Source organism: Pan paniscus, chromosome 19 (genome assembly GCF_029289425.2).
Source record: "Pan paniscus chromosome 19, NHGRI_mPanPan1-v2.0_pri, whole genome shotgun sequence".
NCBI classification, from domain to species: domain Eukaryota; kingdom Metazoa; phylum Chordata; class Mammalia; order Primates; family Hominidae; genus Pan; species Pan paniscus.
In genome coordinates this window covers 66,485,157-66,612,830 of record NC_073268.2, presented here as the reverse complement: position 1 = coordinate 66,612,830, position 127,674 = coordinate 66,485,157, and the positions used below count along the sequence as shown (strand labels likewise).

The window sequence follows — 127,674 nt, the reverse complement described above, 5'->3', positions numbered from 1 at the left end:
GACCCAGTGTTAAACCAAATCTAATTTAACTTTCTTTTTTTATTCATTGGTTCAGCATTCATTCATTGAGTAACTACTTGCTGACAAGCATGATATGAATGAGACACGGTGTCTGCTCTCAATGAGCTCACTGTCTAGGAGAAAACACCAACCCTGAGACTGACAATGGCCTGCAGTGCGGCCAGTGCTGTGTGAGCAAGGCTAAGGGAGAGGCACCTACCCAAGGTGTGTTGCAGAAGGCCTCCTGGAGGTTTGCATCTAGTCCTGAGAAAGAAGCAATGTGTCAGTTTCCTATTGCTGCTGGAACAAATTGCACACATGTAGTGGCTTAAAACCCCAGAAATTTATTGTCTTACAGTTCTGGAGGCCAGAAGTCTGAAGAGAGTCTTACGCAATTAAAATTAAAGTGTTGGGCTGGGTGCGGTGGCTCATGCCTGTAATCCCAGCACTTTGGGAGGCCAAGGTCAGGAGTTTGAGACCAGCTTGGTCAACATGGCGATAAGGGAGGAGACCACCCCTCATATTGTCTTATGCCCAATTTCTGCCTCCAAAGAAAGAAGAAATAAAAACTAAAAGGCAAAGATGAAATCCACAAGCAGACAGCCCAGCGCCACACCTGGGCCTGGTAGTTAAAGATCGACCCCTGACCTAATTGGTTATATTATCTATAGATTACAGACATTGTATAGAAAAGCCTGTGAAAATCCCTGTCCTGTTCTGTTCCGTTCTAATTACTGGTACATGCAGCCCCCGGTCACGTACCCCCTGCTTGCTCAATCGATCATGACCCTCTCACGTGGACCTCCTTAGAGTTGTGAGCCCTTAAAAGGGACAGGAATTGCTCACTTGGAGAGCTCGGTTGTTGGAGACGTGAGTCTTGCCGAAGCTCCCAGCCGAATAAAGCCCTTCCTTCTTTAACTCGGTGTCTGAGGGGTTTTGTCTGCAGCTTGTCACGCTTCATTTCTTGGTTCCCTGACCGGGAAGCATGGTGATGAATGGATGGTTGAGGCAGCCCCTTAGGTGGCTTAGGCCTGCCCTGTGGAGCATCCCTGCGGGGGACTCCGGCCAGCTTGAGCGATGCGGATCCTGAGAGCGATCCCAGGTAAGCAATTGCCCCGGTGGAACGCCTCGCCAGAGCAGCATGTGGCAGGCCCCCATGGAGGATCAACGCAGTGGCTGAACACCGGGAAGGAACTGGCACTTGGAGTCCAGACATCTGAAACTTGGTAAGACTAGTCTTTGGAACTTGCCCACTCCATTTGAGTGGAAGCGTGGCCTGATCACCCACAGTGTGCCTGTACCGGCACTTTGGTTTTTGTTTTTGACTTGACTTGGATTGCTTGATACGTTGGTTTCGTTTTGGTTTTGACCTGGCTTGGATTTCTTGATACTCTGATTTTGTTTTTGATTCTGGTTTGGTGTAAACTGTAAAAGTGTGTGGGTGTCCTTTTTACCTGTTCTTTGTTTTGTGGTGTGCGTTTGGTGTGAGTGTGGTGTTTTGTCTTGAAGAAGCATGGGTCAGGCACAAAGTAAGCCCACCCCACTAGGAACTATGTTGAAAAATTTCAAGAAAGGATTTAAGGGAGACTATGGAGTACTATGACACCATGAAAACTTAAAACTTTGTGGAAGATAGTCTGGCCAGCATTAGAGGTTGGTTGGCCATCAGAAGGAAGCCTGGACAGGTCCCTTGTTTCAAAGGTATGGCACAAGGTAACCTGTCAGCCAGGGCACCCAGACCAGTTCCCATACATAGACACTTGGTTACAGCTGGTTTTAGAACCCCCACCTCCCCACAGTGGTTGAAAGAACAGCAGCATAAGCAGCTGGCAGAGGCAAGGAAAGACCAGCAGAGAGAGAAAGAGGAAGAGACAGAGAGGCAAAGAGGGAGTCAAGGAAGGAGAGAAAGAGAGATAGAGAGAAAGAGAGGCAGAGAGAAAGAGACACAAAAGAAAAGTCAAAGAGAAAAAGAGATAGAAAATCAAAGAGAGAAAGAAAGAAAGAGATATACAAGCAGTTAAGAAAAAAAACAGTGTACCCTAGTCCTTTAAAAGACAAGGTAAATTTAAAACCTATAATTGATAATTTAAGGTATTCTCTGTAACCCTGTAACACTCCAATACCACTTCGCTGTCAGTGTAAACAAGGGTGCATCCTGAAAGCACTGAGGCCTTCCTATCAAAAATCCTTAACCCAGTAACCCGCGGATGGCCCAAATGCATTCAATCTGTAGCGGTAACTGCTTTGCTAACAGAAAAAAGTAAAAAAATAATTTTTAGAGGAAACCTCATTGTGAGCACACCTCACCAGTTCAGAAGTATCCTAAGGACAAAAAAAAAAAAAAAAAAAAAGGATGATTTAACATTAACCACTGAAAATTCCCTTGACCCAGCAGGTTTCCTAACAGGGGATCTAAATCTTAATTACCATACAAAGGTCCAACCAGACCTAGGAGGAACTCCCTTCAGGACAGGATGATGGATGTTTCCTCCCAGGTAATTGAAGGAAAAAAAAAGCCATCTATACCAATTCTAAGTTAATTTGGACAAAACAAGGTCTTATTAATAGCAAAGGATAATTAAAATCCCAAACTTACAAGGTTTTCAACAAAAGTAAAGTTTGCTAAAAGTTAACAGTGTAATATGTATTATAGTAACTTCTAATCTTGTGGCCTTAGTCTAGTCCACAGACATAAAAGAAGTTCGCTTTGGAAAAGAATGATTATCATCTTCGAAAAAAAAGGGAATAAAAGAGGGGGCAGAATTTATGTAAAAAGAGTGTTATATGGTAAACTCTTGTCCTGAAATAAATTAACTGGTTGTTTTAAAAAAAAGTTTGTAATAAGTCAGAAAGTTAAGACATGTCAAATAATTGTCTGCAAAAGTCGTGAAAGAAAAAAATGTTAAAAAAAATTATGCAAGAAATGTTGTATAATTTAAAGGTAACTAGGCCTTCTGAATGTAAAACTATTGAAAAAAAAGTTTATGTGCAAGGTGTATAAGGAAAGTAAAATATACCTTTGGTAAAAGGATTATAAGGAGGCATAAGAATGTAAATTTTTACCTACATTAAAAGGTTAAAAAAATTTTTGTTTTGAAGGTTTAAGCAAGTTTTAAAACGTTAATTGTAAAGAAAATCCTGTGTGTAAGCATATTAGCTAAAGTTAAAGGGGTATCATTCAGTTTTTCTGTGAACTGGACATTAAAGTAAAAACACAACTGGTTTTTCTTAAAGCACTAACCTGCTCTTTAACAAAGATTATAAAAGGTTAAAAAGAGTCTATAAAAATCTTACCTTATGGTCTGACATTAAAAATTGAATAAATATGTATACAAAGTTTTATTAAAACTAAGTTTAACATTAATAGCACACTAATATAAAGGTGAAATTTAGCTTATCTAGTATAAAAATCATACAAGAAGCATTATTAAATATAAAATGGTGTTTGGCTTTCTTTGGTCTAAAAACTAATACAAATAGGTGCTAAAGGAAATTTCTCAGTAAGAAGTCACCAAAGACTATAAAGTCCACTGTTGATGTCCCCACATTTAAAACAAAAAGTCAATTTCTTAGAAATTATATACTTGGTTATCTTCCACTTTCCTTTCCCTCAAAACTAAAAGTCTTTTAGCACAGGTACCACCCCTAGAATTTCCAGTAAACCAGCACCAGCCTGAAGATCACTTTCTTATCAAAGGGTGGAAAGAAGAAAAACTCAGGCTAGCCTAGGAAGGACCCTACCTTGTGCTGTTAACCTCTGAGACTGCTGTTCATACAGCGGAAAAGGGATGGACTCATCACACCCAAGTCAAAGCGCCACCCCCTCCAGAGTCGTGGGCCACTGTCCCAGGGGAAAACCCTACCAAACTAAAGCTAAGAAAAATTTAACTCGTTCATCTATTCTATTACTCTTTCTTCTTTTCTTGCTCTATTGCTGACCATCTGGTTATTAACATAACCAAGTCGATTTAGCCTCAAACTATTGCATTTAATGTTTGCCTTGTTATACCCTGTGGGGACTTGCCAAGTCAAAGACAGCTCTCTACTTCAGAAAAGTACCTCTGTCCCTCCTGACTCCCCTCAGACTGGGCATTAGTAAATTAGGACCATTTAATCTGGGGAAATTTCGATAAAGACTCCAGTGTCAACCAGGAGTCTTGCTCCCCAAGGTAGAGCTTTTATGCCGTAGTTGGTCCAACATTCTGTGGACCACTAAAGAGCAAGGATGGACTGCCCCAACCGGTTTTTGTAATTTCCCAAAATCATACACTCATTTTACTAGAGGATCATAGAAGTTAAAGACTTAAAACAAATGTTGGCAATTAAGACAGCATACCAAGATGCAAATGCCTCATTTGAATGGATCAAATTTTCCATCCACACGTTAAACAAAAGCAATTGTTATGCTTGTACACATGGCAGGCCAGAGGCCCAGATTGTTCCCTTTCCACTAAGGTGATCCTCCAGTCGACCAGGCATGGGCTACCTGGTAGCTCTTTTCCAGGATTCTACAGTCTGGAGTAATAAGTCGTGCCAAGCTCTCTCTGCTATATCTGGCACACTGCGTGTCAGCGGGTCAGCCCCCAAGGGCCATCCAGCCTCCATCTCCCAACACTAAGTTCACTTCGTGTCTCTCATGACAGGGAGGAAACTTAGCATTCCTTAGAGACCTGAAGGGATGTAGTGAGCTTAAAAATTTTCAAGAGCTTATCCATCAGTCAGCCCTTGTTCATCCCCGAGCGGATGTGTGGTGGTATTGTGGTGGACCTTTACTGGGCACTCTGCCGAATAACTGGAGTGGCACTTGTACTTTAGTCCAATTGGCCATCCCTTTCACCCTGGCATTTCATCAACTAGAAGGAAAAAAAGTAAGGCCTCATAAAGCGAGAGAAGCCCCTTATGGGTCTTTTGACTCTCATGTCGATTTAGACACAACTGGAGTCCTATGGAGAATACCAGATCAATTTAAATCTTGAAATCAAATAGCTGCAGGATTTGAGTCAATATTTTGGTAGGTGACAGTTAATAAAAATATAAATTGGATAAATTACATCTATGACAACCAACAGCAACGAGCTTTTCATGAGTTAAAAGAAAAACTCATGTCGGCCCCAGCCTTGGGGCTACCTGACCTGACAAACCCTTTACACCCTATGTGTCAAAAAGAGAAAAAATGGCAGTTGGAGTTTTAACCCAGGCTGTGGGGCCCTGGCCAAGGCCAATGGCCTATTTCTCAAAACAACTAGAAGGGGTTTCCAAAGGCTGGCCCCCATGTCTAAGGGCCCTGGCAGCAACAGCCGTGTTAGCACAAGAAGCAGATAAACTAACCCTTGGGCAAAACCTGAATATACAGGCCCCCCATGCTGTGGTAACTTTAATGACTACCAAAGGACATCATTGGTTAACAAATGCTAGATTAACCAAGTACCAAAGCTTGCTATGTGAAAATCCTTGCATAACCACTGAAGTTTGCAACAACCTAAACCCCGCCACCTTGCTGCTGGTATCAGAGAGCCCAGTTGAACATAACTGTGTAGAGGTGTTGGACTCAGTTTATTCTACCAGGCCCAACCTCCAAAACCATCCTTGAACATCAGTAGACTGTGAGCGGTACGTAGACGGGAGCAGCTTCGCCAACCTCTGCAAAGTGACTCTGAAGAAGACGACAAGCCCTGCTCCAGTCACACCCAGAAGCTGACTGGTCCACACACAGCTGAAGCATGAGAAAACTCATCATGGGACTCATTTGCCTTAAAATTTGGACTTGTACAGTAAGGACTTTAACTGACCTTCCTCAGACTGAGGACTGCTCCCAGTGCATACATCAAGTCACTGAGGTAGGACAAAAAGTTGCTACAGTCTTATTATTTTATGATTATTATAAGTGTACTGGGGCTTTAAAAAAAAAAAACTTGTTTGTATAATGCTATGTTTGTATAATGCTATTCTATGCAAGGTATGTAGCCCAGGAAATGAGCAACCTCGTGTGTGTTATGACCCATCTGAGCCTCCCATGACCACAGTTTTTGAAATAAGATTAAGGACTGAGGACTGGTGAAGGCTCATAAATGATACAAGTAAGGTGTTAGCCAAAACAAAAGAAAAAGGGGTGCCCAAACAAGTCACCTTAAAGTTTGATGCCTGTGCTGTCATTAATAGTAATAAGTTAGAAATAGGATGTGATTCTCTTAATTAAGAAAGAGGCTGTATAGAAGAAAATAAGTACATCTGTCATGAATTAGGACCATGTGGAAATAATGTGGATACTGTTCTTGTGTCATTTAGGCTACTTGGATAAAAAATAAAAAGGATCCTGTCCACCTTCAGAAAGGGAAAACTGGCCCTTCCTGTGCCAGTGGTCAGTGTAACACCTTAGAACTGGTAATAACCAACCCCCTTGATCCTCACTGGAAAAAGGGAAGTGTGTAACCCTAGGAATCGATGGGGCTGGACTGGATCCTCTAGTAAATATCGTGGTTTGAGGAATTTATAAACCCTCTCCTTAGCCAGTATTTCAAACCTTCTGTGATAAACTGACTGTGCCAGTACCAGAAATTCCAGGAAAAACAAGAAATTTGTTTTTGCAATTAGCTGAGCATGTAGCCCAGTCTCTCAATGTCACTTCATGTTATGTATGTAGATATGTAGAGGAACTGTAATGGGAGATCAATGGCCATAGGAAGCCTGAGAATTAGTACCTACAGACCCAGTTCCTGATGAATTCCTGGCTCAAAATAATCACCCTGATAACTTCTAGGTCCTAAAAGCCTCAATCATTAGACAATGCTGTATAGCAAGAGCAAGGAAGGACTTCACCCTTCCTGTGGGAAGACTCTGCTGCCTTGGGCAAAAACTGTATAATAATACTACAAAAACAGCCACCTAGTGGAGTTCAAACCACACTAAGAAAAATCCATTTAGTAAATTCCCGAAGTTGCAAACTGTGTGAACCCACCCGGAGTCCCACCGGGACTGGACAGCCCCCACTGGACTATACTGGATATGTGGGCATAGAGCTTATACCAAATTACCCGACCAGTGGGCAGGTAGTTGTGTTCCTGGCACTATTAAACCATCTTTCTTCCTACTGCCCATAAAGACAGGCGAACTCCTGGGCTTCCCTGTCTGTGCTTTCCGCAAAAATAGAAGCATAACTAGAAAATTAAAAAGATGATAAATGGCCCCCTGAGAGAATCATACAATATTATAGGCCTGGTACTTAGGCACAAGACAGCTCGTGGGGATACCCGACTCCCATTTACGTGCTCAACGGAATCACACAGTTACAAGTTGTCTTAGAAATAATCACTAATAAGACTGGCAGGGCCTTGACTATTCTGGCCTGGCAAGAAACTCAGATGAGAAATGCTATCTATCAAAATAGATTAGCTCTTGACTACTTGCTAGCAGCTGAAGGAGGGGTCTGTAGGAAATTTAACCCTACTAATTGCTGTCTACACATAGATGATCAAGGGCAAGTAGTTGAAGACATAGTTAGAAATATGACAAAACTGGCACATGTGCCTGTGCAAGTGTGGCATGGATTTGATCCTGACGCCATGTTTGGAAAATGGTTCCCAGCATTAAGAAGATTTAAAACTCTTGTAATAAGAGTTATAATAGTAATAGAAACCTACTTGCTGCTCCCTTGTTTGCTACCTGTACTTCTTCAAATGATAAAAAGCTTCATCACTACCTTAGTTCACCAAAATGCTTCAGCACAAGTGTACTATATGAATCACTATCGATCTGTCTTGCAAGAAGACATAAGTAATAAAAATGAAAGTGAGAACTCCCACTATTGAGTGAGATTCTCAAAGGGGGGGAATAAGGGAGGAGACCACCCCTCATATTGTCTTATGCCCAATTTCTGCCTCCAAAGAAAGAAGAAGTAAAAACTAAAAGGCAGAAATGAAATCCACAAGTAGACAGCCTGGCACCACACCCTGGGCCTGGTAGTTAAAGATTGACCCCTGACTTAATTGGTTATGTTATCTATAGATTACAGACATTATATAGAAAAGCACTGTGAAAATCCCTGTCCTGTTCTGTTCTGTTCTAATTACCAGTGCATGCAGCACCCAGTCACATACCCCCTGCTTGCTCAATCAATCACGACCCTCTCATGTGGACCCACTTAGAGTTGTGAGCCCTTAAAAGGGACAGGAATTGCTCACTTGGAGAGCTCGGTTATTGGAGACATGAGTCTTGCTGAAGCTCCTGGCCGAATAAAGCCCTTCCTTCTTTAACTCAGTGTCTGAGGGGTTTTGTTTGTGGCTTGTCCTGCTACAGCAATGCTCCATTTCTATTAAAAATATAAAAATTAGCTGGGCATGGTGGCACACACCTGTAATCTCAGCTCCTCGGGAAGCTAAGGTACAAGAATCGCTTGAAGCCGGGAGGCAGAGGTTGCAGTGGGCAGAGATCAGTCACACCACTGCACTCCAGCCTGGGCAATAAAGTGAGACTCTGTCTTAAACAAAATTAAATAAATAAATAAAATCAAGGTGTTGGCAGGGCTAGTTCCTTAGAGGGGAACCAGAGAAGAATCCATTCTTTGTCTCTTACAGCACCTAGTGACTCCAGTTGTTCTTTGCCTTGTTGCCACATCACTCCAATCTCTGCATCTGTGCTCACATTTCCTCCTCTTCTCTGTCGGATCTCCCTCTGTCTTCCTTGTTTTATTTTTTTGAAGTAGGTAGTGCCTTCCCTCATGGTCTTGGCATGCCTTTGATGAACAAGGAAAGCCTTTCTCTGGAAACCCCCAGCAGACTCCTCTTGAGCTCCTCTGCTATCACTGCTACCCATGCCAACAACTAATGCAAAGCGGGACATAGTGCTATGGGCATCAGAAGAATGGCTCACTTTTGGTCAGGGTGATCAGGTAAGACTTCTTAGAGGAGGTGGTATTTGGACTGGACTTTGAAGGATGAAAAGGATGGTGACCATGGAAAGGGAGGAAGGAGAGGACATTCCAAGCCAAATGGAATGAACAGAGGGGAGAAGGCAGGAATAAGGAAGAGATGAACGGTTTTACAGGAATGATTTTTTTGAGTGCCTTCTATGGACTAAGAACTCATTTAATCCTTATGAAAAAATAGCTTCTAGCTGGGCGTGGTGGTGCACACCTGTAGTCCCAGCTACTCAGGAGGCTGAAGTGGGAGAAACCTTGAACAAAGGCGTTTGAAGTTACAGTGAGCTGGCTGGGTGCCATGGCTCAGGCCTATAATCCCAGCACTTTGGGAGACTGAGACGGGCAGATCACTTGAGCCCAAGAGTTCAAGACCAGCAGGGGCACCATGGTGAAACTCCGTCTCTATTTAAAAAAAAAAAAGAAAAAAAGTTACAGTCACCTGATCACGCCACCACTGCACTTTAGCTTGGGCAACAGACCAAGTCCCTATCTAAAAACCAACAAACAAACAAGAAGAGGCTGGGCTCAGTGGCTCACATCTGTAATCTGAGCACTTTGGAAGGCTGAGGTGAGCAGATCACTTGAGGTCAGGAGTTTGAGACCAACCTGGCCACATGGTGAAATCCCATCTCTACCATAAATGCAAAAATTAGCCAGGCATGGTGGCACGCATCTGTAATCCCAGCTACTTGGAGGTGGAGGCAGGAGAATCGCATGAATCTGGGTGGTGGAGGTTGCAGTGAGCCGAGATCACACCACTGCACTCCAGCCTGGATAACAGAGCAAGACTCTGTCTGTAAAAAAATAAATAAACAAACAAACAAAATAGTTTCTTCTATAGGTGGAGATTTATGATTGAGGAATCCAGGCTTGGAGAGATTAGGTAATGTGTCCAAAGTTGGTAGAACCAGATTTGATCTCAGTTCCATCTCAACATATGATGATTTTATTTATTCATTCATTCATTGCTTATTTATTTGTAATAAACTTTTCTATATTATAATTTATTACAAAAGTAATAAGGCTGATTTTAGCAAATTTTTAAGGTGAACTAGGTTAAAAAGTATGGATATTCATCTATACATTTTCCTAGGCTCATATATATTGAGCCTAGGAATATTATATATATTATTATATATTATATATTAATATATCATATCTCTGTTAATATTATATATATAATTTTTATTTTCTCTTTTAAGAGAAGAAGAGTTGCTATGCTGCCCAGGCTGAACTTAAACTCCTGGACTCAAACCATTCTCTGCCTCAGCCTCCCGAGTAGCTGGGACTACAGGCATAAGCCATTAAATCTGGCTATTTTTACAAAAAAAAAAAATCATGCTGGGCAATTAATAGAATCAGAATAAAGTCTATAGATTAAAGAGTAGTATTGATCAGTGTGAATTTGTTGATTTTTACAATTGCCCTGTGGTTATATATTTCCTTGTACTTAGAAAAAAAAATTGATATATTTAGTGATAAAAGGGCATCATATCTGCAACATACTCAAACAGTTTAGAAATTGTGTGTGTGTGTATGTGTGTGTGTGTGTGTTTGTGTAGACAGAGAGACAGAAGGATAAAGCAACTGTAGTGAAATGGCAAATGGGAGATCTGGGTAAAGAGTACACAGGAGGGCCAGCCGCAGTGGCTCACATCTGTAATCCTGGTACTTTGGGAGGCCGAGACCGGTGGATCACCTGAGGTCGGGAGTTTGAGACCAGCCTGACCAACATGGAGAAACCTCGTCTCTACTAAAAATACAAAATTAGCCGGGCATGGTAGCGCCTGCCTGTAATTCCAGCTACTTGGGAGGCTGAGGCAGGAGAATTGCTTGAACCTGGAAGGCGGAGGTTACGGTGAGCCGAGATTGCGCCATTGCACTCCAGCCTTGGTGACAGAGCAAGACACCGTCTCAAAAAAAAAAAAAAAGTACACAGAAATTATTTTTATTTTATTTTATTTTTATAATAGAGATGGGGTCTTGCCATGTTGCCCAGGTTGATCTCAAACTCCTAGCCTCAAGTGATTCTCCTGCTTTGGCTTCCCAAAGTGCTGGGATTACAGGTGTAAGCTACCACACCCAGCTCCAGGAATTCTTCTTTCTATTCTTACAACTTTTCTGTAAATCTGAAATAATGTCAAAATGAAATTCTGTTTCTAAAAAATGAGATCAGGCCATGTACCATACTCAATGACTTGCATGTTTTTACTTGACCATATGCAATAAACATTTTTTTCCAGATCAATACATACAGTTCCTAGTCATTCTCTTTAATGGCTGCATAATTTTCCACAGTAATGTTCCATTGTATAAATACATTCTCAGTTTTTCAACCACTCATTTGTTGATGGATTTGACTTTTTTTTCTTGAGACAGAATCTTGCTCTGTCACTCAGGCTGGAGGGCAGTGGCACGATCTTGGCTCACTGCAACCTCCGCCTCCTGGGTTCAAGTGATTCTCCTGCCTTACCCTCCCGAATAACTGGGACTACAGGTGGGTGCCACTACACCTGGCTTTTTTTTTTTTTTTTTAAAGTAGAGACGGGGTTTTGCCATGTTGGCCAGACTGGTCTCCAACTCCTGACCTCAGACCTCAAGTGATCCACCTACCTTGGCCTCCCAAAGTGCTGGGATTACAGGCATGAGCCACTGCACCTGGCCTTTTTTTAATTTTTATTTTTAATTTTTATTTTGATAGGGGGAGGGTCTCATTCTGGAGTACAGTGGTGCAATCACGACTCACAGCAGCCTCACCCTCCTGGGCTCAAGTGATCCTTCTCCCTCAGCTTCCTGAGTAGCTGGGACCATAAGTGTGGGCCACTATGCCTGACACATTTTATTATTTTTTGTAGAGACAGAGTATCCATCCCTATGTTGCCCAGTCTGGTCTTGAACTCCTGAGCTCAAGCAACCCTCCAGCCTTGGCCTTCCATAGTGCTGGAATTACAGGCATGAGTCACTGTGCCCAGCTTCATAGCAATTCTTGCACATTTATCTTGCTATATGAACTTGACTTTTCCCTCTATGTGCATTTTTTTTGTTAAAAATATTTATTTAAAAAGTACAATTGTCATATCCCTCGATATGCTTTTTTTTTTTTTTTTTTTTTTTTTTTTTTTTTTTTTTTTTTGTGAGACAGAGTCTCTGTTGCCCAGGCTGGAGTGCAGTGGCACGATCTTGGCTCACTGCAACCTCTGCCTCCCTGGCTCAAGCAATTCTCTGCCTCAGCCTCCCAAGTAGCTGGGATTACAGGTGCCTGCCACCACGCCCAGGTAATTTTTGTGTTTTTAATAGAGATGGGGTTTCACCATCTTGGCCAGGCTGGTCTTGGACTCGTGACCTGGTGCCACCCGCCTTGGACTCCCAAAGTGCTGGGATTATGGGCATGAGCCACCGCGCCTGGCCCCCTCTATATGCTTTTTTTTTTTTTTTTTGAGATGGAGTCTCACTCTGTTGCCCAGGCTGGAGTGCAGTGGCGCAATCTCGGCTCACTGCAACCTCTGCCTCCTGGGTTCAAATGATTCTCCTGCCTCAGCCTCCCGAGTAGCTGGGACTACAGGCGCGTGCCACCACGCCCAGCTAATTTTTGTATTTTTAGTAGAGACAGGGTTTCACCATGTTGGCCAGGATGATCTCCTTCTCTTGATCTCGTGATCTGCCCACCTCAGCCTCCCAAAGTGCTGGGATTACAGGCATGAGCCACTGCATCCAGCCCCTCTATATGCATTTTAAGATAATATTAGGCCAGGCGCAGTGGCCTGCCTATAATCCCAGCACTTTTGCTAGGTAGTGGTGAAAGGATTTCTTGAGCCCAGGAGTTCAAGACCAGCCTGGGCAACATAGGGAGACCCCGTCTCCACAAAAAATTTAAAAATAGCCGAGTACAGTGGTCCATGCCTGTGGTCCCAGCTACTAGGGAGGCTAAGGTGGAGAGGATCACTTGAGCACTGGGAGGTGGAGACTCCAGTGAGCTGTGATCATACCACTGCATTCCAGCTAGGCAACAGAGCAAGACCCTGTCTCAAACAAACAAAAAGAGAATATTTACTTAGTTCTAAAAACAAAAACGAAACAAAAATCTTGGGATTTCTAATTGCAGTTGCCTTCAATTTGAGGGTTACCTTGGGAAAGGCTGACTTACAGGAACATGGTGACTTACATTCCACATGTATGTCCCTACATGTGGAAGTATTTAAGGTGAATTTATAGCCGAGCGTGGTGGCTTATGTCTGTAATCCCAGCACTTTGGAAGGCTGAGGCGGGCGAATCACCTGAGGCCAGGAGTTCAAGACAAGCCTGGTCAACATGGCAAAACCCCATCTCTACTAAAAATACAAAAATTAGCTGGGCATGGTGGCGCGCACCTGTAATCCCAGCTACTTGGAGGCTGAAGCAGGAGAATCGCTTGAACCCAGGAGGTGGAAGCTGCAGTGAGCTGAGATCATGCCACTGCATTCCAGCCTGGGAGACAGAGACTCTGTCTCGAAAAAAGCAAATTTATGTAAGTAAGTAAACTATATAAATGGAGATCAATATTAAAATATACTTTGGGGGCTCACATCCTCAAGGCCTGAGACTGCTTTTTTTTTTTTTTTCCTTGAGATGGAGTCTAGCTCTGTTGCCCAGGCTGGATGGAGTGTGGTGGTGTGATCTTGGCTCGCTGCAGCATCCACCTCCTGGGTTCAAGCAATTCTTCTGCCTCAGCCTCCCGAGTAGAGTAGCTGAGACTACAGGCACATGCCACCACACCTAGCTAATTTTTGTATTTTTTTAAGTAGAGATGGAATTTCACCATGTTGGCCAGGCTGATCTTGAACTCCTAGCCTCAGGTGATCACTCGCCTTGTCCTCTCAAAGTGCTGGGATTACAGACACGAGCCACCATGCCGGGCCTGCCTTTTTTTTTTTTCAACCCACCTGCCAAAGGGACTCAGCTGCCCTTAAAAAAATTGATTCCTGCTGCGTGTTGCTATTGGCTCTTTCTCTCCTGTCTCTCTGTGGATCCTTGATGTGCTACTTCATATTATTATGCTCACTTTTTCAATGTTTAAAAATTTATTTATTTAGAATAGGGGGGTGCTCTCACTATGTTGCCTAGATTGGCCTCAAACTCCTAGGCTCAGGCGATCCTCCTGCCTCTGCCTCCCAAGTAGCTGGGATTACAGGCAATGGCTGCTGCACCTGGCTATTATACCCGTTTTACAGAAGGAGGAACAGAAGCTGGGAGTGTAACAAGTTGCCAAGATTGCCCCAGAGTTAGCAGTGGCTGCACTGGCCTGACGCCCAAGGGTTTTCAGGCAGCTGATGACTCCTGTCCTAGTCTTGATCTTGGGCTTCTCAATTGCTGCTGGTACTTGTGTTCTGTTTGGCAGCTCCCCTAACAACCTCAGACATCCAAGCACAAAGTGGCATTTGGTTTTGGGGGGTTCAGCATAGGGCCAGCCTGTTGTTTCCAAGAAAAAGGCTGCCAACAGATGACAGGCTTCACTTTCTCACAAAGCTGCAGGGCTCTAGCCTAAGAGATTTAAACAAATCTTCCCCAAAGTCAGTACCTGTGGTCAGTTCCTTGCTCTGCCTCTCTGCTTCCCTGGGCTGCATCTCTACCTGTCTGGACCTCATCCATCCTTCAAAGCCCAACCTAAATGCCACCTTCTCCATGGTGCCTTTTCTGATTTCTCTCTTCCATATAGGCTCCTCCCCACCATGCTGGGTTTGCACCCACCTTTCTTGGAATGCATTCACTTTCCTGCTGTGATTGTCATTAAATAGTTGACCTTTTTGAACCTCAATCACTTCACCTGTAAAACTGAAATAATGTCTGCCTTATAAGTCTGTTGTGAAGGCCGAGTTAAAAGACATAATATATGTAAAGCACAGTCCGAGGCACAAATAATGTTTTTGCACCTGTCAACCTGATGTTATCACACACACGCAGCACTACATATTCATGCACAGATCTCATCTCTATGTGTTCAGGCACTTATCCTTTTACCTTGTATAATAATTATTTGCATGGACTGTAGGCTCCTTCATGGTAGGAAAAATAGGGTGTAGTGAAAAGAAACAGGATTTGGAATAAAAAAGTCTGCCTCTCAACCAATGGTGTGGCTGAGAACAAGTGACTTTTCCTCTCTGAGCTTTGGTTTCTTCCTCCCTAAGAGAGGGAGTACGATAAAATGTGCCTCACTGTCTCCTCATGTACATTATCAAAATAAGATAATGGATGCTCAAGGATTTAGAGATTGCCAAATGCTAATGTATGTATTATCCAATTGCCCTTGTCTGTTTCCCAGAAGCCCAGCACAGTGCCTTGCTGGGGACGGGTTGGGGTGTGCACAGCGGGGATTTGTTAAATAAGGAGTAGGCCATTGTGAGAGAGAGGCAGGACTAGCTGGATTTCCTAGGCCTACTAAGAATCCCTAAGCCTAACTGGGAAGGTGACCGCATCCACCTTTAAACGTGGGGCTTGCAACTTAGCTCACACCCGACCAATCAGGTAGTAAAGAGAGCTCAGTAAAATGCTAAGTAGGCAAAAACAGGAGGTAAAGAAATAGCCAATAATCTATCGCCTGAGAGCACAGGAGGAGGGACAATGATCGGGATATAAACCCAGGCATTCAAGCTGGCAACAGTAACCCCCTTTGGGTCCCCTTCCATTTTTTGGGAGCTCTGTTTTCACTCTGTTAAATCTTGCAACTGCACAATCTTCTGGTCCATGTTTGTTACAGCTTGAGCTGAGCTTTCACTTGCTGTCCACCACTGCTGTTTGTCACTGTCACAGACCTGCTGCTGACTTCCACCCCTCCAGATCCGGCAGAGTGTCCGCTGTGCTCCTGATCCAGCAAGGTGCCCACTGCTGCTCCCGATTGGGCTAAAGGCTTGCTATTGTTCCTCCACGGCTAAGTGCCCGGGTTCATCCTAATCGAGCTGAAGAGAGCTATAACACTCACTGCATGGCCCAAGATTCCATTCCTTGGAATGAGGCCAAGAATCCCAGGTCAGAGAACAAGAGGCTTGCCACCATCTTGGAAGCAGCCTGCCACCATCTTGGGAGCTCTAAGAACAAGGACCCCCTGGTAAGATATTGGCAACCATGAAGGGACCTCCAAAGCAGTAATATTGGACCACTTTCACTTGCTATTCTGTCCTATCCTTCCTTAGAATTGGAGGAAAATACTGGGCATCTGTTGGCCAGTTAAAAACGATTAGCGTGGCCGCCTCACTTAAGACTCAGGTATAAGGCTGTCTTGGAAAGGGCTTTCTAACAACCCCCAACCCTTCTGGGTTGGAAGTGTTGGTCTGCCTGGAACCAGCTTCCGCTTTCAATTTTCCTGGGGAAGCTGAGGGCTGACTAGAGACAGAAAGCTGTCTTCCCGAACTCCCGGGGTTTGCCAGTTGAGATCATGGTGCAGCCAGAAGTCTCTGCTCAACAGTCACCCATGCGTGCGCCCCTACCTTTCCTTCTGACCCATACCTCCTGGGTCCCGACCATGACTTTCTTGAAAGTGTAGCCCCAAAATTCTCCTTACCTCTGAATCTACTTCCTCTGATCCCTGCCTCCTAGGTAGTAATGCTTCAGACTTTCACTTCCTCTCCCAAGTATTAGAGCAGGTTGTATCTCCAAAGGGATCTAAGGAAGCTCTATGCTGTGTCCTTAGGCATCTAGGCTATGAACCCAGGGAGTCTTGTCCCTGAAGTACCTCCCAATTTAGGCATACAGCTCTTGACATGGGCAGTTAGGTGGGACCCATTCCCCAACACCCTTGCCAGGGCCCCAAGTTTGTAAATGGCTAGGAGGATTGCTCTCCCATTGTGTAAGATGCTCTCCTCCCCCAATTTCTACCCAGCTTATCCCTCTGCAATACAATCTCCAAGCCTTGGCTCCTTGGCCAGGGCCTTAGAACTGATGACCCAGTACGTTAACAACTGGAACTGGGTCTACAACAACATAATAGATCAGGATTAAAGCGAATTGAGTAAGTCAAGGAGAGAAGAGACAGAGAGAGACAGACAGAAAAAAGAGAGGGAGAGAGAGAAAAAAAGAGATAGATGTAGTAAAGAAAAAACAGTGTGCCCTATTCCTTTAAAAGCCAGGGTAAATTTAAAACCTATAATTGATAATTGAAGGTCTTCTCTGTGACCCTATAACACTCCAATACTGCCTTGTTGTCAGTGTAAACAAGGGCGTAGCCTGAAAGCACTGAGATCCAGGAACCAATGGATGGCCCAAATGCATTCAGTCTGTAGCAGCAACTGCTTTGCTAAGAGAAGAAAGTGAAAAGTAACTTTTTTTTTTTTTGAGACGGATTCTCACTCTGTCGCCCAGGCTGGAGTGCAGTGGCGTGATCTCGGCTCACTGCCAGCTCCACCTCCCGGGTTCACGCCATTCTCCTGCCTCAGCCTCCTGAGTAGCTGGGACTACAGGTGCCCGCCACCACGCCCAGCTAATTTTTTTTTTTTTTTTTGTATTTTTAGTAGAGATGGGGTTTCACCGTGTTAGGCAGGATGGTCTCGATCTCCTGACCTCATGATCCACCCACCTCGGCCTTCCAAAGTGCTGAGATTACGGGCGTGAGCCACCGTGCCCAGCCTAGAAAAGTAGCCTTTTGAGGAAACCTCATTGTGAGCACACCTCACCAGTTCAGAATTATTCTAAGTCAAAAAAGCAAAAAGGTAGCTTACTAACTCAAAAATCTTAAAGTATGGGGCTATTCTGTTAGAAAAAGGTAATTTAACACTAACCACTGAAAATTCCCTTAACCCAGCAGATTTCCTAACAGGGGATTTAAATCTTAATTACCATACAAAGGTCTGACCAGACCTAGAAGGAACTCCCTTCAGGAAAGAACGATAGATGGCTCCTCCCAGGTGATTGAGGAAAAAACACAATGGGTATTCAGTAATTGATAGGGAGACTCTTGTGGAAGCAGAGTTAGAAGAATTGCCTAATAATTGGTCTGCTCAAAAGTGGGAGCTGTTTGCACTCAGCCAAGCCTTAAAGTACTTACAGAATCAAAAAGACTGTATCTCAATCCTGACTCAAAAGGTTACCTACACCCTCTCTGAAGCGAATTTGCATAAGAACTGTTGTTTATGGGGATGCATCTTGATGGGGCAGCTGGGTTGTTATGAAATACTCAAGAACTCAGCCCAGCTCTAGAACTCACCTCTGAGCATGAAGGCAATGTTGGGCACGCTGGTAAAGGACCACTAGAATCCAGCAGCTCGGACCCCTTTCTTTGTGCTCGGGAAAAGGGGTGCAGGACTGCTACATCGGTGAGCGTAACTAATCCGATAAGCAGAAGTCCATGGGTGGTTACGCACCCTGGAAAGGAATAAGCATTAGGACCATAGAGCACCCTCTAGGACTAATGCTTATGGGAAAATCACTAGGGGTGCTGGCATCTCTATTTTTTTTTTTCAGATGGGAAACATTCCCCTCAAGGCAAAAATGCCCCTAAGATGTATTCTGGAGAATTCGGCCCAGTCAGAGTGTATGTACCTTTTTCCCTGTCAGACTTGAAGCAAATTAAAATAGACCTAGGTAAGGCTGGGCGCGGTGGCTCACGCCTGTAATCCCAGCACTTTGGGAGGCTGAGGCAGGCAGATCACGAGGTCAGGAGATTGAGACCATCCTGGCTAACACGATGAAACCCCATCTCTACTAAAAATACAAAAAAAAAAAAATAGCCAGGCGTGGTGGCGGGCACCTGTAGTCCCAGCTACTCGGGAGGCTGAGGCAGGAGAATGGCGTGAACCTAGGAGGCAGAGGTTGCAGTGAGCCGAGATCATGCCACTGCACTCCAGCCTGGGCAACAGAGTGCGACTCCGTCTTAAAAAAAAAAAATAGACCTAGGTAAATTCTCAGATAACCCTGATGGCTATATTGATGTTTTAGAAGGGTTAAGACAATCCTTTATTCTGACATGGAGAGATATAATGTTACCGCTAGATCGGACACTAACCACAAATGAGAGAAGTGCCACCATAACTGCAGCCCGAGAGTTTGGCGATATCTGGTATCTCAGTCAGGTCAATGATAGGATGACAACAGAGGAAAGAGAACAATTTCCCACAGGCCAGCAGGCAGTTCCCAGTGTAGACCCTCATTGGGATGCAGAATCACAACATAGAGATTGGTGCCACAGACATTTACTAACTGGCGTGCTAGATAGAAGGACTAAGGAAACTAGGAAGAAGCCTATGAATTATTCGGTGATGTCCACCATAACACAGGGAAAGGAAGAAAATCTTACTGCCTTTCTGGAGAGACTAAGGGAGGCATTGAGGAAGCATACCTCTCTGTCACCTGATTCTATTGAAGGCCAACTAATCTTGATAAGTTTATCACTCAGTCAGCTGCAGACATTAAAAAAAAAACTTCGGAAGTCCACCTTAGGCCCGGAGCAAAATTTAGAAACCCTATTGAACTTGGCAACCTCGGTTTTTTTATAATAGAGATAAGGAGGAACAGGCAGAACAGGACAAATGAGATAAGAAAAAGGCCACCGCTTTAGTCATGGTCCTCAGGCAAGCAGACCTTGGAGGCTCTGGAACATGGAAAGGCTGAGCAAATCGAATGCCTAATAGGGCTTGCTTCCAGTGCGGCCTACAAGGACACTTTAAAAAAGATTGTCCAAGGCCGGGCGTGGTGGCTCACGCCTGTAATCCCAGCACTTTGGGAGGCCGAGGCGGGCAGATCACGAGGTTAGGAGATCGAGACCATCCTGGCTAACACGGTGAAACTCCATCTCTACTAAAAATACAAAAAATTAGCTGGGTGCGGTGGTGGGCGCCTGTAGTCCCAGCTACTCAGGAGGCTGAGGCAAGAGAATGGCGTGAACCCAGGAGGCGGAGCTTGCAGTGGGCCGAGATCACGCCACTGCACTCCAGCCTAGGCAAAAGAGTGAGACTCTGTCTCAAAAAAAAAAAAAAAAAGATTGTCCAAATAGAAATAAGCCACCCCTTGTCGATGCCCCTTATGTCAAGGGAATCACTGGAAGGCCCACTGCCCCATGGGACGAAGGTCCTCTGAGTCAGAAGCCACTGACCAGATGATCCAGCAGCAGGACTGAGGGTGCCCGAGGCAAGCGCCAGCCCATGCCATCACCCTCACAGAGCCCTGGGTATGCTTGACCATTGAGGACCAGGAGGTTAACTGTCTCCTGGAAACTGGCGCGGCCTTCTCAGTCTTACTCTCCTGTCCCGGACAACTGTCCTCCAGATCTGTCACTATCCGAGGGGTCCTAGGACAGCCAGTCACTAGATACTTCTCCCAGCCACTAAGGTGTGACTGGGGAACTTACTCTTTTCACATGCTTTTCTAATTATGCCTGAAAGCCCCACTCCCTTGTTAGGGAGAGACATTCTAGCAAAAGCAGGGGCCATTATACACTAGAATTAGGAGAAGGGAAAAGGGTAAATATATATACAGACTCAAAGTATGCTTACCTAGTCCTCCGTGCCCACGCAGCAATATGGAGAGAAAGTGAATTCCTAACTTCCAAGGGAACACCTATCAAACATCAGGAAGCCATCAGGAGATTATTATTGGCTGTACAGAAACCTAAAGAGGTTTCTTACACTACCGGGGTCATCAGAAAGGAAAGGAAAGGAAAGAAGAAATAGAAGGGAACCGCCAAGCGGATATTGAAGCCAAAAGAGCCGCAAGGCGGGACCCTCCATTAGAAATGCTTATAGAAGAACCCCTAGTATGGGGTAATCCCCTCCAGGAAACCAAGCCCCAGTACTCAGCAGGAGAAATAGAATAGGGAACCTGACGAGGACATAGTTTCCTCCCCTCAGGATGACTAGCCACAGGAGAAGGAAAAATACTTTTGCCTGCAGCTAACCAATGGAAATTACTTAAAACCCTTCACCAAACCTTTCACTTAGGCATTGATAGCACCCATCAGATGGCCAAATTATTATTTACTAGACAGGCCTTTTCAAAACTATCAAGTAGATAGTCAGGGCCTGTGAAGTGTGCCAAAGAAATAATCCCCTACACTACAGGCCATACATTTCAATCCCTGTATCTTTAACCTCCTTGTTAAGTTTGTCTGTTCTAGAATCGAAGCTGTAAAACTACAAATGGTTCTTTAAATGGAGCCCCAGATGCGGTCCATGACTAAGATCTACCGCGGACCCCTGGACCAGCCTGCTAGCCCATGCTCTGATGTTGGTGACATCAAAAGCAACCCTCCCGAGGAAATCTCAACTGCACAACCCCTACTATGCCCCAATTTAGCAGGAAGCAGTTAGAGCGGTCATCGGCCAACCTCCCCAACAGCACTTGGGTTTTCCTGTTGAGGGGGGCACTGAGAGGCAGGACTAGCTGGATTTCCTAAGCCAACTAAGAATCCCTAAGCCTAGCTGGGAAGGTGACTGCATCCACCTTTAAACATGGGGCTTGCAACTTAGCTCGCACCTGATCAATCAGGTAATAAAGAGAGCTCACTGAAATGCTAATTAAGCAAAAAACAGGAGGTAAAGAAATAGCCAATCATCTATCGCCTGAGAGCACAGGAGGAGGGACAATGATTGGGATGTAAACCCAGGCATTCGAGCCGGCAACAGCAACCCCCTTTGGGTCCCCTGCCATTTTATGGGAGCTCTGTTTTCACTCTATTAAATCTTGCAACTGCACACTTTTCTGGTCCGTGTTTGTTATGGCTTGAGCTGAGCTTTTCCTTACCATCCACTACTGCTGTTTGCCGCTGTCGCAGACCCGCTGCTGACTTCCACCCCTCTGGATCTGGCAGGGTGTCTGCTGGGCTTCCGATCCAGTGAGGCGCCCATTGCTGCTCCGGATCAGGCTAAAGGCTTGCCATTGTTCCTGCGTGGCTAAGTGCCTGGGTTTGTCCTAATTGAGCTGAATAGAGCTATAACACTCATCGCATGGCCCAAGATTCCATTCCTTGGAATGCGTGAGGCCAAGAAACCCAGGTCAGAGAACAAGAGGCTTGCCGCCATCTTGGAAGTGACCAGCCACCATCTTGGGAGTTCTAAGAACAAGGACCCCCACCCCCCATAACAATTGCACTTACTTTACTTGGTGTTCATAGTTTCCCTCTGAGACAAGATTTTTTATTTTTTATTTTTTTAGAGATGGGGTCTTGCTATGTTGCCCAGACTGGTTTTGAACTCCTAGCCTCAAATAATCCTCTCATCTTGGCCTCCCAAGTATTGGGATTACAGGTGTGAGCTATCCTGCTCGGCCCCTCTGAGATAAGCTTTAATATCCCTATTTCAAAATGAGTAAACTGAGGTTTGGAGTGGGTAAAGTGCTTCATTCATACATTCATTCATTCATCCATCCATCTATTCATTTATTCAACAGACATCTGAATGAGTAGCTACCCTGCATCAGGGTATGCCAACTCTGGGCATACGAAGATGATTAAGACAAAAATCCCTGTCCTCACAGTCCAGAATGAAGGACAGACACATAAAGATGAGTATAATACAAGGTGGATCATGAATTGTAGCTAATATTTATTGGGTACTTACTAAGTGCCAGTGACTGCTGTAAGCTCTTGGTGTGTTTTACTCCTTCAGTTCTCCCCAACCTCTGTTAGCTACATGTCTCATAGATTGATTCATAGATAAGACTGAAGCCTGGTGATTGTCTACGGTTTTATAAGTAGCAAGTGGCCGAGCCAGGATGAATACCCAGTGGATGGGTATTAGTGCCGGAGGTCCCACTTGGCCATCAAGCTCTACTGTCTCTGACGATAAAGTAGCAAACGGGGCCCTAAGTTGGTTGGGGGGGGGGCTAACTCAGTCTGGCATTCACGGTGTTCAGGGGAGATTTCCTGAAGGACTAAGGAATTAGCTAAACAGAGGTGAGTGGGGGCGAGGGAGGGCCATCGCTGGGGAGGGCCAGACGTGGGAGCCACCTCCTGGAAATCTACACAGCATCTAGGCCAGGCAGGGACTGGAGCGTGTGAGGAAGCGGCGAAAGCAGGCAGGACCCAGCTTCCAAAGGAAAGTGGTCCGTATCCTAGAGGTAGCTGCAAGTTTGAAGGGTTTTACGTAGGGGAGAGACTTGGCCAGATTTTTAGAAAGATCACCGGGGAGCTGGGTGAAAGTGGATGGAAGGACAGAGACAAGCACTGAGGCAGTGAGTGGGGAGGAGAGAGGAGAAATTCAGGAAGTCGAGTTTTCCCCATGATGGTTATTCGGGGGTTAAGTAGAGGACAGGGAGCAGTTTTAGAGGACACCCAGCTTCTGCTCCTAATCAGGGGGATTGGGGTGATCTGATGAGGTCAGTATTGGATGTCAACCCAGTCTTCTGGCGCCCAGTCCGTGCCCTTTTGCCTCGTGGCACTGCCAGCAATAACGCCCGCAGGCCACCGGTGAACCGAGCTCGCAGCCTCCAACCCCACCCCTCCGGCGGCGGCGACGTGCGGTGCATCACCCTGGGCACCAGGGGGCGTGCCCGCACACGCTCGGGCCGCTCTGGCCCAGCCCATCTCAGTGGTCGCGGAAGGTGACGTGGACACGGAAGTGGTCGTCGTCGCGGCACCGGTGGGAGCTAGGCGCGAGGCTCGGAGTGCGGCCAGCGGGCGGAGGCGGTCTCGCATCGGCGGCGACGGAGGGCTCAGGCGTCGTCGTTTGGGTGGGGGGCCGCTGAACTGACAAGCGACATTTCAGCTCCTTTCACCCGCCGGAACCCCGGAGCCGGGGCCCGCTCAGCCGGCGTTACCATGACCAAGGCCGGTAGCAAGGGCGGGAACCTCCGCGACAAGCTGGACGGCAACGAACTGGACCTGAGCCTCAGCGACCTGAATGAGGTCCCGGTGAAGGAGCTGGTCAGTATCGTCCCGCGAGGCCCAGGCGCCCACCTTCGCCGGGCGCTGGCCCCTACGTGGGCCACTTACTTTCCTCTTCTCTAAAAGCATCAGTTTCCTTTTCTTTAAAAAGAAGCGGGGTGGTGGGACTAAGTCCCCTAGGAGGCCGCGTCCAGCCCAAGGTTCTTCCCGGGATGTACACGTGTCACTTTGGCGCAGTTCCAGAACATAGGGAAGATCTGCTTCTCTGGCCCTAGGCTTTTTACAGGCTAAGAAGCGAATCTGTCACCTTTGGGGGGCTTTCACAGCTCCCAGCTCCGTGCCCGACTCTGAGTAGGAGCACACGGAGCAGTTACTGGATGTATTCGAGAATGAATGAGTGACTTGTTCCAGGGGAGTAGGCCTCCTGGTAGACCTGGGTGTGGCCCAGAACCTGGCTCTTCTAGGAAGCTGGCAATTCCAGCTGGCTGCCCGAGCCCTGAGGCAGCCTAACTCGAAGAAAGTAAAGTCTCCCCACAGCTTGGCTGGTAAACTGTCATCCGAATTCCGCTGAAACTGGCGGGAGTCCCTTTCGCCCCTCTCTCCCCCAACCTTTCCCCTGTAAACTGAAGCTTACAGCTCCAGGGAGATTAGTAGGCATCTAGTTTTGTCAGCGTGGAGCTAGTTCCCATATCCCTCCTTTTCCCACTCCGTTTCCCCTCCCACCCCCGCCAACGCCCTACTAGACTCACTTTGGGTGACCCACACTTTGCTTTCTGCCGTTGATAAATTACATTTGCCTTGGGCGCTGGACCCAGTCTTTCTTCCACCGTGGACGGGTATTACAGTGGTTAGAACCGGGTTCCCAGCCCCTCCCAGCTCCATTGCTTAATAGCTGAGTGCCCTTGGCAAGCTAGTTAGCCTTTATGCCTAGATCTCCTCATCTATACAATGGTGATAATAGTTTCCATCTCATACGCTTATTGGGAGGTTAAATACCATTGTAATGGAAAATGCTTGGAAGGAGCAAATACTGATACTTGTAGCTGTTGTTGTGTTTTTCCCACTGTAGTATTTAAAACTTTTTTAGGTGGTCAAACTTCACTTTTACGACTTTGTGACAGAAAGTGCAGGTTGCCAGAGGATCCTTAAGTGAATATATGCCTCCTTTTCTACCCCAGGAAGATAGATGGCCAGCCTTATTTCACCCTGCCCTAGGACTGCTCTCTGAAACCATATACTCCAGGCATCTGAACAGCCCAGCATTAACCTTAGGGAGAAAGTTTTGCTGAGCTTGTCCAGCCTGGACACCATGGGAAAATAGAGATGGGCTGTGAGGGCCTTTTTTTTTTTTTTTTTTTTTTTGATGATGGAGTTTTGCTGTTGTTGCCCAGGAGTGATCTCGGCTCACTGAAACCTCTGCCTCCCGGGTTCAAGCAATTCTCCTGCCTCAGCCTCCCGAGTAGCTGGGATTACAAGCGTGTGCCCCCATGCCTGGCTAATTTTCTATTTTTAGTAGAGACAGGGTTTCTCCGTGTTGGTCAGGCTGGTCTCGAACTCCTGACTTCAGGTGATTGCCTGCCTCAGCCTCCCAAAGTGGTGGGATTACAGGCGTGAGCCACCGCACCCGGCAGGGGCTTGTTTTTTCACTCTGTCATTCACTCTGCTACTTACTCGATCAGTCATGATTCAGGCAACATGTATGGATATTGAGTACCTGTTCTGAGGAAGGGCCTGAACTGGGGAATATGGAAATTGCAAAGCTTTATTAGACACTGTCCCTGCCCTGAAACCTAATAAGAGGGACGCTGGGTAATATTTATTTTTAAAGTGCTAGGAATAATGTCTAAGAATCTAAATTTTGCTTGCCTGCCTGCCTGCCTTCCTTTCTTTTTTTTTTTTTTTTTTTTTTTGAGATGGGGTCTCACTGTGTTGTGCAGGCCGGCCTCAAACTCCTGGGCTCAAGCGATCCTCCTGTCTCAGCTTTCTGAGTAGCTGAGACTATGAGACTACAGGTGTGAGTCCCTGTGCCTCACCTAAGGTTTCCCTTCTTGGAGGTTGTACAGCCACATCCCTTCTCTTTGCATTCTTCCTTAGATCATGGTTGACTGGCTTATTTTTCCTCTTATTCCCAGGAACATTACTCTTTACTGCCATTTTAAAAGGCCTTTCCTAATCATGGGAACATTCTCTGGAAAATGCTTTATTAACAGATGTCACTGAATTGTTCCAGGTGTTGGTCTGACAGGTTTTTCTCATCCTCTTTTACCTAGGCTGCCCTTCCAAAGGCCACCATCCTGGATCTGTCTTGTAATAAACTGACTACTCTACCGGTAAGATTGGCATGCAGCCATGACTCCTTCTGGTGCCTCGGATGCATCTCCTTCCTGTTTCGGGGGTTGAGAGGGGGGTGGGAGGGTGTCATAAGGCATAATTTCAGGATAGGCCTACAGGCAGGCTATAGCTAAATCTGAGTGTGTAGGGGAGGCACAGTGGAATGGGGTGGTTAGTCTCAGTGGGAAAGGAATTGAGATGGAGGCCTCATTCTTCAGAACAGTGGTAAAGTCAGGCCACAGAAAACTAAACTCAACAGGATGCTGAGTAACTTACTGGGCTCATCTTTTTTCTACATTATTTTATTCCTCCGAAAAATAGTTTACCTCCCTACTGCATAGAGGATGCTAGAGACCATTTTGTCAGTTGCTCTGCGTTCCAGGGAGAAAGCTGTGAACAGCTTCCTTGTGCATCTTTTGATGGAGAGCAAGAAAGAAGGTGATTTTATGGGCTACCTTATCATTATTCTCCCAAAGGACTTGAATTAGTTGAGATTTGCTCAATGTGGTCAGCACATTCAATCCATGATCAAATCCTTTTTATTTTTCTTGCACAACGTCTGCTAGTTTTCCTTCCGCTCCACCTGTGTAGACAGTGGATTCATTCAGCCCCTCAGCCTCTCTGACATAGTAGTGCTCCTGCACCGTCAGGCCTAAGTGTGCTATTGCCACTTCCACCCATCACTCTAGCTGTGCCACTCCTTGCTGTACTCCAGGGTGACTTCCTATTTGGCCCTGGCTGTGGCTCAGAGGTCGAATTCAGAAGTTGGCAATGTCCTCATTGGATTATTAGTCCACTCACCTCTCAGTATTCTCCTAGGCCTTGCTCATCGTCCACAGTACCTTGTCACAGCTCATCAAAAACTGTTTCTAACATTCAAAAAGCATCGAGATCTCACTTCTTCCAGAAAGTATTTTGTGTTGAATAAAAGAAGAATATGTTGGGAGCTGTGGTTCATGCCTATAATCCCAGTAACTCAGGAGGCTGAGGTGGGAGAATCACTTAGCCCAGGAGTTTGAGAGCAGCCTGGACAACATAGCAAGATCCCGCCTCTAAAAAAATAAAAATAAAAGCAGGGTAGCAATTCCTTGCAGCCGCACTCCTGTACACTTTGCCAGATGGTCATTCAGCCAAGTGCACTTTTCGATCTGAGCTTGTTCTGTTGTCTGTACTGACAACTTCCATTTCACTCTGCATTGCAGATCCACTGGCATTTCCAAGTCCCTAGAGAGCATGAATAGTGCCTCATTAGCTGAGGTTGTACCATCGCTTTCAGATGGGTGCTTAGCAAAGGTTTAATGTCAGGGGGATGTTTTGACCTGTGTTGAGAAAGAGCCAGGACTTGGGTAGGATGGACCCCAGCCCGTTCAGTTAGTTATTCACAGAATGTCTGTTGAGCACCTGTGTTAAGTACTGTGCTAGGCGCTGCAAATAACAAGAATCAGACTGAGTACTCCAGGAGTGCCTGATCTTTTTAAGAAAATGAACGAGCACGCTGTTTTGACAGATCCTATGAATGGTGAGCATAGGGTGCTGTGGAAGGACAGAATGGGTAACCACACCTCTCCAGGAGCAGTGTGGAGGGTGGGCTGGAGCAAGAACTGAGGATGAAGGAATAGTGTTTTGTGCCTACTTTGTGCTAAGCCCTTTTCCATACACATCTTGGTAATTATCACCAGGAGTGGTAGGTATTCTCTGCATTTTCATTTGAGGAAGAACGGCTGCTAACGGTAGAGCCAGGATTTTTACATGGGGTACCTCTGACTTGAGGGCTTCCAGACTGTTACACCGAAGTGTGTGAGCCCAAGGCTTAGATGAGGAGTGTCCAATCTTGTGGCTTCCCTGGGCCACATTGGAAGAAGAGGAGTTGTCTTGGGCTACACATGAAATACACTGATGAGCTGAAAAAGGAAAAAAAATCTCGTAATGTTTTAAGAAAGGTTACAAATTTGTATTGGGCCACATTTAAAGCTGTCGTGGCTTGTGTGTTGGACAAGCCTAGCTTAGGTTCTCTCTTTGGATCCTAGTCGGATTTCTGTGGCCTCACACACCTGGTGAAGCTAGACCTGAGTAAGAACAAGCTGCAGCAGCTGCCGGCAGACTTTGGCCGTCTGGTCAACCTCCAGCACCTGGATCTCCTCAACAACAAGCTGGTCACCTTGCCTGTCAGCTTTGCTCAGCTCAAGGTAACAATTCGTGAACCAATGTTTCATGGCCAGGATGGCAGAGAACTCAGGGACTCTGGAGCACGGCCCTGAGAAAGGCTGACAGAAATACCCCCTTGTTGGTCCTGCCTCAGATGGCGCTCCCTATATGTGGAACACAGAGGGGCATTCTTCCTGCTCATTTTGTTTCACACTGAGGGACTATGTATGTGAACTCGGGCTTAATGAGCCTCTTTGCCCATCGCCCATCTCTTTAGAACCTGAAGTGGTTGGACCTGAAGGATAACCCCCTGGATCCTGTCCTGGCCAAGGTGGCAGGTGACTGCTTGGATGAGAAGCAGTGTAAGCAGTGTGCAAACAAGGTAAGCACCAAGCTCCCTCCCAGTGGCTCCTTATACACTCCCCTGGGATTTCTCCTCCTCCTGTTTTTCCCTCCTAGGGCACCTGGAACTTTGTGTGGAGGTAAGCATTCAGGTCCGAGTGAAATATGTCCACTATGAGCCTGTCAAACAGAGACCTTTGTTTCTGCATTTACTTTATCTTTTTGTTTTTTATTTGTTTTGAGACAGAGTTGCTCTGTTGCCCAGGTTGGAGTGCAAGTGGCACAATCTCGGCCCACTCCAACCTCCGCCTCCCAGGTTCAAGCGATTCTCCTGCCTCAGCCTCCCGAGTAGCTGAGATTACAGACGCCTGAGAAAGGCTGACAGAAATACCCCCTTGTTGGTCCTGCCTCAGATGGCGCGCCCTATATGTGGAACACAGAGATGGTGTTTCGCCATGTTGGCCAGGCTGGTCTCGAACTCCCGACCTCAAATGATCCGCCCACCTTGGCCTTCCAAAGTGCTGGGATTATAGGCGTGAGCCACCATGCCTGGCCTGCACTTACTTCGCAAGTCGCAGAACAAGACTGCCTTCTCTACTGCAGTACTTCCTCTCTTAAGGAGCCGGGACCTTGCATGATGCAACATGACACTGTGTGGACAGTTGTTTTAATAGTACCGGGGGTTAGGGGCTGTGGCCTTTCTGAGGCACAGTCGTAGGAATGTTGATAATAAAAGTGATGATAAAGGTGTTATAGCTGTAAGCAGGCACGTCCTGGGCAGACCTGGTATTTGATTACAGTTGAGTCATCTGACATAGGAGTGAGGAACTGAAAGCAGCATGCAAGACAACCATTGTCTGTGGTCAGTAGCCTGGAAGGTGCCGTACCCTACCTATTAAGAACAGCATTACACCTATCTCTTAATAACTCCAACTATAGTCAATTTTTCCATCCAGCTTTGGAACAGATTGCTGCTGCTTCAGCTGAGCACCAGATGACTAACTTGGCTATGTTTAAGGTGCATGTTGAACAAAAAAGACTTAACTTTAAATACTAGAATTCATGGGTGAATGATGAGTCTCTGCTGTCTCAAGTAGAGAGTAAGAGAGTAAGATACTTCTTATCATTAGCTCAGGGCTTCTTATATAATCTCGTCATCTGTATCATCTCTTATTACAACAAATCAAGCACAAAGTTAACACAACCAAGTAGCTAAGACAAGAGTTTTCCCTTAGATGAGAACAGTATAAGTGATCAGTGAAATCCTCTTTTGAAAACTGGGTGCTGTAGGAGTGATGTCTGTTCTGCAAGCTGACAGTAGCTACCATTTATTACTCTTTCCTTGTCCTGGATGCTTTCCATGCATCATCTCAATCCTCAGAGCCCTGAGGAGTTGGCATTACTTTCATTTCTCTGACACAAGAAACCCTCAGCATATACACACCTTTCATTCATCCATCCATCCATTCATTCAGTAGGTAATATGTGGAACCATAGGAAATTAATGATATTCCACAGTTTTTGACATACAAAAATAATTTTGATTGAGTACAAAGGCCTTTTGTATTTGCGTGTGTCTTTCAGACAAAGCTCCAGGCAGCATAGTGGATGTGGTAACTAAAGCCATGGTCCCTAGCACAGCTGTCCTAGAGCTGCAGCACACCTTTAGGCTTTGTAGGGAAATGGCCTGGGCCAGTCAGAATGAGGTCGTCTGTCTGCAGGAATTAGTTTAGGTCTTACTAGCTCTGACCAGGTAAGACCTAAACCCTGGTGGGTATATGGGTTAGTCTTAATCTCCTTGGTATATATTAAAGCAACTTTTAAAAATGATTTGTTCAATGTATTCATCAAGTGCTTACTGTATGCTATGGAGTAGCTAGACAAAAATTTACCCTCCAGGAGCTCACAGTCTCCAGACTATGACAATCTGTCCCATTTCTGCATTGCCTGTGTTTTCAGATAATTAATTTTTTTTTTTTTTTTTTGACATGGGGTCTTGCTCTGTCACCCAAGCTGGAGGGCAGTGGCGCACTCTCAGTTCACTGCAACCTGCGCCTCCCGGGTTCAAGCAGTTCTCCCACCTCAGCTTCCCAAGTAGCTGGGATTACAGGGGCATGCCACCAAGACTGGCTAATTTTTGCATTTTTAGTAGAGATGGGGTTTCACCATGTTGGCCAGGCTTGTCTTGAACTCCTGACCTCAGGTGATCCACTCCCCTCACTCCTTTTCCTCAGCCAACATCCTGGACTCTTACTTTCCACACTCTCCCTGCATCATGGCAACGGGACCCATAACTTCTCTACTGCCTGAGTGCCCTGAGCCCTAACTCTGGGTCCAGACCTGATTTCTTTTTCTTTTCTTTTTTTTTTTTGAGACAGAGTCACGCTCTATCGTCCAGGCTGGAGTGCAGTGGTGCAATCTCGGCTCACTGCAACCTCCACCTCCCGGGTTCAAGAGATTCTCCTGCCTCAGCCTCCTGAGTAGCTGGGATTACAGGCGCACACCACCACACCTAGCTAATTTTTGTATTTTTTAGTAGAGATGGGAGTTTCACCATATCGGTCAGGCTGGTCTTGAACTCCTGAGCTCCAGTGATCTGCCCACCTTGGCCTCCCAAAGTGTGGGATTACAGGTGTGAGCCACAGCGCCTGGCCCAAACCAGGCTCTTGAAAGGAGATCCTTTTGCTGGTCTGCTCCTGAATACTTCTTATGATGGGTGTGTGCTTGTCTGGAGGTATGCGTGTCTGGAGTTTTCTAGAAATAAGAATTACATATGAATATACATGTCTGTCTCGTGCGCATGCATATTCAAATGTAATTGTTAAGTGCAGTAGTAAAACAAGACCCTTTTGCTAATAGTTTGGGTTTTCTTCTTTTTTCTTACTCACATGGTAAAGAAAATAAGCAGCAGTACTTACTGAGCACGTATAATGCCAGAGATTATACAAGGCAGCCAATACAAGTTATATTATTTATTCCTCACAACACTCCATAGAAGCATATCTTATCTCTGTTTTCTCGATCAGAAAATCGGCTCAGAAAGGTTAAGTCACTTGCCAAGGTTATACAATAAGGGGTAGTCAGGATTGCGTTGGGCTCCAAGCTTACACTCTGTCCCCTACAGCCAAAGAATACCACCTTTAAAAAAATACAAACAGAAAAGGTCTTTACCTCCTCCACCCACCATAGCGAGAATCTTTGTGATTGTGTGGTTAGAGGTCATCCATGAGCGAGTTGATATGGATCTGGGGAGCTCAGATTGCCGAGTACAAGTGTGCTGTGTGTAGGCTTCTCTTGGAGCTCTCCTCTGCATGTGGTGAAAGTGTGTGCGACAAGCTCTGCCCTAGGAATGCAGGGGACTGTGCTCAGGTCTTAGCTGTGCTGCTTTCTGGCCATTAGCAGTGGACAAATCACCCTATGAGTCTTGGTTTTTTTCCTTTTGAAATGGGAATTAGCCATTCCTCATGTATGTACTGAATGCCTGCAATTAGCTAAACTCTGTGCTAGCCACGCCCCTGTGTGATACCTACAGACCAGACAGTGGTTCCTGCCATTAAGGAATCTGCCATCTTACGACCAAGCCAGATAGGTAGCAAGTAGCTACAGTGTCCTGTGTTGAATTCCACAGGAGTAGATGGAGGGGCACTTAAGGTAGCCACAGGAGGGGCAGTCAGGAAAGCGTGTTGGAGGAAATGCTGTTCCCAAGTTGTTGCTGAGGGTCATATGGAATCATGCATGTGACAGTGAGTGTAAATGGCAGAACTTTTTACAGATTCGAGTTGGCATTGTGTTTCACTTTTTTCTGACAGTTTTAATGACCTGGGCTCATAGCACTCTTCTCCAACTAAGGTTGGCACAGTAATTTTAGGATACAAAGATACAATTAACTCCATTAGTTTGGTGGTGGTGGTGGTGGTGGTTGTTGTTTTGAGATAGGGTCTCAGTCTTCACCCAGACGGGAGTGCCATGGCGTGACCACAGCTCACTGCAGCCTTGACCTTCTGGGTTCAAGTAATCCTCTCTCCTTGGCCTCCTAAGTAGCTGAGACTACAGGCATCTGCCGCTGTGCCTGGCCAATTTTTTACATTTTTCTGTAGAGACAGGGTCTCATTATGTTGCCGAGGCTTGTCTTGAACTCCTGGGCTCAAGCAGTCCTTCCATCTCGGCTTCCCAGAGATGGAGTTACAGGCGTGAGCCACCACATTCAGCCTAACTCTTATTAGTTCTACATTGCTACCATGATAATCTGGAAGCCTGAAAATAGTCTGTTTTTTGAGACTTCCCTGAGCAAACATGACTATGAAGAGCACTACTTTCCTCCTTTTCCTTTGCAGGTGTTACAGCACATGAAGGCCGTGCAGGCAGATCAGGAGCGGGAGAGGCAGCGGCGGCTGGAAGTAGAACGTGGTAGGTGGCTGTCCCTCTTGTAGTTATCTTTCAGGTCCTCATCCCAGCCAGTGGATTCTCATGCTTCAGGAGCTGGGATCCAGTAGAATAGTCATGAAGAACAGTTAGTGGGCGGTGGGGGGACAGTATTGTGGTGGATGGTATCGTCTTTATCTGATGAATCTCTCTTCAGTCCTGGCTTCTCTGCTGAGGTCTAGAGGCAGTCAACTGCTTATATTTCATCTCTGCTTGGAGGGTTAATAGGCATTCACATGAAATGTGGCTAAAACAGATTCCTGATGGCCCTTCAGTCCCTCCCAGTGTTCCCTGTAATAGGAAATCACTTTCCCTGTAGTTATTCAAGCCTAAAATAGGAAAGATGTTAATGACTCCTTTTTTTCTGTAATTCCCACATCCAATCTGTCAGCAAGTCCTATGTGGGACTGTTTCTCCAGCTCCGGTGCCATCTCTAACCAGCCACCATTCTGGGACCACCACAATGCCTTCCAGCATGTCTCCATGATGCTGCCATCTCCTTAAACTCATTCTCTTCACAACAGTCTGGGAGATCTTTTTACAACATAAATAATTATGCTGCTACTTGCTTAAAACCCTCTAATGGCATCCCACTGAACTTAGAATGAAATCCAAACTCATTGACAAGGCCAGCAAAACCCACCTTGGCCCAAGCTTACTTGCCTGCTCTCCACCGGCCTTGTTGCACACACAAGTGAAACTGGGCCATTCACTTCAGCTTGAGTACACCAACTGCAGTCTCACTCAGGGGCTTTGCTGGGTTTCCTTTTCCCTTAGTCTCTTTAAGTGCTGGCTTCATAATCCCACATCTCTGCTCAAATGTTGCCTTAGGTTAACTGTAACCCTTTTAGAACCACTGGATTAGAGTAGCCATTCTACCTGTCACTCTGTCATACCCTCTGCTAGTTTTTTTTTTTTAATTATTTTTTGAGACAGAGTCTCGCTCTGTTGCCCAGGCTGGAGTGCGGTGGCACGATCTCGGCTCACTGCAACCTCCGCCTCCTGGCTTCAAGCCATTCTCCTGCCTCAGCCTCCTGAGTAGCTGGGACTACAGGTGCCCCTCTGCTAGTTTCTTTAGGGCACAGATCACTGTCATCATTACGTTCACCTGTTTATTGTCTTCTCTACAAAGTAAATGATATAGGCACTGGAATGTGGCCTGTTTTCTCCATTGCTGCATCTCAAGCCCTTAAAATAACTCCTGGCACATAGTAGGTGCTCTGTTGACTGGCTGGCTGATTTCTGAGCCCCTCACTGGAGGACTCTTGTGGTTCAAGAAGGGATGTGTACAGTACTGATTACAGGCAGTCCCTGACAGCACCGTGCCAAGTTACAGCCATCCCTTATTACGCATGGCCACTGTGGCAAGACATACCCGTGTTTACTCTGACCCCTGTTGCCTTCACCTCTCAGTGGCCCATGTTCCCTAGAGGCTGGGTGGAGTGTGTTCTTGGCATTCTGGTGCCCAGCTGGAACTTGGAGCTTGTTTCTACATGGAGAAGCAGTGGAAAGCTACAGTATTTACAGTAGTACTATTCAGCTACATTATGGCTAACATAGGCTTTTAAGCCCTAAAAGGACATTTAACCATCATTTGTGGCATTCTGGCTTTGGCAAAATGTATTTCAGACTTCCAAATAACTAATTTGGAAATGCATTTTTAGAACCCAATAATTTGGAGGTTGTAATTTGGAAGTTTGTAAACATGCTTGAACCATTGAGTAAATCTGAATGTGTTCCTGTGTTCAGTTCTCAGATTCATGAGTTCAAGTATTTGTTTTTTAAGACTAGTCAAGTGCAGGCTGGTCCTAGTGCAGTGGTGTTTACAACTAATTCATCACAACCAGTTAGAGATTTCTTTCTTCCTTCTCTACTCCCACTGCTTCACTTGACTAGCCTTAAAAAAAAAAAAATAGTGCAGTAGTAAGAAGGTAGGTTCACTTTTTTAGAACAACATTGCCATTGTTACTTTTTTTCTTTTATTTTCTTTGAGGCATGGTCTCACTGTCACCCAGGCTGGAGTGCAGTGGCACGATCATGGCTCACTGCAACCTCCACTTCCTGAGCTCAATCGATCCTCCCACTTCAGCCTCCCAGGTAGCTGGGACTACAGGCATGCGCCAGCACACCCAGCTAATGTTTTCGTTTTTTTATAGAGACAGTCTTGCTATATTGCCCAGGCTGGTCTTGAACTCCTGGCCTCAAGTGATACTCCCAGCTTCACCTCCCAAAGTCCTAGGGTTATAGGCATGAACTACTGCTCCTGGCGTCATTGTTTCTAACCCTAAACTTGAGTACTCATTTTCTCTTCTCACTTGTCCCCCCATGCCACATTCATTTCTGAAGCTTGGGAAGATAGGAGTCCCACAGAAAACTGCCATGGTTTTTTCTCTTCATAGCTGAGTTCTAGAAGGCAATCAGTTGCTATGCCTTCTGAGTTAGTACCTAATTCTAGAGGAGCACCACTTATCCCTCATGCCTTTCTTAGGTCCTCCTTGTTATTTTACCCTAATTTCTCTGCTGCTTGAGGATAGGAACCTCGTAATCAGAAACCATTCAGCAAACCCTGAGAGCAGCTGCTTTTGGGGAGGGCTACTTCCAGGAGCAGAAGGATGGCTGTTTCCTTTGAATATTTCTTATGTGAACCATGGCACCAGGGTAAAGGTGGCAGAATCTGTACTTTTAATCACTTGGGAAAGCAAACTGCTGGAGTGTTTGTGAGAGAGAAGTCAAATTTTGGTATGTTTTGTTGTAGAGGCAGAGAAGAAGCGTGAGGCTAAGCAGCGAGCTAAGGAAGCTCAGGAGCGGGAACTGCGGAAGCGGGAGAAGGCGGAAGAGAAGGAGCGCCGGAGAAAGGAGTATGATGCCCTCAAAGCAGCCAAGCGGGAGCAGGAGAAGAAACCTAAGAAGGAAGCAAATCAGGCCCCGAGTAAGTTTTCTGCCTGTTGTAAGATTCCAGCAGGGGTACAGTGGAGACACTCATGTTTCCAGGCATAGACAACTGGGGTGAGCAGGCCTGCAAACCTTAGATAAAGTACACTCTAAAGCTTGGGAGTGGATAAGAAGGTTTGATTACGGGGAATGGGGGACTCTCCTAGGGAGGCAGTGCCCAGCTTGTTTGTTTCTCCAGTGCCCACATACTTCTGTGCAGGTGTTTGGGTCAGATGTGTCTTGGAGCATTCCCAGAACAGAGTCTCACTTTTTTTTAGAGGTGAGGGTCTAAAATCATTGAGATATGCAAAAATCACACACATGGTCAAGTTTCCTTTTTTTTTTTTTTTTTTTTGAGACAGAGTTTCACTCTTGTTGCCCAGGCTGGAGTGCAATGGCGTGATCTCGGCTCACTGCAACCTCCGTCTCCTGGGTTCAAGAGATTCTCTTGCCTCAACCTCCAAAGTAGCTGGGATTATAGGCATGTGCCACCGTGCCCAGCTAATTTTGTATTTTTAGTAGTGGTGGTTTCTCCATGTTGGTCGGGCTGGTCTCAAACTCCCGACCTCAGGTAATCCGCCTGCCTCGGCCTCCCCAAGTGCTGGGATTACAGGTGTGAGCCACTGTGCCCGGCAAGTTTACTCTTAAAAGTGCCTTACAGTAAGGTTCTGTGGCTCAGGCCTTTAATCCCAGTGCTTTGGGAGGCTAAGGTGAGAAGAGATCACTTGAGCCCAGGAGTTTGAGACCAGCCTGAGCAACATAGAGAGACTCTGTCTCTACATAAATTAAAAAATTAGCCAAGTGTAGTGGCACACACCTGTGGTCCCAGCTACTTGGGAGGCTGAAGCAGGAGGATCATTTACGACCAGCCTGGGCAACAGTGAGACCCCTCACTGCTTGAACACTAGAGGAGTCATTTGGCCTGCATTCAGGGAGCCACATTGTATAGAAAACACATTTTTGTGTTTTACCTGACTATGGTTGAATTTCATTAGTGACGTGGCTCCACATGCTGCAGAGGATCAGATACCCTCTGGGTGAAAAGGGACTCCTGAGGGAGAGGCAGGTGAGGGAAAGAGCTCTGTACAGAGAGTGAAGGCCTGTGGCCCTGCCCCTACTCACCCTTGTCTTGAACAGGACAGGGCCACAGGCCTCCACCTTTCTGATCTCACTGGTTTTTAATTTCCTTGTTGAAAATGAAGATCATACAGGGTAGTGATAAGGATTAAATGAGGAAGCAGGATCATGCAGTTCCTGGCATTGTGGATGATCAGTCAAGTTTTTAAAAATTTTGTCTAAAAATCTCAAAACTAATTTTTTTCTAATTAAAAATGTAACATATGTTCATTGCAAAGAATTGAGAAAAGATACCTATCTATCTAGATACATATATCAGAAAATGGCAACCACCTGTACTCCCCCATTCCTAGCAATCATCACTGCTTACAATATGGTGTATTACCTTTTGGGCTTTCTTTTTATATACACATTATATCATAATAATGACAATAATGATAAATCCTGACCGTGTTTCCCCAAGTGGACAGTACTCTGTCAGCGCTGGATGCCTCCTGATAAGCCTCTCCCTCTGCGATCCCAAGAGGCGTGGATCACCATGTTACCAAGGAGAACTTAGGACCCTGAGGGCTGTGAGCTACATGAGACACGCAGAATGAGTGCCAGTGTCAAATCTACCCCCTTGAGATCCAAGGGAAAAGTTGTTTCTGTTTTGGTCTCTGGAGACATTTTTTCTCTTCAGGGCCTGGGGAGTTTTTGCTTGAGGAAGGAATGTAGGTAGATCTGCACGGAGGAGACTAGCAGAGATTGTTATAGAGCAGGTCTCCTCTGACTGAACTTGCTTTGTCTACTGTTACTTTTCCTCCAGAATCTAAGTCTGGCTCCCGTCCCCGCAAGCCACCACCCCGGAAGCACACTCGTTCCTGGGCTGTGCTGAAGCTGCTGCTGCTGCTGCTGCTATTTGGTGTGGCGGGAGGGCTGGTTGCTTGTCGGGTGACAGAGCTGCAGCAGCAGCCCCTCTGCACCAGTGTGAACACCATCTATGACAATGCGGTCCAGGGTCTACGCCGCCATGAGATCCTCCAGTGGGTCCTCCAGACCGACTCTCAGCAGTGAGCTTGTCCCCAGCACCTGCTGCCTCCCAGCCTTGGAGTTTGGATTCCTATGGAATTGGGTTCTGCTGGACACAACCTCTTTTTAGCATCAGACCTACCTGCCATCATCAAATGGCTGCAGATTGCTACATGAGACCTCCTCTTTGTAGGACTTCTTCATTCCTTAGTCAGGGTTCCCTGGTGGAATGAGGAGAAATGGGAGGTGGCGGGGGGGCGCGGGGGGCAGCTACCTGCATGCCTAAAGGAGTAGGCTTGGGGGTGGGGAGAGAGAAAACATAGCCTTTTCTAGTTGTTATATAAAGCTGTGTAAAGGCAAGGCTCGTTTCTACTAAATGGTCAGCTGTCACTACATTTATACTTTTGTATGCCACAAACCCTTTCTTTCATTCCTCCCTGGGAATCAGGGTAGATCAGGAGGAACTGGGGGGGACTAGAACACCACGCTCAGTAAATCCAGTCTAAACTGGGAGGTAGGGGTATTCCTGTTTTCTTCAGGACCTCAGAGATGTAAGCATTTTAGCAGCCACACAAAATCTCTGGCTATGAAAGGGACTTCATGACCATCCAGTCCAATATAACACTTGCAGACAGAGAAACTGAGGTCTTCCATGACTTGCCTGGTCTCCCAGCTAGTTTGAGGCAAAACTGGATTCCCACTCTGGTATTCTTTCTTCCCTTTACGTCATTTTCCCTCCTTTATAATGTCCTGAGAGACTAGAACTCACACCAGAATCGATTATTCCTCAGGCGAAGCATAGACTCTTTCATGGTAGACAGATTTCATGACTCAGAGATAGAAATCTCTTGCTATCATCAGGTCACGGGCAGCTCCTGTGGAGTCCTGCCCAACTTATGTGGCTTCCATAAAATGGCAACAGTCCAGGCTCCTTGCCTCAATTTTAGAGCATTAACTCCCTGATTGCCAGTAAGCAAGGAGGTGGATCTCTGCAAACCTACACTGTCTATGACAGCTCTAGTTGTACTTGGTGTGACTAAATACCTCAAAGGCAATCTGCTTCTGCAGGTTTTGAAGTGTCAGCTTCATAAGACACTGAGGTTTAGAATTGTTTGATTCTAGACCATAACTGAAGGGCATAAATGGAAACAGGATATGAAGGGAAACAAGTAGCATCATGGAGCTGAAAAGTGGTGCATCACCCAATGGCTAGCACAAACAAGGATCACACTGTCCATTCTCTTGTCTGCTAAATTAAGCATTTTCTTGCCTCCTTTGCTTCATCTTTTCACAACAGCTGGATAGAGGGATCAGAAATGACTGTGTCATGGTGCTCATTCACTGCAAACTCCCAGTTGCAAGCTCCTTGGCTCCCCCGGAGGGAGCAAGAATCTCATAGTTCAGAGACACAGAGGGCCTTTTAGCCCTAATGACCTTTTGGATGGGACTGCAACTCATGACTGTCCTGATATTGGAAGAAAGGACTTTGTTAATCTTCTCCCCCATAGCTCTGCTGCGTAGGTCTACACCTTACTCAGAATCACTACACATTCCTTTAGTCTTCCTCCAAGCTCCAGAGCCATTGGTACAAATGCTTTATTGAAACTAAATGCATAATACACACAACGAGATGAAGACAATATAGAAGTCCGCATAGTCATCATAATCCCGTTCCTTGGCCGGTTGAGGCAGCTCAGTGGCTGAGCCCAGTCAAGCCAACCCGCAGCTTCACTCACGACTTCAAGATTTGATGCTAATTCTTTTGGATTTCTACAGTTATTAAATAAGTGTCTGAGTGGACTGTCTTTGTTCCTTTGTGTTTTGAGGGCTGGCTGGGTAGGAGTGGGGGTGGTTTGTCTGTGGCAGTGAATTTTTGCCAGGAGAGGAACATTAAATGCCAAAGGTAGGTGGCAGTATTTCAGTCTCTGCCCCAGCTGACAGGCAGAGAGACCTTCACAAATAATAAGACCCAAGAAAGACTGGGCCTCACCTAGGCTTGTGTTCCAGGAGGTGCTGCCAGTCTCTTCATTGCAGTCAGGCTCTGAGGTTGGGGAGGTGGAAGTTTCCAGCTTTTCATCCTCATCCCTGAGGGCTAGAATCAGTCAGCACTATCTAAAGAGAGATGTGGCTGTAAAGTGGTCATCTGAAGGTAGATACGCCTGGATAGTTCTGGTCCAATGCGGCGAGAAGTGGATGTCACACCTTCCCCACGGCGCACCTGTATGTCTGCGAGCAAATTCTGGCGTTCTTGCTCGGAAAAACACTGCCGATAAGCCTGGAAGTGGTAGATGACCTCTTAATATGGTACCATCCATGGTGATCCCTTCTCCATGAGCATGGAGGGTGCTACGCTTGGCTTGGGGCATGAGAACCTGTCCTCCCTCCCTGGGTCAGCATTAGCAACACTGATCTTAGTAGACCTGCACTGCTGACCTGTGAGGCCTTTGTGGGCCCTCAACAGTTGTCCATGGAAATCTGGGGGCCCACTGAGCCCGCAGGCAATGGGCAGTGACCCCTGAGCCCTGGAGCAGCATACCTGTACCAGGAGCTGTGGGGAGGGATAGGCATTCACAACTGCACTGGCCATTTCCAGGCTGACTCGGTTCAGCTGCTGAATCTGTCTCCTCCAGACTAGTGCGAGTCCCCTGCCAGCAAGGTCCACCTTCACCCCTCCAGCCCAGTCACTCTCCACACAGAAGGAGAAGGTAGTTTCATCTCGGAGCTTCCTGCAACAGCGTGGTTGGAGAGCTGTAAGTTGCTCATTACTCTTCTACACCTGTTCCCCTCAAGTGGCAACTGAAAAACCCCCCCATTGACCTTGGAAGAGGTGGGCACCATGTTACATCTGGCCTTTTTGTGCCTTTGACAATTTGAGTGCTCACTTTGTTCCCAGGTATAGGGCCAGTTGCTGATTCATTTAAAAACTACATCTAGTCCATTTTAGTAGAAGAAAAGATACCAGATTCTTTGGATATCTGGTAATCTGCAATCTATTTCTGGTTCTTCTAACTGCTAGGAGCTTAGACAAGTCAATCTCTTCAGGCCTCAGTCCCCTCAAGTATAAAATAAGGGACTTGGACTAGATTGTCTCTGAGGTCATTTACTTATTTTAAATTCTAACAATGAACACTTCTTGAACTGAGTAGGCTAAAAATTTGCTTTCCTAGTGCTTATTACATTGTGATCTGACCTGTAATTAATCCTGGTAACTTGGCCTATGGTAACCTGGCCTATGATATCAGCCTGCAGAACACATACTTACATATAGGCGAAAGGAGAATATTTGAAAAGGCGCTAGGCTTGAGGACTCTTCCCAAGAATCCCCAGTGTGAGGTCAGCTCCTTCTGCCTCAAGCTTGAGAGACAATGGGCTGACTGCAGAGATGAGGGGAAAGGGACATTTGCTTTGACTGCAAGAGCCATGGTAAAGGACAGGCCCAGCGTGGAGGCTGGACTTGCTGGGGTTACTCACTTGAAGGGCGCCTCAGCCACAGCCTTTGTGAATGCGCATGTGAAGTCGGCCAGCTCTTTCCAGCTCTGCACAATTTGAGCCTGGGCTTCTGTGTGTAGCTGCAGATCCACCAATGCCTAGAAACCCAAAACCAACGATGGACTGGAACAGTAGGAAGAGACTAGCTGCAAGTCACTGTCCACTAAAGCCACACCCCAGCCCCTTGGCTTCCTGTTTGGTACCTTCTCTTAGTCAGTGCCAAGGCAGAAAACAGTACGCAGCAGGCATTTTATTCTCTATCAATAGCAAGTCTCAGGTGACCAGTGAGTACCCAGCCCGATTCAGGCAACAGGACGTTCTTACCTCTTCAGCGTCTACCCTGGATACCATGGACTCTATGCTGGTCTCTGGTTGTCTCTGCTGCTGCTTCTTGGTCTGTTTATTTGCTCCCTGTTTCCCTCTTCTTGGAGGATTCTGAGCACTGGTGCAGGGGAGGAAATCAAAGAACAGCAGCTCCAGGCTGAAGTCAGGCAGAAGATACGGAAGAAGACTGGACCAGAGCATACCCCCGGACTTGTTAGAGATGGACTACCTTGCAGAGTGACCTACATCTGCAATGAATAAACTAAACTCACCCCTCTTGGCCCAAGAGCTGCCCCTTTTAACATGAAATCACCAGGGCAAATCCAAACCTGAAGCATTTCTCCTGATCCACAATCACCAGTGACAGAGCTTTCCCTGCTGTCTTTGCTGTGATGTCAGTTACAAAGCCCTGAAGCGTTTCCTTCCCTTTCATAGTGCTGTCCAGGCTTCCCTGCATGAAGGGGCAGAAACTGCATTAATACTTGTTTCCTAGTAAGAGTCAGCCCTCTGTTCCGTGTCCTCCCACCCTCTGGCTCTGCCCACCTGCTTTCCATTGTTGATCATGGACACAAATGCCTCTGCCCGGAGCAACACCAGTACTGTTGGATCCTCCACCCAGTCCTCTCCGTCCTGCCAAAGTACCCAGAACACAGCACAGGGAGGGAGGTCAGCAGGTATTGAGCACCTGTGAGAGTGGCCCAGGTCTTCTGGGTGAATGAACTAACTCCCACCCCTCATGCATTATCCCTTCTGGAATGAAGTCACTGTGGCAAGAAACAGTGTCGCTGTCCCTCCCAGCCCTCAATGATTCAGTCTTGGTGCCCTGCATCTCAGAGACAGTGAATAAGAAAGGAACATAGCAGCCAGGCGCGGTGACTCACGCCTGTAATCCCAGCACTTTGGGAGGCCGAGGTGGGCAGATCACGAGGTCGGAGATCAAGCCCATCCTGGCCAACACAGTAAAACCCCATCTCTACTAAAAATACAAAAATTAGCTGGGTGTGGTGGTACGTGCCTGTAATCCCTGCTACTCGGGAGGCTGAGGCAGGAGAATTGCTTGAAACTGGGAGGTGGAGGTTGCAGTGAGCCGAGATCATAACACTGCACCCCAACCTGGCAACGGGGCTAGACTCCATCAAAAAAAAAAAAAAAAAAAAAGGAACATAGCAGGCCAGGCACGGTGGCTCACACCTGTAATCCCAATCCCAGCACTTTGGGAGGCCTAGGCGGGCGGATCACCTGAGGTCAGGAGTTCGAGACCAGCCTGGCCAACATGGTGAAACCCCGTCTCTACTAAAAATACAAAAATATTAGTTGGGCGTGGTGGTACACGCCTGTAATCCCAGCTACTTGGGAGGCTGAGGCAGAAGAATCACTTGAACCCAGAAGGCAGAAGCTGCAGTGAGCTGAGACCATGCCATTGCATTCTAGCCTGGGCAGCAGGGTGAAACTGTCTCAAAAAAAAAGAAAAAAGAAAGGAACATAGAAAGTTGAAAGGGGCTGGGGCCATTTTGAATACGGGAATGGAGGGAAGGGAAACTCTTCCAAAGGATTTAGTACAAGTAAATGACTCTGGCTTTGAAGGCAGATGCTGTGAGCCGAGTGGTCCTTACAAACAGATAAGTTTTTTTGTGACAAAGACAAGAATCACAAGGGAAACTTCAGTCTATGAGAGTACCTCCTGTTTATCACAGGTAGGGCATAATCAAAGTCAAGGATGCCTCAAGGCCAACAATCCTCCAGCAGTACAGTATTATGGAGTAATTGGGGAACAGGACTTTGATAGAAAGTTTTCTGATTGGGTCCCTATAAGCAAAGCAAGACCTATATTACAGCAAAGTGTAGGTTGGGGGAGCTCTGGGTTCTCATTCCCGTTGTGATCCTCAACAAGGCTTTTAACTTTTCTGAGCCCCAGTTTCCCCACCTGTGATGTGGGGAGAAGTCCTACCCTATAGGATGACTGATGGAAACACAAGAGAGAATGTGGGAGTGCCTTGAGAAGGTAAGCTGCTCTATGAATATAAAGGCTTGCTAATACCCCCAGAGTAAAAAGTGTGGGGAACTGTCCTGTGTTACTGAGAAAGTTATCAGATCCAAAAAAGAAATCAAAGAGAGGAAAAAAAAATCTTTTTTCTTTTTTTATACAAGATGCTTCTGGTGAGATAAAAAAGAATCTTAGTGCTAGGCAAGGTGCCTCACACCTGTAATCGCAGCATTTTGAGAGGCCGAGGCAGGTGGATTGCTTGAGCTCAGGAGTTGAAGACCAGCCTGGGCAACATGGCAAAACCCCGTCTCTACCAAAAATACAAGCTACACTCTGCAATCTCTACAAAAAACACAGGGCCCACATGTCTTCTGGCTCCCAGCTGGGTGTCACCAGCAGGGACCCGAGGAGAGGACTAGTGGGAAGGAGAAAAGTGAAGTCAGGGTATTTTTCCCCTGGCTCCCTCCCAGTGGGGTCACCTAGGGTTTGCTGTCCCCCTCTGTGGCAGCTCATAGCTTCGCTCAAGGTGTTCCTCTCTCCATTTCTCTCTCCTGAATTCTGTTAACCACTCCTTCCCCTCATCCCTTCAGGCATAGGGATGGTAACAGCTATGCCAATGGTTCTCAACCGGGGGTGATTTTTCCCCACAAATGACATCTGGCAGTGTCTGCAGACATTTTTTATTGTCATGACTGAGAGGGGTACATTAGTAGATAGTGGCCAGGAATGCTGCTAAACGTTGTGCACATCATAGGACAGCCCCCAAAACAAAGAATTCTCCAATCTAAAATGTCAACAATACTGAGGTCGAAAAACCATAAGTTGTGCTGTTATTACTATGAGGTACCATGCTGTCACTGGTAGTTTCCTCGTACCCTGCCCCTGCCTTGGCAAACAGTCCCTTTATTCAATCTTCTTTTAATTACCCTGAGTTGAATGTGCCATCTGTCTTCCTGCTGGGGCCCTGACTGATAAGTATCCTTTAAAATAAAAGCATATTTATCCTGTAATTGTAAGGGGAGGAGAGGGAGGAAATGTCAGCCAGAAAACCCCTACCTCAGACGGCCCAGCCCTTCTCCTCCAAGTGACACTGCAAGGCACAGCCTGCGCCTCAATCACACAGCGGCACTCCATGGTCTGCAGTGCTCCTAGGAGCTGGCCCCCACCTTCCATCTGTAAAAGCACTGCAACAGATGGAAAAGGGACTGTCAGTGGGGGGTCCAGAAAGCAGATAACTCAGCACAGGACAAAGACACATGTGAGGACCTGGATCCAGCACTACAATGATGTGTTTTAAGCATTCCTCTGGCCTCTGGGCTTTCATCCTGGTAACCAGTGCTGCATTCTTTCTTTCCTGTCTTCTCAGGGTGCTTTCCTTCTGCCTCGCTTGTCTCTGCTGCCGGCATCCGTGTGAGCCTCTTCCCTGGACCTTCTGACTCCGCTTGGTTTTCTTCTGGGGTGGAAGGATGTCAGAATTTGTTCTGGTTACTGCCAAGCTGCTGCTCTGGCCAGGGCAGGTAGACAGGTAGGCTGGAAGCTGACGGCATGGATCTAAGATCAGGTCCTTGTTATCTGCTGCACTCCTCTCTGGGGTATCATGGAGGGGAACTTCAGGGATCTTTGGAAAGGGCTGCTTTTTCCAGTCACATGATGCACCTTCATTATTTTGATGATCCAAAACACTTTTAACTGGGGAGCTAGAGTCCTCAGGGCTCAGTTGCTTGTGGGTCAGAAACTTACGTGTAAGCCTTTGAGCCAGAGGAATAAATTCTTCTTCATCTTCACTTTCACTGCTTAGCAACCTGACTGGCTGTGTTTGTGTGACAGTTTCGGCTATGTCTGGGACAGGTGGTGAAAGTAACTCTGGTGCTGGAGGACAGGAGGCTTCACAATCTGAGATGTCAACCACTACAATCTTCTCTTCCCTTTCAGGCTGTCTCCTCTTTGTTGAAGATGGTTCCTTCTTCAGAAAGGCAAATGTTGGCAACTCCTCAGAGTCACTATCACCAGAATCCAATGAGGGTGATGACTTCTTTAGAGCCATCAGTATGTGCTATCAAATAATTCCCTAAAAGGAAAAGAGACATACGACACAGACTGGAGCATTCAATTCAGTCCACTAGCTGTGTTCCATAGCCAGGCTTTATGACATAAATATAAGATATAGAGAATACAGAAACAGAGAAATATGACATGGCCCCAACACATTCAATCTGGAACTCTAACTCCTGGTAATCTAACAGGAATCCTCCTCAAATTCTTTCCAGGTCAAGATGAAGTATAAACAAAGTAGAGTTACCATTACAAAATTTTAATGGGGGGAGGTGGTAACAAGATTTAACACCTCCAACCCCTTGTTGATCTTCACGTTTGAAATGGAGATGTCAAAAGTTATTCTTTTTTTTTTTTTGAGATGGAGTCTCACTCTGGCACCCACGTTGGAGTGCAGTGGCACAATCTTGGCTCACTGCAACCTCACTCCCAGGTTCAAGCGATTCTCCTGCCTCAGCCTAGCTGGGATTACAGGCGCCGTAGCTGGGATTACAGGCGCCCCACCACCACACCTAGCTAATTTTTGTATTTTTAGTAGAGACGCGTTTTCATCATGTTCGCCAGGCTAGTCTTGAACTCCTGACCTCAAGTGATCCGCCCGCCTTGGCCTCCCAAAGTGCTGAGATTACAGGTGTGAACCACTGCACCTGGCCAAAAACTGTTCTTTTTAAAAATTGAGATATAGGCTGGGCGTGGTAGCTCATGCGTATAATCCCAGCACTTTGGGAGGCCAAAGCAGAAGGATCACTTGAGCCCAGGAGTTCGAGAACAGCCTGGGCAACATAGTGAGAACTCGTCTCTACAAAAAAATACAAAAATTAGCTGGGTATGGTGGCTCACACCTGTAGGCCCAGAAACTCAGGAGGCTGAGGTGGGAGGATTGCTTGAGCCTGGGAGGTCAAGGCTGCAGTGAGCTGTGATTGTACGACTGCACTCCAGCCCGGGTGACAGAGTGAGACCCTGCTTCAAAAGAAAAATAAAATAAAAATAAAAATAGAGATATAATTTGCACAGCATAATATCCTTTTAAAAGTGTACATTCAGTAGATTTTAGTATATTCACAATGTTGTGCAACCATCATCACTATTTTTATCACCTCAAAAAGAATTCCTGCAGCCATTAAGCCGTCACTGTCCTTTCCCTCCCTCTCCCCAGCTCCTGGCAACCATAAATGTCTGTATGCATTTGCCTATTCTGGATATTTCATATAAATAGAATCGTACACTATGTGGCCTTTTGTGACTGATTTTTTTCACTCAGCATGTTTTCAAGGTTTATCTATGATGTAGCCTGTATCAGGAGTTAATTGCTTTTCATGACTGAATAATATTCCACTGTATGGATATGCTACATTTTGTTTATCCATTCATCACTTGGACATTTAATTTGTTTCCTTTTTTTGCCTATTATGAATAATGCTGCTATGAACACTGACATACAAGTTTTTGTGGGGGTATGTTTTCAAATCCCTTTCGTGTATATACCTAGGAGTAGAATTGCTGGGTCATATGCAAAGCTAATCATTTCTTGAACATTTACTAACACTGTAGGTATGACCCAGAAGGAGACATGTAACCTGCCTAGGCCTCAGTTTCTTCCTTAGTAAAACAGGGATGGTAACAGCACCCATTTTATAAGGTAGTGAGAATTAAATAAAATAATGCATCCACCGCGCTTAGTACAGCATCTGGCACACAGCTGGCTAAGTAGAGTAAGTTGAATGACTACGGAGGGGGCCTCATCTCTGACCCTTCGCTGGGCCTCCGTTGACATCTGCAAATCAGGGGAGTGGGACAAGCGGGCCCCTGCCCGACAAGCTCTGCGCCTCTCAGGCTGGCGGTCCGCTGCAGAGGCTCCTGGACACCCTAGCCACCAAGACTCTGCAGAGCGGTGCTCAGGAGGGAAGCCCTGCCCAATCCGCAGGCCTGCGACCGGGGACACTCACCTGCAACTTCTCCCGCCACTCTTTCAACTGCCACGCAGGGCCCGGAAGTAGATCTCCTGATAGCGGAAGTAGAAACTTTTCGAGACCGGAAGTGAGCGATCGCAAGCATGGCGTCGGTGGTGCTGGCGCTGAGGACTCGGACAGCCGGTAATGGGACGCAGTAGTCAGAGCGGGGCGAGGCGGGGAGGCAGAGTGGAGCTCCAGCAGGGAGGGAAGGAGGTGACACTGATCCCCGCGGAGGACCTTGGATGCGAGGGGAAGTGTGTGGGGTACTCCAGGTTTGAGGGACGGTGTCGCTGGTCACGTGACACATCCTGGGTGGAGCCGTGAGTGAGGGCGTTTGAAGAGCACTTGTCTTTCTCCTGCCGCAGCAGCACGGACGGGTTCCTTGGCGGTTGGGGTTTGGGTGGATCCTTTCTCTGTAGAAGTATTAGTAACATTGGCACATTGGGGTTGAAAAAATTAATCTATTGATTCAGCAGATTGAGGTCTTACTTTGTGCTAAACACGGCGGTAGGTGTTCGGAAAATCAGCAGAAAACGTGAAGACTTGGCTTCTAGCCCCCGAACGGTTCTCTCTGGTGCATAAGCCAATAAATGAACATATAAAGTAGATGTAGACTGGCAAGTGCTGTGAAGAAAGATAATGTGTGTCTGTGTGTGTCTTTTTTTAGATTGGATGGTGAAGGAAGGCTTCTGAGGAGATAACATTTAAGACCTAAAGAATGACAGGAGGCGGGGCGTGATGGCTCACGCCTGTAGTCCCAACACTTTGGGAGGCCGAGGTGGGCGGATCGCTTGAGCCCAGGAGTTCAAGACCAACTGGGCAACATGGCAAAACCCCATCTCTACAAAAAATACAAAAATTAGCTGGGTGTAGTGGCGCTTGCCTGTGGTCTCAGATACTCAGGAGGCTGAGGTGGGCGGATCACCTGAGCTCGGGAGGTCGAGGCTGCAGTGAGCTATGTTCATACCACTGCACTCCAGCGTGGGTGACAGAATGGGGCCCTATCCCCTCCCCCCCAAAAAAAAGAATGACAGGAGACCTAGCCCTGTGTAGAGTGAGGGACAGGAGAGTGACTTGAGCCAGTTTTACATTTTGAGAAGCAAACTATTGCTCTTATGTAAATTTAAAGGGGATAGGAGTGGAAATGAGGAAATCAAATGGAAAGTCGTAATAGCACTGAGGAGAGATGATTTAGAGATGTTTGTGGTGGCAGTGAACTTGGAGGAAAACGGATGAATTTGAGATCTGTTTTGGAGTTAGCATCCACAGAGCTTGCTGGTGAACTGAATATGTGAGGTCAGCAAAGAGAAGGAATCAGCAATGACTCTGGTTTCTGCCTAAGCAACTGGATGGATGGTGGCACCATTTACTTTGAGGAGGAGGATGGGGAGTAGGGTGAAGAGCAAAGATTTGTGAGTGAGATAATGTAAGTAAAGTAAAAGCCCAGCTCCTGAGCTTAGTAAGTATGTAAATGAATGAATAGATGTTTAAAGGTAGGTAGATCCTGGCGCCGGGCATGTTTTAACATGTTGTCTTTCTGAGTCCTTATCTCTGGTCCTTTGCCCCAGCTAGTCTCTGGTGTCATGGAAATGTCAGAAACCCAGGCTTCAGGAACTCTGAACTTATAGGCTCCAGAGACCCACAAGGCTTCTCTAAAGACACTGGCATGGACCTTAAATCATGGCTGTGTCTGGAGACCTGCAGGCAAGGAGTTGCACCCCTAGGCTTGTCATACAGCAAGGGACTACCATCTTAGTATGAATTTTAGTTCATTTTACTTCTGCAAATGAATGCTATTGAGCACTTTGGAATGAGTATGGAGAGGTCAGATTAACAAGGGCAGTGTGTGGGTCATGGTTGGACCTCTGCTTGATGCGCTTTGAGAAGAAAGGGCCCAGCCTTCTGAAATGGCCAGGACCCTGTGGGAGCCACCTTTAGGCCAGCCATCCTTTTGGTTTACTAGTATTTGGTGAGCAGTGGATGAGTGGACAGCTGAGAAAGTCATGGGTGAGGCCTGTAATCCCAACACTTTGGGATCACCTGAGGTCAGGAGTTCGAGACCAGCCTGGCTAACATGGTGAAACCCCGTTTCTACTAAAAATACGAAAAATTAGCTGGGCGTGGTGGCGTACACCTGTAATCCCAGCTACTTGGGAGGCTGAGGCAGGAGAATCGCTTGAATCCGGGAGGCGGAGGTTGCAGGGAGCCAGGACTATGCCATTGCACTCCAGCTTGGGCAACAAGAGCGAAACTCCATCTTTAAAAAAAAAAAGAAAGTAAGTCATGGGTGAGCCTGAAACAGAAGCCTTTCTGGATGTACTGGGCTCCCCAAGTCTGTTCTGGCCCCTCCGTGGTGCATGAGGGTGAGTGAGCCTCTGAAGCAAGCAGCTCTCTGGTGTCCATTTCTCCTCAGCACATTTAGACTGAATGTGTCAGAACCCAGAACACATGATGTTTATTTTTTTCCATTTGTGTTTCACTGCTCCCCCGCCCCCTCCCCCAAAAGGAGAAAGCCAAGGACTTAGAGGTATTCCCTGAGAACTAATACACTCAGTGGCACTTCTGCTCCCCTGACACAGCTTTCTCATCTCCCCACCGCCTCTCACCTATCAGCATGTGGCCCATTGAGGCAGAAATAGTTTGAGCCTGTCTGTCTGAACAATGTTTCTGTTTTCTCTGCAGTTACATCCTTGCTAAGCCCCACTCCGGCTACAGCTCTTGCTGTCAGATACGCATCCAAGAAGTCGGGTGGTAGCTCCAAAAACCTCGGTGGAAAGTCATCAGGCAGACGCCAAGGCATTAAGAAAATGGAAGGTGAGGATGTGCCTTGGCTTCCCCTTCCTAGCTGCACCCTGTCCTCATGTTCCTTAGGAGAGCAGAAGAACCGTGCATGTGCCTGGCCCTGTTCTTCCTTACCATCGTAATTGGCTCCAGTTTAAAGGAACAGATAAGACCTGAGGAAGGGTCATCGAGTGGGTGGGTGTGAGCCATAACCATGCAATTAGAGACAAGAGCTGCTGGGTGGCAGATCCTGCGCTGCTTGTGTTGGACTGTCTGGGAGTTGTTTTTGGCCAGGGGCAGGCTTGGAGGTTGGTGTGCAGCATTTGGGCCATCATGTTTCCTTGGTAGTTTGCTATGCTGCCCCAGTCACTGTGGACTTCTCTTCTAGGTCACTATGTTCATGCTGGGAACATCATTGCAACACAGCGCCATTTCCGCTGGCACCCAGGTGCCCATGTGAGTTGCTCCGTTGCTGCCCCCCTTTTTCCTTTTCTAGGATGACCTCTCCTTGCCCCTAAGCATGGTAATAACAGTTGCATGTATTGAGTGCTTACCAAATGGCAAGCATTGTGCTGATTCCCATGCCTACACGATCTCATTTCTTCCTTACCACATCCCTGTGAGTAAGGTAAAATGCCAGAGACCTAGACGGGGTGGAAGGAGCAAGTGACTGCTGGGATTTGCACCAGGTCTGCCTAACTCCCAGATCACTATGATTTGCCTTGGTGTTGCATTGGGCTGGTATTCTTGGTTCTCCTTTCTAACCCTCAGTTCTTGGAGGACAAGATACCTGGTGATTTAAAATATTATTTTAGTCTTGGGAAACTAATTTCAATTTATTAGTTTTTCATTATTCTAAGACTTCTTCCTTTGTATAAACTTACTTGCAGATGGTTGAAAGATAGCTTGAATTTAATGAAATAGAATTCAGTGTGCCAGGAATTAGGTTCATACCAGGTGGGGATTTCAGTTTCAGCAAGTTGGCATCATTTTTATAGGGTAGGACAGTTCTTTGTTACAGAGACATAACGATACTGTATTCTCCACATTATTTTAAATATTAGTTGCCTTTGTAAACAGTTTCCCCTCCCCCACCCCTTTTTTGATAATTTTAGTAGGTACAAAAAGGTTGATAGTAACCTGTATTTATTTCAAAGATGCTAATTTGTATGTGAATTGATTATGTATGTAGTAGCTTTACCTTTTAGAACTTAAGACATTAGATGTGTGGCTATGTCAACAATAATAATCAAAGCTAACACATTTTGAGCTAGACAGTATTCTAGGCCCTTTATGATTGTTGAGCATTAATCCTCAAAATGACCCTGTAAAATAGTTAATATTATCCCCATTTGACAGACGAAAAAATAGAGGCACAGTGAAGTAACTTGCCTAAGACCACACAGGAGTAAGTAGCAGTGCTGTATTTGAACCAGGCATCCTGGCTCCAGAGCCCATTCTTTTAATCAGAGAGACAGAGAATAATGCTGGACTGCCTGGGTAAAATTTGCCACACACCCAGCCTGAAGTTCTAAAAGAAAAAGCTAAAAAATATGGTTAAAAACTGTATATACAACACAGTTTAATCTCTCTGCTTCATATTTCATATCTTAAAAGTGGCGTTGGAAATAATACCTCTTTCACTAGGTGAGAATTAAATGACTTAATGTGTGTTAAAGGGCTTACATGGGTATTAGCTAATGCAGTAGTATGATTGTTTTATTAGCATATGCATTATCCATATAGCTTTGGTCTATATTTTCCATAGAGCCTAAACTTTATAGATCACTATCTAAATGAAAATTTACATCAAACTAGTGTTTTAATATGACAGTTCTAGTGTTGTTTAAGTCTAAGTGAAGATTTAGGGCATCTTCCTGGGTTTTGGGATTTGTGCAGTGTGGCTTCTGACCAGCTGCATAGACATGGCTCCAGGTAACAGCCCCTGGGACTGAGCAGTGGCCCATGTTGGCTGTTGGAGCTTTCTTTTCCCTCATTTGTTATGAGTCAATAAAGAAGCAGAAGGTTTGGACGTGCTAGCCAGTGGGAAAGGGAACCTGAGATGGAGCTCTCTGATCCCCCTTTCAGCCCCAGGGCCTGGCTCTGTGTGAGAAGTCTGTCCCAAAATTCTGGGACGGACCACCTCACTGACCAGCTGACCAGGTCTGTGTGTTGCAGGTGGGTCTTGGGAAGAATAAATGTCTGTATGCCCTGGAAGAGGGGATAGTCCGCTACACTAAGGAGGTCTACGTGCCTCATCCCAGAAACACGGAGGCTGTGGATCTGATCACCAGGCTGCCCAAGGGTGCTGTGCTCTACAAGACTTTTGTCCACGTGGTTCCTGCCAAGCCTGAGGGCACCTTCAAACTGGTAGCTATGCTTTGATGTCCTGTTGAGGCCATCGGACAGAGACTGGAGCCCAGGTGACAGGAGATGGTGATACCAGAAGTCAAGGGTTGGGGTGGCGACACGGCCTCCCGAGGAAGAGGTCTGCTTGATGGTGACTCTGCAGGAGACTCTGAAGTGACTGCTGGGAAACCCTTTGGGAGACCTGACCTGGGGCCAAAAATAAAGTGAGCCAGCGTCATGAACGCATGCTATTTAGGGACACACCTGGATGGAACTGCCTGGTGATCTGTTGGTCCTTACCCAGGTTCTCTAGTGCACACCAACGGGGAGCCTCAAAGCAGGAAAGAACATATCTGAGTGAGGAAATGAGAAGGGGGGACTTTGTAGGAGGGACTTGCTTTGGCACTGTCCTCCAGAGGGGGAGGAGGGGAGCTTGTGCTTGAGGGTGTCATTGCTGCTTCTCTTCTTAGATCCCGGAAAAGGCCAGGGGCTGGGCCGTGGGAGGAGGGGTGGGGGCAGCCAGTAAAGGAAGCAACACAGTCATGTTCTCCTGTAGCCACATGCAAAGGGAGCTGGGGCTGCAGCCCCAGAGGTGGCCACAGGAAACCCTCTTCCCTGCCTGTCCAGGTCTAGGGCAGAGAGAGAGCTTGTGGGATGGCAGGAGATGCTTCTGAGAGGCTCAGTCAGGCCCCAACTGCCCTGGACTACCGAGGTCTTTCCAGTGGTAGGGCAGAGTAGGAAACAAATGGCTTCTTCCCGCTCACCAGAAGAGCTAGGCGCACCAAGCCCACATTCTCTCCTCGTTCTTGATTTATCTCAAACGATAAACAGTAGCAAAGAATCTGGCTTCAGGAATACTCGGTGAGGGCTTAGAGTGGGCTGGGGTCAGGCCACTCTATTGTCATCCCAGCCAGGACCTTTAGAGGCTTGGCTTTGAGTGGAGGGGCCGGGAAGAAAATCTCATTTTGGATGGTCATTCCTGGCTGTTGGAGGTAGGTGGTGTTGGCTACAGCCCCAGAGAGGGGCTGTTGGGTCCAGTGACTTCCTTTCAGGGACTCTACTGTGCCCTGAAGGTAGACACTCCAGGGATTGAGGTCAGAGAAGCCTCCCAGTTCTGGAGTTCTGCCTTGAACATGTCATCTTGTTTTCCCAGGACATGACCCTAGATTCCTCACCTCCTGCAGGTCCTTGACAGAGGTGACCTGGGGTTTGTGGAGTTTACTTTGGCACCCTGTGTGGGGGCATCAGGTACCAAGGCCCAGCTAGGGTAGTCTTTAGGCAGGGGAGATTGATGGGGGCTACCTCCACAGGCTCAGTGCTCTCCTTTCCAATCCCCTGGAGAAAGGGGAAGGGCAGGACAGAGGTGGTTGCTCCCTCCTACACTGTGGTGTTCCCCTGAGCAGGGCAGGTGGCTGCTTCCTGGGATGACTGAGTAGAGCCACAGCTGGCCGGTGGTGGAGGCAGTGACCTTATGGCTTCCTCATAGCTTGGTGGCAGCTGGAGAGATGGGAGAGCAAAGGCATTAGCCACTTTCTTGCCCTCTTCCCATATATGCAACACCCTTTCTTTGGACTGTTGCTTTCTGCATCTCCGCTGGAGATGTTGGCTCCATGGAAACCCCTCTGGTTAGGCCTCCTTGGGCTGGGGTCTGTACCATCTACACAAAGAGGTGAACTGGGGTCTCCAGTCATATCCTTGAGTTCTCCACTAGTGGTCATTTTCCTGACCCCAGGGCCTCTAATTGGGTATTGTGTGTTAAAATGCGATATGTGAAAAGCTCGGTTACCCAGGGCACCCAGGGCTGAGAAGGCTGGACATTCACCTCTCTGCAGGCCCGGAGCCCGAAGCTCTGTGCAATCAGCTGGTGAATCTGCTGCTGCCGGTCCTTCTTTCGAACACTCTCATAGCTGGGCAGGCGAGCTGGCTGCCACAGGGGCAGCTGGTGGCTCCTGGGCAGCCCCACACAGAATACCTCACCCCCCTGGGAGTGGCCCTGTGACCAAAAAAAGCCAAGGGAGCCAGGGAGGCATGCACCAGCGTTATCCAGCTTCGGTCTGGGTCCTCTTCCGCAGAGCAAGCCTAAGTTCAGGGGTATTGCACTCCTCCCTCTCCTCCAAGAAGCCTCTCTAGTCTTCATCCCATCCTTCCCCTCCCCTGCGTTCTTTTTAGTCCCCTTAACCACGCTAGGTCCCTTGCCTGGCTTCAGAACCCCAGCACACACTTCTTCCCCCATCCCAGGTGGCAGGCCCAGGGAGCCTCACTTGTATCCCTTGGGACTCTCGGCTCCTTTCCACTGGCTGGACCTCGGTGTGGCATCCCATGGTGCTGAAGTAGGGAGGGGGGCAGCCCTGGGATCATGAAGCACAGCTCAAGGTGAAGCTCAGGGTCAGTGTGCAAGACAGCAGATTCCAAACCCTTTATTTCCCTCCATGCCCCTTTCTCCATCCCTTTAATCCTCTCCACCTGGGCCAAGGCACAAAGCTCAGACCCTCAGCATTTCTGAAATGCACTAGGGTGTAAAGAGAATCCACTCCTTTCTGGCCAGTAGCTCATTCTGTCACCGTCTGGTAGCCAGGTCTCATGACCTTTGGTGGGAAAGTCAGAGAAAACCACCTCCTGTCCCTACCCCTCCATCCTGTCTGGTGCCCAGTGTTGGGGAATGGTGTCAGAGACTGGGGGGCTGCAGCTCAGATTTTGTTTCCTTTCTATACAGGATGCCATATGGCACGCTGTCCCTGGGGAGAGGACTGACAGTGCTGTAGTTGCCACTTACCCCCTTCCCCAGAAGTCGGGGCTCTGCACTTTCCCCTGGGAGCTGGAAAAAGACCTTGTCTTCACTGAGCAGCTCCTTGCACTGAGTTATGTTTAACAATGGTCAGGGAGGGGCCTAGATGTTATTAACCCTTTCCACACTGCTCCCCTGACTCAGAGGGAACCCAGGCTGGATGCTGCAGAGAAAGATTCCAAAGGCCCTTTCTTTTCCATACTGAACAATTGTTTCTCCTTGGCCAGAGCACAGGTGCCCTTTTGTCAGGATTTGGGTCGGGGGTGGGGGGCATGAAGGCAAGGGGTTGGTGGGTCGGGGTGCTTACGTATTGGCTGGGACTCCGGAAGAAGTGGCAGGCGCAGAGGACCTGGCAGCACTGGGGGTCGCGCTGGTGCAGCAGCAGCAGCAGCAGGATGGCCATGATGAACACCGTGGATGAGGCTGCCCTCCCCCCAGAGGCACCGTTGGGGGCAGCCTGGACCCAGCACGCGCAGGCCCATCTCCTCACCAGATTGGAATTCACTCCAGAAGCTGGTGTAGGAATGACCTGGCTGGTACTGATACCAGCTTGACAAGCAAGGCAAACTGAGGTGCAGGCAGCTCCTTTTTTGCTACGGCATCAAGTCCCTGGGGCAGAGATTTGTGAGGGGGAGCAGAGTAGCCCTGTCCCTTCCCTGCCTGCAGCCCAGGGGGTGATGTGTGTAAGGGAGATTTTACAGAGACACAAAGGGAGGGGATGGAGCAGATACCCTGAGAAACTGGATCTGAGGAGGCAGGAAAGGACCCAAGAGCCCAGCTCAACAGCTCCTGGTGCCCAGCCCCTCTTGTTACCAAAGATTGTGGCATCATAGGACCTGGCACAGGGAAGGGACCAGAGGGATCAAAGACCAGCCATGTGCAGCATACTTCTCAAGTCTTGGCTGGGGAGGGCTGTTGCTTGAGGTGACCCTATAGATGAAGAATCTGGGCTTTGCCTACAGTGAGGGGCCAAAGGTGCCTCTGCCCCACCCCTGGGACACGGAATGGCAGTAGGTACTCACCGGTGGCCACGACTATGGCCAGGAGGTTGTTGTCCATGGTGATGTCTGCACACGGAGAAGCAGTGGCAGGGGATGCCAAGAAAGGGCATCAGCCTTGAGGGCAGCCAGCAGGGCCACAGGGCTGACCCTCCCCGAGGTGCCACACCCCTCCCTGGGAACCCTGGCCCAGAGGAACAGCTTCATTCAGAGCAGGGGCATCTGTAAGCAGCTTTCCAGGATCTCAGCCTCTCCTGCCTCTGCAGGCCTGGCAGCTATGAGTGTCCCACTACAACCTTCAGAGCAGGGGCTGGGGGGAACAGGCCCTGCTTCTGCTGAACCTGACAGCCAGTGGGACTCCAACTCGCCCAGATTTCTGCACTTCTCAGTCCCAGATCCCTCCCAGCCCCACTGCCCACCTCCACTTCCCATTGGCTCAGATAACTGGGCTCTGGATGTTAATTGGCTGTCTTCTGGTCTTGGCTTCCACCTCTAACAGAACCGTGGTGTCCATGGTTGCCCTGGAAACTGGGTACGCCAGGCCATGAAATACAAAAGCCTCTCTGCCCAGGCTCTCCTCCTCCCTCCAAAGCAGTTATTGTGCAGCTCTGGGGGCCCAGCCTGCCTTTGGCCGCTCCCCGCCCCCACTCTGTGTCCTGCCTGGCCCAAATCCTGATTTTGACCCCAGTGGCCCAGCCAGGAGTGGATTTCAAAGAAACCTCAAAAAACCCAAGCCTCCAGGCTGAGCTAACCCTACAGAAAGGTGGGGGATAGAGAACACTGTCTGCCAGGAACTCAGGCAGCAAAGCTGAGCTCTCACCTCAGTGACCTGAACAGGGGAGAGAATGGGAGAGGAGCACCTCCACCCCCAAATCTGCCCTCTGAACCTGTCAGGAGGAGTCCTGGAGCCTGGTCCTGGGTCCTGCAGTGCTTCCAACTCAGTGGGGCCAAGACAGGCCTGCCAGAGCAGCAGGGGTGGGGTTACGCTTCCCTAGTTCTGCTTGCCTGCTTGTTAGAAAGGCCTGAGGAGCTTTAAAAGCATACCACTGTGGGTTGCCACCTCAGACCGTTAAATCGGAATCCTCTGTCAGGATCACGACTCACTTGAGTTGAAGAATGTAAACTCAAAATGTTTACAGCAGGTGACAATAATGGGGAACTACGACCTGATCTAATATGGTGGTGGAGAAGGACAGGGATGCGGTGAGTGCATGTGTTACCTAAGATTTTTTTTTTTTTTTTTTTTAATGGTACTTTGAGGCCAGGAGTAGTGGCTGATGCCTGTCATCCCAACGCTTTGGGAGGTTGGAGCGGGAGGACTGCTTGAGGCCAGGAGTTTGAGACCAGCCTGGGCAACATGGAGAGACCCCTGTTCTGCCAATAAATAAACAAATAAAAGAAAGAAAGAAAGAAAGAAAGCAAGCAAGCATGCATGCCAGGCATGGTCGTGCACATCTGTGACCCTAGCTACTTAGGAGGATCACTTGCGCTCAGGAGGTCAAGGCTGCAGTGAGCTATGATCGTGATCATGCCTGGACAACAGAGCCAGACCCTGTCTCTAAAAATACTACTACTACTACTACTACTACTACTACTTTGAAAACCGTTGTGCTAGCCTAACACAGCACAGCCATAGCCCAGGTTAAACCCACAGGCTAGTTTGTGAGCTCTTGGCCAGCAGAGTCTAAGTGTTCTAATATTTACTGCCTGTGCCTAATATGCTGAACCTAGTTGTTAATTTTTCCTCCTTATTGACCTGAGAGTTGATATTGGGAAACAAAAACCACAACATTCTGGAGAACCAGGGTACAGCTTCAGATGTTCACTAAAACAGGAGCCAGAAAAAACGAATTATCTTAGCCTCTGAACCTAAGTACCTTTTCCTTTGAATTCTTGCCATTAGCTCCTTCCTGCTTACCTGCCCAGCCAGGCTCTTATGCGAGCCAGAGAGTGTAGTGACTGAGTGGCTCTGGAGGCTTCCTGCCTCTTTCTGAAGGCTGCTGCCACCATCTAATAGTTAGCTGTGACTTTGGGCTCGTCATTTCACAGCTCTAAGCCTCAGTTTTCTGATCTGCTAAATGATGATAATAAAAATGCCTCCCTCCAAGAGTTGTAAGGATTGAGATACTACAGGCATGGTTAGCACCACGGCAGCTGACAAAAACCCCAGTGCTGTTATCGGTTGGTTGTCAGGAGTGCCCCCTCCTGGCAACTAGGAGAACTTGACATGTGGCAGCCTGGGCAGGAATTTGTTCCCCAAGCTGAGCTCAGTGTGGCTGGCTGATAGGGTGACTTTAGAGGTCTAGAAACCTTCACCCTTGCTCCCACATTAAGCAAGCTGTGAAGGACTGATACCGAGCTCTGGCTGTCAATGGTAGGAGAGTGGGAGGGGGAGAGGAGGCTTGGGAAAGGGAGGGAGGATGGACAACCCTTTTCAACATGAGTCCTAGGACAGTGACCAGGGACCTAGGCTGCTGCTGCTCCTGCCCCGAAAAGAAAAAGCTCCAATCATAACGACCAGGCCATGGCTGGGATTGCCTCTGTTGAAGGTGCTCCATGTGGCAGGGCCAGGCTTCTAGGATGGGCCCTGCTAAGGCCAAGGATAGAGAAGCCAGCACCTGCTGCAGCCTGGCCTGGTGGTGGGGGTGGGAGTGCTGGGTCAGGGCTCTCAAACTAAGCTCAGGTCCTGCTGGTCCCCTGGCCTGCTGGGTGGCAAAGAAGTCTTTGAGCCTCTCTGGGCCTGTTTACCCCTCAGAAAAAGGAGCTGGATTAGATGTTTTTTGAGACAGGGTCTCACTCTGTCACCCAGGCTGGAGTGCAGTGGTGCAATTTTGGCTCACTGTAGCTTCAAACTCCTGCTTCAGCCTCCTGAGTAGCTGGGACTACAGATGTGCGCCACCACGCCTGGCTAATTAAAAAAAAAATTCTTGTAGAGATGAGGTCTCACTGTTTCCCAGGCTGGTCCCAAACTCCTGGGCTGAGGTAATCTTCCTGCCTCAGCCTCCCAGTGTTGGGATTACAGGCGTGAACACCTGCACCCAGGCTAGATGGGTTCTTGAGTCCCTCTGGGTGGATTCTAAACTGTTCTTAATCTGGAGGAATGAGATCTTTACCTTCTCAAGGCTACCAAAGTACCAGCTAAGACTTCTGGAGAAGGCCCAATGAATGGTGATGGGTTCCTGACACCCAGGAGGAAAAACACAGAGCCCAGAGTAGAGAGATAGAGATATATTTCTTCTGTTGCATATTTCAGACTTCACGCTGAGCTTCAGGCACAATTACTCCCGGTTCTTCTGAGAGTCTTGACAGAGTCTTCTTCCCACGCTGCTCATGTGACCTCACTTCCAGTGCACACCTGGAAACTCTGCATGGGTCTCAGTGGGCCCTGACCCTGCCTTTCCCATCCAGGGGCAGGGTATGCTGGAAAGCCCTGGAGCCGCCCCACCCCACTTCTGGGGTCCCCTGGCTACAAAAGAACTGTCCTGCTAGAGCCCAGCTCTGCAGTGCCCCCGGTATCACCTGTTCTTTGGGCCTTAGAGCCTAGCAGAGCACTTGCAGCCCTGTGGAGCCTCAGCCACGAGCACCACAGGCCCAGAATGGGGCATGAGGCCCTGGAGAGTGAGGCAGGCCCAGCCTTGTGCAGAACAATAGCAGGTGGGCTCAGCAAGCCCCTGCTCCCCACAGACATGGCCCACTTCCTGGGGCTGCTCTGAGCCCTATTGCACATCTTCTGTTCTAGTTTCTCTCCCAACCACCCATTTTCCTTTTTAAATTAAAAAAAAAGAAAAAAAAGAAATTCAAACTAGACAGGAAGGTGAGGAAGAGCTGGGTGTGGAATGCTGCTGGCGCCCTTCTCACGTTCCCGCCAGCCCTCTGATCCCCAACAGAGACATCAGCAGTAGTTCATACTGTGTCCACCTTCCCTGCCGTCTGTGTGGGTTCTTGATGGCTGAAATGGGTGTGCAGCCTGGGCCTCTGGTTCTTGCCTGTGGGAGGGGACTCCCCTCCACTGTCTGTAAGGTGCAATTTCCTGGGTCCTCCACGGGTACTGGCTGGGGCCCTGCTACCTGAGTCGCCCGTCTGCTTTGACAGGCCCCAGCTCTGATTTGGGGTCGGGGGACAGAGAGCTCCAGCTGGTCAGTCTGCAGGGCTCCAGGGAGGGGCAGGGAGAGGGGCCTATGGCACACAGTCCAGCCACGGACCAGAAGCTGCTCAGTTCCCTGTCTGTCCAGGCCTCGAGCGCAGGGCCTGTGAGCTGTGTGTGCCGCTGGGCAGCCTCCTCCGCGAGCTCCGGCTGAGGCAGGTTCAGGATGCTACTCAGGCCCTGGAAACTCTGCTCCATGTACTCGTTGTGGGGTGGCCCTGCGTGCAGCCAGCTGGCATCATCTGTGGGTGCAGAGCAGGCAGTAAGCACACCCCCTGCAACAGACTCCGTGGAGGCCAGGCCCAGGAGTTGGGTCTGGGTACCCCAGTTCCTGTCACAGCCCTACTTCTGAGTCACAGCTTGCTGAATGACCTTGGGCTAATCCAAGGGACTTTCTGTGACTATAAAACTGAGTTTTATAAAATCAAGGCAGTAAGCCTTAGATTCCCAACTTTAGGATGCAGTAAAGCAGTGGGTTCAAGGCACTTTAGAAAAGAAGGGAACAGTCTGGTTTGTGTCCCACACCCTTTCTTGACCATCACTGGTGGCTCCTGGAGCCCTCAGAAGCCTGTACTCGGGCACTTCAGCTCTTCATGCACAGACAATGACCAGCTTTGTCCCCTTGGCTTAGAGCACCTCCTCTGACTTTGTCCTTGAGGCGCAGCACCTGTCCCTACCTGCTGTGCATTGTTGCCATTCTTCCCTTGACTGGGAGGTCCAGGTGTGCGGGGGACACAGCTTGCCTGCCCTGGATCTGCTGCAGCCCCACCAGCACCCCCTCCTCCTCTAGGGTACCCCACCTCTTAACCACCTTCTTGTGATAGGACGTGGTGGGGGAAGGAAACACCTACCAATTGATCACCTCCTGCATACCGGCCACTTTCCCTCCAGAGGCTCATCCCTCATAGCTCCCAGGGGGAGTTACTTATACTAGGCCCTCCCTTGCAGGAAATTTGCCCAGCCTGTGTCTCTGTTCAGAGCCTGCTCCCTTAGCCTCAGCCAAATGGGCAGAGAGCCACATGACCCTGCCCACCTGGCCAGACAGTGAACTGGGATAGCCAATCAGATTTGCTGTCCCAAGAATGTGAAACCTGGGGACTAAAAGTCTCTGGTCAGTGTCTGTTGCACTGAGAGGCCATGGATGGGGAGCCAGAGCCTGAGGCCAATGCATAGAGACAGGACAGGATGAGGAACAAGATAGCCCCAGAGAGATGGAGAAAGCACCTCTGGTTCACAGTGAGGCCTGAGACATTTCCTAGCTTTGTGAAGGAGACCTCTGCATTCTTCCAGTCTTCTCCCCTTTTTAACTCAAGCTAGGTTGAGTGGATTTGTGTAGCATGAACCAGGAGGTCCCTGATAGGTGTACTATTCCAGCTTCATGTGCTAAGACTGAGGCCCAGGAAGGCCAGGTAACTTCCAAGGACAAAAAGCCAATGAACTTGTGAGAGTTATGTTCCAAACCAAGTGTGCATGACTGTAAAGCTCCCTTTTCCACCACACTGCAGTGCAGGACCCTGCATGCTACAGGAAAGAAGATGAAGGCCCCAGCCCTTCCATGCTTCCCTGACTCTAGGGATGGGAGTCAGCTCTGATGGTTGGCTTCTTGAGGTCACCTCTCTGGCGAGTCCTATTCTGTCTGGCTTCTGGGCCTCATTTGAGAACTGCACGCTTACCTTTCCTGAGAGGTAGTTTGCGGTTGAAGGTCAAGGGCAGCACAAGGAAGCGGGTCTCACCCAGCGGTTCCCAGAACTGAAGGAGTCGAACAGTCCAGGGCCCTGGCCGCAGGGGCCGGCTCAGTGGGGGCTTGTATTGCGTGACCTCAGTCTCCGTATCTACTGTGATGTCATAAGATGTGGCCACCACATAGGTTGGGTCGATCCAGACCACTGTGGCTGTGAGGTTGGGGCCCCGGGCCCAGCGCTGCACGGCCACAGGCTCGTCCAGCGGCCCCAATAACCCCCCAAAGTTCCGGAAAAGACGCTCTTTGGGGTCCCAATCAGTGCCAACCTGTAGAGAGAGAGGCAGCTGGGCAGGAGTGTGGGGGAAAGGTCCTTCTCCCTCCTCTGAAGCTGCCTCTCACTGTGTAATCTCAGGCCAGTCACTGTCTCTTTCTGAGCCTCAGTTTCCCCATCTGCAAAATGAAGGGGTCAGACTAGGAGATCTTTAATATCTCTCCCAGCTCTGAGATTTGTTCTAGACTTCCATTCTGACTGCTAGGCAGTGGAGGTCAGTCCCCCTTATTGGGGACAATACAGCAGGGATGAGGTTCAAAGTTCTGCCCAGAGACCATTCCCACACGAAGCCAAAGCCTCTGAGAAAGAGACTATGAGGAGGGGCCAGGCGCGGTGGCTTGCGCCTGTATTCCCAGCACTCTGGGAGGCCAAGGCGGGTGGATCACAAGGTCAGGAGATCGAGACCATCCTGGTCAACATGGTGAAACCCCGTCTCTACTAAAAATACAAAAAAAAAAAAATTAGCTGGGCGTGGTGGCGCGCGCCTGTAGTCCCAGCTACGCGGGAGGCTGAGGTAGGAGAATCGCTTGAACCTGGGAGGCAGAGGTTGCAGTGAGCCGAGATTGTGCCACTGCGACAGAGTGAGACTGTCTCAAAAAAAAAAAAAAAAAAAAAAAGAGACTATGAGGAGCCACTCAGAAGTGTAGTTTCATGGCCCAACTCGAATGTCCCTGCCCCTCTAGGCGAAATCTCTGTAGTGTGGAAGATTGGGCTTGTGTTGTAGTGGAACTGATAATTCCCTCCCTGCTCCCTGCATGTCCTCTGCATACCCCAACCAGGAGGTGCTCCTCAGTGTGCACAGGCTGGGGGGTGACACAGGATGTCTGCATGGGGGCATCACCATGGCTGCCATGACTGGGAAAAATAACCTTACCCCTCCCTTGGTGTCTGTCCCTCTCTTCCCACTACCCCAAGTCTGGGTGGGGGTTGGGAGAAAGCAAGTGGGGGACCTGTCCCACCTCCAGACTCTGGAGCCGGCTGGCCTGGTCACTGCGCCCCAACAGCTTCAGCGACCCTTGGGGCATCAGCCACATCTCAAGCGTCTCTGCCGGCCCCTGGGCTGAGGGCTGCGCCGCCTGCGTCACCAGGTAGCCCTGGAAATGGTCGTCATAGAAATACAGGTGCACGCTGGACGGCAAGCCCCTGGGCTCAAACCTAAGGTGCCAGCAGGGAGAAAGGGAGATGCCATCAGCACACCTGACTTGGCCTGGAGTCCCAGGGAGGGGGCTCTGGGGAGTCCCATCCCCAGGCACTTCCTTTCCCCAGATCTCACCCCCACAGCACCTGCATGCCTGGCTCTAGCCATCTTTTCGGTATTTGCATTTTTCCCTGCTTCAGACTGGGGCCTTGTTGTGGGCAGGGGACGTCACTCTCTGGTTGGCCTCCCCCTAGGGCACCACACCCCAAGGGCCGGCTGTATGTCAGAAGGGGGTCTCACCTGCAGAGTGGGGTGCCCATTGGGGGTGCAGCAGTGGCGGCATGGTGCAGGCTGAGGCGGGCGAAGGCTGTGTAAGCAGTGAGCATGACATCACTGAGCCCACTGGGGCCATCAGCCGCGTCGTAGGTGTTCTCCCAGTAGGCCTTGAGGGCTGGCGTGCCGGGGGGGTAGCTGCCGTACAGGTGGAAGTCCAGGATTTCCAGCACCTCCTGGTTCACAGTCGACTCGAACTTCCGGGCGAAGAAGGTGGGTCTGGAGACTTGCTGGAGCGGGAGAGGCAAGGAGGGTGAAGGGCTCTGGAAGCCCCAGAGGGCATGGTGGGGCTGGCCCCTCAGCACTGCCTAGAGCTCAGCCTCCTGCGGCTTTTCCTGCTGCTGTTGTAGCCCCAGACCCCTGAGGGTTGCTGCAGGCCGCAGCCCCCCAGATTCTCTGACTGGCCCACCCTGCCATTTTCCTGGTGAAAAGCCAGGGGAGAAGACCTAGCCAGGGGCCTTGGGGCCTCGGGCAAGCACCTGCAGCCGGAGGAAGTCCTGTGGCTTGAAGTCGTTGGGGGAGCAGCCGCACCAGTCCACGATGTGCTTGTACTGGCACTTGCAGCCCAGCTTGCGGTTCCAGTTGGTGACCCGCAGGTTGTTGTCCACGAGGGTCTCACAGGCCAGGCTGTTCTCCAGCACCGTGTGGAAGAAGGACTGCAAGCAGCAAGGGAGAGTGGAAGGTGAGCTGCAGGCAGCCCAACCCACGCCCTCCCTGGCCTTCATGCCTGCTGGGCTACCCACCTCGGCTGGGAGCAGTGTGTATGTGTAGAACTGGCGTAGCTGGGCCACAAGCGGGTCATCTGTGTACACCACATACTCCACAAAGCTGCGTGTCAGCACGAACCAGTCAGAACCGCCATCCACCACAATGCCTGCTGGGATCTGCCGCTCGCCCAGGCGCCACATGTGTGAGTCGCACTCATGGAAGAGCCGGTCCAGGCCCTGTTTCTTGATGAACCTGTGGGCAGCAGAGAGGCCATGGCTGGGGATCCTGCAGGGTGGGGTCTAAGCTCTTTCATCCGCCTGGCAACCAACACTCCTCAACCTGTGACTGGTGTGGAGGCTTTGAAACCCAGGGCTGGAGCCACCGAGCCCAACTGTGTGGGAGGGGTTGGGACAAGACTCTGGGGCCAGGGCCTCCTTCCCCACCCCCTCACCTGGAGTTGTCCCGGCCATGTGACTTGAGGAAATTCTTGTCCCGGTTCTTGGATAGGAATGCCACCAGCTCCTCATTGGTCCTGGTGAAGGAATGGGGTGACAGGCAGCCACATGAGATAGTTGCTCAGTCACTGGCCCAGAGCAGACCTTCTGGCTTTTCTTCTCTGCCTGATTGCTGGCTGGCCATGTGCCCTACCCCTGGCTGATGTCTGGGGTGGTGAGCACCAGAGGCCCCTGAGGAAGACCACCCCATCCTTCCTCTGCCCCTTGCTGTCTGACCCAGAACACCAGGTACGGACCTCTGGCTCCTCCTCCTCCCCATCTCCTATCATGCTCAATTCTCAGATCATCTTACACCAACCCCTCCCCTAAAACATAGCTGGGGCCCAGGGGCCCATGTCTGAGCAGGGCGGATCCCAGAGTTACGGTTATGGGGCAGAGAAGGTCCACCAAAGCCCTCCAACCCCAGGTGCCCAGACAGGGGTCCCCTCCCATGCAGAGGACTCAGAGCCCCATCCCCACACCTGGTTGGATAGTCAGTGGCACTGAGGTTGATGAAGAAGTCCCAGGCCCAGCCAGGCACCTCTAGCAGGTCCCGCATGCTCCGCAGGTACATCCTCAGGAGGCTGGCCCCGCCCCAGATGGTAACCATGCGCCAGGGTGTCACCCGCACGTTATCATAGCCCTGGGCCAACTCCACCACCTCCCGGTGCAGGTAGTTGGAACGCTGGTGGGGAGGAGACACTCAGCTAGCCTCCAGTGTTATCGCCATCCCCACTCCCACCCCAGGACAGAGTGAAGGGACACAAGACGAGGAAAGCACAGGGCAGGGCTCCAGCCCCTAAGCGGCTGAGCTGGCTCGTGCTGCCACCCCCCTGTTCAGGGCCTCAATTTCCCTCTCTAGGCTACCTGGGCCAGGTCAGAGACTCTGTCTGTCTGCAACCTTCTGTTTCTGCTCTGCTCATCCCAGACCCCTTGGCCTCTCCCCACCACAGTACCTTGTCCACATGGATGTAAAAGAAGTGCTGCTCGTGATAAACGGCCTTGAGGAGACGCTTCAGCTGGCGGATGGCGCGGCCGTGAACCACCAGCATGTAGGCGATTCGCACCGGGGGGCCATCCATGGGCTGCTGGGCTTGGCTCTCATCCCACTGGATGCCGGGGCTCATCTTCCCTGAGAGCAGAGGACAGGCGTTGGCGAGGCCCACCCTAGGTCACAGGGTGGGGGTGAGATGGGAAGAGGGAGCTGCCTGCCTTCCGAAGAAACCTAGACTTGGAGCTCCATGCTCGTGGGTCCCCACTCTGCCTCTGCCACTTAGTAAGTACACTGGATGAAGACTTAGGCAGGGAGGTAGGATCCCCTTGGCTCTTTCTTCCTCAGAGAGATAGGGGTGAGGATCCGGGCCATGCCACCCCCCTGCCCCCGCCTGGGAAGGGCTGGAGCACCCCTGTCCCTCACCAGTCAGCTGACAGTGCCGGGGCACAGCCTTGGGCATGAGGCTCCCAGCCTGGTGCAGGCACACCACATTGGCGATCTCCTGCTGGCACTGCTTGGTGCTGGCCCGGGCCAGTGCAGACAGTGCGTCCTTGCCCACGATCTCGCACTTGGGGGTGAAGCCATTGTCCGTGGGCTGGGGGGCGCCCTCCACGCTCCCTGTATCTCCGTGTGGTGGGAAGCCAGCTGCCCCTACCAGCGCCTCCCCAGCTGCTGCCCCACTCAGGTTCTGGCGGCCTGGGGCTTCCGGGGGTGGGGCAGGTGGGACCCACCGGCTGGCTCTCTGCCGGCTGGTTACTGCCCGTACCACCTTGGCCACGGGCACTCCTGGGCTCTCAGCACGGCCCCGCCAGCGCCCATGCCTTCTGCCTGTGCTGCCCCGTCGCCCTGCTGAACTGTCTGTGTCCTTGGAACCCTCGCCAGGGTCCAGTGGCCGTGGCTTCCTCTGCCTTCCTTTCTGTAAGAGAGATGCAGACACATCACTGGGGCAGCCCCTCACCTCCTCCTGCTCCTTGAGTTCCATCTTGGTTGGGGGCACCCTCAGACCTAGATGTTCCTGCCCACCTTTTACCCAGAGAAGCGCTTTTCACCTAAGGACTCCACACAATCAGTACCACCATGGGAGCGCCTCCCTGGCCAGCCACTGAGGGCGCACTGGGCCTCCCTCCATCATACCAACACCCCCGTACCCCACTGGCTCTCAGATTACATGGCAGTGTGCTTGGTTTTCTGTTCTGGACTCAGACACCACTTTCTTTTTCAGCAGATGTTAAAATAAATATCCACGTGTGTCCCATGGGAAGGGTGCAAAGACCCCACCGAGGGTACAAGTGTCCACCTAAGACCCAGCACTCCCATCGAGGGCTGGAAGGAGACAGTGGTCTTCAGAAGACTCTAACTTCCAGATGAATCCAAAGCATTTCCATGTGGGAAGACTGAGGCCACCTCACAGCGAAGGAGGAGTGCCCATGGGGGATGATGGAGGTGAAGCCTGAGACCCCAATACTGCTTAGGTCCTCTAGGAAGCAGATCAAGACAGAGTGAGAGGGCATGAGATTCACTGCGGGTACCCCTGTGAACGATGGGGCAGGAGCTGGCAGGGAAAGGCTTTGGACCGCAAAGGAGACGGCCATGCAAGGAGAGGAGCAAGAAGAGCGTCCACCTCCAGCACAGCCTCGAGGAAGTCCTGGCAGGCTCCTGGGAAAACTCCGGCACATGTACTGCCTGGAGCTGGTGAGCCCTGAGCCACCTCCACACTCAGTCCCTGGCTTGAAAGCTGAAGCAGGGCCTGAAGGTGCCCACAGCTGGAGGCTGTCACCTCGCTGCATGTGCAGCAGGTTCTTCCTTGAAGGGATCCCTGCAGCGGGGCGCCTCTACCGCTGCTGCGCCCCTGCTTCCTGGCTCTAAGCGCTCTGGTACCTGCTGCCTCTCCTCAAATCCAGGCACTTCCCTAGATGGCCTGGTGGTGACTGAACAGCATGTCCAGCCACCTCCTCCTCCGTTCCCCCATCCTACCTGCCCTGCCTGACCAAATCCCATCCATCCTTTCAGATCCAGCTCCAAGGCCCCTGGCATGCAGCCATTCCATTTGCCCTGCAGTGGAATGGGCTGGGCTCCAAGGCCCTGGATGTTCCTCTAGTAGTGAACTCCTTGATGAGAGACATGTCAGCTCCATCTCTCCAGGGCCCAGCAGAGCAGCTGGCACACACGGACACCTAGCTGGTGTCTGATGGATGAGATGTAGAATGGACGGAGGAACAGGGGCCACCATGTGAACACTCTAGAGTCTCCAGGGCTCTGGGCCTAGCTCTGCCAACTCACCAGCAGTTCCCTAACTTCTCTGAGCATGCTCCCCCAGCTGTAAGGAGTAACAACTGAGCATGAGACACTGCAGCTAGGGAGAGCCGTCTCCAGCCTTGTAAACCCTCTCCCACGGGCCTTCCCCTCCACGCTCACAAGTTCTCCAGGACTAAGTCCTCTTCTTTCTTGGCCTTTCAGCAGCGTGACTTAATGGACCACTCTATCTTGCTTGAAGCACCCTCCGCATTTGCTTTCCAGGATACCCACCTGGCTTTTCTCCTCTCTCCACTGCCACTCCTTATGGTCTTCTTGGTGCTTCCTTATTTCCCAGGGCACATCTGGGGGCCCTTCCTGTCCTAGCACCTTCACTTCCTAAGTGACTTTCAGTCTCTGGGTTTCTGAACTCCATCCCAAATCTCAGATTGATCTCTCTGGCCTGGATAGCTCCCTTGAACGTTCAGGCATTTAACTACCAGCCTCCTTGACATCTCACGTGGGAGCTCGATAGACCTCTCAAAGCCACAAGCCCAAAAGTACCTCCTGCTCTTCGACCCCAACCTGCTTCTACTTTGTCTTCCCCATCTCAGTTAATGACATCTCCATCCTTCAGGATGCTCAGGCCAAAAACTTTTAGGAATCTTTTTTTTTTTCTTTTAGATAGAGTCTTGCTCTGTTGCCCAGGCTGGGGTGCAGTGGCGCAATCTTGGCTCACTGCAACCTCTGCCTCCTGGGTTCAAGTGATTCTCCTGCCTCAGCCTCCCGAGAGGCTGGGACTACAGGCACATGCCACCATGCCTGGCTAATTTTTTATTTTTAATAGAGACGGGGTTTCACCAAGTTGGCCAGGCTGGTCTTGAACTCCTGACCTCGTGATCCACCTGCCTTGGCCTCCCAAAGTGCTGGGATTACAGATGTGAGCCACTGTGCCCAGCCAGGAGTCATCTTTGACTCTCTTTCCCTCACACCCCACATCCACTCCATCAGTAAATCCCATCGGGGCCACCTTCAGAATACATCTGGAATGCGATCCCTTCTCAACACCTCCCTCACTATCCCTGCCTGGATTCCCTGGTCTTCCAGCTCCTACCCTTGTTCCCCTAAATTCCGTTCTCATCACAGCAGCTGGTGTTTCTGTTACAACTCTTAAAATCCCATTTCACCACTCCCCTGCTCCAAACCTCCAGTGGCTTCCCCTCTTAGGATAAAAACCAAGGCCCTTACAGGAGCCTGCAGAGGCTCCATGAGCTGTCTGGATGCCCCCTTCTCTACCCAGGCCTCTCTGACCTCATCTGGGAATTTGTCATGCTCACTCTCCTGCAGCCACAGTGGCTTTCTCTGCGTCCCCTCATCCCCCCTGGCACTCCTGGCTCCAACCCTTGCACCCACTATCCCCTGTGCCTGGCAAACCCTCCCCCAGATAGCCCCACTGCTCACACTCCTTGCCTCCTTCAATTCTTTGTTCAGATGGCATCTTCTCAGTAGGGCCACCCTGACCACTGGATTTACAGTGCCAGCCCTCCCTCCTCCTCTGCTTTTCACCATCGCACAATATTTCCTCTCATCCTACTATTTATTTATACTGTTTTTTTAATTTGTCTTTCTCCTCAGAAGATTGTAAGTTCCCCAAGGGCAGGGCTTTTTTCCTGTTTTGTTCACTGACATAGTCCTAGCACCTAGGAGAGTGTCTGGCTGTAGTACACACTCAGTAAGTGTTTGTTTTTCTGAGGCAGTCTCACTCTATTGCCCAGGCTGGAGTGCAGTGGTGCAATCTCGGCTCACTCCAACCTCTGCCTCTTGGGTTCAAGCAATTCTTGTGCCTCAGCCTCCCACGTAGCCGGGATTACAGGTTCGCACCACCATGCCTGGCTAATTTTTTGTATTTTTAGTAGAGACAGAGTTTCACCATGTTGGCCAGGCTGGTCTCGAACTCCTGACCTCAAGTGATCCACAAACCTTGGCCTCCCAAAGTGCTGGGATTACAGGCCTAAGCCACTGTGCCTGGCCTTAGTATTTGTTGAATGAATGAATGAATGCAAAGCTTTTGGCATAGGCACAGCATTCAATAAGTACTGCTACTTTTTTTTTTTTTTTGAGACGCAGTCTCACTCTGTCGCCCAGGCTGGAGAGCAGTAGCGTGATCTCAGCTCACTGCAACCTTTGCCTCCCAGGTTCAAGCGATTCTCATGCCTCAGCCTCCCAAGTAGCTGGGATTACAGGTATGTGCCACCATGCCTGGCAACTTTTTGTATTTTTAGTAAAGACTGGGCATTACCATATTGGCCAGGCTGGTCTCAAACTCCTGACCTCAAGTGATCTGCCCGCCTCAGCCTCCCAAAGTGCTGGGATTACAGGCGTGAGCCACCATACCTGGCCCAATGCTGCTATCTTTATCATTATGATTACTCAGATGGGAGGAGGAAATAGTCAAACATGAAGTCAAGAGAGACCCAAGATCCTGGACATCTTGGACTCGGCTGGGTTGGGTTCTCTGTGCTCCTCACCTCCCCAGGACTTCCCCCAACCTACCCACTACCCTACCCACACCCTACCCACTACCAGTATGGGCACATCAGGAACCTCATGCTGTCAGGCTGACAGCCACCTTCAGGCCAGAGCCCCATGCCTACATCCATGCCCTCTGTGCCTAGCACCCAGCCAGCCTTCCGATCTTTTTATTTTATTTATTTTAATAGAGATAGTCTTGCTATGTTATCCAAGCTGGTCTCGAACTCCTGGGCTCAAGCGCTTCTCCCATCTTGGCCTCCCAAAGTGCTGAGATTACAGGCATGAGCCACAGTGGCCGGTTGCCCTCTGATCTCTTAAAGGTGGCCAGTGGGAGCTGGGGGCGCCCATTCCCATCCGAGAAGAGATACCTGCAAGGGGAGGCAGCAGACCCTATTCTCTACCCACACTGGGGAGGGCACCACAGGCTGGGGAATCCCTAGGAAAGGTAAATGCAGCCCCACTGAGCTGAGTGTGCATCAGCCTGGTGACATGTGACCTGGCCACAGAGCACAAGCAGAGAAAGACATTCCCAAGCTTAGGTGGGTAGAGATGGCAGAGAGCTGTAGGCTCTCCAAGTGGAAGCCAGTATCAGTGAGTTAGGAAGCTGGTCAGGAGGGTAGGGCATGAGGCACGGGGCCAGGTTGGCTGTGGTGGGGGCCAGGATGTGGGAGGAGATGGGCATGTTGGTCCCTGCACTGCAGTGGGAGCTGGCTGACCCTGAGAAGGATAATCCCGGAGGAGGCTGGGGGATGAGGAGGCAGCAGTGAGGGATCAGAGGCCCTCGTGGGCAGTCAGCCCCCACCTCCATCCCTTCCAGGCATGTCCAAGGAGCATCATCATCACAGCCCCAGCCTTGTGCCCCTCACAGGCTGCCCCCAGCAGCCCCTGAGGTCAGGAGCCCTTCTGATGACTGAGGGTAGGGAATGGTCCTCTGACTTCTGGCCGGGATACATTCTGGCCTCAGAGGCTCCTTCCTCTCCTCCAAGGAGGCGATTAAAATCCTCTGCCACTTCCTGGCTCTGTAGCTCCACCTTAGAATCCTTCTCTGAGTCACAGAAAGGGTGAACACAGAAATGCTCCCCCCATACCCCACCTCCTTTGACTTCTCGGGCTGCATTTAAAACAAGTGGTGAGATGGTGTTTGTGGAAGCTTTGGAAACTATCAAGTGGCTCTCTGGAGGTTCGTGACCATCCCTGGGATCCACTCTCAGCCTCTCCATAGATGGGCAGAGTGCACGTCTTAAATGCACACTGAATCCTGTGCTGCTTAAACCCCTTCAGTGCTCTCCCACTGCACTTAGAATAAAACCCTTGCCCCTTGCTCTGGTCCTTTCAGCCGCACAGAATGGAACCTTCTTTCAGGGAAAGCACCACACCCTCCTGTCCATTCCTCAAGGGTGCCCAGCTAAGCCCATTCTCCTCAGGCCTTCTGCCTGAACTCTCCTGCCCACCTCTTCCTGTGAGAAGCCTTTCCTGACCCCCTGATCTAAGCCAACCCCTTTGTAATTCTATTAAATTCCTTTTCGCTGTCTGTTTCTCTCTGTAGATTACCTGTCCATGAGGGCAGAGACCTCATCTATTTTATTTTTGTATCCCCAGTATTAGCACAGTGTCTAGTACAAAGTAGGACTTCACACCTATTTGTGGAATGAATGAATGAATGAATGAATCGTATTCCCAATGCACAGTGCTGGGATAATAAGAGTTATTTATTTACTGACAGCTGAGCATGTGCCAGGAACTCCTGCAAGTGCTTCACAGGCATCATTTTCACTTAATCTTTATAATCACCTAACACGGGAGGTGCCATTATTATCCCCATCTTGAGGAGGGATACTGATAAGGATAAGGGAGGAGGCAAAGTGATTTGCTGGCGGTCTTCTCAGGGTCAGAGCTGGAAGAGAGTGAAGTGGGCGGTCCAGCTTCAGCACTCACCTTCCCATGCACCCCGTTCTGCTGCCTGGCAACCCCAGAGTCAGGTGAGGGAGCAGCTGAGGGGGTCCAAGCAGCAATGGGTGCCTGGACCGCACAAGCTTTTTCAAACATTCCAGTCCAGGATTCCCCTATTCATTCAGCCAGGAAGCTGGAGGAGGAGGTGGTGGGGGATGGGGGCGGTAGCCCAGAGTGGTCACATATTCCAGGGTCAGAGGGCTCCCTAACTGCTTTGGCAGCCCATTCCATCTTGGAATGTCCCATCTGCCCAAACAGTCTTCTTACACTGGGCCTGAAACACTCTCCTACTTGCTCGTCCTACTTGTAGGTCCACACCCCACGGATGTCACGGAGCCAGCCCCACCCCCGCCCCCACCTCCTTTTGGAGTTATGGTCTCATGTGACTCTGTTCCAGCCCCCATCACCATCCCACCCTCTGGGTTCTCCCAAAAAAAGGCAACGGCAGCTCTTCTGTCTCCACACCAGGCCTTCCAGACTGGCGAGATGCGGTAAGGGGTCGCGGGTATCGGGGCTTGCCCGAGGACAGCAGCAGATAGAGTCTCTGACCCGGAGCCCTGGAGGCAGCAGAACAGGGGCGCTGGGGGCAGGGAGGTCCTGACCTCTGGGCCACAGCTTAGGGCTGTGGTGTGGCCTGTCCTCTCCATCTCCGCAGCACGAACCCAGACCCAATGGACCCTTCCTCACCACACCGCTGAGGTGTCTGAGCCTCCAGCTGAAACCACATCGGGGAAGAGGGAGAAAGACCCTCGAGGCAGGGACTTGGGGGCTGAGACGGCTCTTGGTTGCCCCTGCTCTGCGGCTGGGGCTCTGTTACAGTCCCCATTCCCTTAAAGCCAGAGGGCCCCTCCCTAATTCCCTGAGGTCCTGAGGCCAACTCACCAGCTCAGTTCCTCCTCTCCCTGCCCTCCGGAGACCCATCCAGGTTCTTCAAACCCCCGGCTGAGGAAGCCACACCTCGGGAAGACTCCAGTTCTCTCCTTCGGCGTCACTCCCTGTTCCTTCAGTTCCCGGGTACACACTTTGTCCCAGGCCTGAATTCCACCCCCGAGCTCCCCTTCCTCACCGGCCGCTGCCCCTCGGGCTCAGCTGGGGAAGGACGCCCTGAGTCCGTTGGCCCTACTCCTCCGCCCACGGCGCGCATATCCCCGCCCCCTCCCAACTTCAGAAAGTTTGGCCTGGGGCTCCCCACCTCCGAGCAGGTTCGGGCCCAGCCCCGCCTCCTAGCCCCGCTCGCCGCGCCTGACCTTCATCGCTCCCTTGGCCAGAGACCACCCCAGCATGACCTGCTCCTCCCGCCCGACTCCCAATCCACCAGGGCCCGGGTCTCCAGGTCACGCACTGCCCCCGCGCGCAGCTCCCTAGGCCTGCTGGGGAAGGGAGTGCCAGGGGCCGGATGCTCCGCTCTGGGCGACCGCCGGCGCCCTGCACGCACGCACGCGGCCCGTGCCCCACTTCCCCGGCTGGGGCCGCCCGCAGCCCCGCCAGGACCCCGCGCGCCCCCGCGCCCGGCCTGCCCGCCCGCCCGGCCGTCGGAGCACCTCGCCCGCCTCGTCCTCCTCCAGGCCGCTGAAGCTCCACACTACCAGGCCCTGCAGCAGCAGGATGGCCAGCGCCGTGGCAATCGCCAGCTTGTAGCGCCGCACCAGCTTCTGCACTCGCGCGCTCGCCACCATCTTCCTGCCCGGGACGCGGGGCGCGCGCCCAGCCCTGCAACCCGGCCGCGAGCGCGCGCACGGGCGCGGGGCTGAGCCGCCCCCCCCGCCTCCACGCCTAGGGAGGCGGGCGGGGCGCGCGCCGGGGCGGGGCCGGGGGCGGGGCCTGCGGGGCCAAAGCACGGCGCACCGCAGGCTAGGGGTGGAGCCGGGGCTCGCAACACCTTCAGTCCCGGCAGTCGCGGGCGTGGGCTTGAGCGCGTGCCTTCTGCGCTCGTGTCTCCGCCGGTGCCCCTGGCTCCCACGTGTGCTCCCCTCCACCTGGACGGCGAGCGCCTGGTGCTGGGGAGTGGAGGGTCTGCGGCACAACCTCTCTTGCCTGGTGTCGGGGGTCGTGGGCGAGTTCAGTCCCACGCGGGTAAGCTCTCGGTCCCGGGGGCCCAGGGAACGCCAGGGCTCCCAGAGACGCCGCCTTGGGAGAGGGCGTGTGAGAGCCACAGGCCTCTGCTTAAAAACCTGGAGGCCGCACCTGCGGGGCAAAGTCTAACCCCTTGACTGGCATCAGAGAGCCTTCACGAATCCTCCTTTCCGCTCTGCGCTCATCCCAAGCATCCTCAGGCCGCTCCCAGAGTCGTGGTTCTCAAACTACTCTAGCGTGTGTTGGAGTCTCTTGGAGGTCTTGATAAAACAGATTTTTAGTGCCCCTCCTCCCTCCCCCAGAGTGTCTGCTTTGGTAGGTCGGTAGTGAGGCCTAAGCATTGGAATTTTCAGCAGGTTCCCAGGTGATGCTGATGCCTTTGCTCTGGGACCAAACTTGGAGAACCAGTAGACCTCGACACATGCTGCTCCCTCTGCCAAGTCCCCACCCCCTACACCATCAGTGGCATCCTCCCTGTGCGTCCCCAGCACTGTGCAGTGAGCACCAATCATACATCCGGTCGTGACTGCTCTGGGATCTCGCCCTGCCTTGGACACCCAGCAATGCTCAAGAAATGTTGCGGAAAGCAAGCAGGGGAGGCCCAGATTCCCGTCTAACCAGCTGTCCCTAACATTTGTTGGAGAACCCGGCGTGTTCAATGAGCACCGCACTGGACAAGGTCGAAGCACCTGCGGCCTTCCCTAAGCCTGGCAGGCCCGTGGAGAGGGAAGGCGAGAAGAGCAAAACAGTGGCCACCAAAGCAAGGTGAATCCCCAGCGGGGGAAGCCAGGCACTGGGAGGAGGAAGTCATAAAAATAGCAAACACAAGTTACAAGGTTTAAAGGGAAGACGTTAGGAACCACTACAGAGAGGTCTGGAAAGAGAAGTGGCTTACAAAAAAAAAAGTTTGAAAAGTTAGAAGGCCATGATGGAGGGATTTGGAAGTTGCCACAAGGTTGGGTTGATGAGAGAATTCTAAACTGATGTGTACAGGATACACAAGCATTTGATGGTACATAAATAACCTCCTTTAATCGTCTTCTGCGCTTTAGCATTTGTAATCATTCTGTTCCTCCGCGTTTGTTAAATGGGAGAATTGTAAACTATGTTTCCGACGACAGTTTGGCTACTTAAGAGAGCCTACACTTCAACGATTTTGGAAAACATCGGTTGACATCCCAGCAATTGATATGTTAATTAAATATTGATCTTGTGTGCTTATTAAATCAGATCCTCTAGGGACTTCTACCTGCCAATAATTCCCCCCACAACAATGAAAATAGCTTTATTTTTCACTGATTATATAAGTAATAAATATCCATTATATAACATTTAAACACTAAACGAATAAGAAAAAAAGTAAAAGTCACCTACAATCCCACCCCTTAAGATGATCATCATTAACATTTTAGTGGCTATCCTTTCCTTTCCTTTCCCCCATTTCTCTCTTTTTTTTTTTTTTTTGAAACGGAGTCTGCTCTGTTGCCCAGGCTGGAGTGCAGTGGCGCGATCTCGGCTCACTGCAAGCTCTGCCTCCCAGGTTCACGCCATTCTCCTGCCTCAGCCTCCCAAGTAGTAGCTGGGACTACAGGCGCCCACCACCACGACTGGCTAATTTTTTTTTTTTTTTTTGTATTCTTAGGAGAGACGGGGTTTTACCGTGTTAGCCAGGATGGTCTCGATCTCCTGACCTCATGATCTGCCCACCTCAGCCTCCCAAAGTGTTGGGATTACAGGCGTGGCCACCGCGCCTGGCTTTTTTTTTTTTTTTTTGAGTCTCGTTCTGCCACCCAGGGTAGAGTGCAGTGGTACAATCCCGGCTCACTGCAACCTCTGCCTCCCGGATTCAAGAAATTCTCCTGCCTTGGTCTCCCGAGTAGCTGGGGTTACAGGTGCGCGCCACCATGCCCGGCTTATTTTTGTATTTTTAGTAGAGACCGGGTTTCACCATGTTGGCCAGGCTATTCTCAAACTCCTGACCTTGTGATCCACCTGTCTCGGCCTCCCAAAGTGCTGGGATTACAAGCATGAGCCACCGAGCCCAGCCCACTGTTTTTTTTTTTTTTAAAACAAATTCGTTATCTGGTTATTGTGGTGCCTGTAATTCCCAGCTACTCAGGAGGCTGAGATAGGAGGATCGCTTGAGCCCAGGAATTTGAGACCAGCCTGGGCAACATGGCAAGTTGTCTCTAAAAAAGAATTAAAAATAAAATCCCAGATTTGTTATTGAGGTATAGCATGCATAGACTGGCTTAGATTTCACCATATAAATTGCAAGAATCATTGTTCCCCTCTGTCTCCTCTTCGGGTTCTCTAATAGGTTCCATTGTGCTTTTTTCTTTTATTGTAAAAAGTCTTGAAAATACAAAATGGTTTTCAGAAAAGCAGAATAGGAAAGCAGTCTTTAGTCATAATTGGGCTGCCTGCATGATATATTCTTTCTTATGTGAAGAAATGATCCTTATAGTCTTCATTTTTAGGGCTATTTTATGAGGCATGTATGCTGAATGTTTTCAAATGCATTTGCAGCAGCTAGAGTCCGAATTTGGTCCAACACCAGCAGGCATGGAGGTCCCTGCAGGAAAACCTCCAGGCTGTGCCTCCAAGCATTTCCTCGGGCTCTGTCCCGTGGCCTTTATCTGCTTTCTGCTTATCCATCCAGTTCCTTCTGATTGACACTTTACTAGGCTGTCTGCTGGCCCTGATCCTGGCTTTCCCTCTGGATGCTACCTTTGCGTGTACCCTCTGCCAGTCCACACCCACGCCAGCTCTGGATCCCTGGGTCCCTGCTTGTCAGGAAGTTCTAACACCTAGTGAAAGGATCATATGGGTTTTTCTAGCATGACCTATTGAGATTATGAAATATTTTAAAAATAATTTCCACATATTAAAACATTTTTGCATCCCTAGAATGAATGTTACTTGGTATTAGCAGCTATTTTTTTTCTTTAAGTTGTAGTATAAGTTCAATTGGATTTACTAATATTTTATTTATTTATTTATTTATTTATTTATTTGAGATGGAATCTTGCTCTGTTGCCAGGCTGGAGTTCAGTGGCACAATCTTGGCTCACTGCAACCTCTGCCTCCCGGGTTCAAGTGATTCTCCTGCCTCAGCCTCCCGAGTAACTGGGACTACAGGCACACATCACCACACCCAGCTAATTTTTCTGTTTTTAGTAGAGATGGGATCTCACCATGTTGGCCAGGATGGTCTCAATCTCTTGACCTCATGATCCGCCGGCCTGGGCCTCTCAAAGTGCTGGGATTACAGGTGTGAGCCACCGCGCCTGGTCTTATTTATTTATTTATTTATTTATTTTGAGACAGGGTCTCACTCTGTCACTTGGACTGGAGTACAGTGGCATGATTATAGCTCACTGTAACATTGAACTCCTGGACTCAAGTGATCCCCCGCTTCAGCTTCCTGAGAAGCTGAGACCACAGGTGCACCACCATGCTCAGCTAATTTTTAAAAAATGTTCTGTAGACACAGGGTCTCACTATGTTGCACAGGCTGGTCTCGAACTCCTGGGCTCAAGGGATCCACCTCAACCTCCCAAAGTGCTGGGATTACAGGCATGAGCCACCATGCCCGGCCTAAGAATGTTTACATCTATGTTTGTAATGGAGATATACCAGAAGCTGCAAAATCAGAGGTAACTTGTAGGCCTTGTTTATTTGACCAGCACAGGGTTTTGAAGCATTTGAGTTTGAATTCCTGAAGAAGGGTTGCACACTCACCAGTGCCTGCAGCTCCCACCTTTTCCTTTCATTTCATACCCAATCAGCTGCACCCATTTATGTTATTTTCTGGCTCTTGTAGACACCCCCAGTTTGTGGTTTTCTTTTCTCATTGTTAAAGCTTTGGTAGATTTGGGAATCAGTTATTCCAGTCTACAACATAAGTTGAAGAGCATTTTTTAAATTCTGTTTTTGAAATAATTTATGTAACAGTAGACACTGCTATTCCTTAAGCATTTGAAAAGTCTTGCTAGGAAAAGCATCTAACAGGAGCCCTTTAGAGAGCTAATTCTTTGGTAACTTCTGTTAAATAAAAATTATAGGAGGGCCAGGCATGGTGACTCACACCTGCAATCCCAGCACTTTGGGGAACTGAGGCAGGAGGATCGCCTGAGCCTAGGAGTTTGAGACTAGCCTGGGCAACATAGTGAGACCCTGTCTCTATAAAAATAAAAAAAAATTAGCCAGGCATGGTGGTGCACACCTATAGTCCTAGCTACTAGGGAGGCTGAGGCAGGAGGATCATTTGAGCCCAGAAGGTTGAGAGTGTAGTGAGCTATGATTGTGCCACTGCACTCCAGCTTGGGCAACAGAAGGAGATCCTGTCTAAAAAAAAATATATATATATATATATATATGGCTAATTTCCTGTGCTAGACCCCAACATACCAGACTAAAAATCAAAATGGAGTCACTATCTGACCTTGTGAGAAATCAAGAGAGAGAAATAATGGCCAATTTCCCAAACAGGCCAGTTTAAAATTTTAATTGGCATAAGTTCCCTCTGCTTTAATCCTTACATTACAAAGTTAGCCTGAAGTAACCTGATGTTCACTCATCAGTTATTTTCTATTGTTCTGTCTCTATATTCCTGCCTTACCACAAAAAAGTAACTTTGAAAATTAATGAAGTTGCTCTTTGCTCATTGCATCTGCTGTTTTCAGCCCTTCTCTGTCTGTAAGCCCAACCTCTTCTGCTGGGCTCCCTGGAATACTTTTCTATTTTATGGGTGAAGTGTTGCCTGATTCTAGAATCACAAATAAAGCCAATTAAGATCTTTAAACTATTTTTGTTGTAATTTTGACTTTTGACCATCCTCCCATCTCCTGCCAAAAAATAGCACAAAATTCTGATAGCACAAAGTAACCAATAGGGGAAAAATAGAGGTATTAAAGGACAAAATATCAATTTTGAAACCCCAGCATGAGTGAATCCATTTTGATTTTTAGTCTGGTCTGTTGGAGCCTAGTGCAAGAGCTCAGTACAAAACAATGGCCTCCTATAATTCTTACTTAACAGAATCAACATCGTCATTATGAATGTTATTCTAGAGAAAAATGTAAACACTCCACTGCATCTCTCTTATTTTTCTTTTGCAGTTATTTTATTATATTGTATGTCAACAGTATGAAGTGTTCCAAAAATGAAAGGTCCACATATCTTTCATTTTTCTATTTAGCCAGCCGAGAGCCCATATGCAATATTCGCTTCCTCTTTGGTCCTCTAGTTGTCTAAAAAGCCTGTGGGGTGGGCACGTGTAATTCACCCGGGGATATGAACTGGGCTTCCACACCCAAGCTGAAGAGCACTGGTGATGGAACATTCTGCTCCTGCAAATCATCTTACTGCTACATGGGGTTGCTATAGGAAGCTGGTCCATAATTAGAAGTTGCCCATACGGGCTTTCACTGCTCCTCTGATCCACTTCCTTGACCTGCTTACTAAGCCTAGACAAAGTGCCCATTACTTGGACTCCCAGGGTTGCAGTCTCAGTGCTCAGCTCTATCACCCCCAGATTCTATTGGCTAGTATATTTTCACTGTGAGAAGTAGAAACTCTGTCTCCACTCCATTCCAAGTGACTGAAACATTAATGAGGCCAGGTGTGGTGGCTCACACCTGTAATCCCAGCACTTGGGAGGCCAAGTGGGGGTGGATCATTTGAGGTCAGGAATTTGAGACCAGCCTGGCCAACATGGTGAAACCCTGTCTCTACTAAAAATTCAAAAATTAGCTGGGCATGGTGGCACGTGCCTGTAATCCCAGCTACTCAGGAGGCTGAGGTAGAAGAATTGAACCCGGGCGGTGGAGGTTGCAGTGAGCCAAGATCAGGCCGCTGCACTCCAGCCTGGGTGACAGAGCTAGGTTAGGTCTCAAAAAAGAAATAAATTAATAAATAAAATAATGAGGGGAAGGTTGGAAAGTTCATACTTTGACCCACTCTCTATTCTCCAAATACTTAACAATGAGAGATAAAGTTTTTAAAGGCATTGATAAGATATATACAAGCTTAAAAACAGGATAAACATTTAGGTGGATAAGAAAGAGAACAAACTGGAAAGCAAAGTGGTGAGTAGGACCAAAGCCAAGGGCCTAAGGGGTAATGGGAACTAAAATGTTGCACAGGGAATGGGGGATGGAACCAGACTCTGGCAACAGCCACAGACTAGAGTGAGGCTACCCTGCTTGTGAAAGGAGACTGAAAACAAAAAGTGCAGCTGACCAGATCTCAGGAGCTATGGCCCAAATGGTGGACCTAGGAAGGCTGCAGAACAAAAACAGCCTCACAACCCAGACTTAGGTCAAGCCATCCTCTAACTCTGGGTCTGCACATCTCCCAATATCAGTGAAGAGCATGAGTTCCCAACCACTATCACAAAACTATTTCTGGACTAGGGCACAGTGAATGCCATGACGAAACTAAACCCACCAGACAAAAAAGGAGAGAGTAAAAAGTACAATGCAAAAACAAAAATTCTCAGCTACAATGAGCCTGTAAACCCAAATTCCAAAGGACATGAAGAAATGGAATGATAAAAAAGATAGCCAAGCAATTCAACAACTGGAATATGAACTTTCTCCACATGAAATTCATCTCTTGGACTCATATGACAAAGACTTGAAAATAAGGATGGCTCAAAGAAGTAAATGAAGAAATCATCTGACAAACAAGAAATTATGAAACAAATGTAGATGAAAATGAAATGAAGATATACATATGAAATATAAATAATTATACATCTCAGAAATAAAAATGTAGAAAAGCAATAAAAATATCTCAAAAGATAGGGTGAACTTTAGACTGGATATAGTTGAAGATAAAATTAGTGAATTGGAAGATAGCTCTAAAGAATTGACAGTGAATGCAGCAAAAAGAGGTACTTTGATTAAAAATAAGAACAGTTTGAAGAGTAGGAGAATAGATTGAGAGACTCAAACTATGTATAACAGGATTTCCAGAGTAAGAAAATAAGGAAAATGGCAAGGAAATAATATTGAAGCTATGATAGCTGAGATTATTTCAGAATTCAAGGAAAATATTAGTAACATACAAGAGGATTTTGATTTTTAAAACTCAGTCTGATACTCTAAGTTTTACTGTTTCTTTAATCAGTTTACATTTAGTGCCATTAATGGATTATTTGGATTTTCTTTGATTATGATTATTCCACATTTTCTGCTCATTGCCTTCTTTCTCCACTTTTTTTCCCTTTACTATATTCTGTTGGATTGGTAAAATCTTCTATTCTCCTTTTTCTCTTCCAGCAGTACCAGGGTTGGTACAGCTTTTATCAACTTACTTAATGGCTTTCCTTAATATTTTCTGTGCTATTCACTTCATTGGTGTGGGAGGGATTCCCATCCTAGGTTTACAGAGATGGCCAAACACACGACATTTGATTCTGGGCAGATGAGATTGACAGCAGTGTATTAGTCACATATACTCATAGCCCAGGACAGGATATCACACACCATGCAGGGCCACACAGGGGTTGCGCTCAGAGACAGTGAGCAACTAAGGGCTGTGGGAGGCAGGCTTTGTAGTATCAAGAGGATGAGATGTCCCCTAGTTTCAGCAGGAAGATGTGACTGGCTTATGTGGATAATTATGCAGGCTGCAGGCTGGCAGGAAACTGAAACCCACTACTCAGGCATAAGCAGGAAGTGCTCCTGGTCCCCTTGATAAGGGGGGTTATTTGGCTGGGGGACCTTATCCAAGGGAGCAGAGTGAGGAGGTGAACTTGTGGCTAGGCCAGTCAAAGCCTCCCAATTTCACCGCATATAAAGTCAGTATCAGCATTTAATACTGGGCCTGAGTTTTAGGCCTTAAATGCATTTTGCTGTTAATTTTCCTTTCAGGGCTATATAGACTGTTTGTCTGCTATAATCTTCCTTAATAATTTAGAAAGCAAGAATTAGAATTCTTTAAAAAAATTTTTTTTTCTTTTTTTAGACAAGGAGCATCTTACTATATTGCCCAGGCTGGCCTTGAATTCCTGGACTCAGGTGATCCTCCCTCTTCAGCCACCCAAGTAGCTGCGACTACAGGTGTGCGCCACTGTGCTAGCTCTAGAATTCTTTTTAAAATTCTACTTGTGTTTACTTACAACTTTTCAGATAATTTTAATGTGACATTGTTCCTCAGTGGGTAGGCCTGTGCAAACCTGTCGCCAAAGTCCAAGGAAACTGAGAGACTGAAGAAAAAGGCTGACAAATTCAGTTTCTTAGAAATAAACAATAGGAAATTAGAAACAGAAGCCAGGTCTGTGTCTTGTGCAGTGGCTGGCAGGGAGACAAGATGTTACCCCCTAAGACCCAGGGCTTATCTACCACAGGGAAGGGGTATATGTGATCCAGAAGGCAGGTGAAGGACAATTGAAGTATGATAACATCAAAGTTGTTTTGACCTAAGGGAGGTAAGTACCTGTTCTTACACAGGTAACAATAGATAGACTGGAAAGCTTAGAGGAATTCCCAGAATTGGGGCTAATCAGAAGTCATCATGGCGGCTTAGCCTCCAATATGGAGTTGCTTTAGCCTTCACAGATATTCAATGATCACAGTCCTCATAGAACTATAATTTTTATTTCCCATTGTAGAAAATTAGTTTCTCCCTATTCATCCCCACTTCTTTTCTCTCTCTACTATGTGAACAAGGATCATTCTCACTTGTTAAAAGTTCATCTGGGGTTATGAACTTTGTCATTTTGGTTTATAATGTAGCTAATTTCTTTTAAGGGAATAATCTCTCTTTTTTTTAATCTTCAGTTTTGAGACTATTTAAAAATATTTAGAGTAATGCATATATATTAACTTGTTCAATGCCCTTTGCCAAGTAGATAATTTAAAAAATTACTTCCTGAGGCAGGCAGATAGCTTGAGCCCAGGAGTTTGAGACCAGCCTGAGCAACACCGCAAAACCCCATCTGTATTAAAAATACCAAAATTAGCCAGATGTGGGACTACCGTCGGTAGTCCCAGCTACTCAGGAGGCTGAGGTGGGAGGATTGCTTGAGCTCAGGGGAGTGAGGCTGCAGTGAACCATGATCACACCACTGCACTCCAGCCTGGGTGACAGAGCAAGGCCCTGTCTCAAAAGAAATAGTTCAAAAATTTCAAAAATAAGGCAACGAATTAATTAAAAACTGTTTCAGAACAGCCAATGATCTCCCTTTCTTTCCCCTCTGCTCTCTACTTAGAATTAACCAGCCTGGCCCGTTTGCTTTCTTGCTTCCACATTCTTCTCTCTGCTCATATAAATATATGCAGATGTCAACCCTTTGGTAGGTTTCCACTCCATGTTTTACAGAAGTAAGATGATACAGAAATTACCCAACACTGTGTTTTTAAATAAATCATCATTTTATCATGGATACCCCTCCAGGTTAATACATAATAGCTACATAATGTTTATTACTTTAGTATAGATACACCATAATTTATTAAGCCATTCACCTGTTATTGGGCATTGAGGTCATTGCTAGTTATTTTGCCCCTACACATATGGCTTCAAGAAGCATCTTAGTTCGTATCACCTGATATACTGGTGTCTTTATTTTTGTATGATAGATTTTCAAGAGTGAGATGGGTAGGTACATTTCACTTTTAAAAGATATTGCCAGAACATTGCAAAAAGGTGCTAGCAATCTGTAGTCTTGAGAGGACATGAAAACTCTCCTTCCCCTAAACCTCTAAGCAGGTGCTTCAAGCTAGATATTTTTCTCATTCTTGAGTATTTACATCTGATTTTTTCTCTACTGTCCTGGCATACATCTTCAAGTGATTTATTAAAGAAGAGTATTCAGGAGGGATTCTTTTAAAAATAACTTCCACACCTGAGGTCTTTTTGTTGCCTTCATACATGAATGACAACATGGCCTATCCTTTAGGTTTTTCTAGATCAGTGTAGTTCAAACTACAGGTCACAACCCACTCAATTTAAAGGATTATGGCTACATTTTAAAAAACATAGAATGGGGGTGGGACATGGTGACTTACACCTATAATCCTAGCACTTTGGGAGGCCAAGGCAGACGGATTGCTTGAGCTTAGGATTTTGAGACCAGCCTGGTTGTCTCTACTAAAAAAAAAAAAAAAAATTGGCCAGGTGTGGTGGTGCATGCCTGTAGTCCCAGCTACTCAGGAGGCTGAGCAGGGAGGATTGCTTGAGTCTGGGAGGTGGAGGCTGCAGTGAGCCATGGTTGTGTCACTGCATTCCAGCCTGAACGACAGAGTAAGACCCTGTCTCAATGAAAAATAAAAAAAAAATAAGTTAGTCGAGCATGGTGATGTGCACCTGTAGTCCCAGCTACTTGGGAGGCTAAGGTGGGAGAATCACTTGAGCCCAAGGGTTTGAGGCTGCTGTGAGCTATGATCATGCCACTGCACTCCAGCCTGGGTGACAGAGCAAGACCCTGTCTCAGAAAAACAAGAAAAACAAAGCTCCACACAGTGGCTCACGCCTGTAATCCCAGCACGCCTGGTCTAAAAGTACAATGTATTTCTAATGATGACTTGAGATAAAAAGAAATTGACATTTTCTTCTTTTGCATGCTGTAGTCTTGAGAAGACAGTGATTTATTCAAGAAGACTATTCAGGAGGGATAGCTCACAGCAGCCTTGAACTCTTGGGCTCAAGGGAAGTCTGAGATCATTTTAATTTAAGCTCTCTGTTATTTTTTCCCATTTGTTTGTAAGATCCTTATTTATCATCGCCCCTTCCTGCATTTAAATTTGTTTTAAAAACTTTTTAAAAAAATATGGCCGGGCGCGGTGGCTCATACCTGTAATCCCAGCACTTTGGGAGGCTGAGGCGGGTGGATCACAAGGTCAAGAGATCAAGACCATCCTGGCCAACATGGTGAAATCCTGTCTCTACTAAAAATACAAAAATTAGCGGGGCATGGTGGCGCATGCCTGTAATCCCAGCTACTCAGGAGGCTGAGGCAGGAGAATCGCTTGAACCTGGGAGGCGGAGGTTGCAGTGAGCCGAGATCATGCCAGTGCACTCCAGCCTGGGCAAGAGAGCGAGACTCCGTCTCAAAACAAACAAACAAACAAAAAATCCAGGAGAACAAAAGATAGAAAAGTAAAATCTCTGGCCAACCATGGTGGCTCATGCCTGTAATCCCAGCACTTTACGGGCAGGTCACTTGAGCCAGGAGTCCAAGGCCAGCCTGGGCAACATGGCAAACTCCTTTCTCTACAAAAAAATACAAAAGTTAGCTGTGTGTTGTGGCACATGACTGTAATCCCAGCTACTGGGGCATGAGAATCACTTTAACCTGGGAGGCAGAGGTTGCAGTGAGCCGAGATCGCAACTTTGCACACCAGCCTGGGCAACAGAGCAAGACCCTGTCTCAAAAAAAAAAAAAAAAGAAAAAGAAAAAGAAAAAGAAGTAAAGTAAAATCTCTCTTCCCTTTCAGTTTCCTATTTCAAGGGTGTGTCTGTGTGTCTGTGTGTATGTTCCGGCAATTTTCTTAACTTTTTTAACTTTGAGAATTCCATCATAGTGTGTCTAAGCGGGGCCCTCTTTTCATTAACTTTGCTGGGAAGTCAGAACATGCTCTCAGTTTCCAGCTGAGTTCTTTCTTTACAGCAGGAAAATTTTCCCCTCCCATTTCTTTGAATACTGCTTTCCCTATGTCTGTTTTGTTCTCTCCAGAATTCCGATTATTCCCAGGTTATATCCCCCGTGTCTGACTGCCTGCCTCTTTCTTTTCGTCTTTTTATCATTTTGCCCTTCGTCATGTTAATTTTATTTTCTCCGTGTCTTGTCTGCTATTTACAGCCTCCATCATGGTTTCCCACCAGAGCTATTGTGGTTTCTGTCTCCTTGCTACACTTCCTGCTCTCAGATGTCTCCCTCTTTATTAGGATCTTTTCTAGTTTCTAGATCTTTTCCAGCACCCCATGGAATCTTATTGAGAATTTGAATTAAATATTCAGATTTTTTTTAAACTTGTGCTGTAGTAAATTCGCTCCCCCACAGAGAGGCAGCTTCCTCCAAACCTTCAGGGATGTTTATCTTTCAAGCTGCAGAATCTTTCCCCAGATCCTGTGAGCTTTACTTTGCCTGGAAAAGCGCACCCACAGTGCACTTGGGGCGGTCTGAAAACTGCGGGGATACGGAGTGGAAGGAAGCTTGGGGGCGCCCTTGCCTCATCATCCCTCCAGCCACCCTGGCCTCTAGTCCTTGCCCTTGAGTGCGGGGGACTCCCTGGGGTAGCTGGCATCTCCTGTTTTTTTGTTTGTCTGTTTTGAGACAGAGTCTTGCTCTATTGCCCAGGCTGGAGTACAATGGCGCAATCTCAGCTCATTGCAACCTCCACCTCCCAGGTTCGAGCAATTCTCCTGCCTCAGCCTCTTGAATAGCTGGGATTACAGGCACCCGCCATCATACCTGGCTAATTTTTGTATTTTTGTAGAGACGGAGTTTCACCATATTGGCCAGGCTGGTCTCGATATCCTGACCTCAGGTGATCCACCCGCCATGGCCTCGCAAAGTGCTGGGATTACAGGCGTGAGCCACCGTGCCCAGCCTTCCTGCTTTGACCTGAACACACAGGGTGACGGCTTGTTTTCTCTCAATGATGCCTTCCATTTGGCCCCATAGTCACAGTCAGGCTGAAGTTCCTCCAGTTTCCTTGGTGTGGATGGCTAGTTTTCAGTTCTGTTGCAAGTCTTCCCCGTTTTCGGATGGCCATTTCAGGGGTATTTTGTTGGGATAGGAATCAGGGGAGACCAAGGACAATATCCAGAGAGCCATGTCTGTGCCACCTGTCTGCCGGGTGCTCCCAGCCAAGTGTTACATATTCACAATTATCATGTCTACTTGAAACTTTGAAAAGGAGAAAACGTAATTACTTTTTTTTTTTTTTTTGAGGCAAGGTCTCGCTCCATCGCTCAGGCTGGAGTGCAGTGGCATGATCTCAGTTCACTGCAACCTCCACCTCCTGGGCTCAAACGATCCTCCCACCTCAGCCTCCCAAGTAGCTGGAGTTACAGGCGTGTGCCACCCCGCCTGGCTAATTTTTGTATTTTTTGTAGAGATGGGGCTTTGCCACGTTGGCCACGTTGGAGCTTCCTATTCTTAACGTTCTACATTCCACACTTTTTGGCTTTTTTCCTGGTTACTGTGATACAATATTCTGAGGTCAAAGGCTCTGAAGACAGAAGCTTCTGCATGAAAATAGTATCAGGTGGCAGAGCAGAGGCCTGGACAACCTCTGAACCACTCATCAGCTGTTACCAGGCATGCACAATCTCATTTGAGTGCAGCTCAAGGTCCCTTCGCTCCTCCAGGCAGGGCTGACCACACGTGCCCGATTCCCAGTGCATGTGCCCCCTACTTCCCCATCAGCGCACTTACCCATACGTGAGGCACGTGTTCCACTCTTGGTCTGTCCTGATTTTAAAAGGTTCCCCCCGCTTTGATTTCTGACTGTGAAACACTTCAAGAGTCATCTGCTGTGCTTCTAACATTTTAAAAATTATCATAGAGAGGCTAAAACAACTAAAGCCATTCCCAGTTAATCAAGCCTCCCCGGTGTTTGTGCATCAGAGGAGATAATGCAGGAGAAAGCACTCTGAGAACAGAATGCCCAGGGCCCAGGGGGCTTTGGAAACCTGGAGGGCTAGATCTGGAAACATTGCCTTTTGAAAAGTGGAAGCAGGCCCAGCGCAGTTGCTCATGCCTATAATCCCAACACTTTGGGAGGCAAAGGTGGGAAGATTGCTTGAAGCCAAGAGTTCGAGACCAGTCTGGGTAACATAGCAAGACCTTGTCTCTACCAAAAAAAAAACAAAATTAGCTGGGCGTGGTGTGCGTACCTACAGTTCCAGCTACTCAGGAGGCTGGGGCAGAAGGATCGCTTCAACCCAGGAGTTTGAGGCTGCAGTGAGCTATGACCATACCACTGCACTCCAGCCTGGGTGACAGAGTGACAGCCTGTCTCTGAAAAAAAAAATAAATAAATAAGTGTAAGCAACTGCAGTGGACTCTTGAATTCACCTTGTGCCAAGGCTGATTCATATTCTGGGCAAAGCACCAGGAGGGGAATGAGTTACATGGACGAGAAGCAAGATCCCCCCATCCTTCCTGGAGAGTACCCTTGAGTCATTGACCATCCAGTGTCATCCTGTGACGAAGTAAGTGGTCTGTTCCCCCATGGTAAGGGGTCATGCTGTGCAGAACCAGAACTCCATACTAATTATTTGCTTCTCAGAATTGCTGGGGCTCTGAGGAAGCCCACATAGGCCTGACTCAGTTTTCACTTTGACTCACTGAAAAGAAACTGGCCTGGATTGGCCAGGGATTAACTTTGACTGGACAGCTGATGCCTTCCACAGAGTGGTCTTCAACCCTGGATGACCATCGCCATGAAGCGTCTTGATGTTGGGGAGTTCTGTCCAGGTTGACTGGGGCTCAGGGCCACATCCCTGTTGACCCTTGAGGAGGGGCAGCAGTTCCACCACCAGGCATTCTGGGAAGAGCTAGGTCCCATCATGAAATATCAGAAACTGGGAGGTGAACCTAAAGCTAGGAGGAGGGAAAGCCTCTCCTCTCTCAGGACTGGGTTGTTGTTCGCTCAGGACTCCAAGTAGAGAGGATATTCAGCTTTCATCACCCAGTGGATTTGAACTGAGCACCTACTATGTGACAGTTACTATTCTTTTAAAACAATTAATTTTTTTGAGACAAGGTCTCTCTCTGTCACCCAGGCTGGAATACAGTGCAAGAATTATAGCTCACTGCAGTCTTGAACTCCTGGGCTCAAGCGATACTACCTCAACTCTTGTGTAGCCAGGACTACAGGTACATGCCACTGGCCCAGCTAATTAAAACATTTCTTTGTGGAGACGGAGTTTCACTATTTTGACCACGCTGGCCTTGAACTCCCGCCCTTAAGAGATCCTTCCATCCTAGTCTCCCAAAATGCTGGGATTATATGCCTGAGCCACTGTGCCTGGGCCAAGCACTATTCTAAGCACTGGGATATAGGACAGAACAGTCTACCAAAGAGAGAAGGACATAAGCAGAAATGAATGAGTCAGAGAGACGCAGATAGCGGCAGACGCTGTGAGGATCATAAAGAGGCTGAAGCGATAGAGAAGGGCTCAGTGGCTATTGTAGATGGTGTGCTCAGAGAAGGCCCCCTGTGGCAACAGGAGGACAGAAAGCCATGACCAGGACAGGTTCTGGGGGTGTGCATCCCAGGACAAGCACAGGCCCTGTGGCGCAGTGAGTCCGGTGCATTCTTGGAAGAGAAGGAAGGCTCAAGGGGCTGCAGACGGAGGGGCTGAGGGGGAGCAGTAGGACCTGAGGGAAGAGTGATGGCAAAGGAGAAATCCTATACTTGAGGGCGGCTGCCCTGCCCGTAACAGCTGGCTGGGGTGTTCAAGGAGATGTCAGCAGTCCTGGAGGATGAGCTCAGGTTCATTGAGAAGCTGTCGCATGCGTTTTTCTATCTTCTGTTTTCTTCCTCTAGCCTCAAACTTACAGCAGTCCTTAGTAGTTAGAACCTTGTCTCCTCCTATTGTGGAAGGGTCTGAGCCAGTGCCAGGCAGGAAGAGGGTGGGGCTGTAGGAGGCTGGGATAGGTTGCGACAGAGGGGGCAGTAGGAGGAGAGAGCCAAGTGGGCAGTAGAGGCAGAGGCACAGGGCACAAGGATGACCCAAGGGAACAGGTCAGTAGGGCCCAGTGGGTCCCAGGAGTACTGCGGAAGGCTGGGCTTCCTGGAGTTGAGTGGAATGGGAATTGGAGCCCTCAGACTTGTGCCCATTGGGCAGACCCCAGCTGGTGAGGCCAGGGCATGCTGATAACAGCAGTATCCCCTATAGCAGGTTTCCTAGCTGAGCCCAACCTGTAGAGCTGATGGACTGGGGACCCCATGGGTTCTGTTTATCTGAAATGATACATAGAGGGGCTTGGGCTCTTATGTGGAAGGAGGAATCATGAGCATTTCTTTTATTCACTTTTTGTTCAATTGGTCTACAAAACTTACTGAGCATCTATTATGTGCTAGGCACTGTTATGGGCATTAAGGATATAATAGTGAATTAAGTGGGCAAAAAACCTCTGAGCTCATGGGCTTGGGAGGCCAAGGCGGGTGGATCACTTAAGCCCAGGAGTTCGAGACCAGCCTGGTCAACATGGTGAAACCCCGTCTCTACTAAAAATACAAAAATTAGCTGGGTGTGGTGGCATGCCTGCAGTGTGTGTGTGTGCATGCACACACCAGCAAAGAGGAAAATCCAGGAAGGAGAGAGAGGAAGTGGGAGAGGAGAAGGGAGGGAATGGAGGGGCTATCTCCTGGCCCAGCCTGGGAAACAGGTTGAGGATCCTCATGAAGACAGGTGTCAGGCCAGAAGCTGAAGGATGTGGGGACACTCTGGACACCTCTCTGCCCCTCAAAGTCCAAGTGACAGTGGGTGGTATGGAGCTGCCCAGGGCCCTTGTCCCTCTGTTCCTCTACCTCCAGATCTCTACAGAAAGTTGTTTCACGGCCCAGGGGCTCTGGGTGCCCCCAGCATGGACCAGCTGGCCCACGGCATCAGCAGAGGCCTCGAGTGCTGCATGGTTCCAGAATCCACAGCAGTGCTGGGCCCCTTATGAGGGAGCACGTGGGAAGTGGCTGGCTGTGGAGGAGGCTCGGACAGGGAGGCTTGCTGGGCACAAGGAGGCCAGTGCAGAGATGCTGGGGAGGGCGCGGCTGTGCGCCTGGGGTGCTGCAAAGCACTTTGTGGTTGGGCATCAATGATAACATGGCCTCGTTTGCACTCACAGGCTATTAAGGCCAGGGCTGGAGGACTGGGAGATGCGGGTGCCCCTTCAAACCAACATTCTTTAAATACTTATTAAGTGGAGATGGAGAGAAACAGATGTTCTGTTAATAAAAACTAAATATATTCCCTTTCATTAAAAATGAGGGATTTATTGCATGCATTTGTTACATCCTCTTTTCTGAACTAGACAGTTTATTGTGAGGATTTTAAACTGTTTAAATATTAGGCAACAAAATAAATCTCTCCTTCTGGTGTGAGCAGCATCCCCTGGTGTGATTTGCTTTTGTAATTTCAGCTGACTGCAGCTGCTGACTTCAGGGAAGCACATCAGAGTCGCCGGCTGCGTTGAAGTTGCTGCCAAGCCCATGGCCGCACTTTGAGATGTATGCGTTTTCTGTGAAAACACTCCACAGAAACCCTTTGGGGCCAGTGAACGGTATTTTAAAATTTCCACTCGAGGGCATCGCCCACTCTGGTGGGATAGGGATCGTTTACATCTCACCCCTTATGTGAGGAAGTCCAGGTGGAAACCTGAGGTCACTGGCAGCACCTTTCTGATGAATCCCAAAGGCTCGCCCCAGGCAGCTGCCACACTGCCCTGCCTTTCTTTTTTTAGAGACGGAGTCTTGCTCTGTCGCCCAAGCCGGAGTGCAGTGGCGCGATCTCGGCTCACTGCAACATCCGTGGCCTGCCTCTTAATGTGGCTCCACCAAGAGACATCTGGATCATACTCAGAAGTAATTAGAGCCCAGGAGTTTGAGGCAGAGTGGGCTGCATTCGTGCCACTGCACTCTAGCCGGGGCAACAGAATGAAACTCCATCTCTAAAAAATGAATAAAAATGAAGACATCCATGTCTGTTATCATTTTCTCTAAATTCAAAATTCAGTATACTTTTGGAGACATTACCTCAGGACTAAATGGAATGTAAAGCCAGTCATTCTAAGTAGAATTTTGGGCCTAATGTGGGAAGACAATTTGGGGGAGGGGGGTAATAGTAAATCTGCTAGAAGAAAGGTTGCTTCTTAACTGGCTCCCCTCATATTATTTAAAAATATGTCTTCCTTCTATATGGTCATGGTGATAATAAAAGTGTCTTCTTATTCTATTCCTTTCCCATTCAAATAAAGCATCTCTTAATCTAACAAGAAAAAATAAAAAAGAAAAAAGAAGTAATTAGTACCGATTTAAGCCTCAGGTAAGTATAACCCTTACCATTTAAAAGGGCGGGCCTGGCGCGGTGGCTTACATCTGTAATCCCAGAACTTTGGGAGGCTGAGGTGGGTGGATCACTTGAGGTCAGGAGTTCCAGACCAGCCTGGACAACATGGTGAAACCCTTGTCTACTTAAAGTACAAAAATTATCCAGCTGTGGTGGCGAACGCCTGTAGTCCCAGCTACTCCAAAGACTGAGGCAGGAGAATCACTTGAATCCAGGAGATAGAGGTTGCAGTGAGCCCAGATCGCACCACTGTACTCCAGCCTGGGTGACAGAGCGAGACGCTATCTCAAATAAATAAATAAATAAATAATACAAGGGCAGGAAGAGGAAGCCTCGTCATTAGACAATCAACTGCAGTCAGAGCCTCAAGCATGGTATAGAGACCAGCTCAGCAAATCCCCCTCTCTGGTTTCTCGTTGTTCTCTCCTCTCCCCCATACACCCCGTGCCCAACTCCTACCCCAGTCCCCGTGGCCTTTTTTCCATTTGCATCCCTGTTCCAGGCTCTCACCAAACGATTCTTTCTGGTTTTTCTTTCAGTGGAAGTGGAGGTGGTTTGTGTGTTAGGGAGATGGTTTTAGTCCCCCCCCCCCCCCCACCCATGAGTGAAACATTTACCAAACCATTCATTCTCTTAGTAAAATGTATCATTTCCTGCAGCATAACTTCACTAGATTGCTCTGCGAACAAAGCATCTGTCACTTTTCTTCATCTTATCAGAATACCCTCTTTCAGCCAGGTGCAGTGGCTCATGCCTGTAATCTCAGCACTTTGGGAGACCAAGGTGGGCGGATCTCCTGAGCCCAGGAGTTCGAGAGCATGGTCAACATAGTGAAACCTTGTTTCTACTAAAAATACAAAAATTAGCCGGGTGTGGTGGTGTGCCTGTAGTCCCAGCTACTTGGTAGGCTGAGGTAGGAGAATCGCTTGAACCTGAGAGGCGGAGGTTGCAGTGAGCTGAGATTGCTCCACTGCAGTCCAGCCTGGGTGACAGAGGGAGACTCTGTCTCAAAAAAAAAAAAAAAAAAAAAAAGAATACCTTCTTCCATATCCTAGCTTGGTGTGAGCCTAAGATGGGGGAGGGTAACGGCACCTCCCTGGAGGGTAGGAGAGAAAACCCCAGCCTGCCTCAATGGCGAATGTCCTCGAGGGACACACGTTGCCTCTACAGGTAGTAAGGATCCTGATTTGAAAGTATTCACACAGAGGCCGGTTAATTACCTTTTTGGTGAGAGACTGGACCAATCGACTCTATCTAGAAGTAAGGATCTAGGGAAATTTTTCTTGGCTACTTGTTCCAAAAAAGAATTTGTCCGACTCATATTCAGAGAAGGACTGTGTGGTAGATAGAGCTCCCTCTCCCCTCTCCCCTCTCCCCTCTCCCCTCTCCCCTCTCCCCTCTCCCCTCCCCCCTCCCCCGTCTCCCCTCTCCCCTCTCCCCTCTCCCCTCTTTCCACGGTCTCCCTCTGATGCCGAGCCGAAGCTGGACGGTACTGCTGCCATCTCAGCTCACTGCAACCTCCCTGCCCGATTCTCCTGCCTCAGCCTGCCGAGTGCCTGCGATTGCAGGCGTGCACCGCCACGCCTGACTGGTTTTCGAATTTTTTTGGTGGAGACGGGGTTTCGATGTGTCAGCTGGGCTGGTCTCCAGCTCCTAACCGCGAGTGATCCGCCAGCCTCGGCCTCCCGAGGTGCCGGGATTGCAGACGGAGTCTCGTTAACTCAGTGCTCAATGGCGCCCAGGCTGGAGTGCAGTGGCGTGATCTCGGCTCGCTACAACCACCTCCCAGCCGCCTGCCTTGGCCTCCCTAAGTGCCGAGATTGCAGCCTCTGCCTGGCAGCCACCCCGTCTGGGAAGTGAGGAGCGTCTCCGCCTGACTGCCCATCGTCTGGGATGTGAGGAGCCCCTCTGCCTGGCTGCCCAGTCTGGAAAGTGAGGAGCGTCTCTGCCCGGCCGCCATCCCATCTAGGAAGTGAGGAGCGCCTCTTCCCGGCCGCCATCACATCTGGGAAGTGAGGAGCGTCTCTGCCCGGCCGCCCATCATCTGAGATGTGGGGAGCACCTCTGCCCTGCCGCCCCGTCCGGGATGTGAGGAGTGTCTCTGCCCGGCCGCCCTGTCTGAGAAGTGAGGAGACCCTCTGCCTGGCAACCGCCCCGTCTGAGAAGTGAGGAGCCCCTCCGCCCGGCAGCCACCCCGTCTGAGAAGTGAGGAGCGTCCTCCCTCCTCATCTGGGAGGGAGGTGGGGGGGTCAGCCCCCCGCCTGGCCAGCCGCCCCGTCCGGGAGGTGAGGGGCACCTCTGCCCGGCTGCCCCTACCGGGAAGTGAGGAGCCCCTCTGCCCGGCCAGCCGCCTCGTCCGGGAGGGAGGTGGGGGGGTCAGCCCCCCGCCTGGCCAGCCGCCCCGTCCGGGAGGCGAGGGGCGCCTCTGCCCGGCCGCCCCTACTGGGAAGTGAGGAGCCCCTCTGCCCGGCCAGCCGCCCCGTCCGGGAGGGAGGTGGGGGGGTCAGCCCCCCTCCCGGCCAGCCGCCCCATCCGGGAGGGAGGTGGGGGGGTCAGCCCCCCGCCCGGCCAGCCGCCCCGTCCGGGAGGGAGGTGGGGGGATCAGCCCCCCGCCTGGCCAGCCGCCCCGTCCGGGAGGGAGGTGGGGGGATCAGCCCCCTGCCCGGCCAGCCGCCCTGTCCAGGAGGTGGTGGGGGCGCCTCTGCCCGGCCGCCCCTACTGGGAAGTGAGGAGCCCCTCTGCCCGGCCAGCCGCTCTGTCTGGGAGGGAGGTGGGGGGGGTCAGCCCCCAGCCCGGCCAGCCGCCCCGTCCGGGAGGGAGGTGGGGGGGTTAGCCCCCCGCCTGGCCAGCCGCCCCATCCGGGAGGTGAGGGGCGCCTCTGCCCGGCCGCCCCTTCTGGGAAGTGAGGAGCCCCTCTGCCTGGCCAGCCGCCCCGTCCGGGAGGGAGGTGGGGGGGTCAGCCCCCCGCCCGGCCAGCCGCCCCGTCCGGGAGGGAGGTGGGGGGGTCAGCCCCCCGCCCGGCCAGCCGCCCCGTCCGGGAGGGAGGTGGGGGGTCAGCCCCCCGCCCGGCCAGCCGCCCCGTCCGGGAGGGAGGTGGGGGGGTCAGCCCCCCGTCCGGCCAGCCGCCCCGTCCGGGAGGGAGGTGGGGGGTCAGCCCCCCGCCCGGCCAGCCGCCCCGTCCGGGAGGGAGGTGGGGGGATCAGCCCCCCGCCCGGCCAGCCGCCCTGTCCGGGAGGTGAGGGGCGCCTCTGCCCGGCCGCCCCTACTGGGAAGTGAGGAGCCCCTCTGCCCGGCCAGCCGCCCTGTCCGGGAGGGAGGTGGGGGGTCAGCCCCCCGCCCGGCCAGCCGCCCCGTCCGGGAGGTGAGGGGCGCTTCTGCCCGGCCGCCCCTACTGGGAAGTGAGGAGCTCCTCTGCCCGGCCACCACCCCATCTGGGAGGTGTACTCAACAGCTCATTGAGAACGGGCCATGAAGACAATGGCGGTTTTGTGGAATAGAAAGGGGGGAAAGGTGGGGAAAAGATTGAGAAATCGGATGGTTGCTGTGTCTGTGTAGAAAGAGGTAGACATGGGAGACTTTTCATTTTGTTCTGTACTAAGAAAAATTCTTCTGCCTTGGGATCCTGTTGATCTGTGACCTTACCCCCAACCCTGTGCTCTCTGAAACATGTGCTGTATCCACTCAGGGTTGAATGGATTAAGGGCGGTGCAAGATGTGCTTTGTTAAACAGATGCTTGAAGGCAGCATGTTCGTTAAGAGTCATCACCACTCCTTAATCTCAAGTACCCAGGGACACAAACACTGCGGAAGGCCGCAGGGTCCTCTGCCTAGGAAAACCAGAGAACTTTGTTCACTTGTTTATCTGCTGACCTTCCCTCCACTATTGTCCTGTGACCCTGCCAAATCCCCCTCTGCGAGAAACACCCAAGAATGATCAATAAAAAAGAAAAAAAAAAAAAAAAAAAAGACTACTTTAAAAAAAAAAAAAAAAAAAAAAAGAATTTGTCATTGTAATGGACATCTGCTGTTTCCACCTCCAAGAACACTTTATCCCTTCTGTCAAAACTGTTTCTTTATTTCTCTCTGGCCTGGCTGGGATTGGCTTCACTCCAGCCCCTGGGTGGTCTTCATTGATCACATTAACATGTGATACAAATCTTCACACTCTGTGCCCACCCCCATGGGCCCATCCACGTGTCTTTCCCCAGACTTGCTTTTCCCTAATCTGATGTGTCTCCTTCTAGGTCCCTGAGCAACCAGCCAAGCCACTTGCCACTACCCCTGAGTCCACGGCCATTCCCTCTGCTGGCCATTCTCTGTGCACACAAAGTGGACAACCACACATACCACATGAAGCTCTGCCCCTGTGCTTCCAGGGCCAGCCCTGAGTAGAGCCACAGAGCAGCAGAGCCAGTGGTATAACTGTCTTGAAAATTACACCATTGGCTACCCTGCTTCTCAGGCCTTCAAACACAGTCAGAGTTACAACATGTAACTTCCAGTCCAAGGCCAAAGAACTGAAAACCAGGGAGGCTGCTGGTATCAGTCCTGGAGTGCAAAGGCCCAAGAACCAGGATCTTCAGTGTCCAAGGGCTTTCACCCCCGCTTTCAGTGTCCATTTGTGGCTTTCACCCCCTCTTCCCAGCCAACTCATCCAGGAAGCAAACCTGGTTGGTTTTTGTCCTGCATCAGCTGGTTCTAGGCCCCTGACCCTCTACCCCAAGGTGGCTATAGATGTGATAGAAGGAGGAGGCAGGGATTCAACAGTGGTGGATGGCAGAGGGGCGTGGTCATCTGCTCATGCAGCTCACTTGAGCCTGCTGGTCCTGTTTGTGTCCAGTCCTGGAGGTAGTACTGAAACCGTGTAATAATACATATTACACATTTATATATTAAATTATATATCATAATATATATTTTTTTGAGACAGGGTCTCACTCTGTCACCCAAGTTGGAGTGCAGTGGCGTGATCTCAACTCACTGCAACCTCCACCTCCCAGGCTCAAGCAATTCTCCCACCTGAGACTCCCAAGTAGCTGAGACCACAGGCTTGCACCACCATACCCTGCTGATTTTTTGTATTTTTTGGTAGAGAGGAGGCCTCACCATGTTGCCCAGACTGGTCTTAAACTCCCGAGCTCAGGCAATCCACTGGTCTCGGCCTCCCAAAGTGCTGGGATTACAGGTTTGCACAACCACACCCGGACATGTTTTTTGTTTTTGTTTTTGTTTTTTAAGACAGGTCTTACTATGTTGCTCACACTGGTCTCCAGCTTCTGGCCTCAAGCAGTCCTCCCACCTGGACATGCTGGGATTGCCGGCACAAGCCACCACACCCAAACTCCCTTTTCTTGAGCTAGAACATCCATCTTCCCTTGCCCTTGGACACTGAAGATCCTGGTTCTTGGGCCTTTGCACTCCAGGACTGATACCAGCAGCCTCCCTGGTTTTCAGTTCTTTGGCCTTGGACTGGAAGTTGCACTATTGTAACTCTGACTGTGTTTGAAGGCCTGAGAAGCAGGGTAGCCAATGGTGTAACTTTCAAGCCAGTTATACCACTGGCTCTCCTAATTCTCCAGCTTGCAGACAGTATTGCAGACTTCTCAGCCTCCCTAATTGCATGAGCCAATTCCCATAGAAGTCTCCTCTTCTATGTCTCTATATAGCCTATCAGTTCTGTTTCTCTGGAGAACCCTGACTAATACAGATGCTGTGTTTCCAAGACCCAGAAGCATCCTGGGAGCTCGTTTTCAACTGACGTGGAGTTCTCCACTGTGGATAGTTCAGCCTTGCTCCAGAACCCTAGGGATATAAGTTGTGATTCTCCCACTGGTGCTTTCTGTAAACTTCACACAGAATCTTTTCCTCCCACAGATATCTGTAGTACCATAGAGTACTTTGAGTCATAGGGTCCAAATGGCAGAGCTGCTTGCACTTGTAGGGACAAAGGGAAAATTTCCCCCTCACCCTCGAAGATTCACTGAAAAATCAACCCACAGTAAGGCAGATTAATAAGAGAAAAGCCTTTACAAATGCATTACTACCGTGCCCCATATCCTAATGGGGTACAGATGCTTGTATACCCTACTTCTTAGGGAAAGGGGGGATGGGGAAGTGTGGGTGATTTTAGGGGGATGGTAAATGATTTTTAGGGGAATTCAATGGGGTTGAAGAATATACAATGGTCTGGGGCAAAGTCCGTTGGGCCCGCAGAGGAGACAATGATTTGTGACAAAAGTCTGTCCCAGTTTGTTAACAGGCTTTAGTCTTACTTCCTGTGATATGGGTTCAGTTAATACAAACTGAGAGAAGGGACTGGAGGTAATTTTTTTCTTCTTTGGTAGATCCAGACTTTAGGCAGATAAGGGAACTTCAGCCTGTGTTTTGAAATAAATAGGGCAGGGTGTCCAATCTTTTGGCTTCCTTGGGCCACATTGGAAGAAGAATTATCTTGGGTCACACATAAAATACACTAACACTAACGGTAGCTGATGAGCTAAAAAAAAATTGCAAAAAGATCTCGTAATTTTTTTTTTTTTTTTTTCTGAGACAGAGTCTTGCTCTGTTGCCCAGGCTAGAGTGCTGCGGCATGATCTTGGCTCACCGCAAACTCCGTCTCCCGAGTTCAAGCAATTCTGCTGCCTTAGCCTCCCGAGTAGCTGGGATTACAGGCTCTTGCCACCACGCCAGTCTAATTTTTGTATTTTTAGTAGAGACATGGTTTCCCATGTTGGCCAGGCTGGTCTTGGACTCCTGACCTCAGGTGATCTGCCCCCCGGGCCTCCCAAAGTGCTGGGATTACAGGTGTGAGCCAGCGCGTCCGGCCAAGATCTCATAATGTTTTAAGAAAGTTTAAGAATTTGTGTTGGGCCACATTCAAAGCTGTCCTAGGCTGCATGCTGCCTGGGGGCCATGGGTTGGACAAGCTTGAAATAGAGGATTAAGAAAAGAGACTAGCATCTTCTGGGCATTCTGCACAACATTACAAGTCCACTACTATATTGATTACATCATGATAATCCAATCAAACGAGTAAAAAATGGCAAACACGTTAAAGCCCTGGTTAAAACGTGCTCTGGAGGGTGGGAGATAAACCCTACAAAGATTCAGGAAACCATGACATCAGTGAAGTTCTCAAAGGATTAAGAAATAGGGGGGAGGGGAAGGAAAATAATTGTTCTCCTAGGTGGGTCTGTCTGGTCTTTATGTACACAAGGCAAAAGTGTCTTCTAGCATCTATTGATCTCTAACTGCCTTTAATTTAAATACTCATCATACCAGGGAGCCATATTTTGGGGTGAAGTTCCCTGTGCTCCTTCATATTACAGACTGGACTTGCTACGAAACATTTTCCTCCTCAAGCCCTGCTCAAAGATGGTAGTCTTCCATTTCACTCAGTAATTAGATCGGAACAGGATTCCAAGTGCCACCAGCACCTGAAGAGGCCTAACAAGCCTTGAGCTTCCTTCTTAATAATGGGAGCTATAAGATGAAATAATTTATTTGGGAGGCCGAGGCGGGTGGATCACGAGGTCAGGAGATTGAGACCATCCTGGCTAACATGCTGAAACCCTGTCTCTACTAAAAATACAAAAAATTAGCTGGGCGTGGTGGCAGGTGCCTGTTATCCCAGCTACTCGGGAGGCTGAGGCAGGAGAATGGCCTGAACCTGGGAGGCGGAGCTTGCAGTGAGCTGAGATCACACCACTGCACTCCAGCCTGGGGCGAGACTCCATCTCAAAAAAAAAAAAAAAGAAAGATAAAATAATTTCCTCTTTACTTCCTAGGGAATATCTCCACTGGACTCCTAAGAGAACTTCACTGATGTGATGGTTTCCTGAATCTTTGTAGGGTTTATCTCCCACCTGCCAGAGCACGTTTTAACCAGGGCTTTAACGTGTTTGTCATTTTTTACCCATTTGATTGGATTAACGTGATGTAATCAGTGCAGTTGTGCACTTGTAATGTTGGGCAGAAAGCCCAGAAGATGCTGGTCTCTTTTGACTATATTATAACAGACAGTGGGAGAGTTCGCATGCCTAAGGTCAAGACTGTAAATGTGTACAGTTGGCCTCCATATCGATGGGTTCCGCAACCATGGATTAAAAATATTAGAAAAAAAAAACAGTAAAAAAAACACAATACAACAATAAAAAATAATATAAATAAAAAATACAATATAAAAACTAAAAACTACTTACAGGTCGGGTGCGGTGGCTCACACCTATAACCCCAGCACTTTGGAAGGCCGAAGCAAGTGGGTCACCTGAGGTCAGGAGTTTGAGACCAGCCTGGCCAAATTGGCAAAATCCCATCTCTACTAAAAATACAAAAATTAGCTGGGCATGGTGGGTGTGGTGGCACAGGCCTGTAGTCCCAGCTGCTCGGGAGGCTGAGGCAGGAGAATTGCTCGAACCCAGGAGGTGGATGTTGCAGTGAGCTGAGATCACACCATTGCACTCCAACCTGCGCAACAGAGCGAGACTCTGTCTCAAAAAAAGAAAAAGAAAAAGAAAAATACTTAAGTAGCATTTACATTGTATTAGGTATTATAAGTAATCTAGAGATGATCTAAAGTATATGGGAATATATATGTAGGTTGCATACAAATACTATGCCATTATATATAAGGGACTTGAGCATCCTCAGATTTTGGTATGTGGAGGGGTGGGGGTCCTGAACCAATCCCCTGTGAATATCAAGGGACAACTGTGCTATTGACCATCCCAGGCAGTACGAAACAATTCCTGATCCTCCTTTACAGAGTTGAGAAAGAATGCGCTTGCCAGGTCAGTAGCTACATGCCATGCACCTGAGTCAATGTGAATCTGCTGTGGCAAAATCACACCCAGCACAGTGGCAGCCACTGAGGCCACCACCTGACTGAGCTTGTGGTAGTCTACTGTCATCCTGCAGGATCTCTCTGATTTTTGTAGGGGCCAGACTGAGGAATTAAATGGAGGAAATTATGGAGACCACATTTTACATCTGTAAGGGTGGCATTAATCTCTGCCATCCCTCAGGATGTGATATGGTTTTCGATTGGCTGGGGTGGGAGGCCATTTGAAAGGCTTCCATTTCACCTGCCTCACTATGATGGCTCTTACCCCACAGGCCAAGGAACCACTGGAAGAGTTCTGGCAATACTGGTTATGTTGATTCTAGTTATATATTAAGAGACCAGGGCCAGGCGCGGTGGCTCACACCTATATCCCAGCAGTTTGGGAGGCCGAGGCGGGTGGATCACTTAAGGCCAGGAGTTTGAGACCAGCCTGGGCAACATGAGAAACCCCATCTCTACTAAAAATACAAAAATTAGCCGGGCATGGTGGCGCCTGCCTGTAATCTCAGTTACTCTGGTGGCTAAGGCAGGAGAATTGCTTGATCCTGGAAGGCAGAGGTTGCAGTAAACTGAGATCGCACCTCTGCACTCCAGCCTGGGTGACGGAGCAAGATTCTGTCTCAAAAAAATAAATAAATAAAAAAATAAAGAGAGAGAGACCAGGAAAATGACTACCAGGTGGGTCTGTGGACCTAGTGGACATACTGTGAAGCTGGTCATGGCTGGGACTATACTTATTACTTGACCCCATATTCCACCACCCTAATAAGGTGCCGTGATGATGCTTCAGTTTCCTTGGTATCAATGTCAATTTGGACTCTATGTTCAACAGTTATCAAAAGATCTGCATTCTTTCCCCAGTGTATGATTACTCAAGTTCTCCCTGTGGAAGGGCTGGTGGAACCTTATCCTGTCCATATGCCAGCTGATGCAGTGTCTTTCTTCATTCAGGACGTTCTAGATCTTAACTTAGGCTGGAAACAGGACAAGGAATCATGACTTTTTGTTGGGTGGTTGATGTTTTAAAATAAGCTTTTGGGCCGGGCGCGGTGGCTCATGCCTGTAATCCCAACACTTTGGGAGGCTGAGGCAGGCGGATCATCTTAGGTCAGGAGTTTGAGACCAGCCCGACCAACAAGGAGAAGCCCCCGTCTCTACTAAAAATACAAAATTAGCTGGGCTTGGTGGTGCATGCCTGTAATCCCAGCTACTTGGGAGGCTGAGGCAGGAGAATCGCTTGAACCCTGGAGGTGGAGGTTGTGGTGAGCTGAGATCGCACCACTGCACTCCAGCCTGGGCAACAAGAGCAAAACTCTGTCTCAAAATAAATTAAAAAAATAAAATAAAATAAGCTGTTTTTGGCTGCTCATCTATCTTACCACTAGGAATATTATGTTCTATTAACCATTTCCGGCTTGGCATGGTAGCTCATACTTGTAATCCCAACACTTTGGGAGGCCAAGGCGGGCAGATCACTTGAGTGCAGGAGTTCAAGACCAGTCTGGGCAACACGGTGAAAACCCATCTTTACTATTAAAAATATATCTTAAAAAAGAAAGGAAAAAAACACCATTTACTTAGTTCTCTGCAGCAGGACCTCTGGCTGCCTCCCTGACCTTGCTGCTCAGTGTGAGAATCGTGCCCACCTTCTGACAGATAAGTGCTGCTATCAGAGGCGTTGAAACCAGAGCAACTCCATCTTGAATAGGGGCCGGGTAAAATGAGACCCACTGGGCTGCATTCCCAGACAGTTAGGCATTCTAAGTACAGGATGAGATAGGAGGTTGGCACACGATATAGATCATAAAGACCTTGCTGATAAAACAGTTTTCAGTAAAGAAGCCGGCTAAATCCCACCAAAACCAAGATGGTGATGAAAGTGACCTCTGGTCGTCCTCACTGCTACACTACCATCAGCGCCATGACAGTTTACAAATGCCGTGGCAATGTCAGGAAGTTACCCTATACGGTGTAAAAAGGGGAGGCATGAATAATCCACCGCCTGTTTAGCATATCATCAAGAAATAACCATAAGAATGGGCAACCAGCCGCCCTCGGGGCTGCTCTGTCTATGGAGTAGCCATTCTTTTATTCCTCTACTTTCTTAATAAACTTGCTTTCACTTTACTGTACAGACTCACCCTGAATTCTTTCTTGCGTGAGATCCAAGAACCCTCTCTTGCGGTCTGGATCGGGACCCCTCTCCTGTAACACTGCCACTTGGCCTTGATTATTTTGGGCTCCTCTTATCCCCATTACTATCAGCTCCCCCCACCCCCCCACCCCGCTCTGTAACAGCATCTCCCACCCTCACAGCCTCCCCGAGAATGGCCAACGATAGACTTCTCGATGCTGCTGCTCCTCCTCCACCAGCACCTTCTTTATTGCTTTGGTAAAAGAGTGTTTTATGGGCTCTCCCAGGGAACATAGTCAGCTGGGGAATTTGCAGGCCCGACACACACTGATCCGGTTGAGCAAACCCTCTCCTTTGATCCATTTGATCCCTTCTGCCATCTGCCATGCTGTTTGAACTTTTCTCCTTAACTTAGTTTGGGCCAGTGCTGTTTCTAGGCTTCCAAGAGCCATTCTAGCACCTTCTCCTGGGGTCCTTGCCGGGGGGTAAAATCCTGCATCACAGGAGCACACTCCTATTCAATATTCTTTCCTATCAAGCTCTATGTTTTGATCCTCATCCTCAGAATCCAGTCCCATCTCTACTCTCCTGAATCCTGCCAGCACATGTTGGCAAGTTCCTGCAGCTCCTCCACGGTACAGTCTCATTCCTTCCTCAGCAGCAGGTCTGGCGCATCCCTGTCCGGTTTTGTTGTGACTTGATAGCTATTTGTCTGGTGGCCAGGAGGGAGGTGCATATCATCTTGCAAAGCAGAGGCCCTGCACTATCTTCAAGCATGAGGGGAGTTTTAGCCCTTAACAGTGGGCAGGGGGCCGCTTCTGCAGGCCCAGTGGGTTCAGTGGAATCTGGAGATTCAAGATTTTTTTAGTGCATTGACCCAGATGTGCCATCCCAGTCTCTGAGTTCTGATCCTTCTCTACTGGGGTATGACCTGACAGAGCGGACGTGCTCTGATTGAGAATCCAATCTCTCTGAAGCTGCATTACCCTCATAATGAAGCTTCGGGCTGATCCTTAGCTTTTTCTGCCCTCCAGCTACAGAGTCTCTATATGCTGCCAAGAGACTTTCACACTTTGTCTCAAACTGACGATTAAGTACTCTCAAACTTTCATGTCTTCCTTTAAGCACTGCTAGCCCCAGAGCCATCTGATTTCAGTCCTTATATTACTAGTTCACTCAAACCTCTCAAATGCCTGGGAATTTGCTTCCACCAGTGCCTCCCTTCCATCAGTTTCCCATCATTCCTGCACATCCCCAGTGAAAGTTTAAACAAGTACACCACGCTAGAATGCCAGGGGCAATTATTGCTCCACCTTCCAGCTCCAAACACCTATTTTAGAATCTGCTTCCTAAAAATTACTCCTGGCCTCAGCTGCCTCGTGTCTGGGTCCCTCCCTGCCAACAGATTTGTGATGGATATTTACACGCCGGAAGTTTACTGGGCCATGGTCTCAGAAACAATACTTGTAAGGTAGTAAATGAAGCAGGTTGAGCAGAGGGAGAAGTGGAAAAGTGGAACTGGGTTGCAGTTGCAGCACAGCCTCAACTGATGCTAAAAGGAGCTTTGGACCTGAGGTGGCCCTTCAGAGTTGTCTCAGATCTAGGCAGGAGGACTACGCTTTTGTACTTCTGCACTGACCAATCATTGGCAGATCACATAAAGCTTGGGCTAGGCGGAGGATAGTCTTTGGATGGGAATAAATAAAGCCTGGGCATTTATGAACATGAAACAATGCCTGGAGGCTCAGCTGCGAGAGCTGTGAGCCATCAGCAGCCAATCTTCCCTACAGCTGGAGAATGAGTGGTCTGGTTTTGAAGGGGAGAGAGAGAGGTAGTGCACTCTAGGAGCCACTGACCTGAGGAAGGCGTTGACCCAGCAGAAGACAGAGAGGAAGGGCATAAAGACACCAGGTTCTTGGTGACATCCTTTGAACTGCAGGATGAAATCCTGCCTGAAGCCACATTTCGAGTATACATTTCAGGTAAGCATGTAGACAAGTTCTCTTTGTTTAAGCCACGTGAGTTGGGATTTCTGCTGCTGGATAAAATCTTGCCTGAAGCGGCATTTTATTTGCACTTTTCTCTAAAGCATGCAGGCAAATTCTCCTTGTTTAAACCATGTGAATTGGGCTTTCTATCACTTGCAACATAAAGACTCTCCATGGGCTGGGCATGGTGACTCAGGCCTGTTATCCCAACACTTTGGGAGGCTGACAAGGGAGGATTGCTTGAGCTCAGGAGTTCAAGACCAACCTGGGCAACATAGTGAGACCTCATCTCTATTACAAATTTAAAAAAATCAGCTGGACATAATGGTGCACGCCTGTAGTCCCCGCTACTCGGGAGACTGAGGTGGAAGGATCACTTGAGCCCAGGAGATCAAAGCTTCAGTGAGCCATGATTGTACTACTGCACTCCAGCCTGGGTGACAGAGTGAGACCCTGTGTCAGAAAAAAGAAAAGAAAAGAAAAGAAAAGGCCAGACACAGTGGCTCATGCTTGTAATCTCAGCACTTTGGGAGGCCAATGTGGGAGGATTACTTGAGCCCAGGAGTTCAAGACCAGCCTGGGCAACATAGTGAGACCCCATCTTTAAAAAAAAAAAAAAAAAGAGTATCCATGAATCCAAGTACAAACTTTAACAGTTTATTGCCTTTTTAAAAATCGAAAGCTAAAATTAAATTTGTGATTTGGAAAATTTATTAGTAAAAAAGGTTTCTGCATAAATTAATGATGGTTCTTTTCTTGCTCCATAGTGCTACCTGAATACGGAGTGAAAATTACTTATGGAAATATTTACAAGCTTATACTGCAGTGTAATTGGTGCTTATTTGAGTGCTTCATTAATATTTAATTTTGCATCATTTCTTGAACTAATTTATTGGCACATTTTCAGCATTCCACTGACAGACTTAACATAAATCACATTAATAATAAATGGCATGAGAGCTTTTTGTATTTCTTTCCTAAGCTATCATTTAAAGATAATTTTCTATGACAGGGAATTTTAAATGTACTATTAAAGATAAGACTTTCTTAATGTCTACTTCAGCAACCAACAGGAAATACAATGTGATTTTAATTACATTTATGTCTTGGGTTTTGACACAGTGCTTTCTGCTATTAACTCTTGTGAAGTGTACGTCTTCATAAAGCGTTTTCAGCCATCCATGAAAAGACAGACTTGCTCAGACAAGTACTCGAAACTTAAATGAAACTATACAAGCAAGTCCATGACATGAAGCAAGACAGATGTTTCTTTGTGGGAACTGGGGCCGGTCATGCTTGTCCGAGTGGCAAGGACCTAAATTCTTCAGGTGGCCAATATTTCTGTAGTCAGACAGTCTCCCCAAAGCCAGAAAGAGTGGAGCCCACAAATTCCCTGGTCTCAGAAGAGAACATCAGCTTAGCTTGGCAGGGCTGTCTTAGGAGCCTGTCTCTGCAGGCTCACTGTGCTCATTTCTAAATGTACACCTGCAAAAGCATGAAATTAACACTTTAAACAAGTCACATTTGCCAATAAATAATTCAAAAGTTTTATGTGGAAAAGAGAAAATATGATAAACCACTGAAAGCGTATCTTTAAAATGCATGTCATAATTAAGAATTAACCACCAAAATTAAAAAAAAAAACCCTTAAAATAGTTTAAAATTCTTTTTTTTTTGAGACGGAGTCTTGCTATGTCACCCAGGCTGGAGTGCAGTGGCGTGATCTCAGCTCACTGCAAGCTCCACCTCGCAGGTTCACACCATTCTCCTGCCTCAGCCTCCCCAGCAGCTGGGACTACAGGCGCCTGCCACCACACCCAGCTGTTTTTTTGTATTTTTAGTAGAGACGGGGTTTCACCGTGTTAGCCAGGATGGTCTCAATCTCCTGACCTCATGATCCACCTGCCTCGGCCTCCCAAAGTGCTGGGATTACAGGCGTGAGCCACCGCACCTGGCCAAAATAGTTTAAAATTCTTAAAAAACATTTATGGCAAAGCACATGGATACTGAAATTAAACGCAAAAATGATTTCCCCCCCAATATTGCTTGTAGAACAGTCAGGATTCTTTTGATTGCGAGTGACAGAAATCCAGTATAAAAGGCAATAGTAGATTAAAATAACCAAAAATGCCTGTTTTGTTACAAGTAAGAATAGGGGCCAGGCGTTATGGCTCACGCCTGTAATCCCAGCACTTTGGGAGGCCGAGGTGGGCAGATCACTTGAGTCCAGGAGTTCAAGACAGCGTAAGCAACCCCGTCTCTACGAAAATAAAAAAATTAGCTGGTTGCGGTGGTGAGTACCTGTAGTCCCAGCAACTTAGGAGGCTGAGGTGGGTGGATCAATTGAGCCTGGGAGGTTGCACCACTGCACTCCAGCCTGGGAGACAGAGCAAGACCCTGTCTCAAAAAAAAAAAAAGATGAAATTCTTCCTCCACTCCCCTACATCTCATCCCCACTTCCAAGGGGGTCCTAGAGGGCTGTCATAGTTATTGGTTTTGTGTGCTCATCAGCCTTCTTCCGGTATTAGCACCCCTGTTTTGCAGCAAGTGCGCCCACCTCCCTGGAGTCCTGGTGAGGGTGCTGTCAATCACAGTGCCCACTGGCTTCTGCTCCAGCATGGACATGTGACTCAGGCTGAGCTAGCACCTAACATCTGCTTTCCTGTTCTGACAGTTGCCACCTCCCCACTCCCCATGACTTGAATTTGTGGAGCCACAGCTAATCCCTGAAGCCAGAAAGAGTAGAACCCACAAATTCTCTGATGTCAGAAGAGAACATCAGCTTAGCTTGGCAGGGCTGTCTTAAGAGCCTGTCTCTGAGGGCTCACCGGGCTGGTTTCTAAATGTGCACCCACCATCTGTTGGATGATTCATACCCGGCTGGATACAAAGTCGGGGCTCCATTCGGGTCTTTGGACTTGAATTCATTCCAAAATCAAAGGTGTCAAGATTGGTGGCTTAAAATTCTAGAATCATTTTGGGAAATGAGGACGGCATTTGCCCTTGTACAATCTCTTGATGTGTCTCCCATTTTTATAAAAGTGAAAAGGAAGTTCTGAGAGGCTCCCTGAGGCAACTCCTTCCCCATCTGGGATTGCGCCCCTCCAGACCAGAGACTGAGCGCCCCTGAGGGGCTCCCACCCCGACTCCTCTCCCCCAAGACATGCTGGACAGGGCTGATGGGCTATCTTCCCTCTTCCTTCCTCCCTTCCTTTTCTTTCCCCGCTGTTTTTAAACTTCAGGTGCAGACATTTGAGTTAGTTAATCATATGCCTTAGTTCATGGCACTTTCTCATCACTAGTCCATGTAAGTCCCCTCTCTTGTTTGTAATTATTCTCTTTTATCCACATATCCTATCCCAGTCTCCAGCCCCTCCCCATCATAGGCACATGTTCTTTTTTTGTTTTTGAGGCAGGGTCTTGCTCTGTTGCCCAGGCTGGAGTTCAGTGGCATGATCACGGCTCCTGCATTCTCTGCCTGGTCCCAGGCTCAAGTGATCCTCTGGCCTCAGCCTCCCAAGTAGCTGGGGACTACAGGCACATGCCACCAATGCCAGCTAATTTTTGTATTTTTTGTAGAGACAGGGTTTTGCCATGTTGGCGAGGATGGTCTCAAATTCCTGGGCTCAAAGTGATCCGCCTGCCTCGGCCTCCCAAAGTGCTGGGATTACAGGCATGAGCCACCGCGCCTGGCCATAGGCTCATATTCTGTGAGTCTTTCATTTGCATGTATTCTTGTACAGGGAGTATTGATGTTTTGTATTTTTTCTAGGCATACATTTTAAATGTTCACAAATGCTATCGGGTTATATATCTCATTCTGTTGCTTGTTTGTTTCACCCATTCTTATATTTCTGAGATCTGTCCATGTGGCCCTGGGTGCATCTAATCCATTGCTTCTAACTTTGTAAAGTACTCCATGGTGTGTGTGCTGAGTAATCTTCATCTGCCCCCAGGGCCCATTTCCGACCTTCCAGTTGGGTTTGGTCTTTGAAAGGCACCATAAGAGATCAGAGGGTAGGCACAAGTAAGGTGGGATATTGATTTGACTAGACAGGCTGGGCATAGCAGTGGTGGCATTATTCTCCCAACGGCCACAGCTCCTGCCCAGAGGCTCTCTCCTACAGCCTGGGGACCGCCTCCTGCCCTTACCCTCAGGCATGGTGGAGGCAAGAGTGCCCCATGGATGCTTGTCTGAGGGTGCTTCCCTGCCCCTTGTTGGTATCCCTAAACGCCACCCACATAATATACGTTATTCCATCATGGAACTCTTCTCAGTCTTCCTGCGGAATCAGACTTATTCAGCATGGATTTGACACATGTGTTCCTCTTTGCCCACCCAGTGGTAGACTCCTGCATTGCCACTAACTCCCTGCCACCACACCTATCTCCAGGAGAAACAGCTTCACTCTTCTTTTCACCTCTGGTCCTTTCCTTTCCAGGTGGGGTGCATTCCCCTGACTCCTGCAGCTGTGGCATCTAGGAGAGGGGCCCATCCTTGTCTTTCTAATCACCTGACCCAGCGGTTCTCAACCAGGCATCATGTCAGCCCCATGGGACATTTGGCAATGTCTGGGGACATTTTGCTGGTCATGACTGGGAGGTGGGGGTGATGAGATGCTATGGACATCCAGTGGGTAGAGGCCAGGGATGCTGCTCAATCCATTCCTCCAAAGCATAGGACAGCCCCTCCATGGCAAAGACGTAGCTGGTACTGAATGTCAGTGGCACTGACGTGGATCAGCTCTGAGTTAACACAAAACCACTTGGACTTTAGATTTAATCCTTTCCTGGGCTTTTGATTAGTTCTTGGGGAGGTGGCGGGAGACCTCCTGAGATCTTGCTTCATGCTGCCTGTGAAAGCAGCTTTGTTAGGCTAAGCTCCTGGCCTCGCTCCACCCTCTCCCTCATTCCTCCCCATGGCAAGAGGTGTGACATCTGATTCTCAAGTTTCTGAGTTTCCACGGAGGAGCCAGGCAGGCCCTCTCAGCTCCTTCCCTCTGCGTGGGAGCTGGGTGCCCATGGGAAGCCCACATTTAGCATAGTAAGCTACAGAGGACCATTTGCCCAGCACTGCCTGTGACCAGGGGACAGGTCAGCCTGGTTCCGGGGTACAATGTTGGGAAATCTGTTGTTGTTGCTCAGCTAAGCCATGCTCATTTCCAGCTGTGACAGTAATAAAGCTGACTTTATTTAAATTTTTTTTTTTTTTTTTTTTTTACTGATAGACTCTTTCTCTGTCATCCAGGCTGGAGTGCAGTGGCGTGATTGTAGCTCACTGTAACCTCAAACTCCTGGGCTTAAGCAGATCTCCCACTTCAGCCTCCCAAGTAGCTGGGACTACAGGTGTGCACCACCATGCCTAGCTACTTTTAAAAATTTTTCATAGAGATGGGATCTTGCTGTGTTGCCCAGGCTGGTCTCAAACTCCTGGCCTCGAGTGATACTTCTGCCCTCAGCCTCCCAAAGCACTAGGAATATAGGCGTTAGCTACCACATCCAGCCAAAGCTGACATTGTGATTGTCATCTACCTAGCTTCTTTGCCAATCTCTCATCTGGTTCAGAGCTGCAGGAGAGAACATCATAAAGTGTAATTCACTGGGACTCTTCAATGCCAACAGTCACTTTAATATCACTGGAACCTCCCTCTCTGCCTCAGGCCAGTCCAGGCAAACACGCAGTAGGGCACCAGGATTAGGAGCACTGGCCCATTGTTAGTGCATGGGGATTCCCCATTTACACCTGATAGGAGAAAATGGCCTAGCCAGGTTAGGTGGAAGCAGCGGAGTGTTGGCTCAGGTGTCTGACCAGCATAGGTGGTGCTGAACACAGGGGCTCAGATGATTCACTCAGGACCAGTTCCTCTCTTCCCATTGCTTGGTTTCTTTCTTTTGTGTTGACCATACCCTCAGGAAGGCTCTCCTCTTAGAGTGGCTGCCAGCAGCAACCAGACTTTATATTACAAGTTCAAATCCTACTGAGAACAGCAGGAAGTCTTTTTTTCTGAGCATCCCAGCAGTGCTGTGATTCTATGGCCTGGGGTGTGTCTGTCTCCTGAACCAATGATTAATCAGAACCAAAACCATCTTCCCCACACTTGTCCTGGACAGTGAGAATGGAAATCACACCTTACAGTCTAGAGTAACATGACCTGGTTATGCCACTGTCTTCATTTGCATTTCTCTACTCTTCTGGGACTGTCCTGCTTAAGCAAATGGTTCAACCTTTCATTGCTGCAACTTCCAGGAAGACCTATCAGCTCTTCAGTGGAAAGCATCAACAGTTTGAACCCTAAGATTCTTTGAATGTTGTGGTTCAAAATCCTAGCCTGCTTTTCCCACCAATCCAGGACTGTCGTATTGTGATCTCTGCCCTGTCTGAAGCAAGCCAACTCTCCCTCCTGCAAAGACTCACTTTAAACCAAACTTCCAGTTCTCCGTACATCCTGACCTTATCTTTCACCTCTGCTGGAAGCAATAAGCTCAGCTTTGTCTTATCAGTTGGTCGTGATGGTAATGTCTGGGGAGCCCACTTCTGACACTAAGATGGTAGAATCCCCCAATGGGAAGGGGGCTGAGCCCATGAATAACTCTTGTAAGTGCCAGTGAGAGGGTCAGCTTCAAATATGTCCCAAGTCCAGAGAGCACAGAGGCTGGGGCTGCATGGCAGCATCAGTGAAGTAAGAGCTTTCCTGCCTCTCTTTCTATCATCTCTGTCCTTGAACTTCAGCCCTGGATGAGTCAGAATCCTCTGTTAACAGAAACGGAGAGGAGTGAAAGGCTGGGAGGGCTTCACAGGTGGGCTTCTCTGGAAGCAGATGCAGAGGTGGAGTTTGGCCTTCAGGAGGCTTATTTCTTAGGAAACAATACCTGAGTAAGGGAAGAGGACCGAGCAGGTGTGGGCAGGGGCAAGGTGAGGTGTGATGGCTTGTGGGGAGCCTAGTTAAAGGATAAACTCTGGCATATTAAAATGTTAATGAGGCCAGGTGCAGTGGCTCACACCTGAAATCCCAGCACTTTGGGAGGCCGAGGTGGGTAGATCACCTGAGGTCACCTGAGGTCAGGAGTTCGAGACCAGCCTGGCCAACATGGTGAAACCCCATTTCTATTAAAAATACAAAAAAATGCCAGGTGCGGTGGCTCACACCTATAATCCCAGCACTTTGGGAGGCCGAGGCGGGCAGATCACGAGGTCAGGAGATCAAGACCATCCTGGCTAACATGGTGAAACCCTGTCAGTACTAAAAATACAAAAAATTAGCCAGGCGTGGTGGTGGGCACCTGTAGTCACAGCTACTCAGGAGGCTGAGGCAGGAGAATAGTGTGAACCCGGAAGGCGGAGCTTGCAGTGAGCCGAGATTGCACCACTGCAGTCCGGCCCGGGCAAAAGAGTGAGACTCTGTCTCAAGAAAAAAAAAAAAAAAAAATTAGCTGGGCATGGTGGCGCATGCCTGTAACCCCAGCTACTCGAGAAGCTTAGACAGGAGAATCCCTTGAACCTGGGAGGCAGAGGTTTCAGTGAGCTGAGATCACGTCACTGCACTCCAGCCTGGGTGACAGAGCGAGACTCCGTCTCAAAAAAATAATTTTTTTAAATGAGTTTATTTGACCATTCAACAATTCATGAATTAGGCAGCACCAGACCACCAGTGGTTCAGTGCTCCCCAGAGCAGGCAGGAAAGGAGACTTTTATAATGTGGCTGCAGAAAGATAAATAAGACAAATAACAAATAACATTGTTATTTGTTAATAACAATTAACAAATAAGACAAATAGCAAGTAACATTTGATGCTTTCCATTGAAGAGCTGATAAGGTCTTTCTGGAAATTCTGCAGTGAACAGTCAAACCATTTGCTTAGGCAGGACAGTCCCAGAAGAGTAGAGAAATGTTAATGAAGGCAAAGACAAATAACATTTTCCATTGGTTAAAGTAGGAAGTCCCTAGTTAGAATTTAGTCAGTGCTTTTTAATTGGTAAAAACTCTAGTTTGAGGTTAGTTGGCAGTTACTGATTGTTTAAGCTTGAGTTTATGTTGAGTTGGGTTTCAGTTTGCTTATGTAGAAAACCAAGGCACTGGAACTGTTCTAGCCTAATAGCCTCTCAGATAATTATTTTAATAACTTAAATGGCCAGCTCTTCAACCCCTACCTCTATCAGTCATTGTACATGGACCCCCCCACAAAACAAAAGGCATGCTCTTGGGTGAGGCAGCACTTTGCAGCTGAGGCGAACCCTGAAGAAGATGTCAGCCCTCCTGGAGCTGGGATAAGTCCTTGCTTGGAGGAGTATGGGGTGGCACTTTTCTGTCCAACCACTGAGCAGAAAGCAAGCAAAACTAATGGCCCTGCTTCTCTCCAGACACCGGCTTCTCCCTGACACGGGTCCTAACTTGGACAGAAGCGTTTGTAGGGGAGGAAAAAAATAATTTTTCCTTCTACTCACCTTAGGTTTACTAGCTGGGGCTCCTATGCCAAAAGACAGATTAACAAGAGAAAAAAAATAGGAGGTTATTAACATGCATATTTCAGATAAACATGGGAAATGCCCAGGGAATGAGTAAATCCCACAGAAGGGACTTTCAGCATCTTCAACAAAGAACGGTACATTTTTTATTTTATTTTATTTTTTATTTTTATTTATTATTATTATTTTGAGATGGTGTCTCGCTCTGTTGCTCAGGCTGGAGTGCCATGACATGATCTCAGCTTGCTGTAGCCTCTGCCTCCCAGGTTCAAGCGATTCTTGTGCCTCAGCCTCCAGAGTAGCTGGGACTACAGGTGCCCATCATCACACCCGACTAATTTTTGTATTTTTAGTAGAGACGAGGTTTCCCATGTTGGCCAGGCTGGTCTTTAACTCCTGACCTCAAGTGATCCACCCACCTCGGCCTCCCAAAGTGCTGGGATTACAGGCATGAGCCACCACACCCAGCCACAATAAATTTTTAGACAAATAACAAGACCAGGGGAAAGGACTTGGAATCTCTAGGGGTGGCAGATTGTGAGAACACAAATAAATTGTATCTAGAGGCTAGCTTGTAAGGTTCGTTATGGAGATTGTTCTGTTGCTGATAAGGGTCTAAAGCGGTCTCTGGTGGCCAAACTTTGTCCTTCCTGGTAGATGGGGGGAGAGCACCTTTGTAAGTTTATGTCCTACTTTTAGGCAAATAGCGGGAGAGCAGAGGCCTCCTTATATCTGCTTCATCTCAATTGTCTTAAACTCAAAATAATCCTTGTGCCAAAGGGGCACAGTTTGGGGTGGCATATTCTGGTCTCCTACATCTCTCTGCAAGGGGAATTGATGTTTTCACTCTTTTGCAGAATCAGACCTTTTAATGACTAAATTGACACTGTTCTGTGACCTGAAGGGACTGGAGAAAAGATGGCCAGAGTTGTCAGGGGCCTGCCTGGGTTTCCAGCCACAGAGGGGAAGAACTAGCCTGGCAGGATTGAGAGGCAGCTAACCGTCTCCCTGCGGCAAGTGTGGGGGTCAAACTCACCCTCTTTACAAGTCAACTCAACTGCCCGAGTTGGGCAACTTCACAAAGATGAGGTAAGTGAACTGGACCTTTAACAAGGAAAGGCACAAAAGGCCAGAGGAGAAGGAAATAACCTGACTTTGTATTTGTGCACCTGGGGAGATATGCAGCCCTCCTAGATTAAGACCAATCCCCTCAAACAATGAAAGAGATTAAAGGCCCTGGCACAATGAAACAAATAAAAGGGCCAGATGCGGTGGCTCACACCTGAAATACTAGCACTCAGGGAGGCTGAGGCAGGTGGACTGCTTGAGCTCACGAGTTCAAGACCAGCCTGGGCAACATTGTGAGACCCCCCCCATCTCCACCAAAAATACAAAAATTAGCTGGGCATGGTGGCATGTGCCTGTGGTCCCAGCTACTCCAGAGGCTGAGGTGGGAGGATGGCCTGAGCCCAGGAAGTCAAAGCTGCAGTGAGCCATGATGGCACCACTGCACTCCATCCTGGGTGACAGAGCAAGAACCTGTCTCAAAACAAACAAAGAAAAAAGATAAAAGTCATTGTCATCTCTATCATCTCATCAAGATACAAAGACCCAATCCCAGCACTTTGGGGAGCTGAAGCAGCATGATGGCTTGAGCCCAGGAGTTCGAGACCAGCCTAGGCAACAAAGTGAGAGTCAGACCCAGGCTTTACTAAAAAAAAAAAAAAAAAAAAGATCAAGGGGTCCTTTGGAGATTGATGCTAACCCAGCCCCACTAGACACCATGGAGACTTTACCTTGTGCAGGGCCAGTTCTGAGTGGTGTCTTTGTTATGGTATTTAAATTTCTCCTGCTGACTAAGTTAGTCTGAGTTGGGTTTCTTTTTTTTTTTTGATGGAGTCTCACTCTGTTGCCCAGGCTGGAGTGCAGTGACTCAGTCTTGGCTCACTGCAACCTCTGCCTCCCGGGTTCAAGCAGTTCTCCTGCCTCAGCCTCCCAAGTAGCTGGGATTACAGGCATGCACCACCACACCCAGCTAATTTTTTGTGTCTTTAGTAGAGACAGGGTTTCACCATGTTGGCCAGGCTGGTCTCAAACTCCTGACCTCGTGATTTGCCTGCCTCAGCCTCCCAAAGTGCTGGGATTACAGGTGTGAGCCACCGCACCCGGCCTGAGTTGGGTTTCTGTTGCTTCTGACTGAGAGCGATACCCGTATGTGGATGAGTGGAATGAAAACCACCCGGGAGTCCTGAGCTGGGACCATGGGAAGCGACCTCCCATTACAATGTCAGGGGACAGTCATGTAAACATCTCAACTCCTAAAGGGCCTGTCATGTCAAATTGAGGTGCTGAGCATCTCCTGGCCATCCCTTTGGAGGTTGTCAGTGAGGAATCATTTTGACCAGCTTCTTAGAATGTGTGTGTGGGAGAGCAGTGCCGAGCAAGGTAGAAATGTGACTGGGAAGGATGCAACAGAATTTCTACTTTCTAAAAGAAAGTGGAAGGGAAAAACACTGAAATCTAAATCTTCCTTTGAAAAAGCTATTAATAACAGGTGTGGCACAGGGAATGTTTAGGGCAGTGAAACTATTCTATATGATACCATAATGGTGGATACATATCATTATGTTTGTCGAAAGCTATAGAATGTACAATGTGAAGAGTGAACCCTCATGTAAATGATAGACTTTGATTAATAATAATGCATCAACATTGGCTCAGTTGTAACAAATACACCACCCTAATGCAAGATATTAATATAGGAGAAACTGTGGGCATAGGGGATAGAGAAATATGAGGGACTGTCTGTACTTCCCACTCAATGTTTCCGTAAGCCTAAAACTACTCTCAAAAGAGTCTACCAATTAATTAAAACAAAGCTAACAATATAAGGTCATATTTCTAGTCTCATCCAATACAAAATTATAGTGCGGGGTACAACTGTATTTTCTTCAAAAAAAAAACCATTCAGTCCAGGCGCAGTGGCTCACGCCTGTAATCCCAGCACTTTGGGAGGCCAAGGAGGGTGGATCACTTGAGGTAAGGAGTTTGAGACCAGCTTGGCCAACATGGTGAAACCCTGTCTCTACCAGACAGGCCAACATGGTGAAACCCTTTCTCTACTAAAAGTACTAAAATTAGCCAGCTGTGGTGGCAGGCACCTATAATCCCAGCTACTCAGGAGGCTAAGGCAGGAGAATTGCTTGAACCCAAGAGGCAGAGGTTACAGTGAGCCAAGATCAGGCCACTGCACTCCAGCTTGGAAGACAGGAGCAAGACTCCATCTCAAAAACAAAACAAACAAACAAACAAAAAAACCGCTCAACACACAGAAAAAATGATGGAAGCCCCAATTTTGTCACACTTCAAATCAGTACAGACCCCCCAGATTCATACACTAAGAGTTTTCCAAAGTTTTCACTATGTTCATTTTCACAGTTTGAACAATCCAATTATTTATCTTAGAAAAATGCCAGAGCCTTGGACAGATAAGCCATATCTAGAACTCTAAGAAACGAATTCATCTACATGTTTTCCACCTCTGGGCAGTCTCCCTCCCCAAGGACAACATTCTTTGCCAAATAAGTCTTGATTCCAACTTGGAAGGGAAGAAGTTTATAAACACACAGGCACAGAGACACACAAAGGCTTCCTGGAGTCTCACAGTTCAGCGAATGAGTCTGTGGCGCTCGCCACTGTTCCCAGATCGCTACCTGAGTGCTTCACCACATTCCTTTCCCACTCACTTGTCTCCAGCCCACGTTTTGGGGTTCCCCTCCTCCAGGCAGGCAGCCCGGGGCCTGCCGCAAGGGGAGGTGGCCCCTCTCTGTTCTTTGTGAGGACTGGATGCCCATGCCTCTCTCAGCCTAGATGAGCACCTTGCCCTGTATACTCCTTGGGGACAGCCTCCCTCTGCCAGCTGTCACACAGCAGATAGCCCAACAGACTTCCTCTCATGTAACAGCATGTAATATGTAACATCACCATGTAACCATGCACATAATACTATGTAACATCAGCATGTAACAGTGCATGTAAGATGATGTAACATTATGTAACATCAGCATGGAACATTGTACGTAATGTTGCATGTAACTGCATGTAACATCACATATAACAGCATGTGACATTGTGTGTGACAGCATGTAACATCAGCCTTCTTCCCATATTTCTTAACAGCCACCATGCCAGTGTTTCCCCACTTTTGTCCGTATGTGGCTAGCCAGCTCCTGCTATTCATTTGCAGCCTACACAGCCCTAATGCTACTGAAATCGTTCTCTTCCAGCCCTGCAACAGGACAGAGGAGATATTTATAAGAAATGCCTGCAGAGTGGCATCCCAGCATCCCCATGAAGCCCTTCCTTTTCTGAGTCAAAGTCTCAGAAGTCATGTTCTTCCCCGAGAGATATCTGACATTGAGTTCCCAATCTTGCCTCGTGTGTGTCCACTTCTGGTCCTCAGACATGTTCCTTCCTCCACCACGATCTGGGAGACCACAGGGCATTACAGTTCCTCACATGGCCACAGAGGCAGGCAATCTGGGTCTGAATCCTGGACTTTTGCAGTTATAGCTAAGCCACTCGGGGCAAACCTCTCTAAGCATCCCATTCTTATCTGTAAAGTGGGAATAAGAGTCACGCCTTATGATTCAAAAAACATAATTTTTTGGAGGCTGGGTGCGGTGGCTCATGCCTGTAATCCCAGCACTTTGGGAGGCTGAGGTGGGCAGATCACAAGGTCAGGAGTTTGAGACCAGCCTGACCAATATGATGAAACCCCATCTCTAATAAAAATACAAAAATTAGCTGGACATGGTGGCGGGCACCTGTAGTTCAAACTACTCAGGAGGCTGAGGCAGGAGAATTGCTGAACCCAGGAGGCGGAGGTTGCAGTGAGCCGAGATAGTGCCACTGCAGTCCAGCTGGGGCTACAGAGCGAGACTATTTCAGAAAAAAAAAAAAAAAGATTAAAAAAAAGATTTTAAAAAAAGAAAATAAAGAGCCACACCCACCATCTAAGGTTATACACAAGGGAACTGCTTGTTCAGCACAAGGCCTGGCTCCCGCTTAAATGCCCACAATCGGGAGTCATTGTGTTGTTGTTTATTCTCACTTGTCTCCCCCGGGCAGTGAGAGACCCTCTCCCAACGTCACCTTGCTGGACTAAGGACTGGGGAGGCCTGAACAGCACTTTGATTGATTTATCCACCCCATGAGGTTAAATGCTCTACCCTACACCTAAATGGCTGTAGGTTACAGGGTTTTTTTCCTTGTTGTTGTTGTTTTGAGACAGGGTGTCACTCTGTCATCCAAGCTGGAGTGCAGTGGCTTGATCTCGGCTCACTGAAACCTTTGCCACCCAAGTTCAAGTGATTTTCCTGCCTAGGCCTCCTGTGTAGCTGGGATTATAGTAGTGCACCACCACACCCGGCTAATTTTTACATTTTTGATAGAGACAGGATTTCGCCATGTTGGCCAGGCCGGTCTCAAACTCCTGGCCTCAGGTGATCCGCCAGCTTCAGCCTCCCAAAGTGCTGGGATTACAGACAGGAGCCACTAAGCTCAGCCGCTTACAGGTATTTTTGAACATCAAATGGCTGCCCCTTCTCCGAGCCAAGGATAGAACAATCAGTCACAAAGCCGCAGGACGCCTGTTGACAAGGGCTTCACCTGGGACAACTGCTGTGTTGTACTAACGGCTTTGCCTTAACTCTTGCAGCAGCGTGTGGAGAGTCATGGCGGCTGTAGTCTAAAAGCAGCCTGGTCCTGTCCTCTAAGGCAACTGGGGCTGGGCTGAGACCCTCAAGAACGTGGCCACACATCATGGTCAATAACGTCCTCTCGGCTGGGCGCGGTGGCTCACGCCTGTAATCCCAGCACTTTGGGAGGCCGAGGCGGGCGGATCACAAGGTCAGGAGATCGAGACCATCTTGGCTAACACGGTGAAACCCCGTCTCTACTAAAAATACACAAAATTAGCCGGGCGCGGTGGCGGGCACCTGTAGTCCCAGCTACGGGAGGCTGAGGCAGGAGAATGGCGTGAACCTGGGAGGCGGAGCTTGCAGTGAGCCGAGATTGTGTGCCACTGCAATCCGGCCTGGGCTAAAGAGCGGGACTCCGTCTCAAAAACAAACAAACAAACAAACAAACAAAAAAATAACGTCCTCTCCTTGCCTTCCCTCAAAACCTCTCTGAGTTTTGAATGAGAGAGCTGGCGATTGCAGCCTCCTTTGGGATTTAATGAGGACCGTCTGATTATATTCCACCTTGGACTCCTCACAGATATTTTTCCCTCTCTCTGGAATCCCTAACAGACACATTTATACACACACACACACACACGCACACACACACACAGCCTGCACATAATAAACTACTGCTCTATTCTTTGATTCTTACTTTTAAAGTCAGTTCCCCAGCCTGGGCAACATAGCAAGATTCCACCTCTGTAAAAAATTAAAAAATTAGCCAGGTGGCACACACCTGTAGTCCCAGCTACCTGGAAGGCTAAAGTGGGAGGATTGCTTGAGCCCAGGAGTTGGAGGCTACACTGAGCTATGATTGGGCCACTGCACTCCAGCCTGGGTGACAGAGGAAGGAACCTGTCTCAAAAAAAAAAAAAAAAAAAGTCAGTTCCCCAGTGCTTAACACAATGCCTAGCAAACAGTGGGCTCTGATCTGCTTTTCCTTAACACGTACCAGGGTGTTAATACTTTCCAGACCCATTAAGGAGTTGGTGAGCACCATGAGGAAAATGCTAGACCAAGAACGCCACACCCAAGACATGCTAACCCCATATCGCCATTGCACCTGGTATTGCCACACAACTCCCTCCGTCAGTTTCCACCAAGGTTATCAGCTTCCTGTTCCTTCTGATTCGAATCCCTCAAACTTGGGCCCTTGCTCAGGCACCAGCCCTTATGAAACCTCTGAAACTTTCTGTGTGTAAAGCAACAGAGAAACCCCAAAAGAGAGATTGGATGATTTGACAACATCAAAATGTAAAACTTCTGAAGGTTAAAGAAACAATAAATTTAAGGGCAAGCCATAATCTAGGGAAACTGTTTGCCATGAATGTGAGGAATAAAAGGTAGTCTGCTCAGCAAATATTTATTAAGGGCCTACCCTTCACGGGGCACTGGGAACGGAACTGAAGGCTGAAGTAAAGCAGTTTGTTCAGTAACCTCGTGTATGCCCGTGCCCAGTCACAAAAATGTGCTCATGGGAAGGGTTCCAGCCAGAGGAACCAGTATCTGTGAGGACCTCCAGGTGGGACAGAGCTTGGCACATGGAAGGGGCTGAGAAAATGATGATGTGGCTGGATACAGAGAGCGAGAGGACAAGGCTGGGAGGTGAGGGTGTGGGTATTGGGAGAGGCCAGACCATCCCAGACCTTGGACACCTTTTTAAAAATTATTTTATTTCAAGAGATATGGGAACGTGTGGATGGATTTTAAGAGGGCTGGCCGGGCGCAGTGGCTCACGCCTGTAATCCCAACACTTTGGGAGGCCAAGGTGGGCAAATCACCCAAGGTCAGGAGTTCGAGACCAGCCTGGCCAACATGGTGAAACACTGTTTCTGCGAAAAATATAAAAATTAGCTGACCGTGGTGGCACACACCTGTAATCCCAGCTACTCATGAGGCTGAGGCATGAGAATTGCTTGAACTTAGGAGGTGGAGATTGCAGTGAGTGGAGATGGCACCACTGCATTCCAGCAGCCTGGGTAAGAGAATGAGACTCTGTCTCAAAAAAAAAACAAAATAACGACAACAAAAAACATTGGAAGGGTGTGGCCTCTGCTCACTACAGAGGCACTCACTGCCTCTGTGGTCCCCCTACTCCTGGCATTGAACTCACCGCTACCATGACATGCATTCCACTGCATTGTACTGACTGGTCTCCTTGCTTCTAGGCTGTGAGCGACTGTGATAGAGTTTCTGTCTTCACCATCTCTGTGGACCTAGGGTCAGAACAGTACCTGGCACATTAGTAGTTCTCTGTCCATGTTTAGTAAACCATGAAGTCACCCTACAGCACCACCTCCCTGCTTGTGTTTGGAATATGTGCTGTTATGTGCTGTTCAGTGTGGCCTGTCTGGAAAGAGGCAAAGACACATGGAAACTTGAGGGTGTTACAAGCTGGAGCAAGTGGGGGCACACCCGTGCCAGCCTCCACACCACCACCAAGGAGCTGCTATTCCAGACAGTGCTTTCTTTTTTCTTTTCCTCTTTCCTTCCTTCCCTTCCTCCCTTCCTTTCTTTCTTTCTTTCTTTCTTTCTTTCTTTCTTTCTTTCTTTCTTTCTTTCTTTCTTTCTTTCTTTCTTTCCCTCTCTCTCTTTCTTTCTTCTTTTTTTTTTTGAGACAGAGTCTTGCTCTGTTGCCCAGGCTGGAGTGGAGTGGAGTGATCTCGGTTCACTGCAATTTCTGCCTCCCAGGTTGAAGCAATTCTCCTGCCTCAGCCTCCCGAGCAGGTGGGACTACAGGCACATGCCACCACACCTGGTTAATTTTTTGTATTTAAGTAGAGAGATTTCACCATGTTGGCCAGGCTGGTCTCAAACTCCTGACCTCAGGTGATCTGCCCACCTCAACTCCCCAAAGTGCTGGGATTACAAGCGTGAGTCACCACACCTGGCCTGCAGAGTGCTTTGTGTGTACCAGATCTGGGGTGAGCTCTTTCTGGTGCTGTAATCAGAAAATCCCTCTGTGCAATAGTGTTGCTGAGAGGCAGTGCCCCCAAAGAGACCTTCAGTTCCCCAGCAGCTCTGAATCTGAGCTTGATTGACACGATCAAGTAGAAACCCAAGCCGAGTGTGCACTGAGGACCCGCAACATCCACCCCTTCATTTCATCCTGTCACAAGCATGTTCTGAGCATCTGCTATGTGTCAGGCCCTGTACAAAGTGTGAGGCACAGAGGGGTCCCTAAGCCCAGAGACACACACGCCCTGCTTTCAAGGACAAGAAAGACATAAACAAATTCTTATTCAAGTGGAAACTTCATGAATTTGTGATAAATGTCTCCAAAGGAGAAAAGAAAGGGCACTAGAGGATTGAATGCCAAGGGGATCCAGCCTCAGTGTTCCCAGGCCTCCCCAGGAGCTGACATTTCAGGCCAAGCCTAAACGCAGATAGGAATTACTGGGTGAGGGTGGAGGGAGGGGTGGAGTGGGTGAGCAGAGAATTCCAGGCAGGGAAAAGGGGTGGGTGACGGTCATGAGGTCTCCTGAGTGACCCAAGCAGCTGCAGTTGCATGAGTCTCTACTAAAAATACAAAAACAGAAACAAAACAAACAAACAAAACAAATTAGCCAGGCGTGTTGTGGTGCACCTATGATCCCAGCTACTCAGGAGGCTGAGGCAGGAGAATCACTTGACCCAGGGAGCGGAGGCTGCAGTGAGACAAGATTGCAGCACTGCACTCCAGCCTGAGCGACAGAGCAAAGACTCCGTCTCAAAAAAAAAAAAAAAAAAAAAAAAGAGAAATCATATCCAAGGCTGGCCAGGTGTGGTGGCTCATGCCAGAAATCCCATCACTTTGGGAGGTGAAGGTGGGAGGATCACTTGAGCCCAGGGGTTCAAGACTAACCTAGACAACATAGTGAGACCCTCATCTCTACAAAATAAAAATATATATATATACAATCTATATATGTATATATATTTATATGTGTGTGTATATGTACACACATGTATACATATAATATATATGTACACACATGTATACATATAATATATATATGTACACACACACACACCCCGGTAGTCCCCGCTACTCAGGACCCTGAGATAGGATTGCTTGAGCCCAGGAGGTTGAATCTGCAGTGAGCTGTGATCATGCCACTGCGCTCCAGCCCGGGCAACAGAGCAAGATCCTGTCTCAGAAAAAAAAAAAGGAAGAGAAAGAAAAGGCGACAAGACAATATGGAGGATACACACATAATCTGATTTTTGTAAAAATGTTGTAGGCCAGGCACGGTGGCTCACGCTTGTAATCCTAGTACTTTGGGAGGCCAAGGTGGGCAGATCATCTGAAGTCAGGAGTTCAAGACCAGCCTGGCCAACATGGAGAAACCCCGTCTCTACTAAAAATACAAAAATTAGCCGGGTGTGGTGGTGCATGCCTGTAATCCCAGCTACTTGGAAGGGTGAGGCAGGAGACTTGCTTGAACTCAGGAAGCAGAAGTTGCAGTGAGCTGAGATCACCCCACTGCATTCCAGCCTGGGCAACAGAGCGAGACTCCATCTAAAAAAAAAAAAAAAAGTGTGTGTGTATAGAAAATGTCCAGAAGGATATTTACACAACACAATATTTATTGCTTTCTTCTTTAAATTATCCTATATTGTCTGATTTTTTTATAGTGAGCATGCAGAACTACTATAACCAAGAATAAACAATGCTGGCCAGGGGCAGTGGCTCACACCTGTAATCCCAGCACTTTGGGAGGCTGAGGTGGGCAAATCACCTGAGGTCAGGAGTTCAAGACCAGCCTGGCCAACATGGTGAAACCTCGTCTCTACTTAAAAAAAAAAAAAATTGGCCAGGTGTGGTGGCGGGTGCCTGTATTCCCAGCTGCTTGGGAGGCTGAGGCAAGATAATCCCTTGAACCTGGGAGGTGGAGGTTGCAGTAAGCAGAGATTGCACCACTGCAATCCACCCTGGGCAACAGAGCTCCATCTCAAAAAAAAAAAAAAAAAAAAAAGGAATAAACAATACTGTGATTTCCACTTGGGGAAATAAAACTATCTTCATGTGCCCTCCTAAAAACATTGAGAGGCAGTGTGTTCTAAACCAGTCCCTCGCACTGGCTCTGACTGGCGTCCGGATTTCCTGGGGGATCTGGTAAAGTGCGGAGTCTGTGTCCGTAGGTTGCCAGCGGGGTCTGCAATCCTGTATTTCTAACAAGCTCCCAGCTGACCTGAGGCTGCTGGTCCAAGGACAACACTTTGAGCGGTGCTATAAAGCAACCCTGGAATCAGGCCTCGGGGCCTGCCTTCGAATGTGACTTTGTCCCTAAGCCACATCCTGCCTTGGGAAGCAGTGTAGCTCTGCCTTGGGAAAAACACTCCACCACAGTGCAGGGCTCTTAGTTTCCTCTTTTGTAGAAGGTGAGACTAGAGCTGTAGTCGTTAAAACTCCCTGCTTTGTCATTGAGCCTTCTTGGCCACTAATGTGCCAGGAAACCACCTTTTCTTTCTTTTTTTTTTTTTTTTTGAGATAGGGTCTCGATGTCACCCAGGCTAGAATGCAGTGGCTCAAACACAGCTCTGCAACCTCAACCTCCTGGACACAAGCGATCCTCCTGCCTCAGCCTTTCACATAGCTAGGATCAAAGGCACACACCACTATGCCTGGCTAATTTTTAGTAGAGATGGGGGGCTTGCTTTGTTGCCCAGGCTGGTCAACTACTGGGCTCAAGCGATCCTCCCACCTCAGTCCCCCAAAGTGCTGGGATTACAGGCGTGATCCACCATGCTCAGCCAGGAAACCAGCCTTTCAAGTCACTCCACCTGCCTTTTCATGAGAGGTGAGCCACTGGCCTCCCCAGGGTGGCCTTAGTTGCCCCAGGGGGCTGAGCCCCTGCTGCTCCCACCTTTGTGGGCCTCTGTCCCTCTGTGTTCCTGCAGTCCCTCTTGCCTCCAGGCGATGGCAGCAGAAGACAAGGAGTCCCAGAGGGCGGCCACCCACCGACTCCGGGTGACAGGTAGGCACTTGTAAACGTTTCCAGTGTCCATTAAATCAGTTACAAGATGAACCATACCAATTCAGATTCACATTCTTATTTCTTTAGGATTTCAACTCCAGCTTTTTTCTCCCCAAGAATTGAAGCCCTATGCTATATGGGAGAATTCAGGATAAAAAATACATCAGAGGCCAGGCATGGTGGCTCACGCCTGTAATCTCAACACTTTGAGAGGCTGAGGCGGGTGGATAATGAGGTCAAGAGATCGAGACCACCCTGGCCAACATGGTGAAACCCTGTCTCTACTAAAAATACAAAAATTAGCTGGGATTGGTGGCGCACGCCTGTAGTCCCAGCTACTCGGGAGGCTGAGGCAGGAGAATCACTTGAACCCAGGAGGTGGAGGTTGCAGTAAGCTGAGATCATGCCATTGCACTCCAGCCTGGTGACATAGCGGGACTCTGTCTCAAAAAAAAAAAATTACATCAGAAACTATGCAAAGATTTTACCTGCCACCTGAGCTGACTCTCAGGTGCTAAGTGTATAGTTTCAAGACAATGAAGGTCAAAGGGGAAGTACACTGGGCATTCAGGCCCAAGAAGGGAGGCAGTGGCTGCAGACTGAGCTGTCCTGAGAGTCAGACTTGGGCTGGGGGCTGAATGTTTATTTTGCATTCTATGCTCACATCCCTGTGGGGGTCTCACCTCATTTTCCATACATGGAAAGAGATTCAGTGAGGCTGGCACAGTGACCACTGTCACTCAGCTTGTTAAATGGCAGAGCTGGGACTCTAAGCCTGAATTCTTTCCCCTACCCTTCTCCCTCCCCTGGGAGAAAATTTTCATTTTCTGACCCAGCTGCCCTACTCCTATTTACATTGAGATGGGTTTGTTTTTGTTTTTCTTGAGATTAAACTCAAAGTAGTTGAAAATGGCCTGAGACCACAGTGGTCAATAGTTTCCAGGACAGTCGTCCACAGACGGGTTTATGCTAAACCATATTAAAGGTGGAGGAAAACTGGAAACTTGAAATTCATTGAGGCCAAGATAAACTGATTCAAGTCCTGTTTGTCTTCTTTAATTTACTTGTTTTTGGACAGGGTTTCACTCTGTTGCCCAGGCTGGAGTGCGGTGGTGTGTTCTTGGCTCACTGCAACCTCTGCCTTCTAGGTTCAAGCAATCCTCCCACCTCAGCCTCTTGAGTAGCTGGGACTACAGGTGCACGCCACCATACTGGCTAATTTTTCTATTT

At 48.6% G+C, this 127,674-nt stretch overlaps 5 protein-coding genes and 1 long non-coding RNA gene across 8 annotated transcripts; 3 read left to right on the top strand and 3 right to left on the bottom strand.

The window, feature by feature from the left end:
* The first annotated feature begins 22,962 nt into the window (after positions 1–22,962).
* Positions 22,963–39,752, top strand: LRRC59 (leucine rich repeat containing 59). The gene is made up of 7 exons (XM_003817453.5): positions 22,963–23,732; positions 25,964–26,023; positions 28,052–28,210; positions 28,447–28,551; positions 32,846–32,918; positions 35,689–35,862; positions 37,750–39,752. Exons 1-7 carry the CDS (start codon positions 23,628–23,630, stop codon positions 37,995–37,997), a joined length of 924 nt encoding a protein of 307 aa, XP_003817501.1. The 5' UTR covers positions 22,963–23,627; the 3' UTR covers positions 37,998–39,752.
* On the bottom strand, positions 39,531–48,166 carry EME1 (essential meiotic structure-specific endonuclease 1). 3 transcript variants are annotated; one of them, XM_003817454.5, is made up of 9 exons: positions 47,748–48,166; positions 45,016–45,817; positions 44,806–44,933; positions 42,309–42,395; positions 42,095–42,216; positions 41,766–41,883; positions 41,424–41,539; positions 40,489–40,678; positions 39,531–40,227 (listed from the first exon to the last, which is right to left on the bottom strand). In XM_003817454.5, exons 2-9 carry the CDS (start codon positions 45,791–45,793, stop codon positions 40,051–40,053), a joined length of 1,716 nt encoding a protein of 571 aa, XP_003817502.4. In that variant the 5' UTR covers positions 45,794–45,817; positions 47,748–48,166; the 3' UTR covers positions 39,531–40,050. The 3 variants fall into 3 exon arrangements, with proteins under 3 accessions (XP_003817502.4, XP_054957709.2, XP_034798330.3); XM_055101734.2 differs by having other exon boundaries at positions 45,490–45,817; positions 47,748–47,868; XM_034942439.3 differs by lacking the exon at positions 39,531–40,227 and having other exon boundaries at positions 40,556–41,326; positions 47,748–47,868.
* MRPL27 (mitochondrial ribosomal protein L27) lies at positions 47,786–53,144 on the top strand. Its single transcript, XM_003817456.5, has 4 exons — positions 47,786–47,894; positions 50,436–50,567; positions 50,923–50,990; positions 52,713–53,144. The coding sequence occupies exons 1-4, from the start codon at positions 47,855–47,857 to the stop codon at positions 52,917–52,919; spliced, it is 447 nt and encodes a 148-aa protein (XP_003817504.1). The 5' UTR covers positions 47,786–47,854; the 3' UTR covers positions 52,920–53,144.
* Positions 53,145–53,284: 140 nt separating this feature from the next.
* Positions 53,285–57,919, bottom strand: LOC117976555 (uncharacterized). Its single transcript, XM_034942440.3, has 5 exons — positions 56,691–57,919; positions 55,976–56,181; positions 55,145–55,231; positions 54,706–54,876; positions 53,285–54,380 (listed from the first exon to the last, which is right to left on the bottom strand). The coding sequence occupies exons 1-5, from the start codon at positions 56,725–56,727 to the stop codon at positions 54,261–54,263; spliced, it is 621 nt and encodes a 206-aa protein (XP_034798331.1). The 5' UTR covers positions 56,728–57,919; the 3' UTR covers positions 53,285–54,260.
* Positions 57,920–59,879: 1,960 nt separating this feature from the next.
* On the bottom strand, positions 59,880–74,998 carry XYLT2 (xylosyltransferase 2). The gene is made up of 11 exons (XM_034942438.3): positions 74,745–74,998; positions 66,913–67,405; positions 66,452–66,627; positions 65,978–66,180; positions 65,453–65,533; positions 65,037–65,253; positions 64,773–64,949; positions 64,261–64,523; positions 63,782–63,977; positions 62,484–62,817; positions 59,880–61,052 (listed from the first exon to the last, which is right to left on the bottom strand). The coding sequence occupies exons 1-11, from the start codon at positions 74,877–74,879 to the stop codon at positions 60,730–60,732; spliced, it is 2,598 nt and encodes an 865-aa protein (XP_034798329.2). The 5' UTR covers positions 74,880–74,998; the 3' UTR covers positions 59,880–60,729.
* On the top strand, positions 74,118–85,742 carry LOC134729520 (uncharacterized). The gene is made up of 2 exons (XR_010110684.1): positions 74,118–74,217; positions 75,633–85,742. It is a non-coding gene; the product is annotated as an uncharacterized LOC134729520 (long non-coding RNA).
* The last annotated feature ends 41,932 nt before the right edge of the window (positions 85,743–127,674 follow it).

Bases quoted from the DNA above. Each gene is read 5' to 3' on its own strand.
- EME1 (XM_003817454.5), bottom strand. From the start codon at position 45,793: ATGGCTCTAAAGAAGTCATCACCCTCATTGGATTCTGGTGATAGTGAC. The intron at 41,884-42,094 runs GTTTGGATTTGC...CCCCTGCACCAG, and splicing joins GATCAGGAGAAATGCTTCAG to TGCTCAGAATCCTCCAAGAA. The intron at 40,679-41,423 runs GTGAGTAACCCC...ACGCTGTTGCAG, and splicing joins GTGGCTGAGGCGCCCTTCAA to GAAGCTCCGAGATGAAACTA.
- LOC117976555 (XM_034942440.3), bottom strand. From the start codon at position 56,727: ATGGACAACAACCTCCTGGCCATAGTCGTGGCCACCG. The intron at 55,232-55,975 runs GTAAGCACCCCG...TCATGATCCCAG, and splicing joins TCCGGAGTCCCAGCCAATAC to GGCTGCCCCCCTCCCTACTT. The intron at 54,877-55,144 runs GTGAGGCTCCCT...TTTTGGTCACAG, and splicing joins GAGAGTCCCAAGGGATACAA to GGCCACTCCCAGGGGGGTGA.
- MRPL27 (XM_003817456.5), top strand. From the start codon at position 47,855: ATGGCGTCGGTGGTGCTGGCGCTGAGGACTCGGACAGCCG. The intron at 47,895-50,435 runs GTAATGGGACGC...TTTTCTCTGCAG, and splicing joins GCTGAGGACTCGGACAGCCG to TTACATCCTTGCTAAGCCCC. The intron at 50,991-52,712 runs GTGAGTTGCTCC...TGTGTGTTGCAG, and splicing joins GCTGGCACCCAGGTGCCCAT to GTGGGTCTTGGGAAGAATAA.
- XYLT2 (XM_034942438.3), bottom strand. From the start codon at position 74,879: ATGGTGGCGAGCGCGCGAGTGCAGAAGCTGGTGCGGCGCTACAAGCTG. The intron at 66,181-66,451 runs GTACTGTGGTGG...CCTCCCCACCAG, and splicing joins TTTACATCCATGTGGACAAG to CGTTCCAACTACCTGCACCG. The intron at 65,534-65,977 runs GTGTGGGGATGG...TTCCTTCACCAG, and splicing joins GCCACTGACTATCCAACCAG to GACCAATGAGGAGCTGGTGG.
- LRRC59 (XM_003817453.5), top strand. From the start codon at position 23,628: ATGACCAAGGCCGGTAGCAAGGGCGGGAACCTCCGCGACAAGCTGGAC. The intron at 23,733-25,963 runs GTCAGTATCGTC...TCTTTTACCTAG, and splicing joins AGGTCCCGGTGAAGGAGCTG to GCTGCCCTTCCAAAGGCCAC. The intron at 28,211-28,446 runs GTAACAATTCGT...CCATCTCTTTAG, and splicing joins TCAGCTTTGCTCAGCTCAAG to AACCTGAAGTGGTTGGACCT.